Source organism: Panthera leo, chromosome D1, assembly GCF_018350215.1.
Source record: "Panthera leo isolate Ple1 chromosome D1, P.leo_Ple1_pat1.1, whole genome shotgun sequence".
In the NCBI taxonomy this organism is placed as follows: domain Eukaryota; kingdom Metazoa; phylum Chordata; class Mammalia; order Carnivora; family Felidae; genus Panthera; species Panthera leo.
This window is the reverse complement of record NC_056688.1, coordinates 106653261-106764960: the sequence shown is the minus strand read 5'-3', so window position 1 is coordinate 106764960 and position 111700 is coordinate 106653261. Positions and strand designations below refer to the sequence as shown.

Below are 111700 nucleotides of genomic sequence, written 5' to 3'. Positions count from 1 at the left end.
CCGAACCAAACCTCTGCCCGAAGGAAACTCGGTGTGTGCTCTCACCGATGTTGTGAAAACCCCCCTCACCTCCCCCTGCTCCCCACACCTTTCCTCTGCCTTGTCGCCCCCAGCCCCCTGCGCGCCCCTCTTTCCTGGCCACTCGGGCTGGCCGTGTCCCCCCGCCCCCGAGTCTCGGATCTCGTACCCCTCCTGTGGCCCCCTCTTCCCGTGGCCCCTCCGCTCCACGCCCCCCATCCCCGGTGGCTCTCAGCTTTCAAGCCCAGCCTGCCGCTTGGCCAGTCAGCCCTGCCCACGGGGCCGGGTCACAGGGAAGCCTCAGACCCCGGCTGCGGCTGCCCACACGACCGGTCTCCCCTGGGGACGAGGCACCACCTTCTGTGGCTTGAGGTCTGCCGCTGCTGCTGGCCGGACTTGGCAGGTGTTCAGAGGGGCCACTTGTCTGCAGGGGGGCTTTCGTGGCTTCCTCAGAAGTACTCTGCTGGGGCCAAGAGGCCTGCCCTCCACAGGGCAAGGCTTCTCCATCTGGTTGCAGATCTGTCCTTTTGTCGGCCCTGCTTGCCCGGAGACCTTCGTCTGTCAGACTCCCGGACGGGACTTGCCCGTGGCTCCCTGCCAGCTCCCTCCTGCTTGGCCGAGATCCAGTCCAGGGTCAACTCGTGCCCACCCACACCCCAGCATAGAGATGAGAATAGTTGTCTCCCAGTGCGGTTTTCTTTGTGTCTCCGCTCTGCTGATGTAACATCTCGTCCCAGTTCTCAAGCTCCCCAAAGCAGGGGACGTAGGCCAAATTCGAAGGGCGGGTCCTCCCGAAGGCCCCCCTCTCACACGGCATAAGGTGAGACGATGGGGACGCATGAGGTGGAAACCTTCAGGCTAATTATCGAGAACAGAGGGCCGAGGAAGGATAAACACAAGAAAACAAAACGAAGACACCCGGTTCCGTTAAAAAATAAAAATTCCATCCAAAAAAGTGGGATGCTGTAGAAATAACCAAACAAGATAGAAAAATTGGTTCCAAATACATTGATCGTCACTATATAAACTGGCCACGTAAGAGAGACACTTTCCACTGGGTTGGAGACAGACACTGGGTTAAGACTGATGTCTTAAAAAAATGAATGCTATCGAGGAGAAACACTGAGGGGGTGTGAAATCTGTCCTCCATTGAAAGACACGCTCGGCCCAAAGCACCTAAATGTGAAAAAACACCCGTGAAAGCAACTTGAGACAATTGGGGGAAATTCGAGTATGGCCCGGGTATTAAAGAACATTAAGGAATTATTAATTTTATTAAGTGAATTGGTTTTAGGCTTGTGTGAACGCATGACCCGATTTAAAGAAACAGACACAGGGGTGCCTGGGGGGGCTCAGTCGGTTGGGCGTCTGACTCTTGATTTCGGCTCAGGTCATGATCTCACGGTTCGTGAGTTCGAGCCCCGCTTCTGACTCCACACTGACAGTGCGGAGCCTGCTTGGGATCCTCTGTCTCCCTCTCTCTCTCTCTGACCCTCTCCTGCTCACGTTCTCTCTCTCTCAAGATAAATAAATAAACATTGAAAAAATAGATGCAGATCAAGCAAATATGACAAAACAGTAAATTTTTTTAATCCAGGCAGTGGGTATGTAGGTGGTCATTGTACTAGTCTTTCTAGTACTTTCTATATGTTAAGAATTTACATCATAAACCTTTTAAAAAATCTGAAATTTGAACTTGGACAGTTAAATAAGACTTTTGAACCTACTTCAATAAATATAATAATTTTTAAAAATTATAAAAGATACGTGAGGCAAATGCTAAGAACATATACTAACTAAAAGCTGGTATACTGTATTGGTATCAGAAAAGATAGGATTTAAGGCAAAAATTATTACTAGACAGAAAGGTCATTAAAAAGTGTGGCCTAAGGGGGGGCCTGGGTGGCTCAGCTGGTTAAGCGACTGACTCTCGATTTCAGCTCAGGTCATGATCTCATGGTCTGTGAGATTGAGCCTTACCTTGGGCTCTGTGCTGACAGCAGGAGGCTGCGTGGAATTCTCTCTCTCCCTCTCTCTGACTTTCCCTGGCTCTCTCTTTGTCTCAAAACAAGTAAAATAAACATTTTTTTTTATAAAAAGTATGGCATACAGGGCGGCTGGGTGGCTCAGTCGGTTAAGTGTCCAACTTTGGCTCAGGTCAGGATCTCACGGCTCGTGGGTTCGAGCCCCGCATCAGGCTCTGTACTGACAGCTCGGAGCCTGGAGCCTGCTTCAGATTCTGTGTGTGTGTCTCTCTCTCTCTGCCCCTCCCCTGCTCACACTCTGTCTTTCTCTCTCAGAAATAAACATTAAAAAGCAAAAAACAATAAATATGGGCACCTGGGTGGCTCAGTCGGTTAAGCGGCTGATTTTGGCTCAGGTCATGGTCAGTTTGTGGGTTTGAGCCCTGCATCGGGCTCTGTGCTGATAGCTCAGAGCCTGGAGCCTGTTTCAAATTCTGTGTCTCCCTCTCTCTGTCGCCCCCTCACTTACACTCTGTCTCTCTCTCTCAAAAAAAAAAACCCAACATTAAAAAAAATAATAATTAATTAAAATACATAAAAAATAAAAAGTATGGCATAATAAGAAACGTATTTGGTCTTTGTCCTTGGTTCCGAGCATGAGCTCCCTTGGAATTTCCTGAGTGATAAGACTCTCTAGTATTATTCAAAATGAACCCCTTTCTATCACACCTGAGTCTGTGCTAATGACTGATGTAAGGTGGGGGCGCTCGAGAGCCTTATGATGGGGCTGGTCATCCCAAAGACCAAGTAATTAGAGGATTGGAACTTAGAGCACCACCCCTCTCCACCCCACCCCCCGCCCCCACACCGATCTCTGGGAGAGGGAGTGAGGTTGAAGACAAAGCCCCATAAAACCTCTTGAACGAGGAGACTTGATGAGTTGTTGGGTTGGTGAATGCATGAGGTGCTGGGAGAGCCACATGTCTGAGGAGGGCACGGAAGCTCCTTGCATCCCTCTGCCCCCATATCCTGCCCCGTGCATCTCTCCCGTTTGGTTGTTCCTGGGTTTACCCATTATAATAAGCTGCTAAACATAAGTAAAGTGCCTTTCTAAGTTCTGTGAGCTAGCAGATTTTTGGACCTAAGGGTGGTCATGGGAAACCCCAATTTATAACCCATGGACAGAGGCCTGGGTGGGCCGGGTCTTGTGAATGACATCTGAAGGAGGGGAGGGGAGGAGCCCTTACTGTGGGGTCTGTGCTAATGCCCAGGTGTCACTGTCAAAACTGGAATGAGTTGTTGGACGCCCAGTTGGTGTCAGAGAATCACAGGATTGGTTGCTGGTGTAGGAAAATACTCCAAAAGGTTCTGTGAAAGTCTCAACTCGCCAGGAAGATATAATTCTTGACTCGTTTGCATCTAATACAAATCTCTAAACCAGACACTGAAAATGTTGGCCTATTGCAAGGAGAAATTGACAAATTCTCCATTACGGTGGGGAATCTAAATGCACTTCTCTCAGAACTGATAAATCAAGGAGACACAAAAATCAGCAAAGACATAGAACATTTGAAAAGCCAACAAGCTGACTTAATATAGATGGCACAGTGTATATGCTGTGTACCACACAGTACAATTGTGGCAAACAGATTCTTTTGACCACACACAAAGGAATGTACATAAAACTGGCCTCAAAGCAAGTCTTAAGCAAATTTCAAGGGACTGGTGACATAGAGATTATCTTGTCTAATCACAGTGCATTAAGTTAGAAATCAAGAAGGAAGAAATAGCTAGAAAACCCCTCTACTTTCAGAAATTTTAGAGCATATCGGTAGTTACATCGTGAGACAAAGATGAAAACGTAATGGAAATTACATAATATTCGGAACTGAATGGTAACAAAAATATTAGATATCGATCTTGGGGCCATGCAACAAAAGGGATACTTGGAAAAATTTGTAGTGCAAGTCCTTATACGAAGAAAGAGAAAAGTGCAAATTAATAAGTTAATCATCCAGTTTAAGAAGATAGAAGGCAAACAGATGGCCAACAAATGCATGAAAAAGCACTCGGCGAAGGGCACCAGGGCGGCTCAGTCAGTTGAGTGTCCAACTCTTGATTTCAGCTTGGGTCATGATCCCAGGGTTGTGAGATCGAGTCTTGCACTGGGGAACTCCGCGCTCAGTGCAGAGCCTATTTGGGATTCCCTCTCTCTCTCTCTCTCTCTGCTGTATCACCCCACACCTGTCAGAATTTTGCTGGTATCAGACAGAAAAGAAATAGCGAGTGTTGGTGAGGATGCGGAGAAAAGGAAGTCCTCGCGCACTGTCGGTGAGAATTTAGTTGGTGCAGCCACTACAGAAGACAATATGAAGATTCATCAAAAAATTAGAAATAGAACTACCATATCCAGCAAATCCATGTTGGGGTATTTATTCCAAGAAAGAATAATAAAAAGAAGGAAATCTTGCTTATTTCCAACAACATGGGTAGACATTGAGGGTATGACACTAAGTGAAATAAATCAGGCAGAGAAAGAAAATTACTGTGTGATCTCATTCACACGTGGATTCTAAGACCAAACCAAATCAAACCACAAACAAAACAAAACCAAAATGAAACAAAAAACCAGGCTGACGGATACAAAGAGCAAATAGTTGGTTGCCAGAGGGAGTGTGGAGCAGGCTAGATGGGTGAAGGGGGTTAAAAGGTACAGAGTCGCGGGGGCGCCTGGGTGGCTCAGTCGGTTGAGCATCCGACTTCAGCTCAGGTCATGATCTCACAGCTCATGAGTTCGAGCATGAGTTCGAGCCCCATGTCGGGCTCTGTGCTGACAGCTCAGAGCCTGGAGCCTGTTTCAGATTCTGTGTCCCCCTCTCTCTCCACCCCACCCCTGCTCATGTTCTGTCTCTCAGTAATAAATAAACATTAAAAAATTAAAAAAAAAATAAAGAACTTACTACAGTGATAGATATCATACACTAATTTATAGAGCTAAATTCAGCCTCTATGAAGACGGCATAGAGTAAAGAAAGCATCTCCACCAGGAAACGCTACTGGAAACGGGGTCTTCACAGAGGTGATCACGTTAAGACGAGGTCATTGGCGTGGGCCCTAAGCCAATATGACTGGGGTCCTTATGAGAAAAAGTAATACAGACACGGGGAAGAATGCAAGGTGAAGACAAACAGACACACGGAGGGAAGACAGGGGCAGAGACCGAAAGTCTACAAAGCCAAGGAATGCCGAGGACGGCCAGAAGCGAGGAAGAGGCAGGAACGGACTCTTCCCCACAGGCTCAGAGAGGGCGTGGCCCTGTGGACAGCTGGACTTCTACTTCCAGACTCCAGAACCGTGACCCAATAATTTTGTGTTGTGTGAGCCCCCTCGTTTGCGGTCCTTGGCTACAGCAGCCCTCACCCGTCACCCACGCCTACTCATTTATGACCTCTCGCTGACCGGATGACACAATCCATGCACAATGACGTCTGCCTCAAGCATTACTGTGTCTACAGCACTGGGTGCACCGCCTCACACGAGGTAGACATTCAGAAACGTGTGCGGAAGGCAGGAGTCTAGAGAGGAATCCGTTTCAGGGGAAAAGGTGTCGAACTCGTTTTGACAGACGCGTTTAAGAACAACAGCTCTCAACCACTGAGTCGCGGCCCCGGTGCGGAAACACCGGTCACCAGGTACAGGCCAAGGTTGAGGAAGGATGTTCTTTGCTTTTTACAGGACTATAAATTAGAACTAACTCCAGGTAATCCCCATAGTAAATGACACCTTCATTCCTTTGTATGCTGATGCGTTTTCTTGGATGTCAATGGGACAGGTGGAATCAGAAAGTCATGCTAAGAACTGCATTCCACTCTGGAGTCGCCACGGGACGGTATTTTACAGGACGAACATAGAAGGACCGCTGCGTGGAGAATAGAAGACCGCGAGTAATTAACCGTAGGTAGTGACAGTAATGATAAATAATGGCTTGCAGTTATTAAGCACATACTCTTTTCCAGGCACACAAAGCTACGCATTTTACAAACACGGACTTATTAACCCTCATCCTGGATTCTTACAACAGCTTCACAACCGGCCTCACTGAATGCACGCCTGTCCCTAAAAATCTATCCCAAATGCAGCAGCCAGAGCGACCCTCTGCTCACATAACATCACTACTCTGCTCAACACACGGCTCCCACCTCCCCCAGAGGAAGAGCCCGAGCCCTTGCACAAGCCGAGCATCAGCAGGACCTAAATGCCTCGCTGACGTCATCGCTAAGCCTCCTCCTGTCACACTTCCCAGTCCCAGCCACTGGCCTCCTTGCTGCTCCTCAGTCCTGCCAAGCACCCTCCACCCCAGGTCGTCTTGCTGCCCCGTCTCCTACACCACTACTCCCCACCCACCCACCCCCAGATATAGCTGCAGAACTTACTCGCCCACTTTCTTGGGTTCTGTGCTCAACTCAGTAAGGCCTTCCCTTATCACCCAGCAGTAGATATATGGACCACTGTGAACCAAAATCTTCAATCCTTTGTTAAAACTACTCAGCTGTAGATTTGAAAAAAGAGTAGAGGACGTCAGTGAGACCCTTAATAAAGAGATGAAAAAGAACCAATCAGAGATAAAGAACATAATAAATGAAACTAAAAATACAATAGATAGAATAAATAGTAGGCTAGAGGAAGCAGAAGAACAAATCAGTGACCCAGAGGACAGAGTAATGGAAAGTAATCAAGGTGGGCAGGTAAGAGAAAAAAAATTATTCACAATGAGAATGGACTCAGGGAACTCAGTGACCCCATCAAATGTAATAGCATTCACTTTTAGGGATCTCAGAAGAAGAGAGAGAAAAGGGGGCAGAAAGCTTACTTGAAGAAATAATTGCTGAAAACTTCCTGAGTTTGGGCAAGGAAACAAATCTGGATCTAGGAGGCACAGAGATCCCCCAACAAAATCAACCCAAGGAGGTCCACACAAAGACACATAGTAATCAGGTTGCCTGGGTGGCTCAGTTGGTTAAGTGTCTGACTCTTGATTTCAGCTCTGGTCATGATCTCATGGTTTGTGGGACTGAGTGCCGTGTTGGGCTCTGCGCTGACAGCGTGGAACCTACTCAGGTCTCTCTCTCTCTCTCTCTCTCTCTCTCTCTCTGCTCCTCCCCCACCCATGCTCTCTCTCCTTCTCTCTCAAAATAAATAAACTTAAAAGAAAAAGCACATAGTAATTAAAATGGCAAAAAGTAGTAACAAAGAATTTTAAAAGTAGCAAGAGAAAAGAAAGCAGTTACAGGGATGCCTGGGTTGCTCAGTCGGTTAAGAACGTGACTCTTGGTTTTGGCTCAGGTCATGATCTCACATTTGTGGGTTCAAGTCCTACATCGGGCTCTGTGCTGACAGTACAGATCCTACTTGGGATTCTCTCTCTCCGTCTCTTTCTCTGCCCCTCCCCTGCTCATGCTGTTTCTGTCTCTCTCAAAATAAATAAATAAACTTAAAAAAAGAAAGAAAGAAAGAAAACAGTTACTTACAAGGCTATCTGCTTATTTTTCAGCAGAAACTTTGCAGGCTAGAGGGGAGTGCACAATATATTCACAGTGCTGAAAGGAAAAAAATCTGCAGCCAAGAATACTCTATCCAGCAAGGCTATCATTCAGAATGGAAGAGATGAAGAGTTTCCCAGACAAACAAAAGTTAAGGGAATTCATGGCCACTAAACCAGCCCTACAAGAAATGTTAGAGGGGGCTCTTTGAGTGGGAAGGAAAGACCATAAGTAGGAGTGTAAAAGTAGGAAGAATAAAAGCAGTAAAAATAAGTATATCTGTAAAAATCAATCAAGGCACTAACAAAATAAAAGGATGTAAAGTATAGCACCATATACCTAAAATATGAGGAGGAGAGGAGTAAGAATGGGTTTAAATTTAAGTGACCGTCAACTTATGCTATATGCAGAAGATGTCATATACAAAGCTAAAGGTAATCACAAATCAAAAATCAGTAATAGATACGCAAAAAATAAAGAGAAAGAATCCAAGTATATTACTAAAAGAAGCCGACTAATCATGAGAGAAGAAAGCAAGGGAGAAAGGAACAGAGAAGAACTACAAATACAACCATAAAACAAATGACAAAATGGCAATAAATACATACCTCTCAGTACTTACTTCAAATGTAAATGGACTAGATTCTCCAATCAAAAGACATAGGATGATGGAACAGATAAAAAAGGAAGGCCCATTTATATGCTGCCTGTAAGAGACTCATTTCAGACCTAAAAGCACCTGCAGATTGAAAGTGAGAGGCCAGCGAAACATTTATTATACCAATGGATGTGAAAAGAAAGCACTACTTATATTGGACAAAACAGACTTTAAAACAAAGACGGTAACAAGCTGGACTTGGCCGAAGTCGGATGCCTCACCCACCGAGCCACCCAGGCGCCCCAGGACAGTTTCTCTGTTTAAGCACCAGGGGTGAGGTGTGATCAGTCGTGCGTGTATGGGGGTGTTCGCGAGTGTCTGGCACTAAGAGGCCCTCTGTGACAATTCGCTGCGTGTTCTTCCCTGCTCTGTACGTCAACTGTGATTCCTCCTTAGCAGGAGGTTCCTGGAGACACCGTGCACCTTTATTCCATTAGATGACGGGGTTCACTTCCACCCACCCCATTGTATTTGAGGGACGTCACTCCCCAGGTCCAATCCCCTATGCGTCTGTGGTTCTGGAGGGGCAGACGAGAGTAAAAGGCAGCTACTTCCTTCGAGTAGTTTACAACTGGCCGCAGAGTGTAATGGAAGGAGCGCAGGTCTCCCAGCTACACAGAACCCGTGTGCATCCTGGGTCCCCTGCTCACCCTGCTCACCGCAGCCTGGAGAGCCGGCAGGAAGCCCTGCCTCCTGGTGGTGGAGGAAAGTTATGAAGAGGTGCTCAGGAAGAGCCCGGTGCCCAACCAACCTCTCTTTCCTTCTGGACAACGTTGAGCTGAGCGAGTGTGGACACTTGCCCGGCCCCACCCCTTCAGTCTGTAAATGGTAAAGCTGGCAAAAAGAGGAGGCACCTGCTCGAGGCCTGGTGAATGGGCCGGGGCTGCGGTCTGGGGCCCTGATTCCCAGGTCGGGCCTCCGTCTTGTTCAGCTGCTTCCTTTCTTACTATTTCAAAATGCCACGTTAGCCTGCTGGGGCCACACAGCTGCGGCTCAGGGGGGCTCGGTGACGGTCTCTAGGCCACGGGCACGTGAGGGGAGGACGGGAGGAGGACCTGAGTGTCTTCTGTCCCCTCCCTTCGCCCTGCACCCCTCTGCTTGACTCCTGTTCCACTCTTCCGGGGGCATCTGAGCTCACGTGATCCTTTAGAGGAACTCACGTTCCTTTGCTTTAGAAGTGAGGAAACCAGCGCCCGGGGACTCCTGGTGACTTCTCCAAAGTCACCCAGGCATGGGCCTGGCCTGTTTCGGAGTTCAAGGCCAGGCAGGTTGGCCCTAGTTCATCCTTACCGATGAGGCCGAGGGCAACGGGGCTGCCTGCTTGGGGCGGGCTCTGAGCCCAGGGCTGAAGTCACCGTCTCCTCTTTGTGAATCTCGGGTGAAATTGTGGGAGCTGGTGCGGCCGCACCTCGTCCACCCTGACTGAGAAGGCCGTGACGGAGAAGCCGCTGCTGGAATGACGTGGTCGGGAGAGACAGGTACCACGTCAATAACAAACACGATGACAAGTACTCGCCGCTGCCTCCCGGCAAAATCGTCCAGCGGGCGGAGCAGCTGGTGGGCCAGGAGCTGCCCTATTCGCTGCCCTGTGAGAACCGCGAGCACTTTGTGAACGAGCTGCGCTACGGAGTCGCCCGCAGCGATCAGGTGCGTCCCCAGCCTGTGTCCCCGTCCAGGAGCCAGGCCATTCCCTCAGCTGACAGCGGCTGGGTGTCAGGGTGGGCCGGGCTTGGGCGGAGACAGGGGCATGAATAAGACAAAAATAACAGAGACAGAATCCCTGGCCCCAAGGATGTTACAGTCCGGGAGGGGACCAGGGTGTGGAGACCCACAAGCCAGCCCCGCAGACTGATGGTGGGGGGCGGTGACGGCGAAGGACGTGAGTCACGGCCATGAATGTCAGCTTGTTTGTCAAGCCCTCCCTGGCCACTAGGCCCCGAGACCCTTACCACAGCCCCAGACGCGGGTGTTACCAATCCCACTTTACAGATGGGGAAACTGAGGCTTACCGCGTGTAAGTAGCTAGTCCAAACTCACTCAGCAACTAGGTATTGAGTCTCTCGTCCAGGACAGCCACTGTGCAGAGGCGGGGTTTGCACCCAGAGGTGTTCTGCTCCAAAAGCTCTGGTCTAGCCAGGCTTCGTGCAAGGTCATGCCTGAGGCGAGTCTGATTTTAATTCTTTCGATTAATCTAAAACTGGAAAGTGAGTTGGAGATTGACCAGGAAGTAGAGCGATAAGGAGGACGGGCAGAGGGAACGGTGTGAGCCGCCTCCTTGGAGGTGGGTTTGGGGTTACATAGTTCTTCCAGAAGTCCTGCCTGGGTAGGACAGCGCATTAGTTAATCTTCCCTACTGGCATCCAGGAGCGTTCACACCTCAGGCTGTGCGCTACAGATGCAAGATGGGTGAGGTCTAAGCTCTTCTCTCGGAAAGGAGGAGAAGGCCTCTGGGGGAAGGGGGATGGGCAAGGAGAAGCCTTACCTTCTGGAAATGAGGAGCCCAGGCTGTTAACTGAGGCGCTGTTGGTGGCCTTGGGGCACAGCGGGAATGCTTCAGGGTGGCCAGGAGTGACCCTGTTGATGGTCCCTTGCTCCTTTGAGCTGAGGAGGGCAGACCTGCCTCTGTCCAGGAGGGGTGGTGGCAGGGGGTGGGAGAAGAGGGATAGAGACGGGCATCTAGAAGCATCTAGAAGCACACCCGAAGGCTGTGCGGAAGCTTCAGCGATCAATCTGGGAGACCCCAACTTTTTGAGAGTGGTTGTCCCCTCTGCCGCGCTTCTGGGAGGTCAGAGCTCAAGAGGGCAGGAGGGACCCACCTCACTTACATCGTGTGTCTCTCGCTCTGGTGCCTCTTTCTGAACTCCTTCCCCTGCAGGTCGCTCATTACCTTGCCTTCCTTCCTCCCTCTCGCTCCTTTCTCCTCCACCGGTCTCACCGACACAGGGACGTGGGCAGGGGGTGGGTCCCCGGGCTCCCACCAGCCACGCTGGGTACACCGACCCTCAGGGATCATGCTCATGGCCCTGTCGCCTCATGGCGTGTTTTCAGAGGATCCGCTTCCTTTCCCAGAGCCCTTTTGCTATCAGTGCACAAGTGAGGCCATCTTATTTCATAAATGCAGAGCTTAGTGCTCCTTGGGAGTCAAGACAGTTGTTCAGCAGATAAATCACGAACACCTTCTGAGTGCCTGGGGGCGGGCTGAGTTCCTGGAACACGGAGGGCAATCCAGACAAGCTCTCTGCCCTCAGAGGGTGGTTTCTCCAGTTTTATACTTGCTTCGAGGCCAGCCCTGACCTAGAACATCGCCCCTGACCTAGAACATCGCCCCTGACCTAGAACATCAGACACTGTCATTCTGTCTTTCCACAGCCACCCCTTGGGGCTTTATTATGCTGTCAATACCCACCAGGCTAACTTCTTGGTTCGCCTGAGCTTTTAGTATCCGCCCCCCCTCCCTGCTGACGTTTGTTGCGTCTGTGGTTTTGTCAGCGAGGATAAATGCCACAAGGGGCTTTCCTGAGATGCGGGTTCTGGGTGTGTGTTTCCGTGGTCAGGCCCCCCCCTTCCCCCCGATGTTGAGCGTGACCCCTTTTCTCTTCCGTTGCAGATCCCTGATGCGGTCAAGACCATACAAGCGGCTCTCCTGGCTGCCACGGTCTTCGTGAGGATTCTGCGGGCCAGAAGCAAGCGGAAACAACAACGAGCTGAACGGAACTGTCCCTCCGGGTATCCGGTGACTATGGAGCAAACGTTGCCTGGCCAGCAGCCGTGGCGTTTGGTCTATTGATTTCATTCTGTTTCGTGACCCTTTAGGCCTGTTTTAGCAAAGCTAAATGAAAGCACAGGAAGATTTCGTTTGGGGACATGCAGCCTCATGTAGCATCTATTAAAGACACAACTGGGGGCGCCTGGGTGGCGCAGTCGGTTAAGCGTCCGACTTCAGCCAGGTCACGATCTCGCGATCCGTGAGTTCGAGCCCCGCATCAGGCTCTGGGCTGATGGCTCAGAGCCTGGAGCCTGCTTCCGATTCTGTGTCTCCCTCTCTCTCTGCCCCTCCCCCGTTCATGCTCTGTCTTTCTCTGTCCCAAAAATAAATAAAAAACGTTGGAAAAAAAAAAAATTAAAGACACAACTGGCTCTGTTATGGGTTGCATGGTTGTATTCCCCTACAATTCATGTTGAAGGTTTAAACCCCCAATGCGATATATTTGGAAGTGGGCCTTAGGGAAGTGATCAGGATTAGATGAGGTCATGGGGGGGTGGGGTCCCCCCCAATGGAGTTATTGACCTTGTAAGAAGAGAGACCAGAGTTCTTTTCACACCTCCAATGTGAGGACACAGTGGGTAGGTGGCCACGGGCAAGCCAAGAAGAAGGTTTTGAGCAGGAACTGGGTCCGCCTGCACCTCAATCTTGAAATTTTCAGCATCCGGAACTATGAGATGTAAATGTCCTCTGTTGAAGCACCCCCCCCCCCCACCCCTGCGGCGAGGTGCGCCCTGGCCATTCACAGCTCACAGGAGGCCTGTATTCTTTTTTATGCTGTGAGGACACACGACGGGGAGGGAGGCACACCCACGATGGATAAAAACAGGAACCACGGGCCTGCCAGGGCCTGGGATCTCAGCAGCCGGAATTGCGTCCAAGACTCTCGGCCACGAATGTGACGCCAGGGAGGGAAGGCTCCCCGATCCTGCTGCTCCCGGCTCCTCGCCCTTCCGGGGACCGATTCGTACCGCTCTCTGTGCTCTCCGCATCCTTCCTCTGCGTCGTCGCTTCCACGTCCCCAGCGCTTCTGCTTCCTCTCCACTTGGGCTTGTCCTGCGCAGCAACCCCCTCCCCGCCCCACACTCCTTCCGGGGCTCCTCTTCTCCCGTCACCCCAGCTCCACCTCTGCCCACCTCTGCCTGTGAACCGCAACGCGTTCCCAAAAAGAGAGTGCGGGGGCGGGAGGGGGGCTCTGCGCCCCTCTTGGCTCAGCCTGCTGATTGGCCGCCGCTGGGTCAGGTGATCTCATTAGGCCAATCAGCTCTGCCCGCAGGGGCGGGGTCACCCAGCTCAAAGCTGACCACAGAGTGAATTGACCTGGGAGGGACTGGCCAGAGGCGGTTAGCCCCAGGGGGAGGGGGCGGAGCCAGTGCCCTGGTGGGGAGGGCGGGGACCTCTGCTGGGAATCCGGGTGTTGACCCAGGGGACATTCGTTGACTGGAATGACAGGCTGGCGCTCACATCTCTCCTAAGATCTGATTCCCCAACCCCACTACTCTTTGGAAAATAAAATATTTGATTCCAACTCATTCATTCATTCATTTAAATATTTATTTATTTTGAGAGAGAAAGAGAGAGCGTGGGGGGGGGGGGAGGGGCAGAGAGAGAGAGAATCCGGAGCAGGCTCCGCACTGTCAGCAGAGCCCAAAGCCGGGCTTGAACCCACAAACCGCGAGATCATGACCTGAGCTGAAATCAAGAGTCCTCCGCTTAACGGGCTGAGCCCCGCCAGGCGCCCCTTACTTATTGTGATTATGTTTTTCATGTCTCAGGACAGATGTCCATTTCATCGTCAGGAGCACTGAGAAAGAAGAAGAAAGGCTCTGTCCCTCCAGCCCCACCTGGCCAGACCCCCTGTCTGTGCTGAGGGCCTACCACGTGAAGAGGAAGGGCCGTGAGGGGCCTCCTGTGGGCCCAGAACCAGTTCTGTGAGCCAGAGCCTGGCCCCCACTATGGCAGATCAGCTGAGCTGTCGCTTTCCTGCACAGTTCTTCCGGTTTCCACTGGTGAATAATGGTAGCCAGGGAAATGTCTGACTGTTAGCCACTTCCCCAGGCCTCCCCCTCGTGGTATAACAAAAGCTGAGCACATCACACACCTCAGTATTGATTAAACACGCGTTCGCCGAGGAGGCACGGAGCCCTTCATCCAGCCTGTTCTGGAAGCAGCATGAACCCACCATTCTGTCACGTGCTGTGCCCACGCCTTGCATGAAAGGCTCACTCAAGGCGGGGTCCTGGTGCCTGCATGGCCAGCATCAGGCAACCAGAAATCCGCCCCCCCCCACCCCGGAGGTGGGGCACAGGCGAGTTTAGGAATCAAGCTTCAGATGCCATCCCTAAAGAGACAGGCTCCGGGCTTCTCTCTCGCACTGTGCTCCTGCCAGGGGCGGGGCGGGTCGAAGTATTTTAGCCAGTTCGCCTCCCACGAATAAGCACTCACTTCACCGACGAGACATCATCGCCAGGCCCTGTTGGGCTGATTACCACGTCCTTAGTTTTTCCAAGGAAAAACCATTTCCAGGATTCAGTGCGCTAGTTCGGAAAACATCGGGTCATCAGACATGAAGACAGTTCATGTGTCCATCTCATTCAGCCAGAATGCCAGCCCGGTGCCCCTGGGCCTCGGTTTCCTCATTAATATCTCCTGGGGAGTTCTTGTTGGGCGGGGCCAAGAGGAGGAGGGGAAACTAGCTTCTCTCTCTTTTGTTTTTCAGGCAGCTGGAGAATGTGCATCGGGGCTGAGCATGGCCTTTTCCTGGAAAAGTCTCAAGGAAGAGCTGCCCAGAGAGCAAAGCAAACAGCGAGGGTGTAGATTGCAGTCTGAGGATGCCAGCATTCGCCCTGAGGGTCTGGCTGAGCGGAAGGGCCGAGGGGAAACCCACAACCCTGGCCTCCCATCTCCTTTCCCCACCAGCCTCTCCCGGAGGGCGGCCACCCAGCCTTCTGACTCCCGTGTGCCTTCCAGAAGCCCCCAGAGCAGGACTGACCTTCCTGCCCTGTAGCGTGCAAGGTGTTCCCTGGGAAACTGGGAAGCTTTCAAGTCTCCCCCCTCCCTCTTCAGCATCCCTCTTTCCTGACTCCCTACTGCCTCCCCACCCTGTTTGTTTCTTTAAAAAAAAATTTTTTTTTAATCTTTATTTATTTTTGAGAGAGAGACAGCGTGTGAGCAGGGGAGGAGCAGAGAGAGAGGGAGACACAGAATACGAAGCAGGTGAGATCACGAACGGTGAGATCACGACCCGAGTGGAATTGGGACACTCAACCGACTGAGCCACCCAGGCGTGCCGTTGTCTTGTTTTCTTTTAAAGAACACTCTCCTCCCCCTATAACAGCCCCGGTTCAAGGCTACACACCCTCACACTCTCACACCAAGACTTACCCGCCCTAAGTCCTGATTCTTCCAGGTCCTTCCAGAGAGCTGAAGGCCGCCACAGGACCACTTTTTACTAAGATACCAATGGCTTCAAAAGAGATTGGATGCGAATGCTGTCTGGGAAGGCAAATGCTAAAAACTGAATTCACTGTGGCAAATTCCAGGTACCAGGATAGGCAGAGAGAAACAGACTGGGGTTAGGGGAACTGCCCCAAAACCTGCAGAGAGATGATGGGAGACAGCTCTCCAGGTGACCAGCCACAAGACGGGACAATGGCCCTTCCCCACAGCAGAGGGACTGCCAAGGGTCACTAGGTGCTCTTGGTGCTGCTGTCACCCCGGCAAGCTGTCCCCTCACCCCAGGCAGCACAGGGTCATTCCCCTGGAGGATGGCTCTGTGGTACATCCAGCCGGCTGGCGGTCCTGAGAGTTCCCTTGTCCTCCTATGTCTCCGTCATCCCGGATCCCAACCGCCTTTAGAAAATTCTGGTGATTCTGGTGGAGGCACACAGAGGAAAACACCCAGACATCCACGAGGCCAGAGGGGAAGCAGTGGGGACTTTCATCTGTCCTGCCAGCCTTTCCCCAGCGGTGGGGGGTGACGACGGAGACGCTGGCTTGCCAAAGTGACAGAATGACATTAAAGGAGAATCCGAGTCATGCCCTGCAGGCTCCAGAATCCTTGTTTCTTCAGCACCCATTCCTCAGTTTTGTTAAACTTTTCTTGGGCTGACACACAGTCGGTGAATATATGCATAGTCTCTAAAGCGAGTTATAGTCCTTAACAACAGTTCTGCTGAGAACAAGGACTGTCCAGAGCGAGTGCAACCATTTTGTCAGCTTATCATATGAAAATAAAGTATGCTTTTGTTAATTATATATATATTTTACATTTTATTGGAATCCGGTTTATGGAAGTCAGTCTAGAGGGTAGGAGCCTGGTCCAGTATATTTTATTTTATTTTAATTTTTATTTTTTTAATTTTTTGAGACAGAGCGTGTACCAGCAGGGGAAAGGGGCAGATGGAGAGGGAAGGGGAGACAGAGAGAAAGAGAGAGAGAGAGAGAATCCCAAGCAGGCTCCACTCTTAGCATGGACACAGGGCTCTATCCCATGGCCCCAGGATCATGACCTGAGCCAAAATCAAGAGTCGGACCCTCAACCGACTGAGCCACCTGGGAGCCCCTGGTCCATTATATTTAAAATTTTTTTTTCAATGTTTATTTATTTTTGAGCGACAGAGCACAAGTGGGAGAGGGGCAGAGAGAGAAGGAGACACAGAATCCGAAGCAGGCTCCAGGCTCTGAGCTGTCCGCACAGAGCCCGACGCGGGGCTCGAACCCACGAACCGTGAGATCAGAGCTGGAGGAGCGGAAGTTGGATGCCAAAGTTGAATGCTTAACTGACTGAGCCACCCAGGTGCCCCAATGGTCCGTTACATTTTAAAACTTGATGGCAACACGCTTTTTTTGGTTTGGGTTGCAGCTTTTTGTCATATCAGTTTTTCTCTCGACTGCAGAGAATAATAATTGTATTCTCCCATGTAGTAGTGAACTTATGAAGTAAACAACTTTTTATTGAGCCCCGGCAGTACACCAGGCATTGTGATGAATGCTGGGGTCCCACTGTAACGAGCTCACACAGTCCTACCTCTTGGGGGTCCTTGCAGTTCTGATAGACGGAGGGATATTAGTAAAGGAACCACGTGGATCAGTGTTCAGTCCCCACGGTGACAATTGCCGTAAAGGGCAGATACGTGGACACCCAAGACCACTAACGGGGATATGACTTGGTCACGTAGGCCAAGCCCACCCTGGAAGGGCCTGGAAACTTCCACTGTCCATTTTGGTGCAACAATTGATCCTGACAGGAAACGAGGTCCAGGGAGGCGAGTCTTAGACAACAAGGAGTAAGGAAGCCTCTGCCCCTCTCTCTGGGCCTCCCATTTGGGCCCAGACTCTGTACAGGGCAGTGGGGCCCTCTGACCAGAGTGCGGCAGGCATGGACCCTTCTGGAACCCTCGGATGGGGGCGGATAGTCCAGCCTGGCAGTGTGAGCGGGGCCCCCTTTGATAGTAGCAACTGCGTGTTACTCTCTGTTCTTGAACCTTCAACCTTCTGAGAGCCCTGCGTTTTATAGGGGGCGGGGGGGTCTTGTGATTAGCACCAGCCTGGTCTCTGCAGCACGGGGGGATTAAGGAACCCACCAGCTTTCACATCCTTGAAGGGTACAGCCCAGGGGAGGGTGACATCCTTAGTGCTCAAGCCAGAGGGGGAGTGGCTGCGGTGACCACCATGGAGTGGCCATTCATCAGGGTCACCGGCGGCAGAGGCTGGCTGAGGAAGCAAGAGACCATGGAGCTTCTGAGACCGCACCGAGGGCTTGCTGGGAAGTAACGGAGGGATACTCAGAGGAGATTAATTTTTTTTTTTTTTAGAGAGTTTATTTTTTAGAGACTTTTTAGATTCACGGCAAGATTGAGAAGAAGGTAAAGATTTCCCATACACCCCTTGTTCTCCCCCAGGCACAGCCTCTCCCACCATCAACATCCCTCCCCAGAGGACCCATGTGGGTTACAACGGACGAACGGCATTGACACACGGCAATCCCTCCAAATCCACACTTTACCTTTGGGTTCACCCTTGGTGTTGTGCATTCTATGGGTTTGGACGAACGTGTAATGATATGTACCCGTCGCTATGGTCTCATTCAGAGTTTCACTGCCCTAAAGATTGAGGTGGCGAGTTTTCACCATTCAACCCACGGGCAGCTTGAGCCATGGCAACGTCGGCATGGAAAGTTAACATACTTCCGTCTGGCAGTCCCAGGTGGGTGAAGACTAGGCCCTGGGGTTGAAAAGGAAAACTGAAAGGAAGGCTGGATGAAGAAGGTACTCGGAAAGGTGTTGGGAAATATTTACGCACCAGGAGGTGTGGCTGTGCCAGGACATAACTGAGTTGTTGGGGCACTTTTGCACCCCGACAGTAAAATGAACGATGTCTCGTGACAACAATGTTGAGTCTCCATGGAGCGATGTAGACCCCCGTTGAATATCTGCTGGTTACCAGACATCAGGAGTCTTCTCCACATCACCTTGCCTTATGTAATCCTTATCCCCGTCCCAGAGAAGGGGGACTGAAGCTCTGGGAGTCCAGAGATTTTCTCAAGGTCACTCAGCTAGAAATTGCGGGGAGAACCCAACAGGTGTCGAAGTAATGTTCCTTCCCTCCTTTCTGGTTCAGAAGTCTGCAAAAATATAGTGGAAGTCCTTCTTGAAGATACATTTACTTGATTCGTTGGTCTTGGCACAATTAGCCCATCCTTCAGCCAGTGAGAGAGGGAGAGGGAGAGACAGAACGACAGGTTGCCGGAGGTTGAGGGTCCGGTAGACAGAGGAGCCATGGGGTGTCTCCACTGGTCTCTGCAGCTGAAGGATTTGGGGCTCCTTCGGGCTGTCATTGCTTTTGGGATCATGTCTTCACAAGCGAGTAGCCAACCATGCCCAGAATGCCGAGTCCCAGGGACACCCCTCCTCCAATCAGGGTATGTTCCACCTGAAAGTGAATAGCCCATGTTCAACATCCATCGCAAAGGCAGGCCAGTTCTCCCTCCCTTCCAAGGGCCTGGAGTCTCCTCATCCTCCTGCCCTCTGAGCTGGCCAGCCCAGGAAGATGCTGGATGAGTCAGAGGGGCCCCGGGAGATGGGGTTGTGAACACTTCTTACTGGTGAGCTTGTCAGGGTTTGTCCTGACACCTGGCAGGATGGGCGGATGGGATCCTTTCGTGTGAGCGTGCTGGGTGAGGACATTTGTTCCTGACTCTGAGTGGGGAGGGAGGAGGCTTTGTGCCTGGTTTCCCAGAGCCCGGGCTCTGGGGCTGAGCCTGGGAACGGCTCTGCAGTCGGGGCTACACCCCTGCGGAGGGAGGGCTGTGCCAAAAGCTGAGGAGAGACTTCAGGAGACTAGGGCCACGGGCAGCGTACTTCGGGTTCACTGTGCATGGTTGCCAAGTGCAGCCTGGAAACTTCTATGCCCAGCCCCACCTCGGCCCTGAACGCCAGGCTCCTAGGTCCACCTGTGACTCAACATCTCCACCTGGAGGTCTAACTGGCCACCCACCACCACATCCAAATTCTGGATTTCCCTTCTCAAACCTGCTCCTCCCGTCCTTATCCTCGTCTCATCCAGGGGCCCCCGTCCACCCAGTCAACTGGGCCTGGAGCCCCGGAGGTGCCGCTGTACGAAGGAAGGGAGCAGAGACTCCAGAGAAGGACTGCTGGGGTTCGAATCCCACCTCTGCCACTTATCAGCTGTGTGTTTTGAGACAACAAACGCGGAAGACTGAAGGGGTGGGGGTAGACCCTGTGCCCCGGGTCTTACATAGACAAGTGCTTGAGCCATTACATAGGCCCGTGGACCTTGAGCACACCCCCTGCCTGTGTGCTCTTTTTCGGAGACGAGTCACGGTGCTGGGTTGGCCCAGACTCTTCCTGACGACCGGTGGGGGCATCACGATCTACCTTTAGAGGCAGAGGATCCTAGAAGGTCAGACTGGCAGGCCTCCAGAGGTCCTCCATCCAACTCCTCCTACACATGGGGAAACTGAGGACCAGAGAGACAGCGACGTGTCCAAAGACCCTCAGCAGATCAGAAGCGGATCCGAGATTTGAGCTCGGACGGCCCGACTCCCAGCCGGTGGGTCGTGGTGAGGCTCCCCTCTGGCCACACAGCCTGGTCACCCCCAGCCCCGCAGCAGACCTCCAGGGGGAGAGGGCTGGCCCCAAAGAGGGTCTTACCTGCCTGCTGTGGGGCACACCGTATCTCAGATCGGTGACAAAATGCTCACAGTTCTTGCCCAGAAGCCTGTACTCCATCTCCTCACCAATCTTCTTCTTCGCAGAATAGATGATCACGTTCACAGGCCGTGGTTTGTACTTGGGGTCCAAGCGGTTGTTGACCCTATAGCGGCAGTGCCCCACCACGTCCCGCAGGAGCTCTAGTCTCACCACCGCCTTGCTGCTCAGAACGGAGCAGATGATGGAGAAGCTGGCCCCCAGGAGGTCACCTGGAGTCGGAGACACGTCACGGGGAGCCACTGGGGAAGCCAAGACGGAGGCAGAGAAGGGGCGGGGCGAGGAAGAAGGCCGAGGGGAGCACCCCATCGAGGTGTTGGTGTTTGTCTTTTCACAGATGGGACCGGAGGGGCCCCAGATTTGGTTCTTTTTACTTCACAAGCTGTGGGTATTTTTTTCAAGACACCGAATGTCACGGCTGCTTGTGCCAGTGTCATCGTATCCCATTACACGGATATATATCGGCTATCTGACCAAGCCCTGGTTGCTGAGCATTGAGGTTGTTCAAAAATCTCGCCATTATAGACAATGATAGTCAAACGTTTATAATTCATCTTTGCGCCCTTGTGCATTTCTGAAAGAGATCAAGTTTATCTTAGCACCCACTGCGAGGCACACACTGTGCGACTTTTCAGATATTACTTACTACTCCCCTTTTTAACTTTTAAGGTGATGATCTCCATTTGACAACCAATATTGGTGTCGGGCCAGGTCATCCAGAGGATATGACCACCGCTGACCCGTGACCTGGACGGCAGCGGTCAGAGGCTCCCCACTCCCTCCCTGTCCTTGGAACGTGCATTCTGCTTGCCTTCCCTGCTCCCGGACCCATGGGACCCCGCTCGATTACTCAAACAGGACGGGCATGTTCAAGCGCTCCTCAGGAAGAAACCAACTCAGGTTTCCCCGGTTAAGCTCTTTTCTCAGTTCCTCTCGTTATGTTTTTTTGGGTTTTTTTTTTTTTTTTTGGAATTTTAAAAAATCTTTGTTTATTTTTGTGAGGTGGGGGGAGGGGCAGAGAGAGAGAGAGAGAGAGAGAAGGAGACACAGAATCCGAAGCAGGCTCCAGGCTCTGAGTGGTCAGCATAGAGCCCGACGCGGGGCTCGAACCCATGAACCGCGAGACCGTGACCTGAGCCGAAGTCGGACGCTCAACCGACTGAGCCACCCGGCTGCCCCTGGTTGCTCTCATTATGTTAACAAATATTTTGGAAATTATATTTCCAGAGACCCGTAGCTTGGCCTGAGGATCCCCCCACTCCCTTGCCGATACTCATCACCGGGTCAGAGCCTGGAATGGGAAGGAAGTCCTAGCCCCCGTGGGGGCCTCAGCCTTCTGTCTCTTTTAGAGGTTTCTCCACGACTGGGGGCTGGAAGCTTGGAAAAAAGGACCCCGTGGAATGGGAGAGTGGAGATTTATTCAGCGCGTGTGTATTATTTCTTATGTACGTGTGTGCCCGCATTGCACGGGGGTGCATGGGCACACGTGTGTGTGTGCACATGTCATATGCACGTGTGTTGCGTGCTCTGTGTATATGCACATCTCTGGGTGTGTTGTATGTGTTGGGTTTGTAGATTCGTGTTGGGTATGCTCGTGTAAAAACACCGAGGGCGTGAACGCCCACGTGCAGGGGAATTGTGCGCGCGCTCCTGAGAGTGTGGACGTCACAAGCTGCGTGTAAAACCCCTTCACTGGGGTGTAAAACCCCCCCACGCCCGGGTGGCTAAGTGGGTGGAGTGTCGACTCTTGATTTCGGCTCAGGTCATGATCCCAGGGTCGTGGGATCGAGCCCCATGTCAGGTTCCATGCTGAGCACAGAGCCTGCTTGGGATTCTCTCCCTTTCTCTCTCTTTCTCCCCTGCTCCTGTCTGAGCTCTCTCTCTCCCTCTCTCTCTCTCAAAAGAAACAAAAGAGAAGAAACATTAAGAAATCGTTAAAACAAACAAAAAACCAAACAAAACCCCTTCACTGAGGCTGAGAGCCCCACACCCTCCCCAGCCAAGTCGGGCAGGTGAGTCACCGGCTTCTCAGACTGGCCCTCAAGTCCTTATCACACCTCTTGGCTCTGATAGTCCATGGCCACACCAGGCATCTGCCTTCCTCCCCCTCCTCGCCTCTTTCCTGCCCCTCAGCGTCCCGCCCCCCCGGGTGCCACAGCTTCTGAGTTGAGAATTTTTCAGTTGGTCTCCCTTTCTGGGCCTTGATCTTAGCAAACGACAGCCCCCTATCTCTCATTCCAGGTCATCCGATCGGAGCCCCGGGGTCAGTTTACCTTCACCATCTTTTTCTTGCCAATATCCAACAACCAACGCTGACCTTGGAAGTCTCTCCCGACTTCGCTTCCTCGTCCATCTCCTACCCTCCGATTTGGTTCAGGGCAGCCGCTGTCCCTGCCTCTGAGATCCTCATAGCCTCCTTTTTTCCTTTGTCTTTTTAAATTTTATTTATTTTAAGTAATCTCTTTTTTTTTTTTAAATGTTTACTTATTTTTGAGAGAGAGACAGTGCGAGCAGGAGAGGGGCAGGGGGGAGGGAGACACAGAACCCGAAGCAGGCTCCGGGCTCCGAGCCATCAGACAGAGCCCGACGCGGGGCTCGAACTCACGCACCGTGAGATCATGACCTGAGCCGAAGTTGGACGCTCAACCGACTGAGTCACTCAGGCGCCCCTATTTTAAGTAATCTCTACACACAACATGGGGCTCAAACTCACGACCCCGAGATCAAGAGTCACGTGCTCCTCTGAAGGAACCAGCCAGGCTCCCCCCGAACCTCGCAGCCTCTTGACTGTCCCCGTCCCTGCTACCCCACATCCAGTCTCCCCAAGGCCCACTGTGGCCTTCCCAAAGGGCACATGTGGCCTCAGGGCAAAGGGCATGCCCTTTGGACAGCGGCTCCCAGGCCCTCCTGAGCAGCCCTTCCTTGCCCTCTGCCCCCCCTCCAGGATGACTGAATGGCTGTGTCTGTCTCCCATCACCTCCCCTCCCCCCCTCCTCCCCTTCGCCCCACACACCAGACACCCCTCTCCGAGAAGCTGCCCCCCAGGGCCCCAGCCTGGCTCGGCTGCCACTCCTGGGGTCCCCAGGCCCCTAGGACGTCCCCCTCCCTCTGCATGGATCACGTCTCGCTGGCATCCTCTGTGCCTGTCTGCACCTCCCCCCGGGGCGGGATCCTGTATGCTGCCCCTCCCCCCTTCACCTCCAGGATCCGGTGAAGGGCCTGGCATGCCATGGGGGCAAAGGAAATCTCCATGGGAGAGGGGCTGGAGGATCAGCGGGGCCTACTCCCCTCTCTCAGCCAGGGCGGGGCAGGGCCAGGGATGGTCACCATGTTGGAATCAAAAGGGGATTTTTCACTCCGAGATTAAATATCTAAATAAGGTAGGGCCCAGAAACTGTCCATGGTAGCTGGTGGCAGATCAAATGTGACCTGGGGCCCTGCCCGAATAAGGAGACAGTTGCCCAGGCAATAGGGCCAGGATTTTGTGTTGGCAGGGTTGACAGGACGGGAGATCCAGAGCCAGGAAAGCTGACATTCAGGACACATGCCCGGGAGAGAGGGAAGGACAGAGCTGAGCAGGTACCGAGCGAGCTCGGAGGCTGGCGGGGTGGGGATCCACTCACTTCCCAAGTCCTCTGCCTATGCACCCCACCCGGCGGCAAAGCCCCCAGCCACCCACCCACGGCTCTTCCACGGGAGGCCCCTGGGCCCCACCCTGTGCCAGACGGGAGCCTCAGCCCCAAGCCCTCACCGTCCTGCAGGGCAAGGGACTTTTCAACAACAAAGAGTTTTCCATAAACGCCTTTTAAAGCCTTTCTGAGGTCTGGGGTTAACTGTGCCCAAGGCCAGACTGAGGCCTTTATCGGAGGAGGCCCCCTCCTAATGTAGAGCCACCAACAGAAAGTTCCAGGGAGCTTACCTGAGCCATGGCCACAGCTCATGGCTGGTGGTGTTTGCCACTGGTGAGCCGGCTGTTGCACCAAAGTTGAGTTTTGCTTTCGCTTTCCTTTTGACATCATTTAGAAACTGCTCAATGCTAAACTTTTTTTTTTTTTTTTTTTTTTTTAAGAGAGACTAAACATTTCCTCTAAAGGGAAAGCCGGGAATCACTTACCCCAAAATCATGGAATCACTGTGGCTCGTTATTGAACCCAGGTCTGATCTGCTCGCTGCACGAGAGAGACAAGAGTGTTGGGACAAGGAAAGTGATTTTATTCGAGAGAGTCAGCTAACCCAGAACACGGCCTTCTGACGTCCCAATAAACCACCCTCCTGTGTCGGTGCAGGCAGGGGTTTTACAGGAGAGACGTGAAGAGAGAAACCAGCTCATACAAGCGCTTGAGCAGTCAGATGTCTTCAATTAATGGGGGCCAGGCTCAGGTTCCCTAAGAAACTTCAAACAGAATTGATTACTAAAAGCTTCTCATGGGTTTCGGGAGTCACAGGCCAGAATGTGCTGATTATTTTGCGCAACGTGTTTTGTCTTAATGCAGTCATCCCAGTAAAATCTGATGGTCAGGGGCGCCTGGGTGGCTCAAGTCGGTTAAACTTCTGACTTCCACTCAGGTCACGATCTCCCCGTGGGTGAGTTCGAGGCCCGCGTCGGGCCCTGTGCCGACAGCTCAGAGCCTGGGTCCTGTCTTGGAGTCTGTGTCTCCCTCTCTCTCTGCCCCTCCCCCACTCACACTCTGTGTCTCTCTCTCTCTCAAAAATAAACATTAGAAAATTTTTTTTTGTTAAATAAAACAAAAATTCAAAGGTCAGCTAGTTTCCCTTCAGGCTTACAGTACAGTGTGCAAGCAGGTGTAACGCGGCATAACAAGGGAGGGAGAAGGGTCCAAGGCAAAATGAATTCAAGATGGAGTTAGTCTTGCTGTAGCTTCAAAGCCCCCTGGAGGCGGTCGGTCAGCTGCCAGCAGCCCCGAGGGGCGCATTTTCACCCGGCAATGCCCAAAAGTGGCAAAGGAAGGTGGTTCTCATCACTGGTCTCTTTTTTCTCCTGGGAGTCAAAGCTTTCCCACGATCCCCTGCCTGTCTCGCTCCCACGCCTTCACTCCCCAGCACTGGGTCCTAAACCAGTTGTGGGCTTCCTTGGATCCGAGGCAGGGCTCTTGCTGCCCAGTGAACCGCAGGGCCCTGTGAGCCTGGGGGAAGGCCAGGGGCAGTGTGTGTGTGTGTGGGGAGGGGGTGGGGGGTGGGGAGATGGCCACTGGCGAGGCCACCTCTACAGAAGAAGCCCTCACTCACCTCCTTCCCATCCGCTGTCACAACAGCTTTGTTATAAGGCTACACAGAGGCTGGAGACCGTTTGCAAACAACCAGGCTGGTTCCCTATAGGATCTGGCAGGAAAAGTGGGGGCAGTTGACTCAGTGACCGGCAGAGAATGTAACAGACTTGCCGACGTGATGCGGACAGAGCCCCCATCGGAAGGAGCTTATGCCTCAGGGGCTCAGGGAGGGCACTGCCTCTGCCAACATGACCCCCTGCCCCCTGGTTCTCATGACTAGACCTTCTGACGACGGTCCAAGGTCTATTGGCTCCTTTGGCCTTGGCCCCAGAACGGCACCACCCATTCTGCTTCCAAGTGAACTTCATTTGTAAAAGGAGCCGAAGAGACTGGAGGGGCCAAGGGCAGGCTGCCCCACGACGGGCCACCTTGGCTTGAAGGTTATTTTTCAGTTAAAGGCAATCAGATTTGGCAACAGATTCAGGAGAAGCATTTGTCCTCTCGCACAAATGCCGAAAGGAATTTAGACGGGAGGCTTGCTCTGGGAAGAGAGCTGTCACCACAGATAACTACATTATGCCATGAACCGGGTATAATACACAGGGAGGAACCAGCAAGGGCTGTTTGATTAAAGTCCTCTGTGTCTCACCGTCTCTGGGTGGCCTGGCAATTATTTGCTGACCAAATAGTTGTGGATTCCCTGTAGGTACGAAGCTAACGTTGATTTTCTCTTGTTAATCTGTCTCATCTCCGTTTAATTTCCAGTCCAGCTCAAAGGATCTTGAAAGGGCAGGGGAAAGCCTTCCTCCCTGATAAGTCATGACCGTTCACGTCCCTGCACTGAGGTCACGTTCAAATTGAAAAAAGAAGAAGGAAAAAAACCCCCACAAAAACCAAAGTAAGTCGCAAGCAAGGTCTTGTCTCTTTCAAGCGGTGTCACTTTGGGCAATCGCCTCTCTCTCCCGGTCTCAGTTACCTCCTCTTTAAGACGGAGGGCTTCGTCTTGGTCAGGCTAGAGGCTGTGAGTCTGCAGATCTGGAGCCTCTGGAGGGATGGTGACTCTGGTCATTGCTGACCCAGCTGGAGCCACCTCTGTCCCTGGACTTCAGTTGCTGAGGCCTGTCTCCAGGTTCAAAGTTGGTGGGTGGTTTCGGCAGGTGGTCTGTTAGGTGGTCTGTGCCTCTGCCCCCAGCGGCTCCTCCCGTGCTTACCCATCAGGGGGACTTGCCGCCGGCCACATCCCTCCTGCCTTTCTTCCTCCAGGGCTCTGCTATCAGGTCTGATCAGGACCCGAGCAGTTCTTGGCACTGACGCGGCCTGACAAATGTTCAGCGAGGCCTGGGAGGTATTCCGCGGGTTTGCTGCCCAGCCCGGATATTTCTAGGGTCTTTCCTCGTTCTAGCCAGTAAGAGATCAGAGCATGAACCTCCCACAAGAACCCGCGGAGCAGGGGAGGGGCAAGGCAGCGGGGGCAAGAGGGAGGCCGTGCTGGCTGTCCAGGTTGGGGAGCAAAGGCCAAGGATTATCTCAGCGTCGAACTCGGAGATGACTAAAGTGCGCGGTGCCCGGCACGCGGTGTAACCTCGCCTTGCACCTTTATTCAGCAGGGACCCACTGAGCTCCTCCTGTGTGCCAAGCACCGCTGTAGGCACGCGCCCGTGATCAAAGTCAGGCGATAACGAATCTGTGCCACCGTGGCTCTGACTTTCTCATTGGAGAGACTGGACGAAGGTGTAGTAAGGGAGGTATTACGTTAGATGGCCACTCGCTGAGCCAAATGAAGAAGAGGATGGGGCTGGGGCTGAGGGGGAGGTGCCATCTTAGGTAGTGTGGGGGGGGGGGGGACAGCCTCCCTGAGTCATGAACTCAAGGAGGCAGGAAGCGAGCCCTTCGCGTGTATGTACACGCAGAGTGTCCCTGGCAGTGCAGCAGCTATTGCAAAGGCCCTGTGGCCACACGTGTCTGCCAGGGTATCCGGAGCCAGGGAGCGGGTCACAGGAGAGGACAGCCAAGAGGTACGGTGAGCCCTGTTTACATGGGGCGGCGCTGCCTTCTAAGGGCGTTGAGTCTTACTCTGAATGAGATGGGATCCGCTGGAGGGTCGCGGCACGGCAGGGATGCGACCTGATTCGGGTAGTTTTTAGAGACTCCCTCTGAATCCTGTGTTGAGAATAGCCTGCGGGGTCCCGGGTAGAAGCAGCGAGAGCAGCCTGTAGTATTCTGGGCAATAGACCAGCGAGAAGTGATTGGATTCTTCATACATGTCGAAGGTGCAGTTTGCTAGGGCTGCCGTAGCAAATACCACAGACTAGGTGGCTTCAATGAGAGAATTTTATCTTCTCGTGATTCCGGAGGCTGGAAGTTCAAGATCAAGGTGTCCACGGGGTTGGTGTCTTCTGAAGCCTCCTGGCTTGAAGATGGATGCTTTCTACCTGGAGCTTCACACGGTCTCCCTTCTGTGCATGTCTATGTCCTAATCTCTTTTCTCATAAGGACACCAGTCGGGTTAGGACCCGCCCATAGGCCCTCATTGTAACTTCATTACCCCCTTAAATACCCCATCTCCGAATACATTGTGAAGTGTTGAAGGTTAGGATTTCCACACATGAATTTGGGGGGGGAAAAACCAGAATATTCAACCTATGACATTTACCTTCTGGCAAAGCAATGTAATCCAGGTTTGGCTTCTACTTTCCCTGTCCCTCCCCTGGAATCTGCCATTTTTCCAGGCAGCCTGGTGCCTTTTAATGGATAATGGTATGTAGAAAGCAAAATTGGATCATTTAAGTAGCTTGAATTTAATCCTGTACCTTTTTTCTTAAATTATTTTTACTGTTTATTCATTAAAATTTTTTTAAATGTTTATTTGAGTGAGAGAAAAAGAGAGAGACAGAGAGAGAGAGAGAGCCAGAGACAGAGTGTGAGCAGGGGAGGGGCAGAGAGAGAGGAAGACACAGAATCCAAAGCGGGCTCCAGGCTCTGAGCTGTCAGCACAGAGCCCGGCACGGGGCTCGAACTCACGAACCGCAAGATGATAGATAACCTGAGCCGAAGTCAGATGCTTAACCGACTGAGCCACCCAAGGGCCCCTGGTTTTCATTTTTTTTTTTTGAGAGAGAGACAGAGTGTGAGTGGGGGAGGGTCAGAGAGCAAGGGAGACACAGATCTGAAGCAGGCTCCAGGCTCCGAGCTGTCAGCACAGAGCCCAACACGGGGCTCAAACCGTGAACCTCTAGATCATGACCTGAGCCGAAGTTGGATGCTTAACCAACTGAGCCACCCAGGTGTCCCAGGTCCTATATCTTGGGGCCAAAAACCTCCTGATGGGGACATAGAGCACGTCTCTCTGAAACAGTGTAACACGCTTCGCTGTCGGGATATTCCTCAGGGGAATCAGGGTGCCTTCCAGTCTGTATCCCTTTCCCTACTGCCAACATATAAGCTGGGATTTGCAGTTACCTAATGGATGAGGAAGACGGGCTCCTTCTGGGGGTGACTGTGGGAGCACAGCACTAAGGTCCCATTAATTTTTGTCTCCCAGACAGTCAGCTCTTAGTGATGGGGGTCCTGAGGCTGGAGAGGGAATCAGAGGAAGGGAATCCCCGTGTCATGTGGCCATGGACGCAGTAGGCAGGAGGACCATGTTAGGTCCTGAGAAGAGGGAGGGAGAAAAATAGCTAATTCCCACTTCTCCTGGGTTATACCTGCTGCTCTGACCCACTGAATGTGCTCGCCCGCGAGGCATGTGTATTCACATGCACAAACACAAAAAATAACGCTCGCACGCACATAGAAAACCAGCAGGCACACGATACACACACATACCCCTGGACAAACGCTTCTCCTCCTCATCTCTCTGGGGGCGTTTCCCCGGGCTCCAGCCCCTGACTCTACCCCGCTGTCCCTGGCTGGATTCACCCCTGAATATCAGAGCCTCGTGGGGGAAGTTACGGCTCAGTCTACACATCTTCCTTCCTCGTCTGGTTTGTTTGTCCAAGGCAGCCCCAAAGCCTGGAGGCTAGGTTGCAATTTTTACCCTGGTTAAGATCATTGCAGGGTGGTCCACGTGGCCTCTCCAGGCAGGGAAACAGTTTTCTATTTGAACAGCAGCCTTGAGTTTCGAATGGAAATTGACGTCAGTACTATGTTCTGATGAGCCAATTAGCCTGTCCTTGTGGAAATAAGACATTATATACGGACCTTTATTCCTAGATGGAACTTACTCTATATCAGTTGAGTTGCATCTTGTGTGTGTAAACCCTGTCATGTGTCTCAAATGTGCCAGGTGACAGGAGGTAAGAGAAAGGTCAGGAACAGAACCTGTGTGTAAAGGATCCACACCTTTCAGCCTGTCAACAGAGACAGGCTGGGTCTTTGCACCTTGTGAGCCTGGTTCCAAATCCTGGCTGCACAACAGCTCAGCAGAGACCTTGGCTAAGTTGCTTAATTTCTTGGAGGCTCAACAGATAAAATGAGGATGATAATACTTACCTTTTGAGGTGATGGAGGTGGGAAAGTGAGGTTATATATAAAAAGGTAAGCCCGTAAGTGCCTGGCAGAAAGGAAGCACTCAGAAAGTGATGTTGTCTTTCTCTTATTAAAAAAAAAAAATTTTTTTTAACATTTATTTATCTTTGAGAGATAGAGGGAGACAGAGCACAAGTGGGGGAGGGGCAGAGAGAGAAGGAGACACAGAATCCGAAACAGCCTCCGGGCTCTGAGCTGTCAGCACAGATCCTGATGCGGGGCTCGAACTCACGGACTGCGAGATCATGACCTGAGCCAAAGTCGGATGCTCAACCGACTGAGCCACCCAGCGCCCCCGATGTTGCCTTTCTTAACCAGACAAAGGTACCATTATTCATAACGTCATTTTAATAATAATCAAAACTTGGAAAAAACCTGAATGCTCAATATGTTATTTTTATTTTTTTCACTAAGCTTTACACCCAGCATGGAGTCCAACGCGGGGCTTAACTCATGACCTGAGATCAAGACCTGAGCTGAGATCGAGAGTCTTGGGGCCCCTGGCTGGCTCAGCCAGTTAAGTGTCAGGCCTGCTTGGGATTCTCTCTCCCTCTCCCTCAGCCCCTTCCCTGCTTGTGCTCTTTCTCTCTCAAAAGGAATACATAAACATTAAAAACAAAAAGAGTCAGATGCTAAGGGCGCCTGGGTGGCTCAATCGGTTGAGCATCCGACTCTTGATTTGGGCTCAGGTCATGATCCCAGGATCAAGGGATCAAGCCCTGCACTGACAGGGACAGCGGGGAAGGGGTCTCATCTGTGAGGAGAGCTTCTCTTTCCCGTCTACTGGGCTATCGATTGTCTGCTCAGATCGACCTCTCTCCATTTCTCCGGTAACCGACATCCTAACAGAGCCAAATTCCAGAGATCTGCTTGAAATGGCGTATTCTGACAAAGAGCACTGGGCCATCCGTGTGGGTAATGAAAATGTGGCCTCTGTTCCTTAATCATGAGCCAGAATCTGCTCCAGCTTTTGCTGCCCACTCACGAAAACCTTTGGTATTTGAGACGGTGGAATTGACGACTTGGATTGGTTACGCAGGCACTGGAAGCCGGGAGGGGGATGATGAAGGAAACCTTTGTGATCGTAAAACATCCTGGATTGCTATTATTGATGCCTTTGGCCTTGATTAGTATTTATCTGATAGCCAACAACCAAAACCTAAGCTAGATTCTTTCTGAGAGACCAAAGTCCCTGTAACTTTTATATGGAAAAATAGAGGTTTATGAATACCTAAGTCAAGGTAAAAATGATGGCTAGGAAGAGGAAATATACAAGCCAAACCACGAAATATTAGAGATGATGTCGGCTCAAAGCTAGAATGAATCAAAATAGAGCGTTCAGAGATAAACCTGCGGACAGGTCGGAACATTCCGTACAAAGGTCGATTTTAAAAAGATGGAAATTTGAAAAATAATTCTTGCAAGTTAACGGAAAAAAAAAAAAAACCGAGGAACCCCGTCAATAAAACAACCATGTTCCCCTCCATGGCGGCACAGTTTTGTATACCACAAAAAATAGACATTTTACCCCACGAAGACTCGGTATCATTAAAATTCATTTTGAATGATCTCGGATATTGAGTATGTTTTTTACTGTGAATAAACAACCCAAAGACAGATATTTCAAGTTACCCAACACCTCTTCATATATGTGCGTGCTCCCTAAACACACACACACACACACACACACACACACACCTCTGACACTATGTTCATTATCATAGAGGAGTCATTATCATAACAAGCTTTCTCACCCCCTGCATTTGGTTCCACCGATGGCTTATTTCCTGCTGAGTTGACGAGTAATATAACCCACGCAGTGTCTGGCAGGGAGACATCAAATCAGTCCATTTACCTTGAACAGCAGATATTATGAATTAATTTAGTACCTGTTTCAATCAGGGGTTATTATAAAGGCTAAGAATGGTTACCCTTCATTTCCTGGACTCCCTTGCGGTTAAGATTCCATTCAAGGCTACGCTACCCTTCATTTCCTGGACTCCCTTGCGGTTAAGATTCCATTCAAGGCTACGCTACCCTTCATTTCCTGGACTCCCTTGCGATTAAGATTCCATTCAAGGCTACCCTACCCTTCATTTCCTGGACTCCCTTGCAATTAAGATTCCACTCAAGGCTAGGCTGACTGCCCAAACTTGGGTGGCAAAGGAGCCCGTGGGTTGGAGGGTCCATTTTGTGAGCTCGGATTGGCTGGCAAGAATTTGGTGAAAGCATACAATTCTTCTGAGTCATTGTTCTGGGATCCAGTTCATTTCACCTTCTCCGTTCACCATTGGTAATATTACATGCGTTTTTGGTTGATGGTCAAGTCTGGGAAAACCTGTATCTAGCTCCCTTCGTATATGAGCTCTAAGATTTGGAAGGATCTTCTGTAGACTAGCCTCTGGCTCTGCTCATCTCTCACCTTATTTTTTCTCTGCTATTCTTATGCTTCCATAAGACCGTTGTATCTTGTTTTAACTTCTGGCCATGCACCTTTGGTGTTAGAACACTGGGTGAGTCGGCACGGTGGGCAGTAGGAGTGGGTATTCAGGAAGCCTCTACACTAGGACAGCTAGCTAGATGGAGGTGTTCAAGCCCCGCATCAGGCTCTGTGCTGACAGTATGGAGCCTGCTTGGGATTCTCTCTCTCCCTCTGTCTTTTTAAATTTATTTATTTTGAGAGAGAGAGAGAGCAAGTGGAGGAGGGGCAGAGAGGGAAAGAGAGAATTCCAAGCAGGCTCCTCAGTGTGGAGCCCAACGCGGGGCTCGAACCCACATACCACAAGCTCATGATCTGAGCCAAAACCAAGAGCTGGATGCTTAACCGACTGAGCCACCAGGCGCCCCAACACCCAACTCATTCTTACTTGAGTTGCACAGCTGAGAAAACCTTAGGTCTGATGTTCAGAGGCCTGATGAGTGCTTAACAGCTTTTTACCCAACATCCAGACCTGAGTCAGATCACAGACCCAGATCTCCTTGAGTAAAGGAGACCTACTTTGAAGAAAAGCCCTATGAAAATATCACAAGTATGTTCTGTCAATTATCATCCCGATCTCCCCCTGGAGGATCTGTGGCAGGTATCAGGAAACCGATTCCCGAGAGGACAACGTCTAGAATTTTCAGAGATGTAAAAAAATATTGGCCTAAAGCTAATGAGATGCCTGGATTATCAGATCTAGCAGACAACCACGTTTACAAATGGGATTTTCCAGCTTGCAATGCATTCGGCAGGGCTGCAAACCCATCCTATGTGTCCTATGTTTGTTTATTTCACTTATTCCCCAAAGCATAGTTGGACGGATGTATCGAACACTTGGCAGAATCCTTGTATTGCCTTTGATCCTAATTTGGGCTCTTACACAGAGAGATCCAGATGAAAGCAACCTGAATTCCCTGAGTAAAAATGGAAGCCAAACACAATCTTGCATCAGCGAAACTAGTTCTGGACACTTCTCGTGTTTCCTCGGTATAACTCACGACCGGACCGAGACCCATGTGGGTGCGTGTGACAACAGAACCCGGGTCACTGTTTGCAACCCAGGGAAAAATGTCGCGTTTTAGACTCTACGTTGGAAAGCAGGATCCGCGAGGCTGGAACTATCAAAACCCAGAACATACACCCAAGAGGATTTCAGGGAGTACCTGCTTCGGGTAGCTCTTTGTTACGAGTAGCTATGCAACTTGGCAAAACACCCGGAATGACTGTTTCCAGACACTGGACTTTGGAAACCGGAGAAAAGAGCTCTGAGTAAAATGAACGCTTCAAGCAGCCCAGCTTGAAGCCCAGCTTCCAACTTCTGGAAGGAGTTAGTCTGATGGGTTTAAATGCCATTCTTGCCTGTGGATACTCTTGAATCCTTTTTTTTTTTTTTTTTTTTAAATCAAGAGCCACGGAAGACACTGTTGTTTTCTTAAATAGCCGTCTACTTACACTTCCCAGTCTTCTTCCTACCAGAATCCCTGATTTGTCTAGACAACCAACATGGGCCCCTCCCTCAAATAGTGATGATCTCTGTGAATAGCCAGGCTGCCTGCAAGGTTTCTGGGAAGGATTTTGCTCCCTGATGAAAAGAGAGACTCATGAGAAACAAGTCTGTTCTGCCTTTGGATGCTGTCATGTGAGAATGTGACATACGGAGCTGCTGCAGCCGCTTTGCCTCCATGAGGGCTGATACCGTAGCTGTTGAGAAGGACCTGATGACAGGGGCCGGGAGCTTGATGGCATCATAGACCATCTGACAAATCCTGGGACTGCCATCTCTTGACTTCTTGAACAGCAAGTGGGAGTTGAGTATTAATTACATCCTCACTGTCTAATGCACTGTAGTTTAGTTACTTTCTGCCAAAGATGTTCCCGGGGACATAGTGCACATTTTGTGCCCCAAAGCACCTAATCTAGATCCCATCTGCTGTGCTTTTGCTGTAGATGCAGTGCCTCCCACTTGTCACTCTCCAGTCCCTTCTGACCAAATACTTCCTGAGAGCTCAGTTCCTGAACGGTTGTGGAAAGAGTGTCCCTGCTGTGGATTGGATTCTTTCACCCCCCACTACACTCCCTCACAGTAATAGATTACACATCCTTGCCATTATCATGTGACTGGAGCATTACCATGTTCCTCATTGACCTTGGGCTGGGGGGCTGGGTCATGTGGTCTGCTTTGACCAATGGGAGCAAAGGAGCACACGTTTCCCACGTCTGAGCAGTTTTATAGGAACGTGCATGGTTAGGCTCAGCTTTTTTAATGTTTTTATTTATTTTTGAGACACAGAGAGAGAGACAGAGCACGAGCAGGGGAGGGGCAGAGAGCTACAGGGAGACACAGAATCCGAAGCAGGCTCCAGGCTCTGAGCTGTCAGCACAGAGCCCGACGCGGGGCTCGAACTCACGAACCGCGAGATCATGACCTGAGCTGAAGTCCGATGCTTTACCGACTGTGCCACCCAGGTGCCCCGGTTAGGCTCAGCTTCTTTAGCTCCTGTGCCTCTTTGTCCCAAGGAAGACGCGTCCCGGCTGGAGGCTGCCCCTTCAGCCGGGGTACCAGAATGAACCCCTGGTGGTGGAAGGCCTGAACTCGATGAGCCAAACTCAGCTAAGCCCAGAAGAATCGTCACTGATCCACAGCCCTCAGGTTACATGAAGGAGAAGAGCTAAGCGTTTGCTGATACGCGGGGTGGGGGTGGGGAGGGGTTTGTTTGTTACCCCAGCAAAGCTGATGAAATATGCAGGTGGGAGTCGGGATGCAGCCCTCCCTCGGGTCAGGGATGCTTCCCAGGGGCAGTATCTCTCTCCTGCTTCCGCGTGTGAGGGGTCCCTGTGTGACTGTGCATCGCGGTCACCTCTCAGGCTTCCGAGTTGGGTTCAATGCCCGGTGAGTGAGCGAGGGGCTCTGAGCAGGGCAGAATGAAACCAAGAGTGAGATTCTCGGAGTTCGTATGGAAGGCGGGGCGGGCGATCAGCAGGTGCCAGGCTTACTCAGCCTCCGCTTGGTGATGTCTGCGCCGAGGTCCTCTTGATGTATAAGGGCACCTCTGCTGGGGGTTGGCTCCCTCGGTCTGCTTTGCGGGGCTCGGGAAGAGTGGGCACCAGCTGCTGGTTTGAAAACTTGTGGAAACATGCCGTTATTATATAAAAGCCTATTTTTCCCTGGAGGCGGTGGCGGGGGGACGGACTATGAGGTCTTTTCCGAGTGGATAGCTCCTGTCTGTGTCCCCAGGGCTTGACTGCATGCCTGGCCTGTAGGGAGGGGAAGTCACAGCGAGTGAAACACGAAGGGAGCCGGATTCTTGTTCGAGAAGCTGTGTCTGTCTGGGCCTTAGGGGCCCCGCTTGCCCCCACGCAGCCCACAGAGGAGCCTTGATGCTGTGTCTGTAGGGGGGGACACCTTCGGTCTCTGGGAGGTGAACTGATCCCCATCATGCGGCCTCTGCTCCGGCCAAACGTTCTTACCCCCCCACAGCACCTCTGTCCCTCCTCTTCCTTCTGCAGTCTTTTCCTCTCCGTTCCAGAACCTTCTTGCCTAGGCCGTGAACTATCAGGTTCCAGTAGCCCCGCCTTTCTGTGTCTTTGAAGTTGCAGGCGGGGTGGGTTTTTGGGCTCAGTGGCGTGCAGCTGAAAAGGAACAAGCCGGGGGTTCGTGCATTGATTCCCGGGAATGGAACATTCCTGAAAAGCATGTCTTACTTATCAGCTGGAAAAGCGAAGGCTGTCTGGCCTCGCTCTGGAAGGGAGCTGTCCTGTCCCCAGTGTCCCTCTGTTTCCTCATCCAGGGAGGGAACAAGCTCAGATTTGGGATCCTGTTGACAGCGCCCCAGCTGAGGGCTTAGGCATTTAGGGATGAGGTGAGTAGCCCCTTCGTGTTCACCATCCCTGGGCCCCCCCATGCCAAACCAGGCCCTTCACCGGATCCTGGAGGTGAAGGGGGGAGGGGCAGCATACAGGATCCCGCCTCAGGGGAGGTGCAGACAGGCACAGAGGATGCCAGCGACACATGATCCATGCAGAGGGACGTCCTAGGGGCCTGGGGACCCCAGGGAGTGGCAGCCGAGCCAGGCTGGGGCCCTGGGGGGCAGCTTCTCCGAGAGGGGTGTCTGGTGTGGGGGGCGAGGGGGAGGAGGGCAGGTGATGGGAAGCAGAGACAGCCAGATGTGCAGGGGAGCGGAGGCAGGAGCCAGCTCTGTGGTGAGGAGGAGGGCACGCCATTCAGTCATCCCGGGTGGGGCAGAGGGCGAGGAGGGCTGAGGAAGGGCCGCTCAGGAGGGCCTGGGAGCCGCTGCCCAAAGGGCATGCCCTGTGCCCTGAGGCCCTTTGGGAAGGCCACAGTGGGATTTGGGGAGACGGGATGTGGGGTAGCAGGGGGCGGTCAGGAGGCTGTGGGGGTCACAGAGGCCGGGCCAGGGCTGCCCCGAGCCAATTCAGGGGGTGGGAGATGGACGAGGAGGTGAATTCAGGAGAAACTTCTAGAGTTAGCATTGACTGGACTTTGGGACTGGACACAGGTGGTGGGGGTGGACGTGGAGGGTGGGTGGAGGGAAGGGGTGTGTGAGGGGAATGGAAGACTTAGGATGGCCCTCTTTGGGGACTGGAAAGCCTGGAATAAAGGGTTAGAGTGCCGATGTCGTTCCCGGGATCGGGAACATAGAAGGAAGAGGAGGCGGGGACGTGTGGATTCTTGCAGCTGGGGTGTCCTGGGTGGAACACTGACGGCAAGGACTGGGGTGTGGAAGGCAGGGCCACGGGGGGCAGCCGGTGGGAGACGTGGGCAGAGGAGAGACCCAGCTCAGCCTTTTCACACAAGTGACCTTGAGCCAGGCATCACCGTCCGGGAGCCCCGGTTCCCGCACTTGAACAAGGGGCGATAATGCTTCCTCCTCAGGTTGTGTGGATGGGAGGGCGGGCTGGCAGACGTCCGCCCCACTGCCTCCAGCTGTGTGACCCCCCCCCCCCACCGGCCCCAAGATCCTGCTCCCTGCCCGAGCTGCCGGTCAAGACACCAGCCAAGAGAGAATGGCATCCCGAGGCCAGGAGGGGAATCCAAGGAGGAGCCTCACCGTGGCCATGGACACCACGAGCGGGTGGGGGGGGGTGGTGGTGCTGGGCTCGAGGGTCAGCCTCCGAGGAGGGAAGGGACTCCACGGGGACTTCTGGGAGTGGTGCTTGGACACGTCGGAAAGATGCTGGGACATATGGCGTCACGACGACACAGGTGCGGAAACGCAACCACACAGGCACGTGAACACACATCTAATGAACGTGCGCGCAGCAGACACACGTGTAGTCCTGGGACCCTCCCTCCTTCTCCACGACTTGGGGGATGGGAGCGCCGGTCACTTTTCCCAGACTCTAGCATCTGGGCCCCGCGCCAAGGGGACCCCGTGAGAGGCGCAGCAGGGTCAGACATCGCTTACGCGGCCCGCGTTCTCACCTCCCTGGCTTCCCAGGAGGTGCGCCAAGCGCCATGCCTGGAGACCTGGTTGAGAACGTCCTTGAGTGGCCGGGAGCACGGGGCCATCCGCCTGGTTCTGCTCATGCCGGGGGAGGGGGTTGGGGGGGAAGGGGCGACATTTGATGGCTCACACGTCCGGCAAGAGCCACCGTTTATTGAGTCCCAAGTCAGCACGCAGCATTTTAAGCAATTTTGACTCCTCAACTCACAACCATCCCACTGGGTTGATGTAACTGTTCATACCTTGCCACGCGGATGCGCTGAATTTGCCCAAAGCCATGACATCTAAGCTCATAGAGACAGCAGGATTTGAACTCGGGCTCTATGCCTTGGGAACCACGTTCAAGAGGATAATCAGTGGACAGCTCCTGACCAGGAGACAGGAGGAGCTGGTTCCTGAATCGAGGACCCCGAGACCCGCTCTGTGACCTTCTGACAAATTACTTGGCCGGTCGGCCCTGCATCATCCTCATCCTGTTACATACATCACAGGGTTTTTATAGGAATGAAATGTGTCGGAAAGTGCTGGAAAGCTGAGAGGGTTGCTCCCACGTGAGCCCCACAGCCCCGTGGGGTGATCAGAGCAATGACTTATCCTCATTCTACAGTGAAGGAACTGAAGACCAGAGAGGTCACGGGGTCTACCTGAGGCTCATCAGCATAGATCTTGTCCCTTGGAGTCTGGCACATTCTCCACTCTCCCTCCCGCTCTTGGTATGCCTGAGGGGCTTGGCTCCCTAATTTGGGGTGTCCCCCTCTTCTCTGGCATTGCTACTTTATCTTACCCTCGATCTCCGCCCTGCTGGGGTCCCATCCCTCAAGCCCTGCTCTCAGTGGGCTGGTCACTGGGCCTTTTTCTTTCCTGGAGCAATTTCATATGTAAAAGTACAGAAATGTCCAGAGTCTTCGGGGCCTGAAACAGTCATTCCCGATCCTAGCTGCATGTCAGAATCTCCTGGGAGCTCCTAAAATATTCTGAGGCACAGGCCCCACACCCAGACATTCTGATTTCGTCCATCTGGGGTGAGCACCAGGAACTGGCATGTTTTAAGGACTCCCAGGATGTCTGGAATGTGCAGTCAGAGAGCGGCTGTGGGAGGGAGTCGCCGATCTCCCTGGGAAAATATCCGTGCCTTGGTCGGGGAGATGGCTTTGGAATGTAGTTCAGCGTAAACTTCCCTTTTAACAGAGGGTTGTTAATATGTAAGTAATGAAAACAAGGTGCTCTCTCTAATCATTTCATAAAATAATTGAACGAGCCCTGATGGTCATGTTCTTACTTTCCACGAACTAGTCTTTTTTTTTTTTTTTTAAGTATTTATTTATTTATTTAAGTCATCTCTACACCCAACGTGGGGCTCAAACTCACAATCCCGAGATCAAGAGTCGCACACTCTACCAACTGAGCCAGCCGGGCGCCCCTCCAGACTAGTCTTTTTATTTAAGTTGGGTTTATTGAGGTTGCTCAAAAAGAAGACGGCAGGCCCCAAATGGCGTCGCTTAGATTGCGTTCCCAAACGGGGACTCAATCCTCGATCTGATTGGAGTTTCAGCCTCCCCCAGAAACGTGGCCTCAACCAGTCAGGAAATTTTTCTTTCCATCAGCATCGGTGAGCACCTGGGTCCTCCACCCCCAAAGAAAGATGAGGTCATCTGCATGATAAGACCCCTTGCCTTTTCCCCTAGAAAGCAGGCCTGCCTGGACCAATCTTTCTTGCTAATAAGAACCTTCCATTTTGTTTAACTCCTTGGAGCGCCTCTCTGCTTGCCACATGGGGAGCTCGCCCTACGTGAATGGTTTAACAAAGCCTGTTAGATCTCTGGATTTACTTGGTTCAATTTCATGACTTCACAAAAGTATACAGCTTTCAGAGGGAGACAAAGGAGAAATTCTCACTAGGCAAAGAGTTTGTAGCTAGGATACCAAAAGGATAATCCGTAAAAGAAAAAATTGTTGAACTGGACTTCACCAAAACTCAGATACTCGGTGGAAGAAACCAAATGAAAAGACAAGCTAAGATGGGGAGAAATTCTTTACAAATAGCATATTTGACAAAGGACTTCTAGCCAGCTTGTATAAAGAACCCTTCAAAGTCAAGGGTAAAAAGGCCAACGACTCAGTTAAAACATGGAGAAAAGAGGGGCGCTTGGCTGGCTCAGTCGGCGGAGCACGTGACTCTTGATCTCGGGGTGGTAGCTTTGAGCCCCACGTCGGGTGTAAAGATTACTTAGAAAAAAATAACAACAACGACAGCAAAGGAGAGAACAGGCACTGAACCAGAGACTACATGGATGGCAAATCAGCATATAAAAAAAGGCTCAGCATCTTCAGCCATTAGCGAAATGCAAATGAAAACCGCCAATGACATCCCCCTCACACAGATGAGGATAGCTAAAATAACAAAACTCTAGGGGCGCCTGGGTGGCGCAGTCGGTTGAGCGTCCGACTTCGGCTCAGGTCATGATCTCACGGTTCGCGAGTTCGAGCCCCGCATCGGGCTCTGTGCTGCCACACCTACTCGAACCTACTTTGGATTCTGTGCCTCCCTCTCTCTCTGCCTCTTCCCCGCTCCCGCTCTGTGTGTGTGTGTGTGTCTCCCTCTCTCAAAAATAAATAAACATTAAAAAAATTAAAAAACAAAAACCAAACCCAAACAAACAAAAAAAGACCCACTGACAATCACAAGTACGAGGATGCAAAACCGCTAGAAGTTTCCCACGTTGCTGGTGGGAATGCAAAATGGCACAGCCGCTCTGAAATAACTCTGGAAAACCGTTGGGCGGTGTCTGATAAAGGTGCCTCTGTCGTATGATCCAGAAATCGCACTACCTGGTACCTCCCCTAGAGAAATTACAGCTCATGTTCATCAAAGACTTGTACACAACCGTTTTTAGTAGCGCTCTACTCATGACTGCCCAAACCTGGAACCACCCGTGTTCTTCGATGGGTCGGTCGGTAAATGAATTGTGGCACGATGGAATACTGTTGAGTAACAAAGAGAACTGGTCCCTGATGCAGACAGCTACTTAGATGGAGCTAAAACGATGATGCACAACGAAAGGAACCAGATTCAAGAGGTCGGATACTGTAGGATTCCATTGATAACGGCATTTCCAAAACAGGCCACACGTAGGAGTGGAAAACAGATCCTCGGGTGGCTGGGGTTAGGGGAGGGATGACGGGAGGTAGGATGACAAAGCAGTGACACAAGAGAGGGTTTTGGAGAAAAAAGGTAGGCAGGGTGATAAAGATTTCATCAACCCGACAGCAAGCAGGCAAGCTGAAAATACAAGGAAAAATAGCATCGGAAGTGGAGGCCACTACAGAATCAGATGGTATAAACAGACATACCACGAACGCCCCACATATACCAGGAATCACAGCAGTAGCACCGTGGCCGGGCACACGGCCATCCCGCTGGAGAGCCATTTTTAGCCTTCCTTGCACACAGCGTGGCCCCGGGACCGAGTGCTTGTGGATGAGATGTGAGTGCACACAGGGGGTGCCAATCCCAGGCTGGGGCCTCCGAAAGCGGGGGGTGGAGGGGTGACAGGCGCACAGTGTATCGAAGGGAGGAGAGCGGAGCCACATCGAGGGGTGCCGGGCGTGGGCTGGTCCTTCTCTTCCCTGGCGGGGCCCCTGGCTCACTCCTCAGCAGTGGACACAGTAGAGCTGGACGCTGCCACTGATCCGGAACTCCCGCAGCTGCTCCAGGACCTGCTGGTGCACGCTGGTGGCCCCCAGGCCCTGCCCGTTGAGCGCCAGCTTCAGCCCTCCCTCCTGGCACAGGAGCAGCACCTGGAAAAGGACAGGAGGGCCCTGCAGGCTCCCAGGCGCACTGCCTGCCCGATGCCCCGCCCAGCAAGCCCTCCGCTCAGAGGTCACAAAGACGGGAACCGTAGGGCGCCTGGTGGTGGGAAAGGGCAGGACTGGGTGCCCCGCTTGCCACCAGATCACTGTGACCTTTCCACAAGGATCGTCTCAGCCCTGGGCCTCAGTTTCACCCTCTGTGCCGGCTGCGTGCCCTCGAGCAGTGGGCTCAACCCTGGCTGCACTTTGGAGTCATTACGGGGGCTTTTTCTTTTTTTAAATAACACCAGTGAGGGGCGCCTGGGTGGCTCGGTCGGTTAAGCGTCCGACTTCGGCTCAGGTCATGATCTCACGGTCCGTGAGTTCGAGCCCCGCGTCGGGCTCTGTGCTGACCGCTCAGAGCCCGGAGCCCGTTTCGGATTCTGTGTCTCCCTCTCTCTCTGCCCCTCCCCTGTTCGTTCTCTGTCTCTCTCTGTCTCAAAAATAAATAAACGTTTAAAAAAAAATAAAAAAAAAACAACAACACCAATGAGGGTGATGGGCATGGAGGAGGGCGCCTGTCGCGATGAGCACTGGGGGTCGTATGGAAACCAGTTTGACAATAAATTTCATCTAAAAAAAATATATACCACTAATGCCAGGGGCAGCCCCGATTAATTAAATCCGCGTCTGGGGAGTAGGGGGTTAAGAGCCGTGGCACAGATGTTTTCTCTGGCAGGCTCTGGCCCCAGCCCCGCATCCTCCACCCCTCCCCAGGACGCACCCCTGGGCTCCCCACGGGAATGCAGCTTTTGGCTCCCACCAGACGGGATGAGGCCGCTCGGCTCCGACTGACCTCAAAAAATCGCCGGGGGTAGAACAGGAAGGGGGCCGAGATCAGCTTCTTGCACCCCCAGGGCGCGATCCAGGCCAGAGTTCTGTCTGCGAAGGAAGCCCTGAGCGTCACAGGAACGTGAGCCGCCTCGTCCCGCAGGCTCAGCGTGAGGCTGCAAGAGGGGGGTCGGAGAAGGGGCCGCCCCTGAACTGTGGCTGCCGGATCCTGAGGGGAGGGGCGGATGTGGGAGAGCAGCTGGAAGGTTCGGCGGCTCAGAGGGGTGGGGACACCTGAGCACACCTGCAGCCACGGGCCCGGGGACCACGGGGGAGCACATGACCTTGTCGGAGCCTCATTTCCCCTCCGGCAAGATGGGGATCGTCGTATCAGTAGTCGCCAGTATTTACCAGTATTTACCAAACGGCAGGTGTTGCCTTAAGTGTTTTGAAAATAGCTATAGGGGTTAGAGCCAGGCTACCTGGCTTCAGCTCTGCTCTGGTACTTTCTAGTCCTGCGAGCTTGGGCAAGGCACTGTCTCTGTGCCTCAGTCTCCTCATCTGTAAAGTGGGGAGAAGAGTACCGTACCTGCCTCGCGAGTTGTGAGAACTGAGTTAACACAGGTAAAGTGTGAGAACGGGACCTGGCACGTAATAAGCACGCGAATCCCATCTATTGTTTAGAAAATACTACTATGGGGGCGCCTGGGGGGGGGCTCAGTCGGTTGAGTGTCTGACTTCAGCTCAGGTCATGACCTCACAGTCCGTGGGTTCGAGCCCCGCGTCGGGCACCGTGCTGACAGAGCCTGGAGCCTGCTTCGGATTCTGGGTCTCCCTCTCTCTCTCTGCCCCTTCCCTGCTCCCGTTCTGTCTCTCTCTCTCTCTCTCTCTCTCAAAAATAAATAAGCATTAAAAAAATAATAATAAAAATAAAATTAAAAATACCGCTATGTAATACAATACCTATCTCATAGGGCCACCGATAGGAACAAAGGAGATAAGGGACGGGAGATCTAGAAGTACGCGGCACACAGGAGGTGTCTTACCGCCTACTGTTAGCTTCTCCGGAGTCCTCTCAGAAATCCTGTGCCTGGAGGCTCATCGGCGCATATAACCGACGGGGACAAGAAGTTCCGAGACTGACTCTGGTACTGGTAAGAGCTGTGGGGCTTTGGGCTGCGATGCGAACAATGTAGGACGCCAGATCTGGGGGGGCTTCCTGCTGCCTGGCGTCTGCCCCTCACAGGGGAGCCAGATTCTGTCTCGTGTCTTGGGAGCTTCCAAAGTCACCTTTGAAACAAAACCCCCGAAGCTGCTGGTGACTGACCCCTTAGCAGGAGGCGGTTGACAGTTGGGAGGCCAGGATGCCCGTGGGAGGGCAACGTGTGGAAAAGGGATCCTGCTGGACCTGGGCCAGGAGGACGCCCCGTACATTTCCAGCCTTGGGTGGGGGCCGGCAAGGGCTCACCACTGGGAAGAAGCTTGGAAGGCAGGGACCCTGCCTCCAGCCCCAAACCCTTGCCCCTGTGCTTCCCCAGAAAAGTCTTTGTCTTCCCATTGGCCTAAGAATTCAGCGTTCCCACCCCAGCTTGGCCCTGTCCAGCACAGCCCCAGGCCGGGTAACAGGCTCCCCCCCAACAGACACCTAGAGAAGTTCTGTGGAACCTCTTAGCAGCTGTAGCCACCCCCCCACAGCCTCAGTGATTGGGGGGAGGGCTGGAGAGGAAAGGACAGATGTTTAACGCAGGCGAGTTCCATGCCCTCTAACTCCTCCTCTCTCTGTCCGATTCAAGCCACGGTCGCTTCCAGAAAACAACAGTAACAGCCAACATTTGTTGCAGGCTTGCTAAATGCCAGGCACCGTGTTATGTCTTGATGTGGGCGGCCCATGGCTGAAGTGGCCTGGAGAAATGTCCAGGCTGTTGAAAGAAATTGAAGATGATACAAAGAAATGGAAAAACATTCCATGCTTATGGATTGAAAGAACAAATATTGTTAACATACCGATACTACCCAAAGCAATCTACATATTCAATGCAATTCCTACCAAAATAGCACGAGCATTCATCACAGAGCTAGAACAAACAATCCTAAAATTTGGATGGAACCAGAAAAACCCCGAATAGCCAAAGCAATCCTGAAAAAGAAAACCAAAGCTGGAGACATCACAATCCCGGACTTCAAGCTGTATTACAAAGCTGTAATCATCAAGACAGTATGGTACTGGCACAAAAACACCCAGATCCATGGAACAGAATAGAGAACCCAGAAATGGACCCACAAAAGTATGGCCAACTAATCTTTGACAAAGCAGGAAAGAAGATCCAATGGAAAAAAGACCGTCTCTTCAGCAAATGGTGTTGGGAGAACTGGACAGCGACAAGCAGAGAAATGAACCTGGACCCTTTTCTTACACCAGACACAAAAATAAACTCAAAATGGATGAAAGACCTAAACATAAGACAGGAAGCCATCAAAATCCTAGACAAGAAAACAGGCAACAACTTCTTTGACCTCGGCTGCAGAAACTTCTTGACATGTCTCCAGAGGCAGGGGAAACAAAAGCAAAAATGAACTATTGGGACCACATCAAGATAAAAAGCTTCTGCACAGCAAAGGAAATAGTCAACAAAACTAAAAGGCGACCAACAGAACGGGAGAAGATATTTGCAAACGACATGCAGATAAGGGGTTAGTATCCAAAATCTATAAAGAACTTCTCAAACTCAACACCCCAAGACCAAATAATCTAGTGAAGAAAGGGGCCAAAGACATGAATAGACACTTCTCCAAAGAAGACATCCAGATGGCCAACCGACATGAAAAAATGCTCCACATCATGCATCATCAGGGAAACACAAATCAAAACCACGATGAGATACCACCTCACACCTGTCAGAGTGGCTAACGTTAACAACTCAGGCAACGACAGATGTTGGCGAGGAGGCGGAGAGAGAGGATGTCTTTTGCACGGCTGGTGGGAATGCAAACTGGTGCAGCCACTCTGGAAAACAAAATGGAGGTTCCTCAAAAAGTTAAAAATAGAACTACCCTACGACCCAGCAATTGCATTGCTAGGTATTTATCCAAAGGATACAGGTGTGCTGTTTCGACGGGGCACATGCACCCCAATGTTTATAGCAGCACTAGCGACAATAGCCGAAGCATGGGACGTGCCCAAGTGCCCATCAACTGATGAATGGAGAAAGAAGATGTGGTATATATATTCAATGGAATATTACTCGACAATGAAAAAGAATGAAATCTTGCCATTCGCAACGACGTGGATGGAACTAAAGTGCATTATGCGAAGTGAAATAAGTCAGAGAAAGGCAAATATCATATGATTTCATTCATATGTGGAATCTAAGATACAAAACAGATGAACGTAAGGGAAGCGAAGCAAAAATAATATAAAACCAGAGAGGGAGACGAACCACAAGAGACTCCTAAATACAGAACAAACTGAGGGTTGCTGGTGGGGTGTTGGGTGGGGGGATGGGCTGAGGGGGTGAGGGGGTGAGGGGCATTAGGGAGGGCCCTGGTTGGGATGATCACTGGGTGTTATATGTAAGGGAGATGTAAGTGATGAATCACTAAATTCTACTCCTGAAAAAAATATATATTTGGATTCAAAAAAGATAAAAAATTAACATAGATCATTAAATCTCAAAAAAAAAAAAAAAAAATGACCATTAGACTTTGAGCTAGGATGTAAAGCTGGTGTCGTGTCTCCAAGTTTTGTTGGGGAGGGTGTTCCTCCTATCGCTGGGAACTTTTTCATTTTCCCTTTACGACGGAGACGATCTTTCTCTTTTACTTCTGATGGGGAAACTCGGGACTCCAGCCTCAGAGAGGTGTAGTGACTTCCCCAAGAGCACATAGTTTATAGGAGGCAAAACCAGGATTCCAACCCAGTTGTGCCAGGCTGTGGAGGTCGGTGCCCTCCAGGGCTGTGTTGCCAGCCTGTCCCAGAGCTCGCAGGCCTGATCAAGAGCGTGCAGGGCAACAGTCTAGTGAGGTCAGTGCTTTAAAAACCAAAACCAAAACATAAAGGGAGAATACGGGGCACGCTCCTTCCTCTCCTGCCCCTCCGCGGAGGTAACTGTGCCACTACCACATTTGTGGAGCCCTTACTATGTGCTTGGCACAATTCTAAGCCTGCACCCACCCCTGAAGCTGGCAGTATCATGACCACTTTTTACAGACAAGGAAATTGAAGCCCAGAAGGGAAAAGAAACTGCCTTGAGGGGGCACAGGGAGGAAGTGTCCTCCGCAGAAGTCAAACCCGGGGGATCTGGCCCGGAAAAGTCAGGGAATCCAGCGTGATTCCAGCAAGAAGGAGGAAAGGAGGGGAGAAAGGAAGAAAAGACTAGTCTGGCTCGGAGCCCTGGGGTTTAGGGAATGGAGCAGGAGCGCCCCCTGTCGGAGAGGTCAGGCAGCGTCCGTGTGGTCCGTGTGTCGCCCCAAGCTCCCAATGCCTCCTCTCAGGGGCGCCCTGGGAGGTGGAGTTTGCCCTCTGGGTCTCAGCCTGAGCCTTTAAAGGACCTTTCCCGAAGTCCCAGCTGGGACCTGCGACGAGAGGCTGGTTGGCCCGCCCGGATGTACCGGCGGGGAAGATACTCCCAGCACTGGGGCTGTCGGGGCCGTGGAGGCAGCCTGAGCACCTGTCCCAACCACAGACTCGGCGATTGAGCGGTGGTGGTGGAGACGAAAGAGGAAATCCTTGCAAAGCTCGTGCGTGGCTCAGAGCTGCTTCTCTCTCCCTCCCATCTGCATACTTACTCCTTTGGCTCTGGCAAGACCAGCCCCCGCAGTACGATCACCTGTCCCGGCCAGAGACCCTTGGGAAGGGCCCGAGAGCAGGGCACCTCCTGTAGGGGGACGGAGATAAGTGAGAAGGGACACATAGAGGGGCTTGGGGAGGGCTGGCGCCCCCCAGGGGCCGTGGAGCCCTGGAGCGGGGGAAGTCTGACGTCAGACCTGCAGCCAGGAGAAGACTCAGCTTTGCTCATTTATTAAACGCCTATTGCATGCGTGGTCTCCTGCGCTCGACTCTCCCTGGCCCTTCAGGGTAGAGCTCTGTGGCCACCCCCCTCTCCCGGGGCCCGAGCACCAGGTATGTCCCCCAGCGCTGCACCCTGAATTGTGATGGCCTGTTCACTGCTCTGTCTCCCCCACCAGCCTGCGATCCATTGGAGGGCTGAGACTGGCTAGTCCCTCTATCCTAGAGCCTGGCACCGGGCCTGGCACAGAAGAGTATCAAATAATTGTGTGCAGAATCAATGGAGAAAAGACAAGAAGTGGGAGCTTCAGCAGGAAGAAGCCTGGCCCACCCGCAGCCCACAGGTTTCTTCTATAAAGGAAGGGGAGACTTTGGTGCTGAGGCCATTTCCCACGGGGGGGTGGGGGGTGGGGGGTGGGGGTAGGGGGGGTGCCCTCCCAGGACGACACCTCCACCAGACCCAGGCGGGAGGTCACTCACCAGGCTGGGGCTCTTCAGCAGGAAGGGCTGTCAAGGGAAGAGAGGGGGCATGGAGATCATATGGTGTTTGCTCAGTGGGAGAGAGCCTCCTAATATTGTTATTAAGAATTGAGGGCATTTGGGGTTTATCTCTCTAAAGACAATGCAGGTGAATGATCGGAGCCCCAGGGGGGCCCTCTTGGATTCACACATCAGCTCTGGGAAAATGGGGAGGAACCGGAGAGAGGGTCTGTCATTCACTTATTGTGTGGCCTTGGGCCTCATCTCCCCTTCTGTCCTGCAGGCCAACCCCAGCTTCCTCCCCAGGTTGGGAACAGAAAGCACCCCCCCCCCACCGCCCCCCAGAGGGATCTTCTGATGGCCATACTGGGCAGCCAGCCTACCCCACCCATCTTCCCAAGCCACCCCAGCTTGGGCTGGGAGAGGAAAGGCCAGGCTGGCTTGGGATTGGAGTGGGGCCAGCGGTATCCATGGCAACTGCGCAGGGACGGAAGGGGCAGCTGGCTCTTATCAACCAGGTCAGGCCAGGGGGGAGGAGGGAGCTCAGTGGCTCAGCGAGTGTGGCTGGAACCGCCAGGGCCGACCTTGCTCTCCAGAGACTCACATATCCGACCGGATACTCAATGCTGCCCTCTGCAAATGGCTGTCAGGAAAGAGAAAAAGCAACACACGGGATTTTAATTTATTTTTTTAATGTTTACTTATGTTTTTAGAGAGAAGGACAGAGCGCGGGCAGGGGAGGGGCAGCGAGAGAGGGAGACACAGAAGGTGAAGCAGGCTCCGGGCTCCGAGCCGTGAGCACAGAGCCCGACCCAGGGCTCGAACTCACAAACTGCGAGATCGTGACCTGAGCCGGCATCGGACGTTTAACCGACTGAACCGCCCAGGTGCCCCTCGGAATCTGCATTTTTAACAAGCTCCTCGGGTGCGAATGGCATAGCTAGCTGCTGTTTGGGCCCCATGGTGCCAAGTGTCCGAGTGATTCATTTCCTGGCCATTGCTCTTGGGTCCCCTTCTGTGGTCCCCTTCTCATCCCGCTCGCATCCCACACCTTGATGGCCCCCTTCCGCCTTGGTTGTAACTGGTGTGACAGGGCCTGTCTGGGGCGGCAGGGGGACCTGGGCCTGTCTAGGCATCCCCTTGGATGTACGTTGGCCCCAAGGGAACTCACGCTGATGTTCAGGAACCCAACGGCCTCCACCAAGATGTCACCAAATATGCCCAGGGTGTCCACACGGGACAGCGGGAGCCGGTAGCGGTATTGAAGAAAGTGCTGTCCGTTCACGCTCACCTGGAGGGACAGACAGACAGCACAGCAGCCCTGAATGCACACTGAATTGATACGTGCCAGGCCACGGTGGGCACCCTCACCTGGAATGTCCCTCATTTAACTTGAGACCAGCTCTAAGAGACAGGCACGATTTACAGACGAGGTGCCCAAGGGTTTGGGGAGCTTATATGAACTTCCCGAGGTTGCACAGCTGGCGGGCGGCAGACCTGGCCTTGGAACCAATGCACCTCTCACTGTCCCTCTGTGCCCCTCTGCCTGGGACACAGCACTTTCCCCATGCTGTTCCTCATTTGCCCTAGTGGCCCCAGCAGCCCCATCCACAGGTGAGGAAGTAGAGGTCCAGGAGGCCGCGTGACCCCTACACCCCAGGGCCCTCCGTCCACTGCTGGCTCCCCCCAGCCCCCCTTTTCCCCGGGGAGGTCAAGGTCCTGGCATCTTTCTGGCAGGAGTTCACATCAGCGGTGAAAGCCTCGAGGTGGAGCTCTCTCTCCCTGCCCCCTGCCCGCTCTGCCCCTGCTCCGCTCCCCTCCCTGGTGGGGACCCACCTCATCAGAGACGCGGTGAGGATTCAGTGAGCTGATATCGAAGGGCTGGAGCAGAGTCCTGCACAGCGCAGGCTCTCTCCAGGTACTTGCTATGACCGTGGCGGTGGCGCCCCCTGAGGGCCAGGCACGGCAGGGCCTTCTTGCTGCCCCGTGTACCAGGCCGTGTGGGCCCAGGGGCAGCTTGGAACTGGGCTTGGCGGCTGCTTGGGCCTCTTGGTTCTCAAGCCCTCCCGGCAATGCCCCTCAACGCAGTGACCCGAGGCATCCAGCTGAAGGAAGGAGGAGCGGAAGGGCATCGCCGTGTCTAGCAGGTTCTAGGCCCCGAGGCCCACCCCCTCCCCCCTCACCTTCATTTCCTCATTTCCGAAGAGAAAGAGGATGAGGAAGCTGGCTCCTCTCTGCAGGCCCAGGCGGGGCCACCGGGCCTCGGCCTGCCAGCGCTCGAGGTACAGGGTGTTGCAGATGACGTGGGGCTTGGTGGTGTGGAAGCGAGGGTTGAAGTGGATGGCGATGTCCGGCCGGGGATGCACGCTGCAGCCGCACTGGAAGTCTACCTGGAACCTGGTGGGCACCCCTGGTCAGAGACCCCCAGGGACCCCGAAGGCAGAGAGGGGCCGCCAGCTCCCCACGGAGCACGCCCTCACCTGCGTGCGTCGAGAGGGACCATTCCCTGGAGCGTGACCATCTTGCCTGCGCGCAGGCCGCCGAAAATTGTCGTCACGTAAGGAACCACCTGAACAAGGGGGAGAGACCTATCCGTACAGGGTTGGAGAGAGGGCTTTACTAGGACCAGGTGGGTGGGGGGAGAAGAGGAACGAGACGACTCGACTCTCCGGCCCCAAACAGAAACCGCCCTCATGGGGAAAAAAATCAGTTTTCTCTGAAAGGTCTGTTCTCTTCCACCTTCTCCCCTTTCCTGGACCTTCACATGTCAAAGCCACGTTGCCCTGGGGAGGCCGAGTTCAGTTTCATCGCCCCCTTGGAGCACCAGCCCTGCCCCTCTCCCGGGCTCCTTGGGCACAAGCCCAAGCGAGGCTTGCTGTCCACTGGGTGCCATCTTGGCCTCTAGAAGCCTGGTACTGAGGTTTCTCGAGGACCGTTTACTGGCCAGAGCCCAGAAAATGGGGGCGGTTGGGCGGGCAGAGGGATGGACAAGTTGGGACCTTGATGTAGACGCCTGGAGAGATACCCAGTGGTGGCCCAGCCTTCCTTCCCAGGCTCACCTTTCCCCACACAGAAGCTGTGCGGAATTCCTAAAACATACCACACACGTTTACCGGTCCCTACCTTTTCGGGCCTGCTTCCTGTGCTCTCCCTCCACGCTGTGAAATCCAACTTGACTTTCCAGGTTCTCCGACACCTTCTCCGAGCATTGTCCACTATGGCGCCCGAGTTTTCCCTTCCCTTCCCTGCTGTTCCCAGCACACTTCACTCGCATGGCTGGCTTGGTGGTTGGCTGGCTTAAAGGGAGACCAGGGGCCTGGGAGGCCCAGGCCACTCAAAACTGAAGCCCTGTCTTCCCCTTCTGTGCTCAGCGCCTGGCGGGGCACAGCATGGGCTCTGAATAGGTGTCTGCAGAACGAATGTGAACATGTAGCGGCTACACGTGGGCATACGTGTGTTCTCCAGCTCGCAGGAGCCTTTAGAAGCCCGAACCATCTTGGGGCGCCTGGGTGGCGCAGTCGGTTAAGCGTCCGACTTCAGCCAGGTCACGATCTCACGGTCCGTGAGTTCGAGCCCCGCATCAGGCTCTGGGCTGATGGCTCAGAGCCTGGAGCCTGTTTCCGATTCTGTGTCTCCCTCTCTCTCTGTCCCTCCCCCGTTCATGCTCTGTCTCTCTCTGTCCCAAAAATAAATAAACGTTGAAAAAAAAAAAAATAAAAAAATAAAATAAAAAAAAAAAAAAAGAAGCCCGAACCATCTAGAAGGAGCTGAGCCCCAACAGTGCTGCCCTCCAGGCAGGAGCTGGCAGCGTGCAAAGAGAGGAGTGGTCGTGACCTGGGCAGCGGCTGCACCCCGCTACTCAGGCTGCTGGAGCCCCACAGGCTCCAGAGGGCCCACAGCTGACCGGGCTCAGCACCTCCGTCCCTCCCACTTCCCAGGCTCTGGGCCTGGCCTATAACTAGGGACCTGATGCAGCTCTCCTGGGGGGAGAGGGCCAAGTAAAGAGAAAGTGGTAATTAGTGCTCAGTGAGGGGAGGGCGGAGTGTGCTGAGCGGTCAGCCTTCCGTAAAGCAGGGCCAGACTTCAGAAAATCTGCATGGGGGCGCCTGGGTGGCTCAGCTGGTTAAGCGCCCCACTCTTGGTTTCCACCTGCGTCATGATCTCATGGTTCGTGAGATCGAGCCCTGTGTTGGGTTCCGTGCTAACAGCATGGAGCCTGCTTGGGATTCTCTCTCTCCCTCAGTCTCTGCCCCTCCCCACCTCAAAATAAGCAAACATTTAAAAGGAAAACAAAAAAATAGAAAATCTGTGAGGGCACTGAGCAAGAGGAGGAAGTGAGGGGACCCCCACGGCCATCCCTGAGTTGGATAACCTGACTCTCTTCCAGGCTGGAGAGGAGAGTACCCTAGGTACTCAGTGGCTCCCCCCAGGGGTACGACCCCGGAGCCCAGAGCCTCCCAGCCCCCTGTCTTGCAGCAGGAGCACAGCACTGACTCCCGGCAGGCTCTACTGCTTTTAAAATGTGAGGACCCTGTGAGCTCAACGATCGTTCCCACCCAAATGGGAATTAGCTGGTCAGCTACTTTGCTAAGCTCAGGAGGGCCTTCCAGAGTCCGTGGGCAGGTGCAGGGGGAGAAGGGCCCAAGATTAAAGGCCTCTCCACCCACCGCCGGGGAGTCTGGGCCCCGCTGGGGTGGGGGGAGCCCCGAAACCTGGAGATTCCAGACCACAGTGGCTGCTCACCGGGTGGAAAACTGGTGGCTGCAGGATGAAGGTGTCAGGAAGTGGGTCCGGTTTTTCTCCGGGTGACATGGGGGTGGAGGGCCTCCAGCTCGACCTGCTGATCCGGATTCCAGGAGCCCTGCCCCCACTGACTCGCCTTCCCCCTGGCGGGATCCTTGGTGCCAGGACAGCTCTCCCAGCTGTTAGCCTCACCTGGCCCAGCTGGGCCCCAGTGCCTCCTGGAGCCGGCCTGGGAGGGCAGGTCCGGGCAGCGGTCTACCCCTGGTCCACACCCCAGCTCCAGTCCCACCGGCTGGCTTGGGGCTGGCAGCAGAAACCCGAGTCCAGGAGCAGGAAGCTTGAACTAACTCAGCAGCTGGCCAACCAGCTCCCCGCCCCCACCGGGTACACCCGGGTCTGGAGCACAGAGCTGTCGCCGAGGGAGGGCAGAGGCAGGCTCTTCTAAGGCCTCAGAGGGTTTGTGGTTTCTGGGGCTCCCATGGGAGCTCTCCCCAGTCAAAGGCAGGGGTGATGGTGCACGTGGGCAGGTCCCCGGAGAAGCCCCGCCCCCGCTTCTTGGCCCCCCCCCCCCCCCCCGTTCCGTGGCTTCCCATTCCCTACTCCCTTCCTGCCATGAGGTTTTCATCTCTTCCCCTTGTTTCCCTGCCCCTTCCTCCACTTTTCTCCCTTTTGCAAGATTACAGTCCCTTGAGGCTCCATTTCGGCTTCGGCTAAAAATGCCAGGGCCCAGCTGCGGTCACCAGAAAGGAGGCAGGGGATGGGAGAAAGGGGCAGAAAGAGAGGGGCACCCCTTGAAGCTCAGAAAAAGCAGCGAGGTGCAGAGGGCGGGACCCACCCGGTGCTGAAGGGAGCCTGGGTTCTCACCCAGCCGCTGCTGTAATGTGCTGTGTGCCCTAGGACAAGTCACTTGCCCTCTCTGTGACTCCCTTTGCTCATCTATATATTGAGCGACTCCAGAAGAGTGTTTATACGGGAGGTCTGTGTCTGGGGGGCACGTGGGGCGGGGGGTCGGATCTTTATCAAGATCCCCCAGGATTCTTTGGACTAGAGTCGCTCCAGTTCTGGTTCAAATTCCAATAAAGCCTTCCCTCTACAAGGCAGCACAATCTCTCAACTTAATCTTGAGTTGGGAGGTCTCAGGATCCGACCACGCCGGCAGCAGGGAATTCTCTGCAGGACCAGGCTGGGCCGAGGCCCCGGGGCGCCTTAGCGGAGGGAGGAGTCAGCCGCTGCTCTAATCGAGGGGCAAGTGCAGGGGCGCCTCCGGGGAAAAGCATCTCGGTCAGAGCCTCTCAAGGGCGGCAGCAGTGTGGCTAGTTAGCAGGCTTGGTAGAAATGCAAACTTTCAGGCCCCACCCCAGACCTACTGGAGAAGACTCTGGGGGGCAGGGCTAGGGCGCAGGAATCTGCATTTGCACACTCTCCAGGTGACGTTGATGCGTGAGAGGCACTCACTGTCTTAGGGCTTCACTGGCGGGGCTTGGGGTGCAGAGCCAGGAGCCTTGCTGGGTAGGAGGTGGGAGGAGCTGGGCTGCTAAAGGCGCTTTGCCTTGGGAAATTCGATCAGAGGGTCACCCTCCCCCCTCCCCCCTGTGGAGGAGAAGCCGAGGTGGAGAATCCTGTGGGGCAGGGGCAGGGGGCCCATCCCAGCCTCCCAGCCTGCACAGATCTTTGGGCCAGGGGCAAATGTGCCCTCCCCCACTCCCCAACCCAGCCTCAGTCCCCTGTCCTCATCTGAATGCAGATGGAGGGTGTCTTAGTCTGCCCGTTGTGCCTGCTTGCACAACAGATGTTTATTTTCTCACAGTTCTGGAGGCTAGAGGCCCAAGATCAAGGTGTCGGAAAGGATTTTTTTTTTCCTGAGACCCCTCTCCTTGGCTTGCAGAGGGGTCGCTCCTTGATCTGTGTGTTTGTGACCTAATCTCTTCTTGTAAGTGGTCCAGTCATCTTGGATCCTACTCATAGGAACTCATTTTACCCTAATGACCCTTTTAAAGGCCTTTTGTCCGAATATAGTCTCATTCTACAGTTACCGGCGTTAGGACTTCAACATAATGATTTTTGGGAGCGGAGCACAATTCAGCCTGAAATTCCTATAACCGGTGTCACCCTGGACCCCCAAGACTGAATATGAGACCCCGTTGGTCTGTCCAGGGGTGGGAGAGGGAAAATCCCTCTTCCTGAGCCAGAGTGAGGGGAACTTGTGGGGGAGGGGGAAAGGGCTGCTGCTGACCCTGACATTGAACCCAGAGGGGCTTCCCCTGCCCCAGGCTGGTGGCCCCCCACCCCCACCCCAGCTCCCTACCCCTGGACTTTTCCCTCAGAGCACTTACCATACTCATCATTCTATATTGAAGAATCGTTTAATGTTTGTCTCTCCCTCCCCCTCCTTCCTGACTATACGTTCCATGAGGGCAAATTTATTCTTACACCCTCAGTACCAAGCAACGCCCGACACCGAGCAAGTGCTCAAAATGTATTTAAAGAATGAATGACTGTAACAAGCTGTGGTTTATGGCTCCTGTCCAGCTGCCACCTCCTTCTCTGTCGCTTCCCCAGCAGTCCTGGCCCAAGCAGACACTAGGCACATTTTCTTCTAACTGGCTGCGGATTGTAACCGAGGCAATTTTACCTGATTATCTATGAATAACCAATTCGTAGCCTGGGAAACTTAATCCACGGTCAGGGACCTCAGGGTTCCTCACTCTCCCCTGTTCTCTGATCCAGCAGCTTCTTTCCCAATCCCTGCCGCTGAATGGGTGTAACTCTGGGCCTAGGGAGGGACCAATGCCCAGATGAACCTATTTTGCTCTGCATCTTAGCCCTTTCTTCTATCTGATTCCCTTTCTAGGTCACTGGAAACTCTCATGGATCCTGTTTCCCTCGGGACCAGTGTGGACCCATCCTGGAACGGAATGGGGGGATAATGAGCAGAAATCTGGGAGGAAGAATCCACAGAATGAGACAGGTGGCTGGATAAGGAAGATGAGGAAAAGGAGCTGGAAAACAAACGCACAGACAGAAGACTCCAGCCTCCTGAACCAATGGATTGCGAAGAGTCTGGTGCATTCATGGAAAAACAGGGAAGCTGTGGGTAATCTGGGGTGGGGGGGGGTGGTGTGTGAGCTGGCTGGTTCCAGTGGAGACCAGTTTGGAGGACGTGGGGGTGCAAGAATCGGCCTGGATAGAGCCTGGCCAGGGCCTCGATCAATGTTCGATCAGCATTTATTGAAGGAATAAAGATGCTGTTGTCTGGAAGCATGTTAATACACTCTGGAGAAAACAGTTGCCATTTATTCCGATTCTCTTTTGCCCCGTGCGTTTTCATGGTCGCGGCCATTTTGCGTGACCGGGTGCGGTGGCTGTTAAAGGGAGCAGCAGTCACTCTGGCTCTCAGGGAGCTTCCAGTCTAATTGGAGAGACAACACACCCTTGGAGGGGAGAGCCAATAGGACAGAGCCGACTTCTTTTTCTCCCAAAGAGATCAAACCATCTGGACAGAAATACTGTAAAACGGAGGGAAAGAGCAAGCATCACCAGTAACCTCCGAAGGCTAACACGACACTTCTCATTACTTTGATGTATAGCCTACGACCCTTCTTCCCTCCCCCATGGAACATAAGTTTATTGCAGAATCTCAACCTAAAAACTTGATGTAGCTTGATTTTTATTCCCAACCATGGCTCTTGACCATGTATGTTGACTCCCTCTTTCCCGCGGGGTTACAGACCTCATCATATCCCAGACAGTTCTGGTCACTCACCAGTCACTTTTGGCTACTGGAACTCAAAATAGTTTAGCGCTGGTCGTCAACGGTTGGTGACATCACAGAAAGATACAGAGGCAGACATATTCACTTCCTGATGGAAGAACACATGGACACTAATGGAATCCTCTGGAAGAAAAAGTCGCCAAAGCTGAATTTGATGGAGTCTCTATACTTAGTTACCAGTGTCTAGGAATATAGGGCATGAATGATTGTATTGTACAAGACAAATAACTCTGGTTCTCTGGGGTTTGTTTTTTTTTTTTTTCCCCTCTAAATATGGAACGCTTCACAAATGTGTGTGTCATCCTGGCACCGAGGCCATGGTAATCATCTCAGTATTGTTCCAATTTTAGCACGTAGGGTGCCCATGCCAGCATCCCCGTTACTTCAATGAAAAAGTTTCAGGGAAGAAGAGAGGTGGAGGAGAAGCCGGTAAGATTGGAGGTTGGCAAACATTTTCTGTAAAGGGCCAGCGAGTAAATATTTACACTTTGAAGGCCATAAAGTCTCAGATGCCACAGCAACTACACATCCCTGCCCTTGTCGTGCGAAAGTTGCCAAACACGGTCTGAAAATAAAGGGCTTTTAAAGGTGAAATAAAGGGGATTTAAAGGTGATGTTTAAATCAAACATGGATGCTGAAAGTTGGATTTCATATAATTCTCGCATGACACGAATACTCTTATGTTCTAAGTGGTTTAACAATAAGGGCTCCTGGGTGGCTCAGTCGGTTAAGTATCTGACTCTTGATTTCAGCTCAGGTCATGATCTCTTGGTTCATGGGATCGAGCCCCACATCAGGCATTGTGCTGACAGTGCAGAGCCTGCTTGGGATTCTCTCTCTCCCTGTCTCTCTCTCTCAAAGTAAATAAATAAACTTTACAAAAATCTATAAATGATATTTTTGTGTTTAAAAAAATTTTTTTTTAATGTTTACTTATTTTTGAGAGACAGAGAGAGACAGAGCACAAATGGGGCAGGGACAGAGAGAGAGACACACAGAAACCAAAGCAGGCTCCAGACTCTGAGCTGTCAGCACAGAGCCCCATGTGGGGCTCGAACCCATGATCCATGAGATCGTGACCTGAGCCAAAGTCGGACGGAAATCGACTGAGCCAACCAGACATCCCTATAAACAATTCAACAGTATATAAAGCCAGTGTTAGCTCTCAGGCCATACAAAAACAGGCAATGGCTGGATGGCAGTTAGAGGGTAGTTGCTGACTCCTACTTTCACAAAAGGAAATTAAGAGGCACATCCCCTGGTTGTAATTTGTGGATCCACGTGGCTTTGGGCTCAAACAAAAACCACGTAAAAAAACACATAAGCAAAATCAGGGAGAGGTAGACTTTGGCTATTTGATGACATTACGGAACTGTTAACGTCTTTAAATGCGCTAACGGTGCCGTGGTCATCTTCATTTTTAAAAGATTCCTTATCTTTTAGACAGATGTACCGAAATACTTACAGATGAAATGATACGGCATCTGGCATGTGCTCCAAAAAAATCTGGTTGTTGAGAGGAAGTTGGCGGGGCGGGGGGGTATAGATGAAGCAAGACTGGCCATGCACTGTAAGCCGGAGAGGCTGGGTGAAAGGTTAGTGGAGATCCATTATTCGGTTTCCTCTGACTTTTATTTTTATGTGCGCGTTTCCATAATAAAAAGTAACAAAAGCAAGCAAAACCCTAAGATAAGTAAAGAAAACACCCGACCAAGAAAATCAACCAAACCAAAACCACAGCTCAGTGTACAGATTTGATCGCGTGTCCTAATTCACCTGGGGTGAGGTGCATGGCCTGAGGGCCTGGGAGCAGAGGAGAGTGTAGACATCACCGCATGTGGGGGCAAGGAGGAAGGTCAGAGTTGACAGGCCCCGGGAAGCCGGGGGTGGTCCGTGGACTGTCCCCAGCTCTGTGCCATTTCAGTCCTAGTGCTGAGGCCTCTGCTTATGTGGTCTCGGTAGACAGAGTGCAGGCAAAGTTCCTTTACTCCAATACTCGGTCATCTCTGAGGACCTCTTCAGAGAGGCACCCGGGTCTCCCTTGGGACCCTTCTAAATTTTTTTTTTAATGTTTTAATTTTATTTTTGAGAGAGAGACAGAGTGCAAGCAGGGGAGGGGCAGAGAGAGAGGGAGACGGAATCTGAAGCAGGTTCCAGGGTTCGAGCCATCAGCACAGAGCCCGATGCAGGGTTTGAACTCATGGAATGCAAGATCATGACCTGAGCCGAAGTCAGATGCCCAACCGACTGAGCCACCCAGGCGCCCCTGGACCCTTCTAGAAATAGGAGTCCTTCCTCTCCCAGCCGTCCAGTCCAGTTCTTGCCCCTCCACCCTTGCATTGTTTCAGAGGGGTGCTTAAGATATTACTTTTAGACTTTGAGCACGCATGTTAAAATTTCAAGGGCAATAAATAAAAGAGTAGAGTGTAAACTTCCAAATGAGTAGAGGGAAACATGTAATATACCTAAGATCAAATCTTTACGAAGAGTAATATAAAGTTTGTTTCTTTATTTTGAGAGAGAGAGAGATGGAGACTCCCAAGTAGGTGCCATGCTGACAGCGCAAATGAAACTCATGAACCATGAGATCATGACCTGAGCAGAAATCAAGAGTCGAATGCTTTCCCGAGGGAGCCACTCAGGCGCCCCCTACAAAGAACAATATGAAACTTCATCGAAAGAGGTTAAAGGAGACCTAACAGATAGAGATCATATGTAATCGTCTGGAAAACTCAATTTTGTAAAGATGTCAAAATCGCCAAGCTGATTTATTGACTCAATGTGATTTCTTCCTTTTTTTTTTTTTTTTTTTAATGTTTATTTTTGAGAGAGACAGAGTGTGAGCAGAGGCGGGCAGAGAGAAAGGAAGACAGAATCCGGAACAGGCTCTAGGTTCTGAGATGTCAGCACAGAGCCCGACATGGGGCTCGAACTCACAAACTGTGAGATCATGACCTGAGCCGAACTCGGACGCCTAACTGACTGAGCCACCCAGTCAATGTAATTTCAGTCAAGATGTCGACAGAGTATTTTGAGCAATTTAACAAGCTAATATTTATGGAAGAGTGAAAGCTCAAGAAGAGTCAAGAAGCTTCTATGGAAGGATAAGGGGGAGAGGGAAGGATCTCAAGATAACCACATATCTAGATTTATCATAGGGGCGCCTGGGTGGCTCAGTCGGTTGAGCGTCCGACTTCAGCTCAGGTCACGATCTCATGGCTTGTGGGCTCGAGCCCCGCGTCGGGCTCTGTGCTCACGGCTCGGACCCTGGAGCCTGTTTCAGATTCTGTCTCCCTCTCTCTCTGCCCCTCTCCCATGCACGCTGTCTCTCAAAAAATAGACATTAAATAAAATTCTTTTTTAATTTAAGATTTATCATAAAGATATAATGGTTAAAATCCCTTGATAGTAGCACAAAGAGAGACACATTGACCAGTGGAATTGAATACAGTCAACAATATTCTTGCTCATTCACCAAAGCCTGAGGTGTGACAGAGGTGGTCTTGTTCATTACTGGGGGAAGAAGAAATTATCAATAAGTCAGGCTGAGGTAAATCATATGGGGATTATTCACATGGGGAAAATCAGTTCCAGACAGATTAAGTGAAAAGGACAAAATTTTGCAACTTTCACAAGAAAATATAGAATAGTTTTCAGACCTCAGGGCGAGGAAGGACTTCCTGGAAAGACACAGAGTGCTAACCACAAAAGAAAGGACTGATACAGTCTACTTCATTAAAGTTAATAATATCTCCTTATCAGGAGACTTCAGAAAGAAAGTGGAAAGCTAAGCCATTAACTGGAAGAAAATATGAAAAAAAACAAATACAACTGACAAAGATGAGCATCAAAGACACATAAACGGCTTCTCCATATTAATAAGAAGACAACTCCAAAGAAAACTGGGCAAAAGACACAAACAGGCACTTTTTAAGAGCAGAAATCTAAATGGCTATACCTATATATAAAGGTTTCAATCTTAATGATCAGTGAAATGTAAATTAAAACTTCTAGTTTTAAAAAAAAGGTATTTTTATAGGAATAGAATCAAGCCTCTCCTTTTTTTTTATTTCAAAAAAAATTTTTTTTATCATTTATTTATTTTTGAGAGACAGAGACAGAGCATGAGCGGGGAAGGGGCAGAGAGGGAGAGGGAGACACAGAATCAGAAGCAGGCTCCAGGCTCTGAGCTGTCAGCACAGAGCGCGACAAGGGGCTCGAACTCATGGACCATGAGATCATGACCTGAGCCGAAGCTGGATGCTTAACCGACTAAACCACCCAGGTGCCCTAAACCTCTCTTTTTTTAAAATTAATTTTTAAATATTTACTTTTTTTTTTTGAGAGAGAGCGTGCGAGGAGGGGAGGGGCACAGAGAGGGAGACAGAGGATCTGAAGCAGGCTCTGTGCTGACAGTGGAGAGCCTGATGCGGGGCTCGAACTCACGAGCCATGAGATCATGACCTGAGCCGAAGTCAGATACTTAACTGTCTGAGCCACTCAGGCACCCCCACCCCCCTAAAACACAACTTCTAGTAAAACTCCTTCGTAAAATACTATTTTATATCCACTCACCGGGAAAAAGTAAGTATGACAGCACTAAGTCTTGGTGAAGATGTAAACCCATAAGAATTCTTACACACACTGGTAGAAGTGACATTGGTACACTCAGTGGGGAACACGTTTTACTATTCTGTTGTGTAGAATCTCTTGCGTGTGCACACCCGGGCATAGTTTGGGCTCTTTTCCATAGTTTCGAATTCCAAATGAGAAAAAAGGACCAAGTGGCCTTATCACTGGGTCAGTAAATTGTGGTGTATTCACAGAATGGAATGTTTTTCCGCAGGGAAAATGAATTACAGATCTGCACGGTGATAGGTATGTATTGTAGAAACAGCTTTGAAAGAAGCAAGTTGCAGAAGAAAAAGCTTGTTAACGCAGCTTACCATTTTTCTAAGGCTTCAAGTATGCCAAACCAAACAATGTATTAGGGATGCAAAGAAAGGATTTTAAAAAGCTGTTTTTTAGAGGCTTATTTTACTTATTTATTTTTAAAAGTTTATTAAGAGGGGGGAGGGAGAGGGCCAGAGAGAGAGAGGGAGAGAGAGAATCCCAAGCAGGTTAGGCAGAGTCAGCCCCCAAGCAGGGCTCAATCTCACCAACCGGGAGATCATGACCTGAGCCAAAGTCAAGAGTCCAAGGCTTAACCGATTGACTCAGCCACCCAGGTGCCCCTAAAAAGCCATTTTAAAAAGCAAGGGTATAGGGGCACCCGGGTGGCTCAGTCGGTGAAGTGTGCGACTTCGGCTCAGGTCATGATCTCACGGCTTGTGGGTTCAAGCCTGGAGTCGGGCTCTGTGCTGACAGCTCAGAGCCTGGAGCCTGCTTCCGATTCTGTGTTTCCCTCTCTCTCTGCCCCTCCCTCGCTCGCGCTCTCTCTCTCGGAAATAAATAAACATTAAAAGATTCAAAAAAAAAAAAGAAAGAAAAAAAGAAAAAAAGCAAGGGCATGATAGACACAAGAGTAGGCAGAGGATACCTCTGGCGGAGGGCGGCATGGAGATGGGATAAGGGAGGAACACACAGGACCTAGCCTCTGGGTGCTAGGCGTGTTCCCCTTCTTAAGTAGGCAGGTGTATTCACGGGGAGTAATTTTATTATCACGTTTTCACAATTACGTGCATTCCATACGTTTTGTGTATATTACATATTATATGTAATTAATTACAAAATATATAAGTCATGCAAATAATTTAAAAACCTTGGATCCCTCAAGATCTTAACTCCTGAGCGTGCCTCCCCCAGGCCCTCCTAATCTGGCCTCAGTGCATTTGTCGCTCCTTAACGTCTGGCTTCTGCAGCGAGGTCGGATGGCACACCCCCGCCTCCGTGCCTACTGGCCCGCGTGGCCTTCCGCCCCACGGATGACCTCCGCCGCCGCCCTCCCCCGCCTTTCCCGGGCCTCCAAGCGCCCCCGTTTGCGCCCTCTCTGTTCCTTCGGCGGTGCGCGCGGCGCTCCGCGCGCCCCCGCCGTTGGCCGCGCGCCCCGCGTTCCGGGATTCGCGCCCCTCCGTCCGCGGCCCCGCCGACCCGGGGCAGAGCCGCCTGGGCCGCGCCGGCGCCGAGCCGCAGCTGCGGGATGGGCCTGAGCCCGGCCGCCCCCGGGAAGAGCAGGCTCCGCCTCTCCCGCTCCCCCGGGCCCCGCCCCAAACCCGCGTCCGGAGCCGCAAGTACGGGGCCCAGCCGTGACCCCGTCGGCCCGGGCGCCGCCGCTGCAACCGGGCCCCTCCCCACCGAGCCGCCGCGCCCCGGCCTGGAGGCCCTACTGGGAGGTTCTCGGACCCCCGCCCCGAGAAGTCACCAGAGTTGTCTTCCAGGCCCCTTCTCGTAGCTACGTGTTGATGGCGCGAAATGCCGGTTAACCGGAACGAGTGCACGCTCGGGAGGGAGCGTTTGATGTTCATTGCATCAGCGCGAGCCCTGCGACTCTGTTTGGGGGCGGCAGGGCTAGCGGGGTGGCAGTCCCGGGCAGGCGGAGTTGAGAACGGCTCTAGGGTTCTAGCTCCTCAGAAGCTTCTGCTGCCGGGTTTAGTCCCGGGATTTCTGGGCTCTCCCTCCACCTTCTTCCCCATTCTATCCCGGAGAGTTCCTAAGTCTTTCCTAACCGGAGGAGCCGAGACCTCTCCAGCACCTAGTCCCACAGCCCCCTTCGTTTACCCCCCAAAATGGACTGAGGGCTGACCAGGCCAGGCTGGAGCTCGGAGCCACCTTCACAGAGATGTCCATGGCGCTGCCTCCAACTCTCCCTTCACAGATTTCACGTCTGTAGGAGGCAGTTGTGGTTTAAAAAGCATCTTCCCTCCCCTCTCCCCCTTAGAAATATCCTCTCAAGCGTTGGTCCAGCTCTCCCCCAAGCACCCGCAGCAGGGAACCTCAGAACTGGACAGAAGCGTCCAGGAGGGGTAAGAGTCACCCTATGGAGGGACTGGCTTTTAGGGTGGGGGGAGCCTTTTGAAGAACCGACTTTGACGGCAGCTCTTATAATTACGGAGGTGGTTTTCAGAGGAACCAGCCTACCATTAACCAGTAATCGGAAGGCTCGTGTGCTCCTGGTAATAACCAGATTGGGACCAGGGCTTGGGGCCACTGACAGGACCTGCCTTGCGGCAGTTCTAGTCACTGTGTCTTGCCCAGAGCCCTGAGGACAGAATCGCTTTAGAAGAATGCTTACAATGTGGCTGGTTGGTCTCACTAATGAATGATGAGATCTTCTTGCAAATTTCCTTAATTCACTTTAATTGAAAACACAGTTTGCTTCTTTTGAAGATTTTAAGGGTCTGAAAGTTCCCCAAAGAGCTATGTTGAAAAGGAGGGGTTCTGTCCACTCCCATACACTGTACTTTGGAGAAGAGGTGAAGCATAGGGAAAGGTCAAGAAAATGCCATTTTTTTGGTTGGTAACGTACCGGACGTGTACATATGGTCTCTCATTTAACTCTCTTGGGAATTCTGAGAAAAATACTTTCATCTCTGTTTTATAGATAATCAAACTGATGTTCAGACAGATTTATTTACTAGTTCAAGGTTGGACAGCAAATATCAGAGCCAGGATTCAAACCCACGTCTTTTTTTTTTTTAATTTTTTTAAGATTTTATTTTTTGGTGGGGGGGCACCTGGGTGGTTCAGTTGGTTGAGTGGCCCAACTTTGGCTCAGGTCATGATCTCACTGTTCGTGAGTTCGAGCTCCCTATCAGGCTTTGTGCTGACAGCTCAGAGCCTGCTTCAGATTCTGTCTCCTTCTCTCTCTGCCCCTCCCCCACTCACACTCTGTCTCCAAAATAAACACTAAAAATTTTTTGTAAAGATTTTATTTTATTTTTATTTAAAAAATTTTTAAAGTTTATTATTTATTTTTTTGACAGAGACAGAGACAGCGTGAGTTGGGGAGGAGCGGGGTGGGGTGGGGGGGAAGAGAGAATCCCAAACAGGCTCCATACTGTCAGCACATAGCCGGATGCGGGGCTCGAACTCACGCGATCGTGAGATCATGACCTGAGCTGAAACCAAGAGTTGGATGCTCAACTGACTGAGCCATCCAGGCTCCTCAAAGATTTTTTTTTTTTTTTTTTTTGAAGTGATCTCCAAACCCAATGTAGGGATTGAACTCACAACCCTGAGATTAGGAGTCCCGTGCTCCTAAGGCTCTACCGACTGAGCCAGCCATGTGTCTTTTTGACCCCAATATATTTCACCACACTATCCCAAAGCACATTCCTGCCTTTGGTTTCAGCCCTCTCCTGCAACATTTTGTTTAAGGGACAAAATCTACTGATTTCTTTCATGACACTTGCAGTTACACTGTTGTGGCCTAATGAGATTTCTCAGAAATATGGAGCAAGTTGTTGGAAGAAACAGCTCAAGAGTTCAAGGGGCTTGCCTCTCACAGCTGGACCAGAAGAGAGAAGGGAGGGAGCAGAGTTCTACTGCATTTCATTAGAAGCCATTATGTACTATTACTAGTTTTTTAAAGCTATGTGCAAGTGTCCCTTTGATAAGTAAGAAAGATTATCAGCAATTTAAAAAAAAATCCTGAGAGCTACTCATTGCTATCATTATTAGCATTTTAAACAATCGTCTGAAAAGCAGTAAATGGCGGTGATTTTGTACGACAGCTAAATAAATGCGTGATCGCAGAAACAAGCCTTGGGGAAAATGTTTCCTAGAATCTGAAAATTGAAAGGTATCTTAAAATCCCACATGTGAAGTGATGCAGAATTTCCAGTATTTGTGAAATAGTGTGATTTGTTAACTACGTGATCCCAACATTCATTTAGGGAGGAGCCCGGAGTTAACTTGGAGACCACACCCAACCAGAAAAGAGCAGAGTCACATTCAACCCCGAAGCCTGAGAGTGCAAGCAAGTTAGCAAAGCAAGCCGCCAAGGTGGGCATCCCAAGAATTCTTAGCGCGTATCTTTAACGTGCCTGTGGCTTCTCTGCAGACCGTGTTTTACTTTATTTAGACTGTGTGGCAGGTTGAACTGCCTAGCGACTTGGGATGTTGGCTATGCCTTCAAAAATTCTTTAAACACAGCTTTGTTGAACTCTCCATTGAACTTTATTGAGGTATAAATGACATGCAATAAATTGCACGTATTTAGAATATATAGAGTTGGATGTGTTGTGACATATGGGTGCACCCACGAGACCATCACCGTAATCAAGATAATGAACATCTCCATAACTTAACGAAACTTTGTTTCCCTTTGTAAATCCCCCCCTCTCTTCTCACCTGCATCCCCAGGAATCACCTGATCTGCTTTATGTCACTGTATATTAATTTGCATTTTCTAGACATTTATGTAAAGGAAATCATATCGTACATGCCCTTTTTGTCCATCTCCTTTCACATGATTTCATGTAATTATTTAAAGTTGTATCCAGGGGCGCCTGGGTGGCTCAGTCAGTTAAGTGTCTGACTTTGGCTCACATCATGATCTTGTGGCTCGTGAGTTTGAGCCCCGCGTCGGGCTTTGAAGCCCGACAACTCTTCAGATTCTGTCTCCGTCTCTCTCTGCCCCTTCCCCCGGGGCTCACTCACACTCTCTCTCTCTCAAATATAGACATTAAAAACAATTAAGTTGTATCCATATTGTTGGGTGTTATTAATAGTTGATTCCTTTTCACTACTGAGTAGTATTCCATTTTTTTTCCATTCACCTCTTGATGGGCATTTGAGCTGTTCCCAGTCTCTGGCTCTTACAAATACAGCTTCTGTGGACATTTGTGCACAAGTCATTGTACAGACATATGCTGTCTTTTTCTCTTGGGTGAATATGTAGGAATGAAATGGCTAGATCATACGGTAGATGTATGTTTAACTCACTGTTTTCCAAACTGATTGTGCCATTTTACACTCCCACCAGACGATCGAGTTCCTCCGTGTCCTCATCAGTGTTTGGTATAGTTAGTGTCTAATGTTAGTGATCCTAATAAGTATGTAGGGATCCCATTGTGGTTTTAATTTGTATTTCCCTAATGACTAATGATATTGCACATCTTTTCATGTGTTTATTTGCCATTCACATATATCCTATTTGGTGAAGTGTCCAAATCTTTTGCCCATTGTTTGCCTTGGGTTTGTGTGTTTGGGAGTTCTTCAGAAATTCTGTGTGCAAGCCCTTCATCAGATACGTGCTTTGCAGTATGCTCTCTCGAGCAGAGGAGTAGGGCAGAGGGAGAAAGAGAGAATATCAGGGCCTGATCCCACCACTCCAGGATCACAACCTGAGCTGAAATCAAGAGTTGGACACTTAGCCGACTGAGCTACTCAGCTACCCCTAGATATTTTAAAGTTTTAGTTTTTTTTTTTTTTTACATTTACATTTACATCTTTGATACATATTGAGCTAAGTATATGGTGTGAGGTACAGATTGAAGTTTTGTTTTGTTTTGTTTTCCTTATGAATATCCCGTTGTCCTGGCACCATTTGTTGAAAAGACCATTCTTTCTCCATTGAGTTGTCTTTGTACCTGCGTAAAACCCAGTTATCTATGTACTGTAAGTCTCTTCCTGAGCTCTCTGTTTGGTTCTGTTGATCCTACTTGTCTATTGTGGGGCTAGTACCGTACTATCTTGATTACTATAGCTTTATAATAACTCCTGAAATCAAGTAATGTTAGTCCTCCAACCTTTTTGGCTCTACAAAAAGCCTTCCGGGATTTTGATGGGAATCGCATCAAATCTTTAAGAGAATTGATGTCTTAACAATATTGAGTCTCCTGTCCGATGAGTAAGATGTGCTATTTATTTCTGCCATTTCCCTCAGCAATGGTTTATAAATTTCAGCATACAGATCTAGCACCTCTTCTGAAAGATTTTCAGATCTTTGGTCAGTATTTAATATTTTTTGATACCCCTGAAATAGCTTAAAATTTTTTTTCAGATTTCAATTTTGAAAATTTAAACTGAAAAAAATGTTAATTTCTGACCGTTGGTTGCTAGTAGTCGGAAATACTTTTTAAGTTTATTTATTCATTTTGAGACTGCACGCGTGTGAGAGAGAACGTGAGCAGGGGTGGGGCAGAGAGAGAGAGGGAGAGAGAGAATCCCCAGCAGGCTCCATGCTGTCAGCATGGAGCCCAGGATGGGGCTCGATCCTATGAACCATGAGATCATGACCTGAGCGGAAATCAAGAGTCAGACGCTTACCCAACCGAGCCCCCCACAATTGACTTTTGTAGATTTACCTTCAACCTTACTTACTTGCTTTAGTATCCTTTGGGGGGTAGATTCCAATAGACCTTTTACATAGGTGATCACATCATCTGCAAATAAGGACGGTTTGGCATTTTCTTTTCTAATCTGGATGCCTTTATTTATTTTTTGTCTTCAATTGCACTAGCTGGGAATTTCAGTACAATGCTTACTAGCAGGGTGGCAGCAGATGTCTGTCTCATTCTTCAACTTAAAGGGAAAACATCCAGTCTTTACCATTCAACATGATGTAAGCTGTAGGTTTTTCATAGAGCCATTTTATCAGATCTTTTTAATCCCTTTTTAAATTTGTTGAGAGCTTTTTTTTTTTTTTTTTAAATCAGGAATAGACATTGAACTTTAACAAGTGCTTTTTCTGTACCTATTGAGATCACAGTTTTCCTTTTTTAGTTTGAATTGCACTGAGTGGTGCTCAAATGTTCTAACAACCCTGAAATACTGGGTTGGGGGGGGGGAACCCACACGTGGCCATTATGTATCCTTTTTATACATTGTTTGATTCGATTTATAGAATTTGGCTTAGAATTTTTGTATTGATATTCATAAAGGATATTGATCTGTAATTTTATTTTCTTGTAATTGTCTGGTTCTGTATTAGGGTAATGCTCGCCTTATGGATTGAGTTTGGAAGTATTCTCACTTCACAATATTCTGTGTAGAATTCATATCATTTCTTCCTTTCATGGTTGGTAGAATTTACCAGTGAAGTCATTTGGGCTTAGAGTTTTCTTTGTGGGAAGAATTTTAATTACAAGGCTACAAGAATTTTAACTACAAACCCTTGGTAGATATGGGGTGGTCACATGATCTGTTTCTTCATGAGTGAGACTTAATGGCTTGTGTCTTCAAAGAATCTCCGCTGTTCTTATAATTTGTCAAATTTATGGGCATAAAGTTGTTTGTAATATTCCCTCACTGCCCATTTACTATCTGCAGAATGTGTAATAATGTCATCTCTCTCATCCCTGATATTGGTAACTTTTGTCTTCTCTTTATTTTTCCAATCAGTTTGGTTAGAGTTTTATCAATTTTATTGGTTTTCTCGAAGACCTCGCTTATGATTTCATTGATTTTCTTTTATTGTCTTCTGTTTTCTGTATCTCTGCTGCTGCCCCATTTGTTATCATTTCCTTTCTTCTCCTTACTTTGGTGTTATTTCACAATTCTTGTTTATTTTTTTGAGAGAGAGAGAGAGAGAGAGAGAGAGAGAGAGTGTGTGTGTGTGTGTGTGTGAGAGAGAGAGTAGGGGAGCGGTAGAGGGAGAGAGAGAGAATCTTAAGCAGGTTCCGTGCCCAGTGCAGAGCCTGACATGGGGTTCAAACTCTCGACCATGAGGTCATGACCTGGGTTGAAATCAGGAGTCAGTGGCTTAGCCAACTGAGTCACCCAGGCACCCCTCACATTTCTTTGTTAATGTCTTAAGGTGAAAGTGGAGGTCATTGATTTCAGACCTTTCTTCCTTTCTATTATAGGCATTTATGACTATAAACTTCCCCGTTTAACACACTTCATGTGGTTTGAATCCATTTGAAATTTATTGAGACTTGCTTTATGGCCCGAAATATGGTCCATCTTGGTAAATGTTCTGTTAGCTCTTGAGAAGACTGTGTATTTTGCTATTATTGGATGGGGTATGCTGTAAATATCAGTGAGGTCAAGTTGGTCCATAGTGTTATTCAGGTCTTATGTTGATATTTTTCTATTAATTACATAGAGGAGTATGAAATTTCTGAATATGATTATGGATCTGTTTCTTTCTCCTTACAGTTTTATCAGTTCATTCTTGATGAATCATGGGGCCCGTTATTAGACATGTAGACGGTTAGGGTTATTATTTATTCTTGATAAACGGATTCCCTTATTATGAAATTACTTTCTTTATCACTAGTAATATTCTTTGCTTTGAAATCTACTTTCAAAGTATAGCCACTCTAGCTTCCCTTCTTTTTTTTATTTATGTTTATTTTTTATTTTTTATTTATTTTTTATGTTTTTATTTATTTCTGAGAGAGAGAGAGAGAGAGAGACTGAGCACGAGTGGGGGAGGAGCAGAGAGAGAGGGAGACACAGAATTCGAAGCAGGCTCCAGGCTCTGAGCTGACAGCAGAGAGCCCGATGCGGGGCTCGAACCCACAAACCATGAGATCATGACCTGAGCCAAAGTCGGACTCTCAACCGACTGAGTCACCCAGGCGCCCCAGTATAACTTCCTTTCAATTAGTGCTAGCATGGCATAAAATTTTCTTGCTTTTGCTTGTAACCTATTTATGCATTTGTATTTCAAATATGTTTCTTGTACACAGCATGGAGTTGGGTTTTGCTTTTTAATCCAATCTAACAGTCTCTACCTTTTTTTTTTTTTTTTGATGTCTATTTATTTTTGAGAGAGAGAACACCAGCAGGGGAGGGGCAGGGAGAGAGGGGGACAGAGGATCTGAAGCAGGCTCTGCACTGACAGCAAAGAGCCCAATGTGGGGCTAGAACTCACAAACCCTGAGATTATGACCTGAGCCAAAGTCAGACACTTAACTGACCGAGCCACCCAGGTGCCCCAAACTTTACCCCTTTAGAGTGTATAATTATAATGCACGGGTTTTTAGTACATTCAGAGTTGTGCAGCCATTGTCACTAAAAAATCTTAGAACTTTCTCAATATTCTCAAAAACCTCTCGACCCGTTATCAGTCACTTCCTGGTTTCCCTCTGTCCTAGTACCTGGGAACCCTACTTTTTGTCTCTATGGATTGACCTATTCTGGACATTTCATGTTAATGAAATTCAGTATGTGTTTTTTTGTGTCTGGCTTCTTTGACTTAACATAATGTTTATGAGGTTTGCCCGTGCTGTAACATGCAGCGGCCCTTCATTCATGTTTATTGGTGAATAATATTCCATTGTTTGTATAGACCACGTTTTGTTTAGCCATCCGTCAGTTGATGGACATTTAGGTTGTTTCCATCTTTTGGCCATTGTGAATATCGCTGCTACGAACATTCATGTACAAGTGTGGACATAGGTTTTCAATTCTCTTGGATGTAAGTTACCTTTTATTTTAAATTACAGCTTTTTTTTTTAACATTTATTTATTTTCGAAGGAGAGAAAGAGAGACAGAGTGCAAGGGTTGGGGGGCATAGAGAGAGGGTGACACAGACTCAGAAACAGGCTCCAGGCTCTGAGCTGTCAGCACAGAGTCCGATGAGGGGCTCGAACTCACAAACTGCGAGATCATGACCTGAGTCGAAGTCAGATGCTCAACCGACTGAGCCACCCGGGCGCCCCCAGTCAGTTGCCTTTGAAAAGAATTGAAGTTATGAGAAAAAAATGAAGAGATTGGACCCAGTGTTTTTGAAGGTATCTTCTAGAGGTGGTTTTAGTGTGATATGATTCTAGGTGCTGAGAGTTGGCTGCAGAAGTTGACTGTCCCAGTTACTGTGGGTTCATTAAGACCCTCTGCATTGTACTCGCTTAAAGGAGGTGAGGCTTTTGACCTCTTTAGTAAAATAATGATCCTGACAGTCAAAGGTTTTTATTTCTCATTATGTGATAGAAGAGGATAGGGCCAATTGATTCTATGAAAGAAGAGGAAAGTGCCAATCGAGTTGGTCTTAGTTATGTTGTTCAGGAATGTAGCATTGTCGATGATTAGAACATTATTACCAGGCCAATGAATGATCAAGGCCAGTCACCAATAAGAATTTCCATTTCTCCTTGAAGGGTATTTTCACAGGACACTATGCCAACTTCCAGAATGTTTCAAGACCATTTTGTTCAGATGGTACTCTAAGGACTGACTTAGCTTAGCAGAGAGCAGAGCGAGTGGGTAGCAGTCATAAATGTTCACGAAGCTCCCATATTGCACAATATATAACAAGGTTGATATTTTTGTAAGTGTTTTCAGTTTAGTACTTTACCAAGTCAGACTCTTTAGCAAGCTTTATGATGCGGGAAGTTGCTGTTGCCCTTCTAGCTGCGGGGAGGACATCACCTTCGACATTTTAGAAGATTGTTTTTATTTTTATTATTTATTTATGTATTTATTTAATTTTTTATTTTTTTTTAATGTTTTATTTATTTTTGAGACAGAGAGAGACAGAGCATGAGCAGGGGAGGGGCAGAGAGAGAGAGAGGGAGACACAGAATCGGAAGCAGGCTCCAGGCTCTGAGCTGTCAGCACGGAGACCGACAGGGGGCTTGAACTCATGAACTGTGAGATCATGACCTGAGCCGAAGCCAGACGCCCAACCGACTGAGCCACCCAGGCACCCCTAGAAGATTGCTTTTAAACAATCTTGCATTTTTAAGGGTAGGCTTTGGAATCCCATTTGATAACACTATAAGCAAAAAGCAGGTCTGTAGGACTCAATGTTACTGGCAAAAATGTAGTAAGAGATGAATAGGATTTTACTTAATAGCAGTGAAATAAGGACTATCGAAGTTTCCTTGGCTACATTAAAAAAAAATTTTTTTTTTAACATTTATTTATTTTTGAGACAGAGAGACAGAGCATGAACGGGGGAGGGTCAGAGAGAGAGGGAGACACAGAATCTGAAACAGGCTCCAGGCTCTGAGCTGTCAGCACAGAGCCCGACGCGGGGCTCGAACTCACAGACCGTGAGATCATGACCTGAGCCGAAGTCGGACGCTTAACCGACCAAGCCACCCAGGCCCCCCCTCCTTTTTTTTTTTTATTTAGCAGAGATCTGGAAGGATCCTTGCCCTCAAGGCCCTCACAGACTGTGTGGGGAAACAGGAAGTAGATAAGACTTACATTACAATGTGATAAGCAACATTATCATGGGTCCTTGTAGGAGACTTTGTATATCATTGATACATGGTTTCATTCACTTCCCTGGTTTTAGAGAGTCAGGCTCTGGGTTTTATTTCTGAGATGTTGTCGGGGTCAGGGTCAGAGCCTAAAGTGGAATTCCTAATATTTGTGTCTTCAGGATTTTCTTACACCGCTGGCTTTCCACATCCGCTCTAATACCTGGTCAGGGGTTGACCCGAGAGTCCATGCGTTCTAGAAAAGGCCCCAGGGCTTCACCTTTTTACTCCTAGGAGTTCAAATTATTGCTCTTACCTTGTGATTTTTGCTCTTGCCAACCTGCCACAGGCTGTAGGCAGGAACAAACCCGCGACCCACTTCCCTGCCACGTCTGTCAGATTGATAAAAACTTTCAGAAACATTATCCCGGGGCCTTACAAAATACCGGTTTTTCTCAGCAGGTGACTAATTCTGGGAGGAGGGTCAGAGCCGGGTTGCCGGTCTCTGCAAAGGGAATAAAAGGCAGGTGGATGGAACGTTTTGAAGTAACATCTGACTCCAAAGAGAGAAAGAGGGCACAGAGACCCTGATCTGGAATTGGAGATTGGAACATCACTTGGGACTGGAGGTTTGTCCTGGAGGCTATAGACGGTTCTGTGAGGTCCATGAAATGCTGGGGAGGATAAAGTACAGGGAAAAGGAAGGACAAGACTTTGGAAAAGCCTCCAATGTAGCTATAACTCTGGTTGCGATTAGAGTCACCTGGGGAGCGCTTAAAACTCTAGTCCCCAGGCCATACTCCAGATCAGTCTTCCTTTTTATTTTTTTAATGTTTATTTATTTTTGAGAGAGAGAGAGAGAGAGAGAGTGTGCGTGGGGAAGGAGCAGACAGAGAGGGAGACACAGAATCCGAAGCAGGCTCCAGGCTCTGAGCTGTCAGCACAGAGCCCGATGCGGGGCTTGAACCCACAAACCATGAGATCATGACCTGAGCCGAAGCCGGACGCTTAACCGACTGAGCCACCCAGGCGCCCCAGAGTCTTAATTTTTAAAAGTTCCCCAGGTCATTTTCATGTGCAACCAAGGTGGAGACCCAAAGCTCAATAAAATCGATTTAGTGATTTCTTAGAGAAAATCTAGCAAGGGAGTGGTAATTCTTGTTGACTATTGAGTCTGTTGTGAATCACATTCAAGTTTTTACCTTACTACCCCTATCCAGTGGTAATACTGCAGGTGAAGAGTGTTAAGGAACAAAAGAAAACTCCCGAAAATTCTAAAATTCCCTCCTCTTCCGCAAAGAAAAGAACCACTGACTAATATCTCTTGTGAGTATAGATGTCAAAATCCTCGACAGAATACCAGCAGACTGAGTTCGGCAACACAGAAAGAGGATATACACCGTAACTGAGATTTATGCCAGGTGTGCAAGTTGGGTATAACACCCTCAAATAAATTAATGTCCTACACCATATTAATGAAGGACAGAAATAATGTGATCTTATCCTTGTACCCAGAAAAGGCAGTTAGCAAAATCAAGGTGAATGACGGGCTGATAGACCCAGGGTTGCCTGGGGCTGGGGTTAGGAGATGGGAAGGTCTACACAGGCACGAGAAATCTCTTCGGAGGTTTAGGACAATCCACGTTCTCACTTGGATGGTGGTGATGGTTAAGCAAACTTTGTGAATTTGTAACTTGGAAAAGAAACAGGTGAACCCCCTCCCTCCCCCCTTTTACTTCCAGGAGGTTTGGCCCAGGCGAATGGCTGTCCTTCGCCAGGGAAATAGAGGGGGGAACGGGGAGGTGAGCTATAGCCTTGAGGAAGTTAGGCTGTGTGGGCAAATTGTTGCAAAGTTGGCGTAAGTGGCAAAGCCACTGTAAAGTTGATGGCTCGGTGGGGTGGTTTGATTGTCTAAACTGACTCTGACCTTCCTTTCTCAGGGAGGAATCAGGGAACAGACCTTCTTCCCAGGACAAACAGGGATAGTTTGGGAGGGACGCACATTACAGAAGGAGGGATATGGGATAGGAAGGATATGAGAGTTTTTTTCTTTTTCTCCCTTCCTTTCTTTCTTTCTTTCTTTCTTTCTTTCTTTCTTTTCTTTCTCTCTCAAAAATAAATAGACATTAAAAAAAAAAAAAAAGATATGAAGAAACTCAGTATGGTCTCCCAGGGCTGAGGGAGAAAACTCAAGGACAGACTTGGAAGGGTTTGAGACTCGGTTAGAGAGGTGAGCAGAGAAGTTTGGTTTGGCCAGGCTGGGACGGCACCGTGACTGCTGGGCAACTGCAACCCTTTGGAGTGTGTGTGGGGAGCTGGCATGCAGAGGAGGGGAGGACCCTTTGGACCACAGGTGGTCCACGTGGTGACCTGTAGAGGAAATCGGGACATCAGCAGGTGCAGGAAGTGTCTGGGCACTGATGTCTCCATCAAAAGGGCCCCAGAAGGGTTATTGCCAGGCCAAGGCTGCCAGGTGATGGGGTCGGAGGGATCCGGCTCAGGCAGAGCTCCACTAGAAGTCCTCACACCCACACTACTGACCATCACCCTCCTCACCACCCCCCCCACCCCCGCCCCTGCAGGAGAACCCCTTCCGCAGTGCTCATTTTCAGGGAGAAAAGCTGAAAAGAGTTCCAGCACATATCGCAGAACTCATCTGGAGGGTGCATTTGGAACCGAGGGGCAATACATTGATAGCTGGCACAGTTAGCCTCTGTGGCTTTCATAACGAGGGTGACAGCAGGAGGGGGGGTGGGTCCTTTGGTGCCGCGTGTGGAGAGAGCTTCTTGCCCCCGGGATTTCTGTAAAGCAATGGAATCCGGTGTCTTCAGGCTGAGCGGGAGCTGCTCTCCAAACCGGGTCCTTGGGCACGTGCAGTTTCTTTCTTCGATCTCATTTCTTCCGTCACAGAGCAAACCAAGACCCAGACCTGGAGACCTGATTGAGATTTTTCGCATCGGCTATGAGCACTGGGCCATCTACGTGGAAGACGACTGTGTGGTCCATCTGGCTCCCCCGAGTAAGAGTGGATACTCTATTGAAATGTTGATATTGACATTGAAGTTAGCGGAGTGAAAAGAAATACAGTTAGTTATCGTGTTCCTCAGCTGCTGCCTTTCATTAGCCGCAGAATTCTCGAAGCATTACCGGGCCTTAATGGAACTGGGTGATGGGGCCTGATCTCTTGTCTACCAAAAACCACTGAGTGTCCAGCCCTAAGGGAGATGGAAAGTCAGAAAGTGTCCCCCTGTTCCCTGAACCTCAGTCCCCCTTCCTCATACTTCTGAGGGTTCCCCGGGAGGAGTGCAGATGCTTACAGGTCCCGATCGGCCCCAAATGCTGCTTCCGGCTCCCTGATCGCTTGGGCCCCTCCGCCCGCCCATGTCTCCCTGCGCTTTCCACCTGTCCGGGGCTGCTGGGCCTCATTGTGGACCCAGCTGTTCTTTCATTTGTCAACATTGCCTCCCACAAAGGCTGAGACGAAACTGGCAGCCGATTAAAACTTGAGTGGAGATGTGATGGGAGGAAGCGGGGAAACTGACAGAACGGAACAGGAAACGGACTCAGTTAACTGGTCGCCTGGGGCGAAGGGCCGTGGAGGAGCTGGAGAATATGCATATTCTTTGATGCCTTTGGAATTTTGCGTCCTGTGCAAGGACTGCCCGTTCAGGATGGAATTACAGAAGGGCACTGGGACTGCTCACGCCTCTCACTGCCTGGGGCTCCGTCCTCCTCCTTGGGCCCAGCCTCTCACTTGCTGGGACCTTCCAGCAGGGCAGAGCCCCTCCCTCTCCCATGCCCCGCCTACACCCGGACAGAGTAAAAAATGCTCCCCGTTACAGTTTCCTCCACCTCTCCTTCCCAGACTGAGTCCGGGAGCCTCCGTCTTGTATAACCAGAGAGGTCGCTAACAGTCACGTCCCCACCCTCCCCGTCAGATCTTCCTCTGAAAATGAATTCTGCTCCTCGGAGCTGAATTCCCTGCTGTCAGCTCTTGTAAAATCAACAGAGAGTCTTCTAATACGGAAGGACAGAACAAGGGACACTTCTTGTTCTCAGACAGCTTTCAGAGGAGGAGGGTACCCACCTTGGCCTATCCATATGGTCTCGGCAGAAACACAGTCTTGGTTTTAGGTTGCGACCGTCCTGGTTCTGGGCAGGTGCTTGACCCTCTCTGAGCATCTGTGTCCTCTAAGGACTGAATATGATAACATAACCCCTTTCAAATGTTTCTCTTTTCGAATCCGTGGAATGCTGTTTCCAAATCCCAGTGTTTGAGTGGAGAGAAAGGCATCGTGGTTCTGGCTGGAAGCTGAGTGGGGTAGCAGCGAGAGGCCTGTCTGCTTGTGCCCAGCGGTGGCTGCAGAGGGAGGCATGTCACAGAGCCCCACACCCGGGAGCTGACACTTACCTGTAAGGGTGCTTAGCGCACGTTTGCAAAGATGCTGAAGTCTAGTTAGGAAAGCCAGACTCAAGACTCTTAGGACTCTGTCAGGTCAGCGCAACACAGGATGGAGTCCGGGGCTGTGACATAAGGTTCTTCTAGAGTTTTATAAGAGAGAGAGATTGCTGCGGGGGTTGACCGTGGGGAGTGTGGTGCAGGGTAAAAGTCTTCACGGGCAAGTTGGTCCCGGGCAACTCCTTTCATCTGACTCCCATCCTCTTCCGTGCCTTTTGATTTTTGTTTAAGCGTATTTCTTTATTTTTGAGAGACAGAACATGAGCGAGGGAGGGGCAGAAAGAGAGAGAGAGAGAGAGAGAGAATCCCAAGCAGGCTCTGCACTGATCAGTACAGAGCCCCAGGCGGGGCTCGAACTCACGAACCGTAAGATCCGAGAGTCGGATGCTTAACCGACTGAGCCACCCAGGCGCCCCCTGCCATGCTTTTTATAGATGGGGAAGCCGAGGCCTCGGAGGGAAGCAGCTTGACCAACATCTTGGCGGGAGCCAGTGCTCTGCACACCCCCGCCCCCAAGCTGTCCCTTGCAGGTTTCCAGCTTGTGTTCATCTGGGTCTCTAGGTGAGGAGTTTGAGGCCGGCAGTATCAGTTCCATCTTTAGCAACCGGGCCGTGGTGAAATACAGTCGCCTGGAGGACGTGCTGCACGGCTGCTCTTGGAAGATCAACAACAAGCTGGATGCGACGTACCTGCCCCTGCCCGTGGACAAGATCATCCGGCGCACGAAGAAGATGATCAACAAGATGGTGCAGTACAGCCTGATTGACAGGAACTGTGAGCACTTCGTCAACGACCTCAGATACGGTGTGTCCAGGAGCCAGCAGGTAGGGCGCCTTTGGCTCCGCCGGTGGCTCCTTGCCCGGCTCTCCTGGGGCCTTGTCATCCCAGTCACTGGTCGGAACGGTGCGCGCTGGTTTCGTCTTCTTGGTTGCACTACTGGGCTTCTGCTTCTACGGGGCTTTTCGGTTCGGGAGGTATTTTCACCGCTAGGAACCCGCGGAGGACTGTAGAGCAAGGACCCTGGGCCGAGTCCCAGCTTGGCCGTGTGTCTCCTCGGTCAAACCATTTTTTTATTTCTGAGACTGTTTGTTCTTTTACAGGATGGGGATGAACCGAGGTCCATACTTTGTTGTTAAAGCTGCAAACTAGCAGCGACATGAGGCCCACAGACGTGTTTTGCCTGGATGAGTCGTAGTTTCTTTTTTTTAATTTGAATGACTTGCCAGCATTTTTTTTTTAATGTTTATTTATTTTTGAGAGAGAGAGTGTGTGTGTGTGTGTGTGTGTGTGAGCAGGGGAGGGGCAGAGAGAGAGAAGCAGGCTCCAGGCTCCGTGCTGTCAGCACAGAACCTGACGCGGGGCTCGAACTCACAAAACTGTGAGATCATGACCTGAGTCGAAGTCGGACGCTTAACTGACTGAGCCCCTCACGTGCCCCAAACAGCATTTAACCACGTAGAGATTTTATATGAAAAGATCTGGATTCACAGCCTCCCTAGAACAACTAATTGATCAGGCCGTCAGGCGCGTACCCCTGCTTGCCGACACGCTGTGGGGCCAAGCGTGTCTGCCTCTTTCAACGGGGTGTGTGTGGCGGGGGTTAGGTATGCCACCTTCCGGTTTCACCCGCTTAACCTGCCTGGCCAGCCGGTGCTGTGTCTGGGTTTATGACTTCCCACCACACAGAGCGGAAGTAAATCCAACCAGGCACAGCCCATGTGTTCAAGAGCTTTGAAAACCTAAATATCTGTGACAACTTGGGCGGCCCTTGTTTATATTCGGTCCTTACTAAAACCCCCTGAGATGAGTGGAGGACGTAGTTGTCGTCCCCTTTTTCATAGATTAAGAAGTCAGGAATTAAAAACTAAATAAGTAAAAATAGGGGCGCCTGGGTGGCTCAGTCGGTTAAGCGTCCGACTTCAGCTCAGGTCATGATCTCACGGTCTGTGAGTTCGAGCCCCGCGTCGGGCTCTGTGCTGACAGCTCAGAGCCTGGAGCTTGTTTCAGATTCTGTGTCTCCCTCTCTCTCTGACCCTCCCCCATTCATGCTCTGTCTCTCTCTGTCTCAAAAATGAATAAACGTTAAAAAAAAATTAAAAAAAAAAATAAAGAGGGAAATAAGTAAAAATAAAGATTAATTGTGAGAAGAAAAAAAAAATACCAAGAATGAAAGGTGGGACGTAATGTTTCTGCTTTTTTTCCTATGTCTTTTTATGTTCTCTCTGGCTGCGGGGCTCAAATCCCAGTCTGTCTACTACTGCTGAGTGTGAGCGGGTCACCCAGCCCCCGCCCCTGCCCCCTCTACTTTGTGCACCTTCCCCCTTTGTACTCTGTCCGCTCGTGGCCCGTACACCGTTCTTGGGAGGCCTCACTCCAGGGCCGAGGGCTTGGGGGTTCCGGTGTGAAGGATCGCCTGTCCCCTGAGCGTTTGTACATGAAAAGAAGACCCCCAAAGATCAGATGGATTATAGGGGGCCTTCTCTGGAGTGTGGGCCAAGCTTAGACACTAATTCACTTCGTGACTTTGTCCCCGTGAGTTGTGTCCAAGTGAGTCCCCCCTCCGTGGCTCTCAGATTCCCTGTATGTGGAATGAGGGCCCCCGTGGCTGTGCCTTTGCCTCTGAGCCCTACACTAGAGGCAGACCCTGAGCTGAATGGACTCCGAGGGAAGAAGGGGGCCAGGAGCCGTGGATGCCCGTGGGGGAAAGGGAGAGCATCTGCCTCGGCTGTCCATCCCGGGCCATCCTGACTTCTCTCGAATCTTTGGAAATATAGGCCAGCCAGGTGGCTTCCTCCTCTAGAAAAAGACTCCAGGCAGGCCGGTTCCTGAAGGGGAGGGGTGAGGTGTAGGGGTAGGGCAGGGCACCAGCCTCTGAGTGTCCCGTGAACCCCTCTGCTCTGCAGGTGGAACACGCCCTGATGGAAGGAGCGAAAGCTGCCGGTGTGGTTCTTTCAGCTGTGGTGGACAGCATACGGCCCAAGCCTGGCCCCGCCTGAAGGTGCTGGAAATTCCAGGCAGAGGAAGAACGGCTGCCGCCAGCAAGGACAATCACAGCCCCTTTCCTCCCCTTGCCTTCTCTCGCCATAGCTCCTCCCGAGAAAATCGGGAGCTTCTGGAGGAATCCAGAGTGTATCCAATTACCCCTCCAGAAATACATCCAATATATGTGATCATAGATCCAAGGACTCTCGGGGTGAGAAGAACCGAATATTTATTATGCCTCCCCTAGGCGCCAGGCACCTTGCGAGGCATCATTTCATATACTCGTTTCATTTTGTTCTCTGTGGGACGGGTCTTGCTTGTTTCCGAGGCCGACTCTGGTCTGTGATGCCGGAATACCGTCTGGCACATCCCGGAGACCTCGGCTCGAACATTCCCAGAGACGAAGAGCTCTTCCGAAGTTCTTTTTCTTGAGCTAGACGACTCCGGATTTTGCATTCATGCGAATCCTGCTCTTTCTGACCCACAGAGCTGTGCAGGGGGAGGAGGATTTTAAGGGAGCTCATGACTTGCGATTCAGGGTCCTCGGTGCCTTAATCCGAGAAAATCTTTCTTGGATTTCAAAAAAATCATACATCAGCCTTATTCTTCATTGTTTAACCACCCGCCCCCACTTAATTTTCTTCTTTTTAAAGTTTTTATTTTTATTTTTGAGAGAGATTGCGTGTGAAAGCGGGGTAGGAGCAGAGAGAGGGGGGGAGAGGCAGAGAACCTGATGCGGGGCTTGAACTTAGAAACCGTGAGATCATGACCTGGGCTGAAGGCAGACGCTTAACCGACAGAAACACCCAGGCACCCCCCACCCCCCCACACTTTCAAATATAATCAACATGACCATTTACCTTGCTTTTTTTTCTACCTTACAATTACCAGGAAATATGAAATTGTTATTTTCACCGATTTCAGATGAATATTTCAAATGATTTACACAGGGGACTTCTGTGTGAACGAGGGAGGGGAAGGAGTGATTTTTGTGTGTTGACTGTTGTTGGTGTGATAGAGCTAAAATTACGACCAGGGGGACGCCTGGGTGGCTCAGTCGGTTGGGCGTCTGACTTCGGCTCGGGTCATGATCTCACGGTTTGTGAGTTCGAGCCCCACGTCGGGCCCTGTGCTGACAGCTCGGAGCCTGGAGGCTGCTTCAAGTTCTGTGTCTTCCTCTCTCTCTCTCTCTGCCCCTCACCCACTTGTGCTCTGTCTCTGTCTCAAAAATAAATAAATGTAAAAAATAAGTAAGTAAGTAAGTAAATAAGTAAATAAATAAAATAAAATAAAATAAAATAAAATAAAATAAAATAAAATTATGGCCAGGGATGGTTGGTGCCCTCTGAGAGCTGAAGCCATCCAGGAGAGCTAGAAAAGGGCTCCTGAAAAGGCTAGGAGAGCAGGACGGAACCCCCAAAGCATTTTACCTAAGATCTGTCAGGATCTCCCGTGAGCCTTTCTCCTGTTTGGAGAAAGCAGACCCTCAGTGAAACTCTTCTATTTTTCCCCCCTTCCATTCTTTTCTTGGCGATCCAGACTTGACCGTATCCTCCTGTTTCTTAGATGCTGGAGTCTGGGTGTGCATCTCTGTCTTCCACCCGCCCTGCCCGATGGCCTCCCTCTTTGCTTTGCGTGGCATTTCCAGGTGTCGGTAGAGAGAGCCTGTGCCCTCATTTCTGTGAATCGGGATGAGCATAAAGCCATTACCTCTTATCGCTCCCATCATCTCCCCCGTACCCCCCCCTCCAAAATCCGCTGAGCCCCCGGTACCTCTCCCTTCAGTCTCCTTACTCATTATGGTCTGGGTTGACACTTGGAAGCAGAACGCAGCCGCCAGGAATTTATATTTTCTGGAGTATATTCCTTTTAGTCTTAAATGAATTCAGTCGTGTATTAGTGACCCTTTTGATTCTGAGGATGAGACTTTGAACTCCCCGCCCCTTTTAATCCTTAATAAACGGGATGTTGTTTGATCATCAAACAAACAACTCCCCCACACCAGGGAGTGTTTTGGTGACTCCTAAACTAAGGGCTTATCCATCGCTCACGCTGGGGACAGAAAGACGCTTCCCTGGTTTCTTTTCGGGTTTGCACCCGGTGGGGCAGAGGGCCTCTGCCGGAACCCGTGAGCAGCGGTGGGGGGAACGGCAGGGAGAAGTTGAGTCGTTGGAAGAGACCGCCTGCCGGCTGGCCAGCCTCTGCTTCCCAGCTGCCTGTAAAGCCGTGGGGTCTGGAATGCCCACCCCACACCTTGCAGACGTGGGGGCAGAGTTTCTTGAAGCGCCGTTTAAAACCCCGGGGCAGTGTGTGCGGTTCTCGGGTAAAAACTGAAATCTCTGCTTTGAACCCCGGGTGAGGGTTTTTACTCTCGCAGGTATAAGGCCCATCCCCCCCCTGTTCTGGGAAATCCGAAGGGAAAGCAATGGAAATGGAAGTGTTTCTGAGATGTTAGACCCGGATCTCTCGTTTGGGTGCTTATTTTTTAGTGTGTATTCCTTTTCACTTTTGGGGGCTGGGCTGGGGGAGGGGGCGGTCGTGGTGATCTTGGTTCACTGGGGGTGTCACAGGGCAAGTCGGAGAACTTGAACGCGCTGCGTTCCCTCATGGCGGGGAGGGGGGCCCAGTGGCAGTGACACATGAGCCGACAGGTGCTTCACGCGGTCCAGGTGCGTGGCTTACTGCTTGAGAGGCTGAATTCAGGAAAAAAAAAATTCAGAAATAAGTTCTGCCGAGGTTAGGTGGAGAGGGATTGGTAAAGATATCTGGTTTCGCTGCCTGGGAGCGGGACGTAGGGAGTAGAAAACAACGTCAGTCGTCAGTCAGGGATGCCACCTGCATAAAAGAGAATGCAGCCCTCCACTCGGGCAGCAGGCCAGAGGCTAAGGGGGGAAATGCACAGAGGGGAGTCCTGGGACGCCAGGAGTAGCGATAAGCTGCTCCCCAGGTCCTGGTTTGAGGTTTTTTTGTCTACTGTGTATAATCACCTTTTGTTATTCTCAAGCCTTGTCTTGGGAAGGGGAGTGGAGAGCCAGTGCACAAGCCGTGGTCCCCAGGAGAGCTGCGAGGGAAGAGGCTCGGGGAGCACTGGAAGGAGTCCGTCAGAAGCGAGCAGCCCAGGGAGTCTCCCTGTCCGTGTCCTCTGGAAAACCCTGGGAGAGAACTGGATGTCCTGTAGTCATGCAGGAGTGGGGCTTGGTCAAAAAAGTGGCATTTTGGGGGTGCCTGGGTGGCTCAGTCCATTGAGCATCTGACTCTTGATTTTAGCTCAGGTCACGATCCTAGGATCGTGAGGTCGAGCCCCGCATTGGGCTCCATGCCGGGCATAGAGTCTGCTTGATTCTTTCTCTCTCTCTCTCTCTCTGTCAAAAAAAGTAACGTATTTTTTTAAAATTTATTTATTTTTTTAATTTTTAATGTTTCTTTATTTTTGAGACACAGAGAGACAGAGTGCAAACAGGGAGGGGCAGAGGGAGAGAGGGAGACACAGAATCCGAAGCAGGCTCCAGGCTCCGAGCTGTCAGCCCAGAGTCTGGCGCGGGGCTTGAACCCACCAACCGTGAGATCGTGACCTGAGCCGAAGTCGGATGCCCAACTGACTGAGCCACCCAGGCGCCCCTAAAAAAAAGTAAGATTTTAAAGGGAAGGATGGATGCTTATAATCACACAGGGTCCAGCACAACATAAGGGCAGTGGGTATTGAACACTGCATTCTGATGATGGTAAAGCATTTTGACCCCCACACTGTTCCTACCGAAACTTCTTTTGTCACGTTAGCAGACCAATACATGGTTATACAAACTCTGAGAAGGCTATTTGGGCCGCCTAAGGCTCTGTTCTCTCAAAGTTTCTGTTCCCAGGGCTATTGAAGCCAATTGTTGGCCAAGCAGACTCTTTGAAGAGAAGGCAACTATTTATGAACCCTGTGCTGCTTCCTGGCACAGAAGGAGTGGTTTGGGCTTTTTTTTTTTTTTTTTTTTTTGGCTTGATTAGTGTTTTTGTTTTTTTTAAGAAATATTTTGGTAACCCAAATTGTTCAGTTTGCCAGGTTAAAACTAAAAGATCAGTTTGGATACTTGTGTTCAGACAGACTGCTTAAAGTTCAGCTCCAGAGGTAAAGCATAGTGGAGTTTATAGCAGTGTGGGTGATGCTTTGTCAAGGAATCATTTGGGGTACTTCTGCCCCAGAAGAAGGGCTTTTGAAAAACTCAGCTGAGCCCACAGCTCCCGCCGTGTCTTTCCCTCTTGACGAAAGGTGGCTTCCTTCACCTTTGCCTGAACCCACGAGCAGTGACCAGGGTGGCAGCGAGAAGTTCGGAGTCAGAAAGACGAGGCCGCTGTGGCCTCAGCTGATTTCCCAGAAGAGTGGCTTTCACGTGACGTTAGCAGCAGAGCCCTCTCCTCAAGCGTGATGTCATCGAGCTGCCTGATGGCGTAAAAGGGATAAAAATGGGGCAGTTCTGGGGCTCCTGGGTGGCCCAGTCGGTTAAGCGTCCGACTTTGGCTCAGGTCGTGAACTCACGGTCCGTGAGTTCAAGCCCCGCGTCGGGCTCTGTGCTGACAGCTCAGAGCCTGGAGCCTGCTTCGGATTCTGTGTCTCCCTCTCTCTCTGCCCCTCCCCTGCTCCCGTGCTCGCTCTCTCTCTCTAAAATAAACGTTAAAAAAAAAAAAAAAAGACATTTCTGGGGGAGATTGAAACTGCAATTAAGTCTCATTAAAAAAAAAAAAAAAAAGTCTGACATCATCTACAGCTGGACTCATCTACTCCAGGATACAATAGTCACTTAAACAAGTAAATTCCTCACTCTGCTTATTGTTGAGTTTTCCAGCCCTTGCAACTGACAGAGTCCTAAGACAGGTCTATTTGCGGCTCTGGAAATATCTAGAGAAAGAGACTTCGAGAAGCTTCTAAAGGGTTATTTCCCCATCTTTGGAGGATGACAGATCGGTCACGATATACATGCATCTTTCCACACTTCTCTTTTTTTTTTTTTTTTTTTTTTTTTTTTTAATTTATTTTTGGGACAGAGAGAGACAGAGCATGAACGGGGGAGGGGCAGAGAGAGAGGGAGACACAGAATCGGAAACAGGCTCCAGGCTCCGAGCCATCAGCCCAGAGCCTGACGCGGGGCTCGAACTCACGGACCGCGAGATCGTGACCTGGCTGAAGTCGGACGCTTAACCGACTGCGCCACCCAGGCGCCCCTCCACACTTCTCTTTATATATCTGCCAGGGTCCTCGGGCTCGGAGTGTCATGGGTGTATGTTCTTGATGGACGCGGCTGGTGAGTCTCCCCCACCCCCCCTTCCGGAGCCCAGCCTTGCAGAGCAGTAGTCCTGAGTGTGAGCCCCCTTGCATCAACGCCCTATGAGCAGTTTTCCTATTGCCCGGTGAAGTCCCACGGCTCCGGGGGAGGTGCCTCGGGGCTGCCCTGGGAGACGTGGAAGACCTCCGCTTCCGCAGGGGGGCTCGACATCCTGACACTTCTCTGTCCGCCTTGAGCCGAGAGGGTGGCAAAAGCGCCCCCGGCTGGGCTCCCGCAGCTGCCCTCTCCTCCCGGGCGTCAGTGTCTGGGCCAGCTCGGGGGCACCCACGACTTGCTGGTCTCTGCCACGTCGATCCCGCGAGGCTGATTCGTGCCAAAGAAATTCTGATGCTCTGTGGCTCCCCGGACCGCGTTTTCCCCCACCTCCTGGGAAGAGAACGCAACTTGTTGCTTCCGCTCTGTGAGTAGATACCGCGTGCAGGCCAATACACCTCTCGGCATCTGGAGGCTGCAGAGCACCTTGCATCCCAAACATGGCACAGATCGGCTGCAAAAGCTTATCCTACCCACTAGCATCTACTGCTACTCACCTCCTACATGCCCCCCCCCCCCCCCCCCGCGCCTTAGGGTCACATGCAGACTCTGCCTCTGCCTGTGAGTCCCGTGGCTGACGCCGTCTTTGGTCCCTGCCCACATTGTCATGGTTTGGCCCTGATGTACTCTCTTCCCCTAGTTACCTCTGGGTTCATCATAAAGCAGCTCTTGGTCTCAATTTCCTTATTTCGCCAAGTGGGGATATTGCTGCTATAAACATTTACCCACGTAAGGCACTGGGTAAAGCAGGTTGAGTGGGGCAGCTGCCTAAGGGGCCACAGAGCCTGCAACGAAGGTGATATGGAACATGGTGGGGGGGGGGGGGGGGGGATGAAGGTCCTAACCCGTTTAAAACAGTGCCTAGAACAGCGTGAGCACTCCGTGAATGTCACTATTATTTTTCATTTTTTATAATGTGTATTTATTTTTGAGAGAGAGAGACAGCGGGGGAGGGGCAGAGAGAGAGAGGGAGACGCAGAATCAGAAGCGGGCTCCAGGCTCTGAGCTGTCAGCACAGAGCCTGACCTGGGGCTCGAACTCATGAACGCGAGATCAGGACCTCAGCCGAAGTCAGACCCCTAACCGACTGAGCCACCCAGGCGCCCCGAAGACGGCTTTAAAATAACACGACAGGCGGGTTCTCCAGAACCGTATGATTATTGTGGATCAGGAGGTGAAGGAGTCGGGCAGACAAAACAGCACATGACTTCAGGACACCTCACCATCTTGGATCCTTGCTCGTTTTCCAGTAGGTCCCAGAACATGCTCTACTGTTGCAGATCAGCCTCCCTGGGATGCAGACCCTGAGACGGAGGTTTTCGGGCAGGAAGTTCCCTGGGGGAGGGTGAGGAAGCAGAACTTGGCAGAGAGAATTGAGCCGCGATGCTGTCATGGCAAAGGCCTGAGCCAGCCTCCGGGGAGCTGGGGAGCTGCAATAGCCCTTATGGGGTTGTCCTGCAGTGAGGACGGAAGGCCAGCCCTTTACTAGAGGGCCTCTGTGTTTATTGGCTGGTGGCTGCAGGCTGCCAAGGACAAGGGGTGACCCTCCCAGAGGGTCTCAGTTGGGAGCTGTCAGCCGTCAACACTCCTAGCAGGTGGAAGATGCATCCTTCAGTCCTGAAGACAGTGGGGAGTGGGCAGCACATCACGCGTGTAGGCAATCCACAGCAGTGCACACGGTGATCACGTTTCCAGGCACCACGATAGTTTCTGGAGAGTCAACAATAGAGTCCTTGAGAAGTTCAGCCTCTGGAGGGGATGCCCACAGCACAGAAAACCAAAGCGTCATCTGCCCTCCACAGACGCTGTCCATGCGATTCTGTTGGCAGATAGCAAAATGATTCCTGTTTTGGGGTGCGGGTGGGGTAGGAATGGTGTTTGGATTTTTTTTTATTTTTTTTAACGTTTATTCATCTTTGAGAGACAGAGACAGAGCATGAGCAGGGGAGGGGCAGAGAGAGAGCGAGACACAGAATCGGAAGCAACCGACTGAGCCACCCAGGCACCCCTGGATTTTACTCAACACCCACGCAAGAGTTGCAGACGAGATTTCCCTCAAAGCCAAGTAACTAGGCTCTGCGAAAATACAACTTCGAAAAAATACAACTTTCCGTCTGTTTAGAGTCCCAGGTCTGCCTGACAGCATCGGTACTCAGTTATTTCAGGTTTAAGGGCGAGTCATTTCCGAGTATTTTCTTCTCTTTCTTTTGCTCCTGGACGAGAGATACCTTGAATGACACGGAAGAGGGTGGAGTCGTACCTATTTCCTCTCCTCTGTTGCTTCCATCTGCCTCAGGTGAAGTCCCTGTCGCTTGCACCTTGTGGAGGAAAAAGGTGCAGTTCACACCACTGTCCACCGGGGGGCACCCTCCTCAAGACTCTGAAACTCCTTCCAGCCATCCGTTTCTTAGCTCTAGTTGTTCTCTTGGCCTATTCGCCGCCTGGGGAGGGGAGGCTTGGCATTCACACCCTTCCCGTCGTTTAGCCATCCGTACTTTGCTGCTTCCCTACCTTTGTGGCAGGGGAACATCGAGAGTGTTGTTGTCCAGTGACAAAAGTTCCTGTTGGGAGTCTTGCACAAATTCGTTCCATCCTCAGTTCCCCAATTTTAGGGGGGGGCAGAACCTAGCATATATGTTGTCACCCAGAATAGGACATATTTTAAGCTCTTCATCCTCTGTATGGCAAAATTATTGTCAGTAATAATCATGAAATAAGCAAATAATAATCATAGCTAGCATTCATAGGGACAAAATATTTTTAATTGAATTTTGAATACATAAAACAACTAATACATGGGGTGTGGGTGCCTGGATGGTTCAGTCGGTCAAATGTCCCACTCTTGATCTCAGCTCAGGTCATGATCTCACAGTCGTGGGATCGAGCCCCATGTGCGGCTCTGTGCAAAGTGTGGAGTCTGCTTGGAATTCTCTCTGTCCCTCTCCGATTTGTGCCCTCTCTTTCTCTCAAAAATAAATAAACTTAAAAAAATTTTAAAACAGAAAAAACAACTAATACAAAGTGCCACTATGTGCTCAATAGATTTTATCCTGCCTTGCCGTTTGAACTTTGATCCTTTGCTTACAGCCTGAAATGGTATTTTATGTAAATAATTGTCCAGTGAGTAAAAAAAAAAAAAAAAAAAGCAAAAACAAAAAACCAAAAAAACCCGGACACAACAAAATGGAAACATCAGCAAAAGGTTCAGCAGAAGCAACCCCTCTTCTACCGCTGACATAACATTTTGTGTTTCTTAATTTATTCATTGGTTTTAAAACAGGTAAGGGCTTAAAAATGTAAGTTCCATTTGGAAAATATTATTCAAGTTCAGTAAAATATTTCATTACACAAAATTAAATGTTCACTTGCCAGACAAAGGTGTTACATCTCACAGTTGGCGTTGTTTTATTGTTTTAAATTTTAAACACAGATGAGATGCCAGGTGGCCACATAAAATGACATAGTTTAAGTAATTCAAGTTCAAGTTCTTTATCTTCCCAATCACTATGCTTTCATCATTTGTTTGAACCCTCTATGGAAAGGCAGGAATATGTCGTGCCACAGGGATGGAAGGCACGATAGTGCCCAAGGGGAGCTGGTAGGATTCTAAATCTTCATGAACTTCTTCTTGGAAGGAATGAGTGTAGCTGGGTCCACGGATCCCTGGGACCACTGATATGGCTCAGTCCTCCAAATCAATGTCCATGTAGATACAATACTTATTTAAAAGTTTTTTTAATGTTTTTATTTTATTTTTGAGAGAGACAGAGTGTGAGTGGGGGGGAGGGGCATAGAGAGAGGGGGAGACAGAATCCGAAACAGGCTCCAGGCTCTGAGCTGCCGGCACAGAGCCCGACGCGGGGCTCGAACTCACGGACCGTGAGATCATGACCTGAGCCGAAGTCAGACCTTAACTGACTGAGCCACCCAGGCGCCCCTGGATACAATATCTATTAAGTGACAAGTAACAAAACTGTGCTAACTTAAGGCCTACAGATACATTATCAAAACTTAACAATAATCACATCTATTGTCTAGAACTCGGACCGACAAAGTATTTTTTTTTTTTTTTTTTTTTTTGGTTGGGTAGGAAGAGTTTATCACTTACATTATTTAAAATTGCTGATGCCTGGTGATAAGAAAACAGAGGCTGACTTAGTAAGTTGTATTATTGTTTTCAGATTCTCTACCTGAATGTACCTCCTTAAGCCTTTGACTTCCTGCTAAGTGGGAGACTTTATTCTCTCCATTTTGGATGGAGAGATCTTTAGCTGGTCTTTGGGTTGAGGACAGGACTGCTAAATAGGCTGTCTTCCTAATTCTTCCTGATACTGGATTTGTGAACCCACGCTAAAAATTGTGCTGGTTTATCTTACGGGTTTCCTCCCATGTCGTGATAACTCATGCCTAGTTCATTGACTCATTTCCAGCTGCTTGACCTGAAAAGAAAGGCCTTAGGCAGGATGATCATAAAAGCAAAACTGAGGCACTTTTGGTAGTAAGGGGGGACTGAATAACTGTGCCAGGATAACAGGGGGCACCTGGGTGGCTCAGTTGGTTGAGTGTCCAACTCTTGATTTTGGCTCAGGTCATGATCCCAGGGTCGTGGGACTGAGCCCCATGTTGGGTTCTGTGATGAGCATGGAACCTGCTTGGGATTCTCTCTCTCTCTCTCTCTCTCTCTCTCTCTCTCTTCCCCCCCCCCCCCACTCCCCAGCTCACACTCTGTCTCTCTCTTTCTCAAAAATAAATAAACATTAAAACAATTTTTAAAATAAAAAATAAAATGTTTTTAAACATGTTTATATGCCTCAGGCACTGTGCCTGCCATGCTTAATGATTAAGTTGGCTTTGCCACAGATACTAAAGGGCTATCAAAAGGTTTTAAAAAGAGGAGTGCCATAGTTTCCTGTGTTTTATAAAAAAAATTACCGACAGGTGAGTGGAAAAGGAAAGAAGAAGTCAAGGGAGTCAAGGACAAGGAGACCTAGTTGGAAAGATACTGCAACAGTCTGTGTGAAATGCAAAGAAGGTCTTAAAGTTGTGTCATTGTGGGTGGATGTAAAGAAATGATTTTGAGAGATATCTTATGGCAGTGTTATATGGTGATATATTTTTATCGCCAGATTTTTGTGTATCATTGAGTATTGAATTTAGGAATAGGAAATCAGATTGAGTCCTAATTGTCTTTCTTGTGCATCTGAGTGGACATTCTCTAAAATCAGAATATAAGAGGAGCAAATTTATGCTTTCTTTCCATTACTTGCTGGGGATATCTAAGGAGGGTTTTCCAGTTGGCATTTGAAATATATGTCTACATTAAATAGAGGGTCTGGGCTGGCGACACTGCAGGTGTAGGTGCACATTAAGTCCCTATTAATGTCAAGAACATCAAAGATGGTTATGTCAAAGGAGAAGAGAAGAGCGCTAAGGGTGAACTCTTTTGACTCTGATTTTATTATATTTTTTTAAAGCTTATTTATTTATTTTGAAAGAGAGAGAGAATGAATACAGAAGTTGGAGAGAGGCAGACAGAGAGGGAGGGAGAGAGAGAATCCCAAGCAGGCTCTGTGCTGTTAGCCTGGAGCCCGACATGGGGCTTGATCTCATGAACCATTTGACTCTGATTTTAAAGAGGGCTTTGAGAAGTTGTATCCAGCAAAGCAGACATTAGGAATGGCTAGCAAAACCACAAGAGAAGAGAAATGTATCACTCCTGCTATCTCCTTCAAACACTGGTCCTCTTACTGTCACTTCCTCCTCTTGTCTGTCTCTGTAAATGATACTCTCACCCACCCAGTTACCCAAGTGAAAGCCTTTACAATATCCATTCACTCTCCCTTTACCCTCACTCAAAGCTCAGTCAGTTCCAAATCCAGTCATTTCTACCTACTAAATCTCTTTCCATCATCATGATGAGTCCAGAGAGAAAACTGTAGCTTTCTCTGACTTATTATGGTTCCAGCCAAAACCAAAGAAACAAAACTCATGCTAACCTTGCACTGCTTTCCTGCAGACCCATGAACACTTTAGTATTTGTCTTGTGTCAGTGTCCTGGGAAAGAAGATTTTATTTCTTTACTTTGCAGAGTCTCATCACAGCTTCCCCTTGGGACTTTATTTATTTTTTAAGATTATTCTGAGAGAGAGCGAGAGCACACACAAGCCGGGGAAGGACAGAGAGAGAGAGAGAGAGAGAGAGAATCCCAAGCACAGAGCCTGACATGGGGCTTGAACCCATGAACTGTGAGACCATGACCTGAGCTGAAGTCAAGAGTCAGACACTTAACCAACAGAGTTACCCAGGCGTTCCTTCCTTTTGGGACTTGAGATGGTCTGTTGTATTTCTTCACCTGTAATTTCTGCCTTCTGTACATCTATAGTCCCTCCAGCTTTTACAGCCATTGTCCACCACTTTCAGTCTCTTTACTCAGCCCGAGATGAATTATGCTCCTTTTCCTGCCTTGAGCTCCTGGTTAGTTGAAACAGAGACCGCTACTCCAGGCAGCCTCCAGACAGGTGAGAACATTCCAAATGAGGTTTTCTCTTCTCCTTCCAGTTCTACAGAAGGCTTTGAAAGCTGGGCTTTCCTCCAGGCCATTACTGTGCAGATTATGGAAAGGGTGGGGGTAAGGTAAGTAAAAATTTCCTACCTTTTTGAATGTGCTGTTATCCTCGATTGGTTTTCATTTGGTCGCTGTGGTCCTTTGATTGTTTTCCAGAGCTCCTATGAAGTTATTTTCTTAAGTCTGTAGTGTTTAAAAATTTATTAATGTTGCCATGGGGGGAATGAGTGCCTTATATTTCCTAGCTTGCAGTCTTTCTTACTTCATACATTTGGAGGGCCTGTCTTTAGGTGTGTAAATGTTTATGATTGTTAGATATCTTTGTTGTATTGAAACTTTTATTAATATATAATGTTCTCTTTAGCCTCTTGTAAACGTTTGGATTTCAAGTCTTTTGTCTGATACTCATGTAGCCAACCCAGATTCCTTTTGATTACTATTTACATGGAATATCTTTTTCCATCTTTTCACTTTTAACTATTGTGAATACACAGCATATAGTTGGAACTTTGAATTACTGTCTAGCGTACTTTTATTTCAACCTGAAAACTACCTTTAGTATTTTTTTGCAGGGCAGATCTAGTGATAATGAACTCCCTAAGCTTTGAGTTTCTGTAGGCATATTTTAATTTAACCTTCATTTTTGAAGGACAGTTTTGTTGGCTATAAAATTCTCAGTTGATAATTTTTTCTTTTTTCTTTGTATTTCTTTTTTAAATTATTTTAGAGAGAGAGAAAGACAGAGCATGAGTGGGGGAGAGAGGCAGAGAGAGAGAGAGAGAGAGAGAGAGTCTTAAGCAGGCTCCAGGTTCAGCACGGAGCCTGACCTAGGGCTCGATCCCATGACCCTGGGATCATGACCTGAGTCGAAATCAAGAGTCCGATGATGCTCACCTGACTGTCTGAAGGACAAAGTCCCTTTTTGCCCACGCTGGCCCCCATAGCTTGTTCCAAGGAATGTGGACATAGCTACCTACCCCAAGGATGGATGTTTATGGATAGTAGCCAATACTGTGCTAGTGGCTGAAACTGACTAAAATGAAAAACACTTTATAAGCCAAGACTTCATCTGGAAGCTCCGAGCTTTGAATAGGCTCTATATTTTTTAAATCGTTAACCAGATAGCTTCTACCAGTGCTTTTGTCATCCAGACGAAAAGATGGATTCCTGGTGCCCATCTTCCATGATGTCACTCCCTACCTAATTCTTTTTAAATCTTTGCACCACCGATCGTCTCATGAAGTCCAACTGCTGGTTTGCAACATAAAATGCCCATGAAGAACCGTGGGGCATTCTCTTCAGAAACCTCAGAATCTGGAGTGGCCACAATTCTTCAAAGAGAACAATAGGTTCTCCGTATTTCTTCTCATGATAGGGCCTCAAACATTTCTTAGGAAGACGGATATGGCTGGCCAATACTATTATGGATGATTTCTTTGAAATTTCCCTTGTGTCTTTCCCACATCCCTAAGGTTTATCATATCTGTAGGGGTGTTTTGTTTTGTGTTGTTTGTCTCTTCAAAGGCATTTTGCTGATGAAAAACAGAAGGAGCTTGTAATACTGCTTGACTTTTCAAAACCTAAGATCCATAGGTAACATGAGAAGTTCTCTGGAAGAGATGAGAGAAGAGGAAAGAAGTTGTGTGTGGGAGGGGTAAAAAATGGGGGAGGGTCTGTGCATTGCAGGCCACAAGGATTCCAGTCCTGACATCTGGTAGAACCCCAGGGAACAGCAGGCCCATAGCAGAGTGGCTGCTTAGGGAGCTAATCAGCGAGACTGGAAGCCCCCAATGCCAATGCCTCATGTAGTGGTAAATGGCAAGGTTGTAGCAGCCAAGGGCACAGGGTCAGTATTCATTTGGTAGTCTTTTGAACATAGAACTGATAATCTGTAGGTTTTTGTCACCCCATCACTGTAGTATTGCACATGTCTGTGAGATATAGATAGTTCTGGTAGGGAAGGATTTTAAAAATAATCCACAAAACTAACCAATTTGTGATTTACTGCCCACTTGGAGGAAATTGGGACTTAATTTTTTTTTAAATATTTATTTAGTTTTGAGAGAGAGAGAGAAAGAGAGCATGAGCAGGGGAGGGGCAGAGAGAGAGAGAGAGAGAGAGAGAGAATCTGAAGCAGGCTCCAGGCTCTAAGCTGTCAGCACAGAGCCTGACGTGGGCTTGAACCCACAAACTGAGATATCATGACCTGAGCTGAAGTCGGACACTTAACCAACTGAGCTACCCAGGCGCCCCAGAAATTGGGACTTAAATTAAAATTATGTTGACTTATAGAAAATAAAAATATGAGCCTATACCTGCACTGTGCACTAAGATATATACCATTACCTCTGTTCATGCGTATGTTTTCATTTCATCTCTGCATGTGGAGTGCTTTGTGTATGCATGGTAGTTTCTACATGCCCAACACTACATGCTCAATAAATGGCATCTGAATTAGTGAAGACTCATTTCAAATCTCTTGATAATGATGCCAAATTGTGTTTTTAGCAGCCTTCTAGCATGAACTATTTTATAATTCTGCTCTTGAATAATGAATTTCTATTTAACTACACTCTCACCGACTTTGACAATGAGCACACCTTAATTCTTGATCTTTTGAAAATAAAAGTTGATATTCCATTTTAGTTTGTATGTCTTTAATTTCTAGTGGGTTTTATATGGTTGTCCATAAATTTATTAGCCATGTGGCTTTTTTCTTTTGAAAACTTAATGTTCTGCCTTTTACCCATTTTCTATTGAATTATTTATTATCTTTTCTAGGAGATATTAAAAGTGTATTTTTTTGAAAATTGTTCATTTTGTCATTTACTCTTTTTTAATTAAAAATTTAAAATATTTATTTATTTATTTTTGAGAGAGAGAGAGAGAGCAGGGGAGGGCAGAGAGAGAGGGAGACGGAACCCCAAACAGGCTCCAGGCCATCAGCACAGAGCCTGATGCGGGGCTCAAACTCACCAACTGTGAGATCATGACTTGAGCCAAAACCAAGAAACAGACACTTAACTGACTGAGCCACCCAGGTGCCCCTGCTCTTTTATTTTTGACACTATATTTTGAAATTTTATGTAGTTTTTGTTGAAACTTTGAATACTTTGAAAATCACACACTGGAAAGTCCACCAATAAAAGTTAATCGTTTTTATCATTTTGCTGAATATTTTTCTGGGTTTTTTTTGCTGATAAGTTGTTAAAGTTTGGCCCAACAGTGGTTTTAGGTGAGCATTATTCAAATTGACCTCTCTCTAAATTTCTGCTATTTGCTTTACTATTCAAAACATTTTTTATTCCAGGATTTTGTAGGCAAGTTTTCTATCGAAAAGTATGATTTATTTATTCCATTTAAATTTTTATTAATTAGAATATTTTTTGGTTTAGGCTATAACATCACATTAGTCATTTATTTAAAAATAGTTATGGGGGCGCCTGGGTGGCTCAGTTGGTTGAGTGTCTGACTTTGACTCAGGTCATGATCTCACAGTCTGTGAGTTCAAGCCCCGCGTCGGGCTCTGTGCTGACAGCTCAGAGCCTGGAGCCTGCTTCAGATTCTGTGTCTCCCTCTCTCTGCCCCTCCCCTGCTCATGCTCTGTCTCTCTCTCTCTCTCAAAAATAAACATCAAAAAAAATTTTTTTAAGAAGTTATGTGATGTAGATGGAGCTAGAGTGTATTATGCTAAAAGCAAAATAAGTCGGATGGATGAGCACTGAACAATGTATAGAACTATTGAATCACAGGGCGCCTGGGTGGCTCAGTCAGTTAAGCGTCCAACTTTGGCTTAGGTCATGATCTCACGGTTTGTGAGTTCGAGACCGGCATCGGGCTCTGTGCTGACAGCTCAGAGCCTGGAGCCTGCTTCGGATTCTGTGTCTCCTTCTCCCTCTGCCCTTCCCACACTCACACACTCTGCCCCTCTCTCTCTCTCTCTCAAAAAGATGCCAAAGGGATTTGGAAAAGGCAAGGGCAGTATGCAAAAATTTAAAAATCCTTTCCAATTCTTGATCATTTAAAAACACCTAAAATCACTACTCCTTTCCTTCTTTTCTCAAAAGTTTCATTCCCAGCAAAACCTGTTGGTCTGAGTCTCGCAGACTGCGCAACAGGACTTGTCCCCCGAGATGTATTGTCATCTGTGGGAGGGGCTCTGGTCTCACTCAGATTCTTCAGAGGTCAGGGCAGTCCTCAGGCCTGGTGGTGGCTGACTTTATATGTCAACCTGGTTAGGCTGTGGTGTTCAGATGTTTGGTCAAACATCAATCTAGATGTTTCTGTGAAGGTAATTTTTAGATATAATTAATGTACAAATCAGTAGACTTTGGGTAAAGCACATTTCCCTCCATAATGTGGTGGTGGGGGGGCAGGGATGAGAGGGGGCGCTCATCCAATCAGTTGAAGGCCTTAAAGAAAAAAGGTCCCCCAGATGAGGGAGGAAGTCTGCCTCCAGATCGCCTTCAGACTGGGGAACTTGTCTCTTCTTTCAACTCTTCCCTGGGTCCCCAGATTTTGAATGTGCCAGCCTCCACAATCTTGGGAGCCAATTCCTTAAAATAAATCTCTCTCTGTACATGTACACATCCTAGTGGTTCTGTTTCTCTGGAGAGTCGGATTAATTCAGGCCTACAGGGATCAGCAGTCCCAGAGAGCTGACTGCAGTCCCTGGGGCTGGGGGCTGTCAGGGTCTGAGGGATGAGAGCCTGGTGTTAGAATCTGTGTGTGTTTGTGAAGTACCTTAGGGTGTGTTTGCCGCACTAAGGCACCTAATTTTGGCCCCTTCACCACTAAACCTACCATTGCAGGCTGAGAAGAGCTAGTCTGTGTGATCTAGGGAGCTGTGGGAAGGGTCTGAAGCCTAGGGAGTCTGGAAAACAGAAGACGTAGCTAACCCAAAGGCACGGGCCACATGGAATAGTCTAGGTCTAAGGCTGAGGGACAGTGGGCTCAACTCATGTTTTGCCTTCCTCACTGTAGACGTAGAGCACACAGCTCCCCTAAGGGACAGCCAGGGGTTTACTCACTCCTTTTCCACATCCTGGATGGAGTCAGGCAGAGGCCGATTCCTGGTTTCAGGAAGGGGTGGGACAATAAATAAGACCAGCGAGGATGGAGAAGATTCCATACGTGATCCAGGGCAGGTGGGGGGAAGACACAGTTAGGATCATCAAGAGGGGAGACAGGGCAGTCCCAGTATAAGCAGCAATCCCCAGGATTCCTGTAACAGTTGCCCTTGGGGTGCAAACAACAATACAAAAAGTATAGTGAATATCCACGCATGTAATTTGTGATTGATCACTTTGTTTTGGTTATGGGAGACAGCGCATCAGCTGTCCAGGAAGGTTGACGAGACCCTCTTGCTTTGGAAATTTTCTCTCTTATTTGCTAACAATTTTTTTTTTCAAGCTTAATCGTGCAGTAAGACACAATTTGATCATTAAAAAAATACCGTTAACCATGGCATCTACCTTTTGTGTGATTCAGAAGATCACATGAGCTATTACATTAAACGGCTTCAACCAGTGCCTGACAAAAGCTTAGCTTTCAATAAAATTCAGGTATAATAATAATTATTATTAAAATCGATGCTTTTGATAACCAACTAATTTTGGTTCTCCTCTCTCAATAAGTGTCAATTCACTGGGAAATGGCTGTTTTGATCCTGAAAGAGCATCATGAGATTTATACCTGACTGTGGTGGGGATTAGTTCACTTTCGTGAGTGGAAGAAGTAGGGACGGTGGGAGAAGAGACTCCTCCTTCCAAAGCTGCCAAAACCACTTGCAGAGTGTGCGTTTCTGGAGAGAGGAAGGCCAAGGGTAATGAAAACATCTGAGCTGAGGCGTGCCTGGGTGGCTCAGTCAGTTAAGCATCTGACTCCTGATTTCAGCTCAGGTCATGACGTCACGATTCGTGGGATCGAGCCCTGCGTCAGGCTATGTGCCAACAGCACGGAGCCTGCTTGGGATTCTCTCTCTCCCTCTCTCTCTGCCCCTCCCCTGCTCACACTCTCTTTCTCAAAATAAATAAACATTTAAAAAAATCTGAGCTGTAAGAATCAGAATCCATTCAATGATAAGTGAAAAAGACACTTTTGGAGATGTTTTTGCCTTTGTAAAATACATCGTATGGACGTTGCACAGAAACAGGATGGGTGCAGTGGCTAATCTGCTAACTTACCTACGTAAGTAGGTAATCTGTGACTTACCTACGTCGTTAGGCTTACGGTGAATAAAAGGTTTGAAAAGGTATTCCATCAACTCTTCTTGTGTCTCTGAGACTTGACAGAAAAGGAGAGAGGAAGGTGAAGCCAGCAGGAGCTGCTTTAATTTATTCTGTCCCGTGTCTCCTCTGCCCATCATGTAGAAGGTAGGACTGTCATGTGAGCAGTTACTGAGGGTGTAAGACTCCTCCATGTATTCCAGAGTTTAAAACCTAGGAGCTTGCACCGTGTTGACACGGGACTAGTATTGCGAAAGAGAATGACAAAATAACAGCACCTTTCGTAACGGATAGCTGGAGAGCAGCTGGATGCAGAAGCCCGTTTCAGTGATCGAGTCTAAGGACCTCTACTAGGAAAACGTGTGACTTCGAAAGTCCCAGAAGGCAAGTTTCAGGGAGTCAGTTTGATACCTCCTTCCCGCCCTCCCCTTCCAATGTTTTATTAAGAGTGTCACAACATTGGAGCGGGCTCTGTCGTAAGACAGCAAACTCGCGTCATTGCGGACATTGGGTGTGAGAGGTCGAGCCGCGGATCTGGAATCCTGTAAAATACACAACAGTGCTGGGCGTTAGGGGAAGCGTGGGGACCACCCTGGTTGCCCCATTCATCACATATAATCATTCAGTTTAATAAAATGGATCTAAGAGAGTCTCGTAACTGCTTAATGCCTTGTTCCTGCTGTGTCCTCCTTTCCTTGAAGGCAAGGAATTTTTGTTTTCTTGAGGTCATGATGACCTCCCTAAAGTCTGCGGTGAACAAAAGAGGAGAGACAGGTGGCATAATGTTTAGATTCTCTGTCCTAAAAATGGTAATTTGAGCGAGGAAGCCAGAGGTTGGTGATAAAATACAAAGGCATAGTCTGATTTGTGGAATATTTGTGTTGAGGGCATTTTCTTATTTTCTGTATTTTTGACACTCTGGCATTTGGGGCCACGATCCCAGAGATACTGGCTCTCCCAGCTAATTCATAGGGATAGCAAGTGACTCTCCTGTAAGTGTACCTTTGATATACAAACCACCAGCCCAGAGCCCACAGCCCAGCCATCTTTGTCAAACTCACACACCATGCCAATACTCCCCCTCCCCTAAATCACCCCAGGGCAAGGTACGGGACAACTAGGGGCCACCGCTATCACCCAGAGCACACCAGAATTATTCGAACCATCCAATCCTAACCCTACTCGGGGGCCTACCATCTTCTGTTTCCACCCAAACTGCAACAAAGGTGCTAGGCCATGCTCTCACCTCTCTGCCTCCTGAATGGCCCTGGTGCCTCTCCACATGGCCCTGTTGATGCGTCCTGCCTCCTCTTTCCAGGGATCTGTGAGTATAAACTTCCTTCATGACAGTCGTTTCCAAGTCTGCATGTCTTGCCATACCTGATTAAAACGAATCTCTGGGTACCACTTAAACACACCTTCATGGCAAGGTAATGATTTACAAGTTATCATAAAGGGGCACCTGAGTGGCTCAGTCCGTTGAGTGTCCAACTTTGGCTCCGGTCATGATCTCGCAGTTCATGAGTTCGGGCCCTGCGTCGGGCTCTCTGCTGTCAGCGTGGAGCCTGCTTTGGATCTTCTGTTCCTCCCCTCTCTGTCCCTCCCCTGCTCCTGCTCTCTCTCTCAAAAATAAATTAAAAGGCATTCAATTTTTTTTTTAAAGTTGTCGTAAAACAATGATATGGTAATGGAGGTTATAACTGTTAAGTTTTTTGGCGAGGGGAGTGGGGAGTTTTGTGGTGGAGTATACATAATGGGGCCTTCTAGAGTTTTAGAGTTTTGCCCTACATCTTCGTCTAGGTGATGGTTATATGTTCACATAGGGAAATATTGAGTTGCATCTATGTTAGCCCCTTCTTGTTTACAATTTTACCTCAATTAAAATGAAAACAAACACGCAAAGGAACTTAAAGCAGAGTCTGTCCATGATTGAAGATCTCAGCATCCTCTTCAGTGATGAGCCTGGTGGGACCATGCGATAAAACCCCTCACTGTACAATTTGTTTTGTGCTGGTCTCTGCATGACCCGTTTGCTACTCCCAAAAGGCAATTATCTTTGTAGCTTCCTTATGTTTTATTTCAAATCTGTCTCTAGAGCATGTGTCCTCTGCAATAACAAACAGAATCGTGTCTCCATTATGTCAGCATTCCTCATGTACTATGTATGCAAAGCCTATCTCACACAGGACAGGGCCCAGTTCTTTGATGCAGAACAAGTGTGGAACAAGTCAACCATAGAAGGTTTTTCGGTGCTGCCTCCAGCTCCCCCTGCATGCTGGGCCTCCCAACTTTCAACAACAACAGCAAGAAATTGCTCACGGTCCCAAAATGTAGGCATTGTGAGGTCCATAATGGACGACTAGACAGATGGCTTATTTTTCTATGTGTGAGAAGATATAGCCATGAAAGCTGCATTGATAGGTGTGAAAGTGTTATGAAAGGTGAACTGGGGAGTTTAAGGGGACTGAGAGGAATCATACAGTGACAATGACTTTTTTTTTTAAAAAATAAATGTTTATTTTTGAGAGAGAGAGTGCACGAGCAGGGGAGGGGAAGAGAGAGAGGGGACAGAGGATTCCAAGCGGGCTCCATGCTGACAGCAGAGAGCGTGATGTGGGGCTAGAACTCACAAACATTGAGATCATAGCCTGAGCTCAAGACCTGAGCCAAAGTCAGATGCTTAAATGACAGAGTCGCCCAGGCGCTCTGGGAATGACATTTTAACGCGAGACTCAATTGGGCTGCAGGGCCTCAGAAGAGGTGTGTAGGTGAGAGATTTAGATCAGGATGGGGACTAAATGAGAAGTTACTAGGATTATGGTCCAAAGCTTCATTTACCCCAGAGGGGCATGGGAGTTCTGGTAACTGAACTTGGTTCTCAGTTGGCCACTCTTAGTAAAAAAGACAAACAAACAGTTTATTTCAGGAAAGAGGATAATTTCTGAGAACCTAGATTTTGGTTCTTGGGTTTACCTCTTTCAGAGAAATCCTGGCATGCTGTGCTCCATGAGTGAGATGCCTAGAATTCAATATGAGAATGAGATCAGGGAGGATCTTCGTGTAGTATAATTTACACCCAGATTTTATAACCTGGCATTATATGATGGCCCTACAACATGCTATGTATATGCCTTGAGGAAAGTAACATGAAATCTCTAAGCCTCAATTTCCTTGTCATAAAAAACATGAATAAGAAGGGATGCAAGGATGATTTCGTAACCGCAAATCAATCAGTGTGATGCATCACAATAACTAAGTGAAGGATAAAAACCATATGATCATCTCAGTAGATGCAGAAAAAACATTTGACAAAATTCAACGCTCATTCATGATAAAAACTCTCAGCAAACAAATCCACAGCTAACATCTGTTGCATTTCAGTACTAATAATGAAGTACCGGGAAGAGATATTTAAAAAACAATCCATTTACAATTGCACCAAAAAGAATAAAATACCTTGGAATAAGGGTAGCAAAGGGAGTGGAAAACCTATACTCTGACATCTATAGGACATTGATGAAAGAAATTAAAGAAAACACAGGTGAAAAGATGTATTATCCTCATGGACTGGAAGGACTAATATTATTAAAATGTTCACAGTACCCAAAGCAATTTACAGATTTCAATGCAATCCCTATCAAAATACAGTATTTCTCACAGAACTAGAACAAATAATCTTAAAATTTGTATGGAACCACAAAAGACCCAAAATAGCCAAAGCAATCTTGAGAAAGAAGAACAAAGCTGGGGATATCACAATCTCAGATTTCAAGCTATATTACAAAGATATAGTAGTCCAAACTGTATGGCCCAAAAATAGACACATAGATCAATAGGAAAGAATAGAGAGCTGGAAATAAACCCATGCTTGTATGGTGAACTAATCTATGACAGATAAGGCAAAAACATACAGTGGAGAAAAGGCAGTCTTTTCAATAAGTGGTGTTGGGAAAATATACAAAGAACTTATACAACTCAACATCAACCCAAATAATCCAGTTAAAAATGGGCAGAAGACATGAACAGACATTTCTCCAAAGAAGACGTCCAGATGGCCAACAGAGACACGAAAAGATGCCCAACATCACTCATCAACAGGGAAATGCAAATGAAAACCACAATGAGATACCACCTCACACCTGTCAGAATGGCTAAAATAAAAAATAAAAAAATAAACCAAGAAACAGTAAGTGTTGGTGAGGATGTGGAGAAAAAAGAACCCTGGTGCCCTGTTGGTGGGAATGCCAACTGGTGGTGCAGCTACAGTGGAAAACAGTAAGGAAGTTCCTCAAAAAATTAAAAATAGAATTACCGTATTATCCAATAGTTCCACTACTGGGTATTTACCCAAAGAAAATGGAAGCACTAATTTGAAAAGATATATGTGCTCCTATGCTCATTGATGCATTATTTACAACAGGTAAGACATGGAAGCAACCTAAGTGCCCTTCAACAGATGAATGGATAAAGAAGATGTGGTATATATGTATAATAGAATGTTACAAATTTCCAGAGATAGAACAAAGCCTGCCACAGGCAGAAACTCACTACATATTACCATAAACCAAAGTGTGTGGGTGAATTACCAAACAGGAAACCCTCCTTTCGCTCTGTTCTGTGTGGTCACCAACGCTTCCTTCCACCGGCCTTACTGACCTGAAAAATGGCTGCCATCACATTAGTTGGAAAGGCACAGATGAGTCTGTATTACTTTTTCTTACAGAGAGTGGGACCAGTACAATCTTTAGAATTGCGAATACTCCGTGCTTTCTGCCTCTTCGAGCAAAAAGTGTTCAATACTTTCAGCAACCGTATATTGCTTTCTGACGCTAACCCAAACAATGCCGACACCCATGGAGAGCCAAGGCAGTGAGGTCAGAAGAGCCACAACCATACCTGTGATCTTACCTTCCATTCCTCTTACGGATACTAATAGAGGTGTCAGGTTATGGCTTCCCCATATCCCAAATCCAGCTCCCTTCCTACTCATGCCCCTGGCTAGGGTGTCTCCAGCATTCTTTCTTCCATTCCTAAGTGTGGCTATTCTAAGTGGCCGTTAAGCCCTCCTCTGGTTTGTTGGTGATAACCAGCCACCGAGCAGACTCTGTCACCTACCTGATCGAAGAAGACAGAGTTGCAGTCAATTCTCATGTGACCGTTTTCCACCTATTCTTTGTCCTGAGATGGGGAAGGACTCAGAACATACTACCCCAAATCTGCTGCTTTGGCCTTTTGATTCTTTAGAGCTGAAAGCACTTGGGAAACAGCCAACACAGGAAGAGCTCTTACCTCCCTCTTTCTACCGAAACATAAGTCATAAAATTTCCCATGACAAAAATCTTCCTCCTGTGCCAGAAAAAGGAGAATATTCTTATCGATAGAGACTGGGAGTTGATACCGAAACGGACCTGTACAAACTTAATGAAGTAACTACAAACTTAATAAAATAACTTGTAACAGAGAATTTTTTCCCTTAGTTTCCCCATATACGTCCTACTCCCTGTCTCACAAATTACTGCCCTCAGTCCCAGCCCCTTCGTTGTGTTACATTCCCACAATTTACTGTGTATGTGTGTGTGCGGTAAAAAGCTATATAAACTTTTAGGGCTAATGGCTTCTTTGAATCCTCATTTTCTTTCTGAAGACTCTCATGTGCCTGTAAAAATATTAAATAAATGTGTATGTATTTCTCCTGCTAATCTGTCTTATGTCAGTTTGATGCTTTTTTAAAAAATTGTTTTCAATTTATTTTTGAGAGAGCGAGCGAGAGCTAGCACAAGCGGGGGAGGGGCAGAGAGACAGCGGGGACACAGAATCCAAAGCAGGCTCCAGGCTCTGAGCTGTCAGCACAGAGCCCAATGCGGGGCTCGAATCCATAAACTGTGAGATCATGACCTGAGCCGAAATCCCACGCTTAACCGACTGAGCCACCCAAGTGCCCCATGTCAGTTTAATTCTCAGGCCATCCACAGAACCCAACAGGGCAGAGGGAAGTTTTCTTCCCCTGAAGATACATGCCTTTCCCCTCCCATCTAGTACCCACTCCTGTTCAGTTATACCAGAAAGTATTTAATCTACTTCCTCTTGTTCCATAACTAGGAAAATTCCATGCAATGTACCTTCACTGCTTGGAATACAGACTTGGAATCATATCGGCTCCCCTTTTTTTCGGGGAAGTACCAAATTTAGCAAATGTAAGTACAGCGTATTTGTATTTGTATTCAAAAAAAATTTTTTTTAGACGTTTGTTCATTTTTGAGAGAGAAAGACAGAGCGAGAGGGGGTGGGGCCAAGAGAGAGAGGGAGACACAGAATCTGAAGCAGGCTCCAGGCTCTGAGCTATCGCACAGAGCCCGACATGGGGCTTGAACCCACGAACCGTGAGATCATGACCTGAGCCAAAGTCAGATGCTCAACTGACTGAGCCACCCAGGCGCCCTGTATTTGTATTCAAATAAACGGGGAATAACTTTAGTATAACTATGTTCTATGCCATATTTTGGACATACTTATCCTAAAATATTATTTGTTATATCAGAAATTTGAATTTAATGGGACATCCTGTATTTTTTTCCAGGTTACACATAAAAATACAAACCCTCAAGTAAGTAGAAATGTCACACAAACAAATAATTTTCAAACTAACTATGTGCCGTGCCACATTTGGGATATTATTATACAAAAATACTTGTTGTTTATCTGAAATTCAACGTTAATTTAGCGTCCAAGATATTATCTGGCAACCCTGTTTGTTCAGCTTCTGGAATCACCCAGAGTAGGGGAGCACGTGCTCAAGGGTTGACCAAGGACCACACAGAATTCATGTATCCCGGTTCCATGCCTCTTGCACCCCAGGATCCTCTAAGACTAAGCGAGAGCTTATATCTTAAAGACAGAAAGATGACCAAACAATGCACAGAAACCACCAGCTGGAGATGACGCCACCCTTGAATGGCCAAAAACAGACCTCCTAAGATGAAATGTCTGGAACTCCTGACATGGGTGGCCAGAGTCGTTCCCATGGCGCTGTCCACTCTGAAAAAATACACAGACGGAATTTGGAGTTCAAACAAAAGCGGGATGTCAATGTCAGAGTCAAGGCTTGGAAAAGGTACAAGGCCAGAAGTGTTGACTTACTGAGCATACAACTATTTGCAAAGGTGGTCAGGATAGAAAGTCCAGCCAAGAACCCAGAGAGCAGGAAATGAGGTGCCGCACAGGTGTCAGTCAGGGCGAGCTGGCAGAAACCCCATCTGAGAAATAACCTCCTCCCAAACCTGAAGAATAAGTATATAGGTTCGATGACGGGAATGACAGCAGTTTATGGTAAAAATAAGTGTGAAAAGAAAGGCATGGCCATTTGGGTGATGTGTTATCAAATGAAACTTGAGGCTTGAAACAAAGAATCAACAGAGGGGCGCCTGGGTGGCTCAATTGGTTAAGCATCTGACTTCGGCTAAGGTCATGATCTCACGGTTTGTGAGTTCGCGCCCCCCATCGGCCTCTGCGCTGACAGTTCGGAGCTGGGAGCCTGCTTCGGATTCCGCGGCTCCCTCTCTCTCTTCCCTTCCACTGCTCACACTGTGTCTCCCTCTCTCTCTCTCAAAAATAAATAAACGTTACAAAAAATTTTAATAAAGAAAATAACCAACAGAGATCATCGGCAACAGATCTTTCCAGAAGCAACCCGCCTGTTTGCAAAGAGGTACCGAGTGTCACAGTTTCTTCCCCCATCTGTTACCAGTAGATCTCTGACACCAGTCGAAACTCAAACAAGTCAGGGCGCCTGGGTGGCTCAGTCGGTTAAGCGTCCGACTTCAGCTCAGGTCACGATCTCGCGGTCCGTGAGTTCGAGCCCCGCGTCAGGCTCTGGGCTGATGGCTCAGAGCCTGGAGCCTGCTTCAGATTCTGTGTCCCTCTCTCTCTGCCCCTCCCCCATTCATGCTCTGTCTCTCTCTGTCTCAAAAATAAATAAACGTTTAAAAAAAATTAAAAAAAAAAAAAGAAACTCAAGGCACGTTGCAATATTGGGACTGTTAGCACATCATAAATATTCCTTGTATGAAGAGATGCCTTTGGCGCAGGAGAGAGTCTGTGTGGTGGCCAGAACTCAGTGGATCCACATCTGTTCTGGGGTCTCAGGGGCCCTGAAAGCTAAGGCTAAGCTGATGCAAAGGTTTCCTTCTGTTATTGATCTCCAGTTTCACGCCATAATGGCCAGAAAAGATACTTGATAGGATTTCGATCTTCTAAAATTTTTAATACTTGTTTTGTAGTCTAACATGAAGTCCAACATTTCCTTATTGATTTTCTATCTGGATGACCTATCCATTGTTGAAAACGAGGTATTTAAGCTTTTTAATTAATTAATTTAATTTCTTTTTCTTTTCTTTTTTTTTTTTTTTTAGAGAGAGAGTGCACAGACGAGACAAAAGGGGTAGAAGGAAAGAGAGAGAGAATTTGAAGCAGGCTCCACGCTCAGCACAGAGCCCAACATGGGGCTCGATCCCACGACCTCGAGATCATGACCTGAGCTGAAATAAGGAGTTGGTCGCTCAACCGACTAAGCCACCCATGCGCCCGAAAGTGGGTGTTTAAATCCCCTACTATTATTGTTGTTGTCTTCTTCTCCCTTTATATCTGTTAGTATGTGCTTAATATATTTTGTATAAGTTTAAGGCATAGAGCATAAAGACTTGAGTTACATATATTATGAAATGATTGCCATGATAAAGTTAGTTAACAGTAATCGTTTCATAAGGACACAAAAAGAAAAAGAAAAAAAATTTTCTTGTGATGAGAACTTTTAGAATCTACTTTCTTAGCAACTTTCACATATATCATACAGCAGTGTTAACTATAGTCAGCATGTTATACTTTTTTTATCCCCAGTACTTATTTATCTAATAACTGGAAATTATTCCTTTTGACCACCTTCATCCAATCCCTCTCACTGCCTCACATCTGGTAATCACAAATCTGATCTCTTTTTCTACGATTTTTTTCGCAGTCCACATTAAGTGAGATGTTATATAGTATTTGTCTTACCCTGTCTGATGTATTTCACTTAAAAAATGCCCTCAGGGTCCATTTATGATGTTGCAAATGTCGGATTTCCTTCCTTTTTATGGTTGAGTGACATTCCATTCAACTTCTTTATGCATTCACCCATCAATAGACACTTAGGTTGTTTCCATGTCTCGGCTATTGTAAACAATGCTGCAATGAACGTAGGAGTATAGATACCTCTTCAACACAGTGTTTTTGCTTCCTTCAGATATGTACCCAGAAGTAGAATGTTTGGATCATACGGTGGTTTTATTTTTAATTTTTGGAGGAACCTCCATACTGTTTTCCACAGTGGTTGTACCAACTTACATTCCCACTAATAGTGTATGAAGGTTCCCTTTCTTCTATATCATCACCAGCATTTGTTATTTCTTGGGTTTTTGTTTTGTGTGTGTGTGTGTGTGTTTTTTATGATGGCCACTCTAAATAGGCATGAGGTAATCTTGATTTACGTTTCTCTAATGATTAGTGAGGTTGAGCACCTTTTCATGTACCTGTTGGCCATGCTTAGTTCTATAGGAAACCATACAGTTTTCTAAGTCTTTCATGGTGGCTAAACCATTTTGCATCTCCTCCAACAATGAAACAGAATTTTTGTTGTTCTATGTCCTCACCAGGGTTTGGTGTTGATAATGTCCTGGATTTTGGCTTTTCTAACACATAGGTAGTGATATCTCATTGTTGTTTTAGTTTGCATTTCCATGATGACCCACGATGCGGAACATCTTTTCATTTGCTTATTAGCCATCTGTATATCTTTGGTGATGTGTCTGTTAAGGTCTTTGGCCTATTTTGAAATCAGGTTATTTGGGTTTTTTTCATTGCTGAGTTTTAAGATTTCTTTGTCTATTTTTAGCTAATAATTTTTTAGCAGATGTGGGTTTTTTTTTTCTTCCAAATGTTTTCTCCCAGTTCTGTCGTCTGTCCTTTCATTCTCCTGCCAGTGTATTTCGCAGAGCAGAAATTGTGAATTTTAATAAAATTCACTCTTCGTTTCTTTCTTTCATGGAGCACACCTTTTGTGCCATATTTAAAAAGTTATAATCAAACCCAAGTTTGTTTAGATTTTCTCCTATGTTATCTTCCTGTAGTTTGATAGGGTTGTGTTTTGCATTTCAGCCTGTGATCCTGGGTTTTTTTTTTTTTTTTTTTTATGTTTTAAGAAAAATTTTCATGTTTATTCATTTTTGAGACAGAGAGACAGAGTGCGAGTGGGAGAGGGTCAGAGAGAGAGGGAGACACAGAATCTGAAGCAGGCTCCAGGCTCCGAGCTGCCAGCGCAGAGCCCGATATAGGGCTTAGACTCATGAACCGTGAGATCATGACCTGAGCTGAAGTCAGACACTCATATCTTTGTTTCAGCTTGCTCCTTTGTCAAAGATCAATTGCTTGTATTTATACGGGTCTATTTCTGGGCTCTCTATACTATTCCATTTATCAATTTGTCTATTTTTTCACCAGTACTATGCTGTCTTGATTACTGCAACTTTATTGTAAGCCTTGAAGTCAGGTACAGTCCCCCAACTTTATTCTCTTGAAATCTGAAATTGTGATAGCTCCAGCTTTGTTCTTTGTCAAAATTCCTTTGGCTCTTTGAGGTCTTCTGTGGTTCTATACAAATTTTAGGATTATCTTTTCTAGTTCCATCCGTCAATGGATGAATGGTCAAAGATGTGGTATTTATACACAATGGACTATTACTCAGCCATAAAAAAAGAGCAAAATATTTCCATTTGTGACCATACGGAGGACCTAGGGGGTATTATGCTATGTGAAATAAGTCGGATGGAGAAAGACAAATATCATGTTGATTTCACTTATTTTTTTAAAATTTTGTAAATGTTTATTTATGTTTGAGAGAGAGAGACAGACAGACAGACAGAGCATGAGCAGGGGAGGGGCAGAGAGAGAAGGAGACACAGATCTGAAACTGGCTCCAGGCTCTGAGCTGTCAGCACAGAGCCCGACGCGGGGCTTGAACTCACAGACTGTGAGATCATGACCTGAGCCGAAGTCCAACCCACTCAACCAACTGAGCCACCCACGCGCCCCGTCATGGGATTTCACTTATATGTGAAATTAAAGCAAGACAAAACAAACGAACAAACAGCCCAAACAAGCAGACTCTTAAACACAGAGAACAAATTGGTGGTTGCCACAGGGGAGATCAGTGGGTGAAAGAGAAAAAAGGGATAAAAAGGTACAAAGTTCCAGCTGTGAAATAAATGAGTCATGGAGATGGAAAGTACAACGTAGGAAATAATAGTCGATGACATTATTTTAACGTTGCATGGTGGCAGACGGTGACAACCCTTACTGGTTGAGCACTGAGTAACGTATGGAGTTGTTGAACCCCTATGTCTATGCCTGAAAGTAACATTTTATATCAAGTATGCTTCAATTAAAAAAAGGCAAAGGGTGGCAGCAGAGTGGTGGGGGGAGGTGTGGAGGTGGCACTTGGGTCTTCCGGTGTGCCCACAGCCAGACAAGGGCTCCTCCAACTGGGGGGAGTCCCAGAGGTCCATGGGTGGTCCTCTTGCCTCCTGGGGCAGACAGCAGGAGATGCTTTCCTGTAGTTCTCTTGGCCTACTTCCCCTTTATTTCCCTCCTCACCCTCGTCACTGCTGTCCTTCTTCAGAGCAAACAACGGTTCTTCTAGCTACCGCCAGACCCCCATGGCTGCAGTCACCATCCTCCTGCAGTTGCCAGGAGGGTCACGCTGGATTGCTGCCAGACCAGTCACCACCTTCTCTGCTGTCACCGGGTCTGCTGCTGCCAGCTCCATTACCACTTCTCTCGTTCCGTCGTCTCCTGGGCAGTCCAGTCCACCCACCTTGAGGTGCTCAGACGGACGGGTCTCACGGGTGTCCTGGTATGCTGTGCAGAGGCACTCTTTATTTATTTTATTTTTTAAAAAAACATTTACTTATTTTTGAGAGAGAGAGAGATAGAGGAGAGAGAGAGAGAGAGAGAGAGAGAAAGAGCACAAGCAGGGGAGGGGCAGAGAGAGAGGGAGACACAGAATCTGAAGCAGGCTCCAGGCTCCGAGCTGTCAGCACAGAGCCCGATGCCGGGCTTGAACTCACGAACTGTGAGATCATGACCTGAGCCAAGGTCCGACACTTAACTGAGCCACCCAGGCGTGCCCCCCCCCCCCACAAGGCACTCTTTAGAAAGGCTATGGTTGTCTCATTAGTTGCAAATCAAAAGGGAGAGGAATAAGGAATGATGCTGATGTCCCACTACTTAATATTTGTCATAGCAAGGATACAGTTCCAAATCTCCTGATTGGTGAAGGACCACAGAAAATGGAGCCCTTTACCAAGGATGTGGAAATCTTTCAAGTCTTCTCAGATGAGACAAACTTTGGAGTTAACCAGTAAGCGTTTTAAAGTGGTAACATAAGTATATCCTCAAAGACGGAAAACAAAAAGTGCTTTAATGCCTTATGAAAATCGCAGCTGAGAAACCGGCACTCGTGGGGGAGAAACTGACACACACAGACCAAAAGAATTGAAATTCTAGAACTGAAAAAGTATAGTTACTTTTCAGTAGGAAAAAAACTACCGTATAGACTTAGCCACGGGGACACAAGGGAGAAGACAGAGCAATAGAAGTTATAGAAAGTGATGAACAGAGAGAAACATGCTTTTAAGAAAAATCAACACAGAGCCCCAGAGTGCTGTACCCCAAGAGCCAGCAAATATTTCCTGCAAAGGACCAGATAATTCTTATTTGATGTTTTGTCAGCCACATACCATATTTATCAATGTTCTTATTTGTTCTCTCTCTTTTTTCTTTTAATATCAATTTTTGTGTCTCTTTTTTACTACAGGAAAATATCTGTAAAATAAGCTTTGCTACTTTAATCACGTTTAAATGTGCAAACCAGTGATGTTAATTACATTTTCAGTGCTGTGCAACCACCATGATTATCTACTTCTAAAACTTCTGTCACTCCCAACAAAAATTCTGTGCTCACGAGATAGTAACTCCCCATTTCTCCTTTCTCCCTGGTTGTTGGTCACCTCTAATCTATTCTTTTTCTCCATGAATTTGCCTCTTTTGTATATTTCATATAAGTGGCATTATATTTGTCCTCTCATGTTCGTCTTATTTCACTTGAGATTTGTTTGTAATCTAAATGTGAAAATTCACATGGAATATCTTTTCCCCTCCTTTCTCTTTCTATTTATTTGGGTCTTTAGAACCCAAATGTATCTATCTCTCAGGGCGCCTGGATGGCTCAGTCAGTTAAGCGTCCAACTCTTGATCTGGGCTCAGGTCACGATCTCACGGTTCATGAGATCAAGCGCCGCGTGGGGCTCCGCGCTGAGCATGGAACCTGCTTGGGATTCTCGCTCTCCTTCTCTCTCTGCCCCTCCCCCACTCACATCTTTTTCTCTCTCTCAAAATAAATAAACAAACATTAAAAACACACAAAAAGATCAAAATATGTCTCTTGAAATATGTCAGAAGAAAAATTTTAAAAAGGAAAAG

At 49.1% G+C, this 111700-nt stretch overlaps 3 protein-coding genes, 2 long non-coding RNA genes and 1 other non-coding gene across 9 annotated transcripts; 2 read left to right on the top strand and 4 right to left on the bottom strand.

The window, feature by feature from the left end:
- Nucleotides 1-17480: 17480 nt before the first annotated feature.
- Nucleotides 17481-24145, bottom strand: LOC122200999 (phospholipase A and acyltransferase 4-like). 2 transcript variants are annotated; one of them, XM_042906830.1, is made up of 3 exons: nt 24094-24145; nt 20118-20748; nt 17481-18876 (listed from the first exon to the last, which is right to left on the bottom strand). In XM_042906830.1, exons 2-3 carry the CDS (start codon nt 20481-20483, stop codon nt 18793-18795), a joined length of 450 nt encoding a protein of 149 aa, XP_042762764.1. In that variant the 5' UTR covers nt 20484-20748; nt 24094-24145; the 3' UTR covers nt 17481-18792. The 2 variants fall into 2 exon arrangements, with proteins under 2 accessions (XP_042762764.1, XP_042762763.1); XM_042906829.1 differs by lacking the exon at nt 17481-18876 and having other exon boundaries at nt 19025-20386.
- Nucleotides 24146-40555: 16410 nt separating this feature from the next.
- Nucleotides 40556-52889, bottom strand: LGALS12 (galectin 12). 2 transcript variants are annotated; one of them, XM_042905407.1, is made up of 9 exons: nt 52725-52889; nt 50462-50550; nt 50165-50378; nt 49153-49272; nt 48586-48624; nt 47982-48008; nt 47282-47370; nt 42522-42672; nt 40556-41674 (listed from the first exon to the last, which is right to left on the bottom strand). In XM_042905407.1, the coding sequence occupies exons 1-9, from the start codon at nt 52791-52793 to the stop codon at nt 41528-41530; spliced, it is 945 nt and encodes a 314-aa protein (XP_042761341.1). In that variant the 5' UTR covers nt 52794-52889; the 3' UTR covers nt 40556-41527. The 2 variants fall into 2 exon arrangements, with proteins under 2 accessions (XP_042761341.1, XP_042761340.1); XM_042905406.1 differs by lacking the exon at nt 47982-48008 and having other exon boundaries at nt 52725-52849.
- A 3085-nt stretch (nt 52890-55974) lies between these two features.
- Nucleotides 55975-63029, bottom strand: LOC122200347. 2 transcript variants are annotated; one of them, XR_006193799.1, is made up of 4 exons: nt 62859-63029; nt 57963-58125; nt 56488-56619; nt 55975-56230 (listed from the first exon to the last, which is right to left on the bottom strand). It is a non-coding gene; the product is annotated as an uncharacterized LOC122200347 (long non-coding RNA). The 2 variants fall into 2 exon arrangements; XR_006193798.1 differs by having other exon boundaries at nt 57963-58081.
- LOC122201493 lies at nt 56764-56873 on the bottom strand. The gene has a single exon (XR_006194201.1). It is a non-coding gene; the product is annotated as a U6 spliceosomal RNA (small nuclear RNA).
- On the top strand, nt 62546-80576 carry LOC122200346 (phospholipase A and acyltransferase 5-like). The gene is made up of 6 exons (XM_042905898.1): nt 62546-62727; nt 63375-63459; nt 65332-65440; nt 75449-75557; nt 77559-77821; nt 79901-80576. The coding sequence occupies exons 1-6, from the start codon at nt 62637-62639 to the stop codon at nt 79991-79993; spliced, it is 750 nt and encodes a 249-aa protein (XP_042761832.1). The 5' UTR covers nt 62546-62636; the 3' UTR covers nt 79994-80576.
- Nucleotides 80577-85377: 4801 nt separating this feature from the next.
- Nucleotides 85378-96444, top strand: LOC122200348. The gene is made up of 3 exons (XR_006193800.1): nt 85378-85706; nt 91898-91972; nt 95972-96444. It is a non-coding gene; the product is annotated as an uncharacterized LOC122200348 (long non-coding RNA).
- The last annotated feature ends 15256 nt before the right edge of the window (nt 96445-111700 follow it).

What these genes read in the sequence shown, in the direction of transcription:
- LOC122200999 (XM_042906829.1), bottom strand. Translation starts at nt 24,115, where the DNA reads ATGAGCTGTGGCCATGGCTCAG. An exon ending in GAGCTGTGGCCATGGCTCAG is followed by an intron (nt 20,387 to 24,093) that starts GTAAGCTCCCTG and finishes CTCCGACTCCAG; the next exon opens with GTGACCTCCTGGGGGCCAGC.
- LGALS12 (XM_042905407.1), bottom strand. Translation starts at nt 52,793, where the DNA reads ATGTCACCCGGAGAAAAACCGGACCCACTTCCTGACACCTTCATCCTG. An exon ending in GTCCCTCTCGACGCACGCAG is followed by an intron (nt 50,379 to 50,461) that starts GTGAGGGCGTGC and finishes GGTGCCCACCAG; the next exon opens with GTTCCAGGTAGACTTCCAGT. An exon ending in TGCTGAAGAGCCCCAGCCTG is followed by an intron (nt 47,371 to 47,981) that starts GTGAGTGACCTC and finishes GTCCCCCTACAG; the next exon opens with GAGGTGCCCTGCTCTCGGGC.
- LOC122200346 (XM_042905898.1), top strand. Translation starts at nt 62,637, where the DNA reads ATGGGCCTGAGCCCGGCCGCCCCCGGGAAGAGCAGGCTCCGCCTCTCC. An exon ending in GACAGAAGCGTCCAGGAGGG is followed by an intron (nt 63,460 to 65,331) that starts GTAAGAGTCACC and finishes ACATTCATTTAG; the next exon opens with GGAGGAGCCCGGAGTTAACT. An exon ending in GTGTGTCCAGGAGCCAGCAG is followed by an intron (nt 77,822 to 79,900) that starts GTAGGGCGCCTT and finishes TCTGCTCTGCAG; the next exon opens with GTGGAACACGCCCTGATGGA.